The following is a 114,247-nucleotide window of genomic DNA, read 5'->3' as shown; positions in this document are numbered from 1 at the left end:
TTGACTTGGCATTTGAATAGCCATGCTTGTTTTACCGGGCACAATACAATTCTGCTCCTCCACCACCACCTTTCCTTGAGTGAAAGGCTCCAATTTTTGTGGCACGTATATTTTCTATATGTTTGCAAGAACTCCCATTGGGACAACACATCCCTGCTGTGTTGTAGTGGAACATTATTTGACACAGCAGGCAAAAGCCAGTTGCAGTAGGAACATAAGAAGCTACCTTGTACTGAGCCAGACCAATGGTCATTCTAGCTCAGTCCTGTTTCCATTCACTGCCAGCAACTCTCCAGAATTTCAGGTGGGGTTTTTCCCCCCAGCCCTACCGGGAGATGCTAAAAATTAAACCTAGAGCCTTCTGCATGGAAAGCAGACGCTCTGTCAGTGATCCATGAGGCATCATTAAGACAACTAGGAAATTGCTTTAAAATGTGTGCCCTGCCCCTCCCACAAGAAAGCTTCAGGATACAGTGGTACCTTGGGTTACATACGCTTCAGGTTACAGACTCCGCTAACCTACAAATAGTGCTTCAGGTTAAGAACTTTGCTTCAGGATGAGAACAGAAATCGCGTGGCGGCGGTGCGGCAGCAGCGGGAGGCCCCATTAGCTAAAGTGGTGCTTCAGGTTAAGAACAGACCTCCAGAACGAATTAAATATGTAACCAGAGGTACAACTGTACAGTCATACCTCGGGTTAAAGTTGCTTCAGGTTGAGCGTTTTCAGGTTGCGCTCCGTGGCGACCCGGAAGTAACGGAACGCGTTACTTCCGGGTTTCACCGTATGCACACACGCTCAGAATGACGTCACACGTATGTGTACAAGTGGTGAATTGCGACACGCGCAGACACAGGTTGTGTTTTCTTCAGGATGCGAACAGGGCTCCGGAACGGATCCCGTTCGCATCCAGAGGTACCACTGTACTTGCACGGGACACAGTGAGATGTGAATGGGCAATATTGTACAGCCTATCAAGAAGAGGTACACAAAAGTCAGATGAAGACCACATGGGACTCTTCATAGAAAGGACCTGGTTGACACCTGCAGCAGCATGAGATGGGAGAATCTGGAGGTGCAGAGTGGACCGTACCACTTCAGATTGGGGATGTCCTTTGTGAATGCTTCCCCCTTGTGTAAAAACAAAAAATAATAATAAGGTAATCAGACAGAAAACTGGGGAAGAAACATCTAACCCAGCTCATGCTTAGCTTTCTATTTGCAGGGAAATGTTTAAGCAGGGCTTTTGTTCTTTAAGGAGCAGAACAGAGTACTTTGGACTCTGCTGCTTCATTGCTGCAGGGATCTGTTGGGCGTGTAGAGCAGTTCAAGTATATTGCCATCACCAATGGCAATATACTGGTGGGTGTGCAAAAAGGGCCTTAAAAGTGTGCCAGACCTTTTGGTGAAAGCAAGAAAGTCATGTCCCTGCACCAGGATCTTGCATTCTAAAGCCGGACAAGTCTCGACATAGCAGAGGAAATGCAAAGGTGAGGGGAAACACAAAGGAACATGAGCAAATGGAACTTCACAGACTTGGGGACAAAGATGGGTTAAGCACAGGCTTTGGCATACCTCTTTGGGGAAGCAGCCATAGCTTGGTGGTCGAATGCATGCTTTGCCTGCAGAAATTCCTAGGTTCAATCCCTGGTATTTTCAGTTTAAAAAATCATCTGGTATCAAGTGAAGAGAGAGAATGCACTGTCTGAAACTCTGGAGAGCTACCTCCAGACACAAAGGAACAGGCAATGATTGGTTAGATCAGGGATGGATGGACATGTTGGATTCCAACTCGACATCAACCTCGTCTGGAACGGTCAGGCATGAGGGGTTGTAGTCCAACTGCACCTGCAAGGTCAAAGGTTCCCCATATCCCTGGCCTAGATGGACAAGGAGCCTGACCTGACACAAAACAATCTTCGGTGTTCCTAAAGCTGGGTTCTGAGACAGGACTTGAAGGAAAAGGATCCCTTGCATTCTGGAGCCTTCACTGTGCGCTACCCAGAGACTTGCTTCTCTGCATTCTAAAGATGTGGAGGACCCCTTTCCCCCCACGGTTTCATTGATGCTGTGCTTGCATGGCAAGCTTGGGGGTGCAGAGAAGTCAGCACACAGCATGTCTGTCCCAAGCAGGGCTGCATGTCAATATCCATGGCATGCCACAGTAAGGAACCAGGTGACCAGAGGGAAGGTAGCATTGCCTTCCGTGCTATGTACGTGATCTCTAAATGCTGTGATTTTATGCACTGAGTCGCTTTTCTCTTTGTAGCTCCCCACTAAGAGCAGAGGGCACTTTCTCATTAGTAACTTGACTCCTGCCCCAACAGCATCACACCTCCTTTAGAAAAGGTCACCAAAGACGTGTGTGTGCTTTAGCACAATCGCATCCTCATAGCCGTGACTGCGCGAGCTCCTCTGGCAGTTTCTAACATGCTGGCTTGTCGCTTGCGTGCGCATCACCAGCTAATGTGCTAATATTCCCACATCTGTCACTTTGCAGTGAATCTGGAATCCAGCCTGGCTTCAGGTTGAAACCCTTGGCAGAGTGGTGTCTTTAATCTTTGCTCAGCGGTAGGGAACCTTTGGCGGCACTTCAGATGCTGCTGAACTACAACTTCCATCATCCCTGGCCATTGCCCAAGCTGGCTGGGGCTGATGGGAGTTGTGGTTTGGCAGCACCTGTTGGGCCAAACATTCCCCACACCTGCCTTAGGTGGTACAATTTGGAAGCAGAAAGAAAGCCAGTGTGGTCTAGCAGTTAGGAGCAGTGAAGTTCAAATAACTCCTCACTGGGTCACAAAATTGGCACTTGATCAACATCTCAGCCTTAACTTGCTTCATAGGTTTGCTGGGAAGATAAAATGAGGACAAAACCTTGGTACACTCTGCCCCAAAGAACTTTGAAGTCAGCCTGCAGCTGGCCACCAAACATTTGATGTTGTATCTTGGACAAAGTGGGCTACTGATAAGGGCAAATCTATTGTGCGTACAGTTGTACCTTGGTTATTGAACAGCTTAGTTCCCAGATGTTTTGTCTCCCAAACGTCGCAAACCCGGAAGTGATTGTTCTGGTTTGCAAACTATTTTTGGAAGCTGAACGTCTGACAGGGCTTGCTGCAGCCAATCAGAAGCCCCAATTTGGTTTGTGAACGTTTTGGAAGTCAAATGGACTTTCAGAATGAATTTCATTCGACTTCCAAGGTATGACTGTATATGCATATATAAAATAGCCCTGCCCTGCAAAATGCAATGCTGCCGTCAATGCAGCCCGGTAACACCAAATTACTAGTTTTGGAGCATCTGAGACTGAGAGAGAGAAGCTTGCAAGAACCCTACAACATAGTCTACTGTTGCTATTACATGTTGGAGAATGGGGCTGAGAGTGGTTCACAACAACCCTAGTCTAGTGCTAGACCCTTATTGCAGACTGAAAATGAGCCAGATGAGGCTGAAAGAATAGCATACAGCAACCCTGTTTGCCTAATATGTGGGCAAGTGGTGAGGAATTGGGTTTGGTTGGTGTTCCAAATTCCTCCACCCTGTGGAGGTGACTTCTTTGAGGGGGCTCAACATCCATCACCTGATCTGCACTGAAAGCAGGGCCCACTAGCTGCATTAGGGAGTTCCTGATGGCTATGCCTGTCCACATACAATGTCCAGTATGGAGCAGGTGGGAATGGTTTTTTGGGGGGAAACAGTCTTCTGGGCTGAATTAGGCCCACAGGCTAGAGGTTGTGTGGAGGCCACAGGGGTGTGGAACCTTTTTCCTTATAGAGATTGCTGAGCTACAGCTTTCAACAGCTCCAACAAGCATAGCCAATGGCCTGAGGTGATGGGAGTTGCAGTTCGGCAACTTCTAGAGGTTCCTTCCCCTTACGTAGGATGGTCACCATCGCCACTTTTTTGCCAGTGGGCTGCAGTTCCATCGTAGAGCATCTGCCTTGCACGTAGAAAGTCACAGGTTCAATTCCTAGCATCTTCAGGTAGCGCTGGGAGACATGGCAGTCTAAAACCCTGGAGAGTTGCTGTCAGTCAGTGCAGGCAGTACTTAGCTAGATGGACACAAGGGTCTGAATGAGTGTAAGGCAGCTTTCTATAGTCCTATGAGCCTTAAAGGTAAAAGTAAAGGGACCCCTCACCATTAAGTCCAGTCGTGGCCGACTCTGGGGTTGCGGCGCTCATCTCGTTTTACTGGCCGAGGGAGCCGGCGTACAGCTTCCGGGTCATGTGGCCAGCATGACTAAGCCGCTTCTGGCAAACCAGAGCAGCGCACGGAAACACCGTTTACCTTCCTGCCAGAGTGGTACCTATTTATCTACTTGCACTTTGATGTGCTTTCGAACTGCTAGGTTGGCAGGAGCTGGGACTGAGCAATGGAAGCTCACTCCGTTGCGGGGATTCGAACTGCCGACCTTCTGATCGACAAGCCCTAGGCTCTGTGGTTTAGACCACAGCGCCTCCCGCGTCCCTCCTATGAGCCTTAGTGCCACTTTAAAATTCACTGTCTTCAGGTGAGTAAGGGAGTCAACTTGTCTGAAAAGCAGGCTAAAAAGTTATGTGTGTGTGTTTTAATAGTCCTTAGATTTGCTTCCGTGCCTTTTAAAAGTACCAGAAATGTGGTCCTTTGGCTGCATCCTTTTCTTGGGCATTTGTGTGTGTGTCCCCTGATGCAAATGTTGCTAATCAACACCTTGTTACACTGTGTGCAGATGCTGATATTCTGCATGTAGGCAACAGCTAATTGCTGCGAAGAGAGGTGTCACCCACAAATATTGCCTAAGAATGGCACTCCCCCCCCCCACAGAAAGCAAGGGGGAAAAGCATTAAGATTCTTTTGTCCCATGGGATTTAACTGTAACGAGAAGCCTGCAGCAGACTTTGCTGGCAAAGAGGCAGGATTTGGGGAGGAGTGAAGTGAATCTTCTATCTATCTACCTCCCAGCATCCTTAAGAAGCCCTGGTTTCTGTGTGGCTGTTGCACACTTTCTCCCTCAAATACTGTTCCAGCAGCATTGTAGCCATTGCATGTGATAATTCTGCAATGGTAAGTAAAGCCTGTAAAAATGTGTGCAGCACATAGGAACCACAAGTATGTTAAATGCGGGGTAAACTGTGTATGTCAAAAGGGCCAGAGCAATCTCTAGCTGAGGCATGAAGAACTGTTTCCTTAATCTTCCCCAGTCTAGGGGGGCTGACTTTGACAAATGCGCTGGGCCACCCACCTGTGACTCCTCTGAGGTCACAATGATGTCGGGTGACTACCTTTTGCAGAGCACTGTGCATGGGTGTCTTGCAAGACCCAGCAATCAGTTGTTTACTTGCCCGTGCTACAAACATTACTCCTGATTTCTGCTTTCACTTGAGATGGAAGCTTCTCTTGTGATGAACTGGCAGCTACTAAATTGGGCATATTAGCTTCAGAGGTACCCTAGATACGTTCTTTGCTAATGTAAATCCAAGTTCTCTGATAAGCATAAATTAAGCAGATTTTGATTCCCTCTATATCATATAATTCTGCTTCCAAAATGCAAGCTTTGGCTGTATTTTGCTTATTATTATTTTTCAGGCTTTGTATATTAAGAAATGAAAAACGAGGCTTCTGAGCTTTCTGATCATTATCGGGCCACCCCAGCATGGGAGACTGTTTAAAAGGGAAATGCAAGAGCAGATTAAATCTCCAACTACTGAAAAAAATCCATCAAAATGAGTTCTAGGGACCAAGGCAATGTCCATAGCTGATCGGATCGACATTTAAAAACACGAAGACTTCAGAGTGAATGGGTAGTTCACCTTTGACAGGCAGTGAGAGATAATACTTCAGAAATCTGAGCCGTCCTTTCACAGTTCTTAATTCCATCAGATTTGACTGGCCCTGTGCAAAGTATCCCCAGGTGGACTCCCTCCTCTCTCAACTGGGCCCTGGGGGGGTGAACTTGCTGTGTTGACAGCATCCCTTTGAATTTCCCACAATGCTCCAGGGTGATGCTAGAGGTCAAGGGCATTGTGGGAAATTCAAAGCATGGCTAGATCCAGTCACCTGGCACTGCTGTGTGCAAGACTGGGTGCAAGAGGGTTAAAAAGCATGGGGCATGCCCTGCCAGGGCAGTGGGCGTGGGCAGGTGCCCAAAGAGGTCAAGTGGTGCTGCCAGCCTTGGATTAGACCATAAAGCAAACTGATTATTGCTCATAATTAAAACAAAACAAAACAACAGAAACAATGAATGACTGCTTATCATACTTCGACCGATCCTCCTGTGCTCTGTAGAAAGGCACTCAACTTGTTTCATAGTACCCCGCACAGAACATAGATGGAAGCCTCCTTCCAGTCTTCTCCAAATGCCAACCATACTTTCACTCACAGGTAAAGGTAAAGGGACCCCTGACAATTAGGTCCAGTCTTGGCCAACTCTGGGGTTGTGCCGCTCTTCTCGCTTTACTGGCAGAGGGACAGCTTCCGGGTCATGTGGCCAGCATGACTAAGCCACTTCTGGCGAAGCAGAGCAGTGCACGGAAACGCTGTTTACCTTCCCGCCGGAGTGGTACCTATTTATCTACTTGCACTTTGACGTGTTTCGAACTGCTAGGTTGGCAGGAGCAGGGACCGAGCAACGGGAGCTCACCCCGTCGCGGGGATTCGAACCGCCAACCTTCTGATCAGCAAGTCCTAGGCTCTGTGGGTTAACCCACAGCGCCACCCGCGTCCCTTCACTCACAGGTACAATATAAAAATATAAGAAGAGCTGAGAGCTTGGCATTCAAATCCCCACAACCAGGGTTGTTGTGAGGATAAAATGGGGAGAGGTCCTTGCACTCCTTGTTGGAAAAGTGGGAGTAAATCAATAAAGAATTCTAATCCTGGGTCTTCTCATGTGCTCTGTAGAACACTGACCTTTCCCAGCAGTAATGACCATCCTATTCATATAAACCTCTTGGGCAACCAAGGGTTGGGCATGCTGTAGTTGCACAGACTTTCTTTTCCTCCATGCTCTGAAACAAAGTCTGATTTAACAAAGACGGGGGCATGTTTCAAGTGCTATGTAGCAGCCTTATACTGTTTCTGATCTGGATCAGAATCATCTGCACTGACTGGCAGCAGCTGTGCAGGTCTGAACCATGGTCTTTCCTGGCCCAACCTAGAGCTAGACTAACCTGGGACCTTCTACATGCAAAGCAAATGTCCGACCACTGAGCTAAAGCCCTGCTTCTTGAACATCACTGGGCATGCAAAGCACGACTTGCACTGAGCCAGACCATTGGTCTATTTTCCTCAGTATTACCTACATGAACTGGTGCCTTTTTGGGGATTCCAGACAGGTGTCTTTCCCAGCCCTACCTGGAGATGCCCAAAAGAACAGAACTTTGTCCTTTTGCACGCAAAATGCTGTGCTGCGGCACTTCAAGCAAATCCATCCCACGTTTTTGCCACTGCATAGGATATAGCGATCTCCTGCTTCTCTTGCTCTAATACAGCCTCTTGCATCTCATCAGACATGCTTAGATGCTTCCAGTAATTTCCCCTGGGAATACGAGGCCACGGCTTCCTTTGGTCAGCCTGTACTTGGTATCAGTTAATCCCAGTTCCTTAGACAAATTCACTATAATCCTTTCTAGGCTCTGGCCCTGTTCACTCTAATGCCCACCTACCCCTGCAAAAAAATAATCAACCAAATACGTAACTCCATGCTGTAGGTGCTTCTCATTCGCCTGTACTCTGCATGCCCCGAAATCTTGGACACTAAATCCCCCCCAAAGTTGACGATCCACTGCTTGCCGAACAAGATAAAGGCATGAATAATGCAATCTTGGTCTTCACGCAGCACAGTAGGGTTTTTGTTTGGCTGTGTGTTTTTTTAAAAATGGTTTTTTAAAGCTTGCACCCAGAGAGGTCACTTCAGTGATGCTAACACAGTGGTTTGACTTCACCCCCAGAGGCACACTCCATTGTCTCCTGAGACAGACAGATGCCAACAACAATTGTATTCGAAGTGTGTCCACACCATAGACATATGATACTGACAGGTTTGTTTTCAATTCCTTTCCTTAGGATCTTCAGTATGGAGTCTGCCCTTTCATGGTTGTGCAACCTGGGTGCTTGGCACTCTGCAGGTACGGAGGTCCCAGGTGAAGCTGGTAGTGTTTCCGGTTGAAGGATCTCCGGTGGAAAGGATGGCAAAGACCTTCTGCCTGAGACCTTGGAGAGCTGCTGTCAGTCCAGGCAGGCCACTGGCCTAGGCTGACCCATGGCCAGGAGGCCTCCAAAGAAACATAGATCTAGGCCTGGCATCCTCTGTGTAGGTTGCGGCTGTTGCTGATGCAAGGCAGAATGAGAAACAAGGTGTTGTTCAACGCACCTGTAAAGCACCTGCCTTCCTCCAAAGAATTCTGGGACCTGTCGTTTCCCTCTCGTTAAGGGTAAAATTCCATCATGATTAACAAACTACTGTTCCCAGGATTATTTGGGGGGAAGATGTGTGCTGTAAAGGGGACGCGGGTGGTGCTGTGGGTAAAAGCCTCAGCAACTAGGGCTTGCCGATCGAAAGGTCGGCGGTTCGAATCCCCATGGCGGGGTGCGCTCCCGTTGTTCGGTCCCAGCGCCTGCCAACCTAGCAGTTCGAAAGCACTCCCGGGTGCAAGTAGATAAATAGGGACCGCTTACTAGCGGGAAGGTAAACGGCGTTTCCGTGTGCGGCTCTGGCTCGCCAGAGCAGCGATGTCACGCTGGCCACGTGACCCGGAAGTGTCTCCGGACAGCGCTGGCCCCCGGCCTCTTGAGTGAGATGGGCGCACAACCCTAGAGTCTGTCAAGACTGACCCGTACGGGCAGGGGTACCTTTACCTTTACCTTGTGTGCTGTAAATGTGCATTGCATGCACTAGGATTGTATGGCGTGGACCGTAGTAATACAAACCAGGGGGTTATTTCCCCCACCCCAGCATAAAAGGTCTGCTCTCACAAGGAGGACTTTAAACATTTATTTTAACTGGGCATTGTTAACATGAAAGTGGTGGGTGGGCTGCAACAGCTTCTGGGGGGCAATCTTAAGTCACAGGCTCCCCCTTCTTCTTGAGATGGGTATTGCTTTAACCTATATGTTAAGCCTCTGCTGCGTTTTGGGGCCCCTCAGACTCTGTCCACCCCTAGAGTTCTGTCCCCAAAGTCCTGTCCTGACAGCAACTCTGCCTGGCCGTCTACATTGCAGGGGCAGCAGATCTGTGGTCCTCCCCTTCGAACAAGGCTCTCCTTCCTGCACCTCCCTGTCCTGCCGCCAGCTTTGCCTCCTTACCTGCGCGTCTCTCTCGCCCCGGAGTCCGCGCACCGCCGTCGCCCCTGCGTCTGTCCAGAATGCCGATCGTCCCGTCGGAGCCGGACGGGGAGGAAGGGGCCGGGGGCGGGGCCGAACGCCTCATTTGCATGACCCTCCCGGCCTCTATATAAAAGCGCCTCCCCGCGCTGGGCGCCCACGGCCCTCTCTCCGCTCACCTTAGACGGCGCCGCTTAGACGGTAAGTCTCCCGCGCAGCTCTGCTCACGGCCGCGCAGAAGGGGGCGCTCGCCGCGTAGCGCCTTTGCCTTTGCCCGACGGGACGGGCCCAAGCAGAGAGGAGGAGCCGGCAAAGACCCCGCAAGTCTCTCCTCTGCGCCGCCACCTCCAGGGTCCCTAGACTGAGGCTCCACGGGAGACTTCTAAGCAGAGGTTGGATGGCCACCTGTCATTTGGGCACATGAATCTTTCCCTGTGCAGGATTCCTCGGTCGAGAGCCGAGGGAGAGACACAAACAGGCTCTTTCTTTAGCCAAAAGCAGCGTGACGGCGGGAGGAACATCTTCCCACGGGCAGCTCTCCATTTATTTATTACTGAAAACTTTTTAATTTCTTGTCACACAGGGGTCTCCAAGTGACTGACATCGTGATATACAGTATGCCATAGAATCGTATGATACATTAATATTCCATACGACATACTGGGAAAACAAAGATAACACAGCCCACCCCTAAATTAATAAAAAAAAAAAAATAGAAAAATACTCAAACAATAAGCAAAGCTATAGTCCCATCCACTAACTAGCGGAGAAACATACAAACTCAACAACTGGCAACCCCCCTTCTTAGCACCCCCCCTCCAAACCCCCCCCCCCCACCAATTCCTATCCAACTGTTGAGTCCCTTCCCCTCTCCAGAAGTCTGCACGCAGTGTAACAAGGTGTTGATTTGCAACATTTGCATGCAAATACCCAAGAAAAGGACGCAGCTGGAGGACCACATTTCTGGTACTTTTAAAAGGCACAGAAGCTGCTGTGAATCCGCGGTTGGTGGGCCCGGGGGTGGCCCCGCATTTCGCCTCCCTTCAGAGGCAGGGGCGGCAGCAAAGGCAGTCCCAGGAAGACAGTCCCAGTTCCACGGGCTCTGCTGTTGTCTCCGCCTCTCCTGCTGCTGCTTCTGGCAAGAGGTGCGGAAAACGGAGGGGCCTGCCTGGGAATTTATCCTCCATGGCCACTGCTATTATCATCATTGCCATCAAGTCTCACTTTACAACTTTGTCCTTGATATGCCTGCCAACTAAGGTGTCCTGCATTTGGAGTGAGCCGGAGTCCAGGAAAGCATGGGCCACAACACATATGATTGTCTTTTTCAGTTTTATACATTTCAACAATTTTACAATCTTTTTAACATTTCAAAACTCAACTTCCTCCCCCCCCTCTTTCTGCGGTTCCTTAAATTTATTTTTTATATTCTCTGCATAGCCAAATTAACTTAATTTGCTCAGTTATTCGTCTACTTTAAATGTATACACTTTTGAAACTGCGGGTTATTACAATAATCCTGCCAATGTTCTTATCTGTTTACAGTTTGTAAATATTCCATAAACCCTTTCCATTCTTTTATAAAAAAGCATGTTACCTTGATTTCTTATTTTTCCCATAAGTTTCGCCATTTCTGCATCTTCCATAAATTTTTGTATCCTTTTTTCTTTTGCTGGGACTTCTTTCCATTTTTGGGCAAGTAACATTCCTGCCACTGTAGTCGCATACATGAATAAATTTCTATACACTTTGGGTAGTGTTGCCCCTATAATCCCCCAAAGGAAGGCTTCTGTTTGTTTTTTACAAACTTTATTTTTAGCCCTTGAAAGTTTTCAAACAGATGGAAGTGCAGGTTTGCGATGGGTAGTGGGAATGGCCCAATTGCATAGAAGCAGGGGTGCCAACTTGAATAAAATATTGGGGGGTGGGGGGGTAAGGTAAGCCCTGCCCCGCATAATCGTCGATCACATTTGAACGGCAATGCCCATCAACTTTGGGAGACCTCAACCCCTAGGAACTGGCTCCCAGGCATGGAAGGTCCCGACACCCCCCCCAACCCTGCCAGTGTGCAAGCAATGGCCATCATTTGATTGACCCTGGCATGCACACGTGGTTATACTCGGAAGTAAGCCTCGCTGGATTCAATGGGACTTGACTAGAGGAAAGTGTCTGGGCGAGGCCACCTGCCCAGAACTGAGGAAGCCGCTTTGCTTGGCCAGTGCACCAGGACATCTGCTTTCGTCTGGGTTCTGCCTCGCTGGCATTTGTAGGGAAAGCTCTCCTGGCTTATTTGACGGCAGCTTTTACCACATCCTCCCGTCTCCTAGGGCTACCCAGTCGCTCTGCACTCTGTAGGTGCTCAGAGATAATGCCTTTCTGTTATTTCGGGTGGTTCAGGATTGACCCTGGCGTTCCAGATAGGTCCGGGAGCCGTGCTTGCCCCGATTCCTTCTTCTTTTCTTCCCCCAAACCCTCCCGGGGGCACCCAAGTGTCCCGCTGGGCCGCAAAATCGTGACAAGGCAGGTCCAGGGCGAGCCCTCCCTGGGCGAGCGCTGCTAAGGTGACGCTGCCCCCGCCTCAGTCCCCGCCCCGACGGCTGGGCTATTTAACAGCAGGAGCGCACGCGGGGCGAAGACCAGGAAAGAGGCTTGGAGGAGAGGAGCCACCTAGTGGTCAGAGGAGGCGAGACAAGGGCGTCGCGTCCGCCCGTCGGTCCGTCGAAGTCCGCTTGCTGCCCAGAAAGAGAGCCATGGCGGCGGCAGGATTCGCCAGCAGGATCCTACAAGTGGGGAGCTTGGCTTATCTGCTCCTTTTCGCCACCTTTTCTGTCTCGCCCTCGCTCGGCGGACCCATCCGGCTCCGGGAAAACCTCTGGGCTACAGGTACGACCCCTGCGTCTCCCTGTGGCGCTGGAGGGGGCGGTCTGCCAAGGGGGCAGCTTCCCAACGCAGACGGTGGGAAATGCTTGCCTGCTAGTAAAGATCCTGGCAGAAAAAAGGCTGCGTGTGTGTCTGGAGGGGGGGGGGGGGACGGACAACGAAGGACTGGAGCAGAGGCTGCAAAATTGTGCTCCTTACCTGGGTCCGTCTTTTAGACGACATCTGAAGGCAGCCCTGCATCGGAAAGTTTTTAACGTTTAATGTTTTCGTATGTGTAAAGATAATAAAGTTATGGGGCGGGCTTGGGGAGAGTGGGTAGAATCTGTGCTGCTAGATCAGTTATGTGCCCACTTCCTTCCATCATCGAGGGCACCTCTGTCTGAAACGTCTGGAGGGCACCAGGTTGGGGAAGGGTAGTCTAAAGGACCTGTGCAAATGGGGGTGGGGTGAGGTGAGCCTGGGGGCACTTCCTGCCACCAAGAAGCCGGTAGGTCACTCTGTGGGGTGAGAGAAGGAAAATTGTATGGGATTTGCCCTGCAGCACTGTGATTCTGTGGCTGAAAGTTACAGTGGCGGTGGTGATTTTTGTGCTGCATTTTAACACCATATCCTTTAACTAAACAGCAGATCAATACACTGCTGTTTTGCTTTGTTTTTAAGACTTTAGTGCAGCGCTGGGTTTGATTTGGGTGTGGGGTTGTTTGGAAAGCCAGGCACAGAGGGTCAGGAAACAATGCTTTCAGCATCAGGTTGAAAATCCAGTCTCTGTCCAGGATGGACAAATTAACAGAGCAGCAATATTTCACCACTGGTGATGCTTGGAACTTTATTAATTTGTTTATTAATCACCTTCCACGCATACGTCCCAAGGGGATGCCCCCCAAAATGCAACGAGAACAGCTAAAAACAGTTTAAAACAATGCAAGAAATAACAGATACATTTTAAAAAGTATTGTGAAGTAAATACCCATGGCACAGACCTGTTTATCCAGCTGTTGGAACAAAAATGTCTTCCGTTGTTTCTGGAAAGTGCAGGTATTGGGCGCCTGCTTGCCTTGACGGGAATGCTGTTACACAGACTAACGGCAGCCACACTGACTGCCCGGCTCTGCGTTTATTTTATTTTGATTTGATTTGATTTATATACCACCCTATACCTGCAGGTCTCAGGGCAGTATCCTACCAAGCAGGATACAAACCACTCTGGAACTCTGCTGCATATATAAGGGATAATGCAGTCTCTCGAGTAACCTGGTCCTGAGCTGCAGAGGGTCTTACAAGCTAGTACCAAGCCTTGAACTTGACCTTGTAGCAGGTGTGCAGCCAGTGCAAATCCCACAAAGGGTTACATGATGGCGGGAGTTCGGCCCCTCAAGCAACCTGGCTGCCGCATTCGGCACCAGCTGAAACTTCCAGACCAACCTCAATTGCACAAAGCGCATTACAGGAATCCAATCTCCAGGTTACCTGCGCATGGACAACTGTGGTCGAGCTGTCCTGATCCAGAAACAATCATAGCTGTCTTACAAGCCAAAGTTGGGGAAAAGTACTTCAGCCACCAAGGGCACCTGTGCTTCCAGTGGCAGCTGAATCCAGGCACAGCACCAATGCGTCAGGGACAGCAACTCAACCCAAGGCAGGCAACTTGCAGACTTCCTGGGACTGGAAACCACTTTTCTGGAGACTCCAGTCTGTCAGGATGCAGACTTTATTATTCCTCACCAGGAATAATATTATTCACTGCACGCCAACATTGGTCCTGCACCTGCTCAGCCATTCCCAGTTCAGATGTTACTGAGAAATGGAAGTTGGGTATCATCAGTGTACTGATGACGTCTTGCTCCAGATCTCCTCCTCACTGCTCCTGATGGCTTCATGTCAATGTTAAATAGCATCAGAGACAGTATAGTGCCTTATGACACCCCGTAGTTTCTCTTGCAGGGCTGCCATGGTGTGGCGATGGAGGTAGAGGGCAGGTCATGAAGTCCAAATCTCCACCTTGATTGTTACTTAAAAGTGCTTCCTTCCTCTGAAAATTTTCATTCTGGTAAGGAGATGGCCACATGCTCCCTGGAAAAGTGGAAAGACGGGGTGATTTTTTTAAAAAGCAGGGCTATTTATTCATTCATTTGTTTTTAAAGAGCACATGCATGATATCCAACAAAATCCATTTTCAATAGCATATAATAAAAGGTGGGATCTGCAATAAAATGTTATTGCGTGGAGTTGTCCTTTGCAGATTTCTAGGCACTTGGTTCCATTCTCCCTGTTCAGAGGTGTATCTAGGCTTCCTTGTGCCCTTGACAAGGAGCTGTGTCGGCGTGCCTCCATCTCTGGCACCCTGGTAAGGATGGCCCCCACTCTAAGGCAAAATGGAGAGGCATGATTTTTGCATACACACCCTGGGCATGTGCCTTTGGCAGGGCCCAGCTTGACGAACCCTAGGTACTCCCATACCCCTGTTTGAGCCCAAATGAAGAAAACAAGTCAATGGGCCGAAAACAGCAGCAAGGAAGAGGATGTGGCCGTGGTGAGACCCCTCGAACCATCGTGCACAAAAGCTCTCCTTAAAAAAAAAATTAAAATAAAATTGGGCCAGCACTGTACTGACCAGAATTGGTTTCATTTCAGGGCATTTCATGGGGAAGAAGAGTATGCTAAGCTCTCCTCATGTCCAGTCTGCATTCTCAGAAAGTTCAGAGACCAACAGCACCCCCAAGGCTTTCAGAGAGGGGATGAAAGACCTGGTGATGAGTGAACTTCTTAAAATGCTCCTGCAAGAGAAGCTGCTGGAGGAGAACCGAGGGAAGCGTGATCCCAATGACCAGGTGAGCACCATCATCTCTAGATGTCCTGAAGGGAATGAATGTGGTGGCTAGTGCCCAGTGGGACTGGTGGCACAGAAGACTAGGCGGCTCACAGCAGAGCCAGTGATAGGATCATAGTATGGTAGAGTTGGAAGGGACCCCAATGTGGGAATGTTCAGGGATGCAGAAGAGGATATATTGTTTGATTATAGCCTTTCCAACTTGTGTAAACAAGTTCATAATTTAGCAGAGTAACATTCCCTTTTTAAAACTCACAGCGGATGCGTTTGCTCAGGCTCGCTAAAGCCTCTATAATAACTGTCCTGGTATTTCCCCCTTATTCCCTTATAAAAGATAAGACACGACAGTCTTCTATAAAAGTATAAAAAAAGTTTACTCACATTCCGTTCACAATCAGATCCCAGAAGGCAGACTTGGCTTAGAAAAGTAACATACACGTGGAAACTATCTCATAAGGAGACAGTCCCTCTGTCCTCCCTTGGCTGGAAGTCAAGAGAGCATCTTTGGCTAAGCAGATGTTGCATCTTCGATGCATGTAGTCAAAAAGAGAGAGATGGCTACCCTGCCCTGTGCTTTTGTCATTACCTGCGCAGGTGAGGCCACGCCCACCTCTAGTCACATGCAGAGGAAGTCTGTCCCAGCCCAGAAGGAAACAGGAAGTTTACCTGCTGGCTTGACAAACTTTCCTCCCCATGTGTAAACATGTTCACTCTAGGAATGTTGTACTTGACTGCTCTTGTGTTTCACATCCCACACCCTAGGGTCATTTACTCCAACCCCTGCAATGCAGGAACCTCAACACATGGGCCCCAATCCATTTTGAAGCCATACCTGACCCTGCCTAGCTTTGCAAATGTGCTAGCAATTTGATTGCTGCACCAGATGGAGCCAGAGCCAATGGCAGGCAGAGTCAACTAATTCTAGTCTCATTTTGGAAAACAGGACCGCCTACAAAATGTGGTCCATGTTTGAGTTAGCTAACTGTGCTCAGACAATTGTGTGTTGCAGACAGTGGTCTTTTTCTTTAAAAGTGTTTAGGAGTACTCTCATTTTTACTCAAGAAAATTGCCATTTTATAGTTCAAATCAGGGAAAATAAATACAGTAAATGGACAAAAGTACAGAGATTCACAGAATGTTTAGGGGTATGCATACCCCTGCGTCCCTCCAGAAAAAAAAGCACTGGTTGCAAACACTTGTGTGTTGCATTGCAGCCATCAGAGGAAACTACGTAAGGAATTTGTAGGAAAGGAATAAAGTCGGTGTCTGTATTTTATATATTAACGCCTTCTCAATGTGTTTCCCTTGGTCCTCCTCCTCCTGTAGGGAGCAGACCAGCATGGCAAGGATCCTGCTGGCACCAGTGGTGGTAGAGATAGCTCTGGTGAAGAGAGAGCTCCTTTTCTGACACTGGGATTTAATTGCATCCTGGAGCGGGGATTTGACTATCAGGCCAAATCCTTGCCTCTTCCAAGTTTATCAGATGGGTGGAGTCAGTGCTTCCTAGGTTCCTCCAGCTATTTCTTGTGGGCTGGTACCAGAACCCCTCTCCCTTTAATGCAGTTTGGCTTTGTTGCACAACATCTCCTGCTTGGGCTAGAGAGCTCTCCAAGGTCCTGAACCCCATCTCAGGGATCACCAGATCCTTGTTGCTCATCACTCTCTGGTCTAGGTAGGTCCACTACCAGAGAGGTCTTAATGTAATAAACCCCATTTCAGTGCAACAATTTGATGTCATCTATTTACCTGAAGGGGACACGGGTGGCGCTGTGGTCTAAACCACAGAGCCTAGGGCTTGCCGATCAGAAGGTCGGCGGTTCGAATCCCTGCAACAGGGTGAGCTCCCATTGCTTGGTCCCAGCTCCTGCCAACCTAGCAGTTCGAAAGCATGTCAAGTGCAAGTAGATAAATAGGTACCACTCCGGTGGGAAGGTAAACAGCGTTTCCGTGCACTGCTCTGGTTCGCCAGAAGTGGCTTAGTCATGCTGGGCACATGACCCGGAAGCTGTACACCGGCTACCTTGGCCAATAAAGCGAGATGAGCGCCACAACCCCAGAGTCGTCCGTGACTGGACCTAATGGTCAGGGGTCCTTTTACCTTTTATTTACCTGAAGGCTTCAGAAGGGTGGCTGTCATCCTTCTAACATTGGCTGACTTACTAAAAGGATGAGATCATATCACTTCCTTCCATAAGCAGAGCAAGTCAGGGAGCCCACACAGCCCAGGAGGGGGCAAAACCCACTTTAGATGTCCAAGGTGGTGATGGAATAGCTATATTCTTCTCTCATCACTGGGCAAGGCCAGTTTGCTTTCTATTATGTTGAAGTGTAAGCTACTGATGCCTGTGTTTTTCGTTACAGGAAATACCTTTCTTCACAAAGTACCTGGCAAAATACATTTAAATGGATGAACTGAGGAAAACACCACAGACTTGGGGGAAAGGGAGCTCCTGAAGGGCTGTTCCCAATGAAAGCATCAAGAATACCAGAACTGTGGTGTAAAATATCAAATTTATAACTGTAATCCTAATACTGACCTCCCCCCCCCCCTTCTCTGAAGAACCAAGTACTGTATTGACTGTATAGAAAATTCCTGGCATTTCCTTGTGCTGCAGCGGCTGGTGGAGGAGGCATGATGAATAAATGTCTCTCTTTGCACAGGTGAGAGGATTATTTTCAGTCCGCAGTGCATCACTGTGTGCAGCAGCAGAAAGCAAGCAGCCACAGAAGGACTAGCTCAGAAAGGGATGGAGAACCAGATGTGATTGGGCTACAACTCTCACCATCCCCAATTATTGGCTATGCTCTCTGGGACTGATAGGTGCTGCAGTCCAAGGAGATATGGAGGTTTCACATCTGCGAAAGAGAGTACAGTGGTACCTCAGGTTATACGCTTCAGGTTACAGACTCCGCTAACCCAAAAATATTACCTCGGGTTAAGAACCTTGCTTCAGGATGAAAAGAGAAATCATGCAGCGGCAGTGCAGTGGCAGCGGGAGGCCCCGTTAGCTAAAGTGGTGCTTCAGGTTAAGACCAGTTTCAGGTTAAGAACAGACCTCCAGAGTGAATTAAGTTCTTAACCCAAGGTACCACTGTACTGCATTTCAACCAGTCTTTTCTAAGTTGTTGACAGCTGCTGTTGACAGAATGGACTGGTCTGCAGAGCAAAGAAGGGCCATTTCTGGAGGACATGAGACACCTATTTGGGAGACAAACCCTAGCAATGGAACCATGTTGTTGTTGTTGTTTAGTCGTTTAGTCGTGTCCGACTCTTCGTGACCCCATGGACCAGAGCACGCCAGGCACTCCTGTCTGGAACCATAGATGGCCCAATGACCCAGGCAGTGGGTGGTCAGATGGGTAGGTTCAGGTACCTCACCCATCTCTGCCAGTGCCTCCTCAGTCAGGGTATCTTTCATATTTCTCCTCTGCAGCCATGAAACTAGGAGTCATTGGTCTGCTTGCTGACAACAGCTTTCAGATCCCATGATGCAGCGCAAGTAAACAGATTAAATACCCCCCAATAATTCTACACTTGAATCCCTTAACCTGCACTGCAGACCTCTAATGGGTGCTTTGTGGATGTTTTCCATGCGAGATTCCAACTGCTCCCGTGTGCACTTCCATATTTAAAGTAATAGGTCCTAATATTTCTTTATTTGCATATGCATCATTTGATAAGAGTTGCACTGCTTTACTGCTTGAGTAATATACAATAGGCCACAAAGTCAGTCGCCGCTTTGGTTGGCAATGCACCCCAATAGTCCTGCTCTGCATGCAGCTAAGAGACCCTCAAGGTCTCTCCTGTTTCCCAGGATGTTCTCAGGTATGGCGGGCCAATGATCACTTCTCCTTCTTGCTTCTGCTCCACCCTGGCTCAGTGTATCATAACCGAAGGCCAGAGCCATTCCCACATTTCATTCCCTTCTTATATAGGAAGCTACAGTACTGTACCTTATACCAAATCAGATCACTGGACCATCTATCTCACTAATGTCTATTGTGACTGGCAGTGGCTCTCCTAGGCTTTAGGCAGGGGGCTTTCCCAGCCCTAACTGCCAATTCCAGGGGTTGAACCTGGGACCTTCTGCCTGCAAATCAGATGTCCTGCTACTGAGCTATTGGCAAGCATAATAGGAAATCCCAACCATGTGTCCAAGAGACACCTTGATACCCGAGTAGTGAGGGGGAACCTGTGGGCCTCCAGATATTGTTGGACTGGTGGGACTGGTCAATAGTCGAGACACTGGATGTCGTAGTCTAGCATCACCTAGAGAGCCACACGTCCCCGCCCTACTGCTGCTCCTGAGAGATATCTGAGCCTTGCTGGAAGTCATGCCACAGCTGCCTTGATGGCTCAGACAGAGCAGAGGATCAAGCAGAAAACTTGGTTGCCCTTGATCACCCCAGATACCTCTTCTTCCCTTGGTGAACCTTCCTCCTTGCCTTGTTTGAAGTGAAAATTCAGGTGCATGTGTGGAATGTAGTTGAGAACCTCTGCAGAAGATCCAGCAAAGGTTTGGGGAATCTTTGGTCCTCCGTATGTTGCTGAACTACCACTCTCATCAACCCCGGCAAGCATGCTCAAAAGCTAGGAGTTATGGGAGTTGTAGTTCAATAACATCCAGAGAGCCAAAGTCCCCCCCCCCCCATTTGATCTAGCAGAAGCTGCGGTGCTTAAGGAGAAGAAATCCAAAGCAGCAGGCAAAGCCAAGGCTGTCCTGCTCTCCCATGCCAACGCTTTAGCCACAACCACTGCAGTGGTGCACATAATCTTAACGTACTTCAGAAAGCCAGGAGAGCCAGCCTGGTGGCCTCCAGCTACTGTGGACTCTTAATTCCCATCAGCCTCAGGCAGCCTAGCCACTGGCCACAGATTGGGGGAGTTGTGGCCAAACACCTAGCTGGCACCAGGTTGGCTAACCCTGGTTTAAAGTAACCCAAGTCCAGTTGACCCAGCTTGACCATCAAAGGCGTAGGAAGAGGGGTGGGGGGCAGATCACCCTGGGTGTCATCCCTGGGGGGGGGGTGACATTGGGCGCACCACCCGCCCACAACTCCCAAGCCTACCCCGAGCCGCTGATGGGGGGGCGGGTGACAAAAAAATTTCCACACCGGGTAGCACCTGACCTTGCTATGCCTCTGCAAACTATACATAATTGAATCAGGAATAGTACTTTATAAACCACAAGTGGAAAACCTGTGGCCTTCTAAATGCTTGAACGACATATTCCATTTCCCCTGACCATTGGGCTCTGCTGGCTAGGGCTGATGGGAGTTGGAATTCAGTAATGTCAGAATGGCCACAGGCTACTCAGGCTGGGTAGAAACCAGCCTTCCCCAACCTGGTGCCCTCTGTGCGTTTCGGACTACATTTTGGGGAAGGCTAGAATGAACAAAAACGCTCCAATTGAGTATCAAAACAGAAGCACTGGTGCAAATATTTCCAAGGTACAAACCTCATGATGCTTCACCCAGACACATTGGCATGCAAAACAAATGGCTTTTACAATTTTATTAACAAGTCAGTTTACTACACAAACACAAAATGTAACATCAACGAGCTCCGAAAGGGCCTTTCCTTGGATGTACTCACTGCTTTTGAAGTGCTACATGGTGGTTGCTGCTAAAAGAGAGCCGTGCCCAAGGCTGAGATGCTTAGGAATCAGTCAAGGTGCAAGAGGGTTCAGTTCCGCATCCTGTGTGAGACTTGAGAGCTACTTCTGACATTCAGCTTGGTGGGTTTTGTCTCCCACCAAGGCAGAGAGCAAAACAGCAACACCTGCTTTATATACGTTGGTTTAGGCACATTTTCCAATAAATTTTTGTTGCTCAGGTGAGGGGCTGCACAAGGGGTGGGAAATCTTTGGCCCTCCAGTTGCTGCTGAACTACAGATCTCCCACTGACCCCAGCCAGCAAGTATTCGGCGTCTTGTCCATTCACCTAACAGCACTAGCTTAACAGAACCCTTCCCTGCAGCCTGCCTCCTCTTCTGGACTCAATTGTCCTCTGCCTGTAACTTCTCCATGCTCATCCCTTGGTTGGTGGCCATGGAGATGGACCCATCAGGGCAAAAGGGACACTACTTCAACTGAAGTTTGCTCTCGGCTGGGTCCCCCTGCCCATCCACCTCAAGGAACAACAACCAGCTCCCGGCCTCACGGTTGTCTTTGGGACTTGGCATGGAAGCAGTTGGCTTTGCCTAACATTAGCTTTGGCTCTACTGCAGACTCCCCTGCTTCCCACCCTTACCAGTCTCACTGGGCATCAGCCACCACTGGTTGGAGGCATTACCCAAACAAAACAAGCAAAGTGCTTTCTAGTTGTTCTCCAGACTTAATAAAAACAAGGCTGCTGAACTGCAGCTGCCGAAGGCTGTGGGCAGCGAAGAAGCCCAGCTTCCAGCTGCCCCTTTTCAGGATCAGTGCATAGGATAGAGTCATTCTTCTCTACTGGCTATGCCAGGGCAGATCACAAGCAATGTCCCTGTCCAGAAGGTCCCACCACAAGCTTCGCTCTAGCTGTCCATGATGGTCAGCCTCAAATTGGCTGGCAAAGGAGCTGCCTTCGTTCGAGCATAGTGGGGGTTAATGTACACTTCTCCCAGCATCCCCTCTTCCTCCTCTTCATCCTCGCACAGGTCAAAGAAGGCTTTTAGGAGGTTGGGGCAGGTATAGTGAAGCGTTATCACCACAGCTCCGATCAGGAAGCAGAGCAGCCCTGGAAAACACAGAGACGGACAGTCAGTTAGTGAACCAAAGACAGACTTGGTTGCTGGCGAGGAAGGAAGCCGGAATGGCAGATTTGATGCATCCATGCTTGTTTTCATGCTCAGTTTAATAAAGTTGAGAGTTTGTAGAGCAGCGGGTGGGGAACCTCAGGCTCAAATGAAGTTCCTCCAGGCCTTCCATAACATCTCCCCCTAACCAGCTTTGTACCCTTCTCAAGCACTTTTGCTTGGAACTCTGATCATTATTATTATTTTGCTTGCCTGGATACCTTGTGCTCTTTATATGTTAATTCTTTGATCCCCAGTATTCACTTCCAATGGTTGACAGTCTATACTTGGTAATAGTTCCCCCCAAGATAATAAACACGGAGTTTTATGTGCCAACAGACAACCATGAATTCTCTGCAAGGATCCCCCATCCAGAGCTCTGTGCAACAATATGGTGCCCATCCAAATAACTACATGTGCAAGTAGACTCACAAGAGACCATCTGCATGGTCCATGGTGACAGCAACCAACACTGGTCCAGCGCTACTTGTGTCATTCTCAATTCAGTGATGGAATGGTGCACACATGCTGTAGGGTGCACAATTCCTATACCATTCAGTGTGGTGCAGTGGTTAGAGTCGGACTAGGGTGGCTTGGGTCCAAATACCCACTTGGTGGTGAGGTTCACACCGTGGAGGATGCTGTTACCCTTTGGGACTGGTAGGGTGGAAGTCAGAACACATGGCTGGCAGAGACAACTCATTAATATATATATATATTATTGCTTTGCCTCCTCCTCTGTTATGTACTGAGTTGAATAGGATCCAAAATGCAGCAGTCTGATTGGTCCACAGGAGCCACCCAATCCAGCTCGAGGTGGAAGTGAATCCGCAACCTGATTGGCCTACAGGAGAATCCCGGAATTAGCCAATCACATGGGGCCCATTGTGTAAATAATGAATATAAAGCAGACATTCTGGGGGAACTTCCATTCCTCCTCACCACTATGAGCTGAATAAAGAGCATGAAATCCACTCGACTCTGAGTATATTTCACTGGCGATGAAGGTGGGATCCTGCTGAGCTCACCGCCACACACAGCACCGCCACCTGCCACACTGCTGCCTCACACCAAGTGGGGCAACACAGATTGAGGAGGAAAATGGCAGCAGAGCCTCCCCCTGGACTGGTCATCAGTGAGAAATCAGGCAGCAGGGGCTTGTTTGGGGGAGAGGCAGAGGTTGCTCTGAACCCCAGCCACTGAAGATAAGCTCAGGTTACGAGACGTCCCCATTTCCTGGGGACAGTCCCTGGATTTACAAACCAATCCCCATCCAAAATCCATTGAAGTTGAAAGGTGTCCCTGGATTCATTGGAAAAACATCTGTTAACCTTAGGATAAGCTCACCTGTGGCCAGCGTCAGCCAGAAGGATGCGCCATAGGCGAGCTGCAAGGAGGTGGGGCCGAACTGGATGACGCAGGAAGCACTCCTCCCGGTGGAGAAAGAGAGCAGAGCAAAGATGAGGAAGCCGCCTGTGACGAGGGTCATGTAGCCGCCATAGACGGGGACCGGCATGGAGAAGAGCATGTTGGAGACCAGCCAGGCGCAGAAGGCAACCCTGCATGGAAGAGACAAAGCACTCGCCATTTATTGCAGCTCAGAGGAGAAGAGACCCACTCCACGGGCAGAAGGTCAACCGGTTTAGGGGCTGCATGGGGAGGGGAGGGTTTTCACGCTGCGGAACAGAGAAAACCCAACGCAGCATCTGAGGTAGAGGGAATTCTCGGCACAATCCATTGTGCCACAAAACGACTGGCAACCCAAAGCTGAATGTTGGGAGATTCAGGGGGCAGGCAAAAGGGAAGGCCTTCTTCCTGAGCAAGTGCCTGGTTGGAGAATGGATGGCGGCTAATGGATTGAGGTTGAATCCTGACAAGACAGAAGTACTGTTTTGGGGGGACGGGGGGTGGGCTGGTGTGGAGGACTCCCTGGTCCTGAATGGGGAACTGTGCCCCTGAAGAACCAGGTGCGCAGCCTGGGAGTCATTTTGGACTCACAGCTGTTCATGGAGGCGCAGGTCAATTCTGTGTCCAGGGCAGCTGTCTACCAGCTCCATCTGGTACGCAGGATGAGACCCTACCTGCCCACAGACCGTCTCACCAGAGTGGTGCATGCTCTGGTTATCTCCCGCTTGGACTGCTGCTATGCGCTCTATGTGGGGCTACCTTTGAAGGTGACCCAGAAACTAAAACTAATCCAGAATGCGGCAGCTAGACTGGTGACTGGGAGTGGCCGCCGGGACCACATAACACCGGTCTTGAAAGACCTACATTGGCTCCCAGTATGTTTCTGAGCACAATTCAAAGTGTTGGTGCTGACCTTTAAAGCCCTAAACGGCCTTGGCCCAGTATACCTGAAGGAGCGTCTCCACCCCCATCATCCTGCCCAGACGCTGAGGTCCAGCGCTGTGGGCCTTCTGGCGGTTCCCTCACTGCAAGAAGCCAAGCTACAGGGAACCAGGCAGAGGGCCTTCTCAGTAGTGGCACCTGCCCAGTGGAACGCCCTCCCATCAGATGTCAAAGAGATAAACAACTACCTGACATTTAGAAGAGATCTGAAGGCAGCCCTGTTCAGGGAAGTTTTTAATGTGTGACATTTTAATGTATTTTTAATCTTTGTTGGAGGCCGCCCAGAGTGGCTGGGGAGACCCAGCCAGATGGGTGGGGTACAAATAATAAATTATTATTATTCATGCAGTGCATGGTTAAACTATGAAACTCACTGCTGCAGGAGGCAGCAGTGACGGCCACCAACTTGGATGGCTTTGAAAGAGGACGGGCCAAATTTGAGGAGGAGAAGGGGGCTCTTGATGGCTCCCAGCCACAGTGGCTGTGCTGTGCCTCCACGGATAGAAGCAGTAGAGCTTCCGAATTCTGAACAGGAGCCAGTGGTTAACAGTTAGAGTGTCAGACTAGGGGCTGGGAGGCCAGGGTTCGAATCCCCACTGGGCCATGAAGCTCCATGGGTGACCTTGGGCCACTCACTGCCTCTCAGCCTACCCTACCTTGCAGGGTTGATGTGAGGATTAAATGGGGGAGGGGGAGAACTATGGAAGCCACCCAGAGCTTCACAGAGAGAAAGTTGGGATATAAATGCAACAAATAATACTTTCAGTTGCTGGGAACCTAAGGAGGGGAGAGGGCTCGTGGGATTGGGGCCTGTTTGCAGGTTTCTCTCAGGCGTCTGAGAGAGAACAGGATGCTAGACTAGATGGGCCAGGGGCCTGATCCTGCAGGGCCCTTCTTATGTTCTCATGCATTATCCTGCACAACAACATCCCACTGGTGCAAAACATTTCATGGCTAAATGACTTTAGACTTGACGCCACCTTGGAAACAGGCCTCAATTCGCAGCATCTCCACCCAAAAACTCAGCTAAGCAGCTTTTGGAAAGGTCTGAAGCCCTGGAAGCAGAGCCTACCAGTGAGTTGGCCTTCCTCACCCCAGTGCCCCCCCCCGATGGTCCTGCAAATAGTTCCCCCCCATCCCTTTTGGAGTCCCAAGATGTCTGGGGGAAGCAAGGTTGGGGGAAGGCAGTGAGGTCTCCCCCCCCGCCCCCCGTTCAGGAGCCTGGCGAGGCCCACTCACCACAGGGTGGCTGACGCATAGTGGCCTGCCATTCTGTAGAGGTGATGGAGGCCGCAGGGGCTGTCCCCGGTGAACTTTTCTGCCACGTAGAGGATGGGGCTGGGCAGGCCGTGCTCCAAGCCTTCGTCGAAGTCGTTGTCATAGTTTGCCCCAAACCACCAGGAGAAATGCTCGTTGTAGTTGATCGTTTCATTGAGCTGTTCCACGGGGCTTCCTGCAGAGGCAAGATTGGTTAGTGTCCAAGGAAGGGCTGGGTTTGTGAAGCGGTAGCCAGGGGCAAATGAAGGCATCGTGACACCCAGGGCGGGACGTCACTACGTAGGGCGCATGTGTGGCGTTGCTACGTACGATGCATGCGTCGTACGTAGCGACGGTGCACATGCGCTGTACATAGCGGTTTACTGCCGCTCCAGCGCCATACGGAGGGTGCGGGGATCCTCTCATGCGGCTGTAGCGGCGACAGAGGGATCCCAACACCGTCTGTATGGCGTTGGAGCGGTGCCGGCGGCAAACCGCTATGTACAGCGCATGTGTGGCGTCACTACGTACAGCGCATGCGTGCAACGCCGCACATGCGCTGTATATAGTGGTTTGCCACCAGCGCTGGGATCCTCTGCTCATGGTTGCAGCCAAGAACAGAGGATCCTCCACATGGGGCTGCAGCAGCGCGATGGCTGCTCACACCGCCGTGGGGTGCCTTCTTGTCACCCCCCCAGACATGGCACCTGGACCTCTAAACTATGGTTATTCATGGACCTTAAGGTCCTCTGCGGGGCATACCAGGAGAGGCGGTCCCGTAAATACTGTAGCTGGAACTGAGAGGACTGTGAAATGTTGGGGCACATCTGGAAACACGCTGTTAGGACTCCCCCCCCCTGCCGTGTTGGCACCCCAGACTCACCAACTAGAGTGACGTTGAGTCCTGCCAGACCGACGTGCAGCCCAATCTCTGCATGGACCTTAGCTGGGCTGAAAGACTTGTAGGTGGTGATCGCTGTTCCCTGTGCCCTTTCCCAGTCAGAGGTGAAGTGGACAGCTGCAAAGGTGAGGAAAGTCTCTGTGAGTGTCGGGCGCAGGAGAGTGTTGCCAGCCTTCTTTTGGGATGGCAGTTCCCCAGAATTTACCCCTTTAGTTCCACACGCCACCCCTCTCTGCAGTCACAGATTAGCAGCAGAGGTTTGCAAATGTGGGTCAGGTCGACACCACGCTTTTAAGGCACACGGCTTCTCACAAAGAATCCTGGGAAATGACTGTTTTACCCTGTGCAAAACTGCAATTCCCAGCAGCCTGAACATACTACAGTTCCCAGGACTCTTTCGGGGGAGGGGACTTTAAATGTACAGCATGGATGTGAGCACAAGCGAAGGCCAAAGACGGAGAGGTTTGCTGAGGTTAGATGGAGAAGGGGACTCACCAACGATGACCCCTCCGATAAAAAGGCTTGCGATGACCCGGAAAAGCCAGTACAGTCTCTGCCAGCAAAAGAGAACAGAAAGTCAAAGGGGGAAAGAGGGTTTGCTTTTCACTTGGGTTACAATTTCATCTCCCTTCCACCCCGCTCCTGCCGCCACCCAGCCCTACTTGCCGTGGGGGTGGGGAGGAGGGTTTGCAAGGGGCCGGGTGGGAATGTTCCAGGGGCCATATCTGGCCCATGAACTGGTGGCTCTGCATCGCTGCTTTAAAGCAACAGTTTTGGGAGAGAGTTCGGTTTTTTAACTGAGCAGCATCAGCAGGGTCTGTGTTTCCCTGAACTAAACTCCCCCTCCCCCAGCTGCTAATTAATTAATTATAAGCAGTTCCAAACTGCTACATATTTCAGAAAAACACACCACTAAGCCATGCACAGCAAGTACAACCTCCATTGAAACAAACTAATAACACAGAATAAAAACCATCTAAAAGCAAATAAAGCAAGCGATCAAGAGAATTCAGGCACGTAAAATGGGGTCCAATCTTAGGGATCAAAGAGGATCTGGGCAAAAAGATGCCTGAAGGAACTGACAGCTGCTGCTTCATGTATGGCAGAAGGGAGGGCATTCCACAGTACTGGGGCAACAGAAGAAAAGTCCCTCTTTGGGGGTCCCCACCCTATAATGGTTTGCAAGGTGCATTGCAAAGTGTCGGAGGGATCTCAAAGGTCTATCCATACAGGGGCAGGCGGCCTTTAAAGTAACCCGGTCCTAAGCCACCCTGAATATGGGCCCATAGCTATTTGACAGCCAGTACAGTTCCCTCTGGGATGCGGGTGGCGCTGTGGGTTAAACCACAGAGCCTAGGACTTGCCGATCAGAAGGTCAGCAGTTTGAATCCCCGTGACGGGTGAGCTCTCATTGTTCAGTCCCTGCTCCTGCCCACCTAGCAGTTCGAAAGCACGTCAAAGTGCAAGTAGATAAATAGGTACCGCTCTGGCGGGAAGGTAAACAGCGTTTCCATGCGCTGCTCTGGTTCGCCAGAAGCAGCTTAGTCATGCTGGCCACATGACACGGAAGCTGTACGCCAGCTCCCTCAGCCAATAAAGCGAGATGAGCGCCACAACCCCAGAATCGGTCACGACTGGACCTAATGGTCAGGGGTCCCTTTACCTTGACCTTTTTACAGTTCTCTCTACACAGGGGTAAGATATGTGTATCTGGGTGCTGTCGACCTGTTCATCATGTCCTGGAATATAGGCAGACATGATACTGATACCTGCATCCCCCCCCTTCTGTGAGTTTAAGGGGTGGGACTGGGGGGGTGAGATCAGGAAAATGCAGCAGGGGAGAGGAGATGGTTAAACACAGCCCCCACCAGCTTCATGACAGTAGGATGCTGAATTAAGAGTGTTGAATTAAGGCTGGACCTGGGTTCAAATCCCACTTGGCTACAAATCTCAGTCACTATCTCTCAGTCTGGTCTACTTCACAGGGCTGGGGTGAGGATAGAGCAGAGGAGAAGGGAGAGCCTTTCGCACCTGCTGCCTTGAGATCTTTGGAGGAAAAGGCAGGATAGAAATGTAGTTCTAAAATCACAGTAATAATAAACACACAGCATAGCACAGTGTCTGTCTCCCCCTGGTGGTCAAACTCCTGTGAATACACCATGCCAGTTCTTTTAGGGTGGGGGACGGGGAAGGAAATGTACTCCTGAAAAGGTTGATAAAACTACCAGGATTTTATTTTTTAATGTTTCCTTTCCATTTTAAGAATGTGACATCATACCTTTGTATTCTGGCTCTAACCACTGTGGAGACTGCCACTGAGCCTGCCACCCCCAGGGTGGACTTCGATAATCTGGCACCCTGAGCGAGATTTGGCGCTTTCCTCCTAAGTATTTATTTTCACCATAATTCCTTTTGGTACAGTTGCTTTTTTATGATTCTTCTCAGCAGCTATCCGTATTACAGTGGTACCTCTAGATACGAATGGGATCCGTTCCAGATCCCCATTCGCATCCTGAAGCGAATGTAACCCGCGCAGGTCACCACTTCTGTGCATGTGCGTGACGTCATTTTGACCATCTGCGCATGCGTAAGCGGCGCAACCAGAAAGCGCTCAACCTGAAGCATATTTAACCCGAGGTATGACTGCATTATTAATTATTATTATTATTATGCACCCCCTCAGCGCAGCACCCTGTGTGAGAAACCTCCCGCACCACCCTAAATCTAGCGCTGATCACTCCCTTTCCTTTCCTGCATAAACATTCACTCACAGTTGCATCATGCAGCTGCAAGTCTCTGTGGTTTTATGGCTTTGCACACAAAGACAGGCACACCCACACACTGCCAAATAACTGAAGATCGTTGTGTCGTCGTACGGAGATGGTGCTATGCACAACAGGTTGTGAACACAGCTCCAAAGGCCTTTTCTTTTTAAATACTAATTCCTTCTAACAGCAAAGTCGGGTACCACCTCTCCTTTGCTCAAAATCGCAGCCTCCCGAGGCTGCTTTTCATTCAAAATGAATGCAAACGTATTGCCGTTTCATTGCAGGGATCAATAATATGCTCTTCCGAGCACAAAGGGCGACACAGGGGGCTGCCTTTTGTCCAGGGGAGGAACGATCACCGGGAGGAGTGCAGTGAGAAGAAACATCATGGTGCGCCTGTACCAGCACGACTGGATGCAACAAAACATGTCTCTCCTGCGTTGGTCTCTGGTTTGATTTCACCCCTGAAGGCTCACTCCTCACAGATGGATGGCAACAACACTCTGACCCCGTATTATCAACACTGGTTGGCAGCAGCTCCCCAGCATTTTCAGGCGTGACTCCTTCTGAGCCAAACTAGGAGAAGCCAGGAAGCGAACCTGGGACCACCTTCTAGGAAAGCAGATGATCTACTACTAAGATTTGGTCCTCCTTCAATAACAGTACTCACCGCTCTGCCACGAATTCCAGGAAGGATGAGCAGGAAGCTGAAGGCAATTACAAGGAAGACAATAATTACAACGATGGTATCCACATCAAAGACAAAGGGCTTCCTGGGTTGGGGGTAAAAGGGATAGATGCCATCAAAGAGCGTCATTCTGAGGCAGGATACCTGCAAGACAGAGGTGAAAGGTGAGTCAAATGCTGTCCAGATCCAGACCTGCTGAGGCCTCATGTGCCTTTGGACCCATGCGCAGATACCCTTTAAGTCTCAAGTGGGCTAATTTGGCCCATCTAAAATACTGTTGCAAATCTGGGATAACAGAGTTTGGTGTGCAAAGGGCACCCAAAACTGTCAGTGTTAGTGAATGTTAGAAGAAAATACATGGTGGAATTTAGATAATATTTGGGAGTACTGAAGGGAAGATGCCTGGGAAGATAGAAGACAAAAGTCATAGAAGCACGTCATTAACCCTTCAGTGGAAACCATCAACCAAGCAGGCAAGCTTGGTGAGGGGAGGAGGTTGCCAAAGTGATGGGAGCAAGGGTGCGTGATGTGACACGGAAAAAATGTTGTGATTTAAGAAACAGGTCTGGAGAAGGAGTGAGCAAGACAGAGGGAGGAGCTGTTTGGAGCAGCGGTTCTTGGGAAGAACGAAAGTGGGCCAGATTCCAGGCAGAGGCCAGGCAGGAAGGATCATCTTGGCAGGCAGAGACAGAGTCACAGAGATGGCAGGCAGAATGCCTTGGACTCAGGTGCTGCACTGCTCTGGGGAACGAGACCCTATTGAGATGTACCGTAATACTCCAACCAGCGGTTCTCAACCTGTGGGTCCCTAGAAATGTTGGACTACAACTCCCATCATCCCTGACCACTGGTCATGGTGGCTAGGAATGATGGGAATTGTAGTCCAACAATATCTGGGGACCCACAGGTTGAGAAACACTGCTCCAAACTCTCCACAGTAGACCCAGGTATAAATATGTGTACAATAAACTATATTTCTTAAAGGCACCGCTGTGCCTCGATTTCCCAACGGAAACCCAACCCGGGGTGAGCGCCTGAAACCCCCTGGAATCCTGCGACGGCTTGGCAGAGTTTGGAGGGTGGCGCACAAACTTTGCAGCAATCTGATGCGACTTGGAGAGATTTTGCAGAAGAGGGCAAGTGTCTGTTTAACTCTTATGCCACCTTTACTCCAAAGAGCTTGAGGTGTGTCTCCCTTTAAAAAGCCCAAAACAAACAAACTTAACAGCCCTGCAAGGTAGGTTAGCTGAAAAATACAAACTTCAGCAGGCAGCCTGGGCAGATGGCCAGCCAGTCAAAGAAAACAGAGGTCACGCCCATCAGTCACGGACAAAGAAAGAGGCATGGCCCCCAGCCCTGCTAATAACTCCCACCTACTCTGTGGCAAAAGGTTGGGGGGCCCTTCAAATCGGCTGAGAAATGTCTGCGGAGCAACAACAGGTTTTAGCTCCATCACTGTCTGTTTCCCCAGCATCCTACAAAGTTTTTGATCATCTTCCCACGCTTTTGGAGAGGAAGCCTGGGTCTGGGAAGTGCCTGGAGTTGTGAGAGTCAGTGTGATGGTTTTAACATCAGATTAGGACCTCAGACTTTGAAATAAGGAAAATTATGGGGAAAGGAACTGGAAAGGGGTGTGTGTGTGTGTGTGTGTTTAATTGTGTGCCACATCACGTAGCCCCCTCATGCTAAAAAGAAAAACCCAATGTCACCTGACCTCCCTAGTCTTGAAGCACACAATAATATACAGGACACATGACAGCCGCTGTAATTTTGAGAGCTAGTTTGGGGTGATAGTTGGGCTGGAACTGGGGAAATGAGGTTCAAGTCTCCACCCAGCTATGACAGCAACTGGCCTTAGGCAGCCACTGCCACTTGGTTTCGCCTACCTCACAGGGTTGTTGTAGTGATGAAAGACGCAACTAGAGTGGGATGAAAAAAGTAGCAAACAGCAGAGGTCAGCTACTCAGATCTCCCACATCCTTGCTGGACATTTAAAGCACGTGTGCAGCTTCTCCCAAAGAATCCTGGAAACTGTAGCTTGATAAGGGCACTGGGATATGTAACAGTGATAAACTGCAGTTCCCAGGGTTCTTGGCGGGGGGGGGGGGAGAGAGGACCTAACACAAAAAAGTGTGTGTGTGTGTGTGCTCATTTACATCCAAGTAGCAGCGGGTCGGTGGCAGATGACAACTCGAAATTAACCCTTCCTGCTCACATATGCTCTGTGATGCACATCTGCCCCCATCCTTCAAGTTAGCGCAGGTAGCAAACAGTCAAAATTTAAGAGGAAATCGGGCATTTTGGCGATCAGGACGCGCGACCAACGGCATTAAAAGCGGGGAGTGATATTCCCCCCCCCTCTGGCCCAGCGGTAGCCAACGTGGTGCCCGCCTTCACCGCTGAACTACATCTCCCATCATCCTTGACTACTTGAGGCTCAGGCGCTGATGAGAGTCCAACAGCTTTTGGAGGACACCCCTTTGCCTCACCACCCTCTGGGGAAAACCCACCTGCGTCTGGAAAATCAGAGGCTGCAGACCGCGGGGGGGGGGGGCGGGGGGCAGCGGTACCGCAGAATAGAGAAGCCGCTGTTTGTCCTCCGCGCCGCGGCCACGCGGAGCCCGAAACGCGCGACGCCCCACCGCGCCCTGCAGGGTTGGGCAATGGGAAATGTTCGACGGGCGGGAGCCGCTCAAGAAAAGCCGGTCGCCTTAAGAACACAAGAAGAGCCCTGCTGGGCCAGCCCAAAGGGCACGTCCCTCTCTGCCAGGGCCAAAACAGACGCCTGTGAGGAAGCCCTCGAGCAGGGCACGAGCGCCGCAGCGCACTCCCCAGCCCCGGGTAGGTACCGATCCTCGAGGTAACAGGGAGCCATTGCGCTTGGTAGCCCGCCGGTAAATGGGCCGGCACGCGGCTTATAGCAAGGGAGGCGGGCTGCAGACGTATGAGGCGCGTGTCTTCCCCGACGGCAGAGGGCCGTTTTTCAAAGGAGAGGATCGGGAGCTTAAAAACGTACTGACGGGCACCCACTGCCCCTAAGGCTCCCTGCTAGTGTCAGAAAAAAGGGGGGATGGAAGCGCTCTGCGCACGCTCAGACGTATGGCTCGACGGGAGCCCCCCCCCCCCCCGCGTCCCGTTTGGAGTCAAATTCACTTTTGAGAAAGGGGTCTGGCTGCCACCTTTGGAATCTCCCTGCATTAGTAGATCCCATGGGGCTCAAACCCTCTGGTGACGGTCGGCGGGCATCTATGAACACTAAACATCTTGCGCATCCTGTGCACGCCCAGGGACACTCGCTTCCCTTGCCAGCGTGAGGCTGGAGGGAGTTGAGCATGAAAAGCGGTTCAAAGGGATGGATTTGCTCTGTCTTACGGAATCACAGAGTTGAATGGGAACCCGAGGGTACAACCCCCTACAATGCAGGAATTTCTCCTAGATCATACATGACAGGTGGCCATCCAACCTCTGCTTAGAAGTATCCTATGGAGCCTCAGTCTAGGGACCCTGGAGGTGGCGGCGCGGAGGAGAGACTTGCGGGGTCTTTGCCGTCTCCTCCTCCCTGCTCGGGCCCGTCCCGTCGGGCAAAGGCGCTACGCGGCGAGCGCTCCCTTCCGCGCGGCTGTGAGAGGAGCTGCGCGGGAGACTTACCGGCGGGGCTTCGGCGGCGCCGTCTAAGATGAGCGCAGAGCGGATTGTGGGCGCCCAGCGCGGGGTGGCGCTCTTATATAGCGGCCGGGAGGGTCGCGGGCCGGCTTCATGCAAATGAGGCGGTCGGCCCCGCCCCCGGCCCCTCCCTCCCCGCCCGGCTCCGACGGGACGGGCGGCATTCCGGACAGACGCAGCGCAGCGACGGCGGCGCGCGGACACCGGGGCGAGAGAGAAGCGGCAGCGGCGGTGGCAAGGACGACAGCAGCAGCCCAGGTGAGGTAGGCGAGGCCGGGGGCAGGACAGGGAGTGGGTGCCGCGAAATGCGTGTCCGGGGCGCAGGGCGAGCAGCAGGGTTGGAAGGAGCGGGCGAGAGGGGGAGATATTCACCTGGGAAAAGAAGGCAGCAGGTCGCCTCCTCGGCTGCGCGAGGATCATGCGTAGCTCTTTTTCGTTGCCCGAAGGCAAAGATCCCGAGAAAGGAAGCCGTGGGAAGTGCGCGCTGGGAACTTTTCTTCCCAGGGAAACCGGCTTGCTTCCTCACATCTGTGGGCTACTGAAGGTAATGGGGCCCTTTATGTGTGACATTTTAGGGCAGGCATAGGCAAACTCCGGCCCTCCAGATGTTTGGGACTACAATTCCCATCATCCCTAGCTAACAGGACCAGTGGTCAGGGATGATGGGAATTGTAGTCCCAAACACCTGGAGGGCTGGAGTTTGCCTATGCCTGTTTTAGGGAGCAGGCTAGCAGGCTCCCATTACTTACATCATAGGAGCCTACACAACACAAAACACTGTTCCTGTATGTAGGTTTTATTTTATTTATTTTTTATCTTATATTTTCAAAATGTACATCCAGTTGTTCTTTTCTTTAATTTTTTTGGGGGGCCCTAGAGAGTGGGGCCCTAAGCTATAGCTTGTTTAGCTTATACGTAAATCCGGCACTGCGCCCAGCACGCACACACACAGAGGAACTTGCAGACTCTTAGGTCTTAAGGTAATTTTATTGTCTTCTACCTACCCATTGTTACTTTGGAAGGAAAAAGAAGCATGGCTAAGTTTCACCACTGGAGGACAGAATAACAGTGCATGTGTTTTGTATATGATGCAATCTGGAATTTCTACCCAGTGTCTGCGTTTACATGCACATCCATGCATATTAGGGATAGTCAGTGTAGGACTACAACTCCCATCAGCCCCTGCCAGCATATGCCTGCCAGCATCTGGTGGACATCACACTGGCTTTCCTTAATATTTACTCTATCTGATGCCACCCTTTGGTCTACATACGATTTCATTCAGACTTGGAATTCATGTATATGTGCCAATCACATTTCAGGACCAACCGTGACACGTGTCGTGTGTTGTGGTTCCCTTCCTGACTGCAAAGGCATCAGGTGTAAAGGACAGAGGGTGCGTTCCTGGACACATTGGAACTTGTGCTGATCTGAAGTGGCTTGGTCCAGCATGTAGCACACCCTGACTGCTGCAGTGTAATTTTGGGGTGATTTTTGATGTGGGAAGGCCTTAGCTCAGTGGTAGAAAACATGCGTTGCATGGAGAAGGTCCCAAAGACCTCTCCAGACTGAGTAAAGGGGTGGTAAAATGGCAAATGCAATTCAATGCAAAAAAGTGTAATGTGATGTGTGTTGGAGAAAAAAAAAATGAAAAAAAAATCTTAGTTTCACATACATGCTCATGGAGTCTGAACTGGAGGTGATATACCAGGAGGAAGACCTTGGGGTCATAGTAGATAGCTCAGTGAAGATATCAACCCAATGGCCATTAAAAAAAAAAATCCATGCTAGGGATCATTAGGAAAGGAATTGAAAATAAAATTTTGGAAGATTTCAGACAGATAAAAGAAAGCACTTCTTCCTGCAGCACATAGTTAAGCTCATAGCTGTCAACTTTTCCCTTTTCTTGCGAGGAATCCTATTTGGAATAAGGGAATTTCCCTTAAAAAAGGGGAAACGTTGACAGCTATGGTTAAGCTATGAGACTTGCTCCTGCGTTTCCCAGTGATAGCCACCAGCTTGATGGGAGTATCAATGGCTGCTAGCCATAGATCGTTGTGCTCTGCTTTCCAATGTTGTATGCAACATTGTGTGCTATGGTTTACCTCCATAATTGCAGGCAGCAATGTTTCTGGGTACCAGTTGCTGGAAACCACAGGAGGGGAGCGGGCTCTTGTGCTCATGTTGTGCTTGCTGGTTTTCCATTGGGGCATCTGAGTGGCCACTGTGGGAACAGGATGCTGGACTAATGGGCCGTTGGGTCTGTTCCAGTAGGCTATTCTTATGTTCTTACCTGAGTTTGCTTGCCTTCCTAAACTCTTAAGTGGTACCCAAGGTGAGGTTGCCCATGAGGTCTTCTGGCAAGTTGTGATGGATGTCGTCTTCCAGACACCCAGCTTTGCTAGTTCTTTCCACTTAACTCGATGTTACACTTATAAGTACATACAATGCTCTCTTTGAGTGCATTGTATTTGGAATGCTGTAAGGAGATATTTGCCTTAAGCAAGAGGTTCCACTCCGGGTGAAAGCAGAAGGCTGGTGTTTTTCTAAACCCAGGATTCAAGCCCCCCCCCCCCACTTTAAATGCCTCTAACTGCATTTGCCAATCAGGTGCAATAACGTTGAAGGAATGTCCTGAATTTCTGGGATTTTTGTTTCAACACTTGCAAATGTACACACACCTTAGAATGACTCACACCTGCTGGTTATTTCAAAACATATTTATTCAACACAAATATAGTTGCTTTTGTGTGTGTGTGTGTGTGTTTGGTTGTTTCTATCTATCTACACCCTTTCAGATTCTTTTGTGAAGAGTTGTGAATGAAGGGTGTGTTGTCAGTAGCAAAAGATGCTTCTTTTTTGCAACAGAGTTCCTTGACGTGAAACAGATGGAACTGCTGGTCTTCTGCTAGTGCATTCACGGAACTCTTAATGTTTTGTCGTCATAGTACTGTATTTGCAAGTCTTAGAGGAGTAATAGGAAGTGCATCTATGCAGGCAGGAGTATGTTAAGATCTGCCTTCAAAGTAAATGCTTTTCTTGAATATGGAGCAAGGAAGGCCCCATCTGCGCTATAAATTTTAAGCACGACCATACCACTTTAAGCAGTCATGGTTTTGCCCCCAAAATCTTGGGAACTGTAGTTTGTTAAGGGTGCTGAGAATTTTTAGGAGACTTATCTAACTACAGTTACCAGAATTCTTTGTCGTTTAAAGTGCTGTGGTCCTTCATTAAATGTATAGTTCAGACAGGACCCAAGAGGTTATAGTCAGTGGAAGCCACTTGACCTGAAGACCCTTTTCAGAGTACAGTATGTGGAGCTCATTGGTATAGAATCCTATATACTAATAGGAAGCTCATTCTCTGAGTGAGGATTCTTAAGAGTTGCCAATATTACTCCTACTAGGAACAGACACATTGAAATTAACAGGCATGACTAATATAGCTCCACTATTTTCAGTGGCTCTACTCTGAGTAAAAGTTCATTGGCTACAACCTTTATGTAGCCAAATCAGCACTTCCACACTTGCACAAGAGGGAAGTAGCGGGCATACAAAACATCCTTTTTGCTGGGGGCAGGTAGAATGGAGGGAACAAAAAACATGGGGGACGAGCAATGCAATGGAGTACTTTGCAATAGGGTATGGCTGGCTGGCTGGAATCCTGAACAGGAGCAGTCTACACTGTAATATTTTGTTTGAGGTTCCTCTTGCCTTGAGCATAAATATAACCCCCTTTTTAAAAAGAGTTAAATAAATGCAAGGTGGATAGATGTCAGGACATTTGCTGACTCATAATATAGACCCATTGACTATATATTTGCCCAGAGCAGAGATGTAGAACTTTCTCAGCCTGAGGGCCACATTATTTTCTGGGGAACTTTCTAGGGGCCACAGACGAAAGTGGTTAGAGTAATTAACATAAACTTTACCTTTGTATAACTGGCTGGTTCCTCCGCACTGTCACACACTGTTCTCCATTCTCCATCCAGCCAAGCAAGAAACAGTGCCTGAAAGCAAGGACACATTCCAGGCAGACAAAAAACAAAAACCGTGCCTGAGGAGAGTACAAAACAGGGCCCGAGAGAATGGATGTGGCCTGTGGAGAGACGATGTGGCTTGGAAGAGTCCCGGTGACCAAGCAGAGAGGCCTGGAGGGCCACATTTGGGCCCAAGGACCAGGGTCAGAAGAAGTCTAGGAAGCCAAAGAAAAGGAGACATAAGGAGTGGCTGAAGCATCCTTACTGGCGGTGTGGAAAAGTTAGAGTGGCCAAGGATGCTAGAAAAAGCAAAACTGTTCATATGCTGCAGTATTCACTGGAGCAGGGCAGAAATCCATTTGTCTTGCGAAAGAAAGCACACAGATGCAAATCTAGAAAGTGCAGGCATTCGTATAATTGAAATTATACTTGGTTTTTTTTGTTTGTGTTCTGTTTGTATTATTGTTTTTATTTTATATAATTTTTGAAACTTTAATAAATATCTTTTTTTAAAAAAAAGAAATCCGTTTCTCTTGCGAAAGAAAGCACACAGATGCAAATCTAGAAAGTGCAGGCATTCGTATTGCAGTTTTGAAGTTGACCAGCTAACTGGGTTCCCAGAGAAGACAGTAGAAGTTTTCAGGAAAGTTTTTAATGTGTGATGTTTTATTCTGTTTTTAATCTGTTGGCAGCTGCCCAGAGTGATGGGGGAAACCCAGCTGGATGGGCGGGGTATGAATAGATTATTGTTATTATTATTATTATTATTATTAGTAGTAGTAATAGTAGTAGTAGTAGTAGTAGTAAGGATGGATTCCTAACTTCTATCCTCTGTGCCCATTTGCCACGCTGGCTGGGGCTGGCAGGAGTTGTGGTCCAACAATATATGGAAAACCACAAGTTCACCCATCCCTGCACTACAGAAATGGGAAGCAATCGTCAAGCCTTTTGGCTGAGCAACCCTTTGAAAATTTAAAAGCAGCTGAAAGGAACCCCATATCAAAGCCCTTGTTGGGTGGCCATTTGGGTGCCGAGGAGGTGTGGGGAACCTGTGGTACACCCAGTGTTGCTGAACTACAACTCCCATCATCCCTGCCCATTGGCCATGCTTGCTAGGGCTGATGGGACTTGTAATTCAACAACATGGGAGGTGGGCGGTCAGAGGTTCCCCACTCCTGTGCAGAACAACTAAGGGCTGATGTCTCTATGACAGCAGTCCACCTTCAACTATTCGTGTTGTTCATTTGCTGCCAGCCTTATGGCATGGGAACCACAAGTGGCATAGGAATGTTGGGTCCAGGAGTCTTCCCATTGGCCTGGCTGTGGCATAATATCAAACTTGCCCTCCCACAATGTGCTTCTGCTGGCATCTCTTCTAAGAAGACAAGAGGGGGAACGCCACTACAAGACATATGCTGCAGTGGTGCTGACCATACTTGGGTTACCCACCCCACTGATTTAATGGCATGCAAAAAGTAAGTCTAGGAGCATCCCTTTGAGAAAGGTAATAATGACCGGTGAGTTTCACTTGCAGTATAATTAGGAAAAAAACTTTTTATAGACCTTGTGAATGAATGGGGCAAATCACTGCTTTCTAGCTAACTTGGGGGAATTCTCACAAGCTTTGTATACTGGAAAGTACTTTGGGGCAAGTTGGCTAGTCTCTGGGCTAGTGACAATTCTGGATTGCATTTGTGGGCTAGTAACTTTTCTGGACTTTTATCTCCTTCTCCTTTTTGAGACAGTGTTAGGATTGGTGTCATAGTGCTCTATCAGCTCCCACTCCTTTTACTGTCACAGCTCTTCCTCATCGGTTATGATACCGAGCTGTGTACCCGTGTAAGTAAATATTATCGCCTGTTTCCTTGTAGTTTGGACCTTGAAATTGGCAAGGAGATGATTGCCCAAGGCTTCTAAACTTGACCAGTAAATCTCAGCATCCCTTCCGCCCCAACCCTGCAAATATTGCTGCAATAGACTGCAAATAACCTGCACTTCCCTTTTGCAGAATGGATATGGGAAAACCCCAGATTTTCATCTCTCTCTCTCCTCCTTCCTGCTTGGAGAGAGACTGGTTTTTCTCCATTCTGCATTCCCTCCATCCACCACCCCTATATCTTTCTCCCACCCTCTTCTTTCCATCCACCTGACTCATCACTCAGCAACCCAGTTATGTCATAGAATCAGAGCTGGAAGGGACCCCTTGGGTCATCTATTCCAACCCCGCGCAATACAGTAATCTCAAAGAAAGCATCCATGACAGATGGCCATCCAACCCCTGCTTTGAAACCTCTGAGGAAGGAGAGTGAAAGCCTTTGTGAGCACCTGTGCACCCCTAGGTGCCTTATTGCAGATCCCATAAGGCATAACACATTGATGGCAGGATAATGCGGTTTATTGGAAGTTATACAGAGTCTCTACTTTTTATATTGCCAGAGATCCCAGGGCTATTCAAGGCTGCTATTATGAAAAACTGTCTCCAGGTGGAGCTAAACCTCTGTTTACCACAAGAGCTGGCCAGGAAACTGAGAATTTCAAAGGGCAGCTGTGCTTTGGATTCTCACATTGCTTTTGGAAAGTATGAATTAAATAGGTTTGGCCTTTACAAGTGAAATGGATTGAATTTTTTGCCCATCTGTACAGGGGTCTAGGTTTAAAAATGGGAAATTTCCACTCATCCAATGATCAGTCTGATTATCAGTGAGGGGGCATATTACATTCTGTTAAGGATGCTGAGCTTGACAGAGCCCCAGGGTTATGTCTGTTTCAGTTTTTAAACTGTGATTTTGCTGTTGTAGCCACCAAAGGTGGGGCTTGATCTGGCCTCTGGGCTGGGGCTTACAGGTAAATGTAAAGGGACCCCTGACTGTTGGGTCCAGTCGTGACCGACTCTGGGGTTGCGGTGCCCATCTCACTTTACTGGCTAAGGGAGCCAGCGTACAGCTTCCGGGTCATGTGGCCAGCATGACAAAGCCACTTCTGGGGAACAAGAGCAGCGCACGGAAACACCGTTTACCTTCCCGCCAGAGTGGTACCTATTTATCTACTTGCACGTGCTTTTGAACTGCTAGGTTGGCAGGGGCAGGGACCGAGCAACGGGAGCTCACCCTGTCGCAAGGATTTGAACTGCTGACTTTCTGATCTGCAAGCCCTAGGCTCTGTGGTTTAACCCACTTAGTAGCTACTCCACTATAGGCACTCTCATGCCCATATAATAATAAAGTGACGCACTGTCTCATTTCTCTGACACACACCCCGCCTCATTTTGATAACTTCTCAAAGAGGACTTTTGAAAGTTGCATGGGCTCTCAAGCTGAAACAGCATTCAACCATGATACCACTCCAGCTGAAGTGTTCATGTAGCTCTTTGAATTTTTTTTAAATGGGGGACGAAAAGCAAATCTTGTAAATAACAAAACACAAAACTTGCGGTGCTCTGTTTTTTGTAATAAAAACAAACCATACTGGCTACATCTCCTTTCTTCTACGACAGTTCTGTTCCAAAACTCTTGAATTGCTCCGCCTCCCCCAGCCCTCCAAAACCCCCCTTTTTAACAGTCTGTCAGGAGAAGGATCAGACTACTTCCAGACATATCATCTCCCCCTCCCCCAAGTGGAACTCTAAAGCATTCTCAAAAACTTTGTGGGCACAAGTTCATGACTGCAGATAATTGCACCCGTAAGAAGTGTTAGGCTCACCACACTGTGTGGTAGCAGTCATATCTGCTCTCATTCGTATTCATGGTTAATTATAGGAGGAAACCTCCTGTGTATAATTATTTGTGGAGGCATACTTGCATTTGCTGCATTAGATATTGGCTTAGGATCCTTTCAAAAGAGATCTTAAATTTGCATCGTTTCTGCTGCATAGGAGGCATGGGAAAGATGCAAAATTTCCAGGTACGTTTAAGAGTATCTGCACTCTGTCTTTGCTAATTTCTTCCAAAACTCATAGATGGTGCTCTTTTTAATAACACAATTAAAAGTGGTTAGCACTTGAACATGTGTAATATGTACTGAGTATGAAAATGTGCAAATTAGAAGTTTTATAGAATTTTTCTGAATTTAAACCAGCTAAAGGAATTGGTTTCCTTCTGAGGGGCAGATTTTAGGTATTTGCAATGTATCTGCATTGCAGGGGACCAGTGCGAAAATCAGTCTGTGAATCTGGACCACAGACACTTATTTGTAGAACAGCTGCATGAGAAAAGGGCTTAGTTGAAATGTCTAGATCTAAAATTAATGTCTCTGTCTCTGGCATCGTTTGTTTCCAGAGGGAAGCATCGCTCACTTTGTGGGCGGGCAATGCTACCAAGCCATTCCCTGATGAGGTTCCACCTGAGTCATTTTATATGTTTATATGTTGCATTTATATCCCACTTTTTTCTATAAGGAACTCAAGGTTTTCCCTCTCCTTGTTTAGTTCCCACAACAACCCTGTGAGGTAGGTTAGCCTGAGAGGCAGGGCTCCCAATGAGCTTCAGGGCTAAGTGGGAATTTGAACCCTGGTCTCCAAGGTCCTAGTCCAGCACTTTAACCGCTGCACCACAAAATGGAAATATGTGTATTCAGGCTTTCCAGGGCTGTAAGATGCAACTACTTTTTTATTTTTTGTCTTTCAGGAAAAAAGTCTCCCAAAGAAATGTGGACTAATCTCATGACTGGAACTAAAACCTTTATTTTGCTTTGGTTTGTCCTGGCAAGTTTATGGCACTCGACTGGTAAGTCTGTCCAACTTTTCCCTGTCCAGTTAACAATTGGTTTTCCTAAGCCGGATTTCCTCTTAGAGCTGTTACTTGACTGATAAAAACTTTTGTTGTTGAAGGCAAGCCTACCCAGACATGCAATTTTATTATGTCTATTTTGTTTTAGAAATTTGTCTCTATTGTGATGCATTTCATGTCTACTTGTTTTTAATGTTTGATTTCATCTATATTTTCTTAAGTGTATTTCACATTGTTTTATGGAAACTGCTTAGGTTTTTTTGTTGATTTAACAGGGTATAACTCTTGTTAGAGGGGCGCGGGTGGCGCTGTAGTCTAAACCACTGAGCCTAGGGCTTGCCGATCGGAAGGTCGGCGGTTCGAATCCCCGTGACAGGGTGAGCTCCTGTTGCTGGGTCCCAGCTCCTGCCCACCTACCAGTCCGAAAGCACATTAAAGTGCAAGTAGATAAATAGGTACCGCTCTGGAGGAAAGGTAAACAGTGTTTCCATGTGTTGCTTTGGTTTCGCCAGTAGTGGCTTAGTCATGCTGGCCACATGACCCAGAAAAACTGACTGCGGACAAATGCCGGCTCCCTCGGCCAGTAAAGCGCAAGATGAGCGCCAGAACCCCAGAGTCGTTCACGACAACTTAACTGTCAGGGGTCTTTTAGCTTTACCTTTTTACTAACTCTTGTTAGGATGGTATTGTGAGTCTTGTGGTTCCATGTAGACTTTGCTGCAGACTAGATCCAAACAGGTGGGACGCGGGTGGCGCTGTGGGTAAAAGCCTCAGTGCCTAGGGCTTGCCGATCGAAAGGTCGGCAGTTCGAATCCCCGCGGCGGGGTGCGCTCCCGTTGTTCGGTCCCAGCGCCTGCCAACCTAGCAGTTCGAAAGCACTTCTGGGTGCAAGTAGATAAATAGGGACCACTTACTAGCGGGAAGGTAAACGGCGTTTCCGTGTGCAGCTCTGGCTTGCCAGAGCAGCGATGTCACGCTGGCCACGTGACCCGGAAGTGTCTCCGGACAACGCTGGCCCCCGGCCTCTTGAGTGAGATGGGCGCACAACCCCAGAGTCTGTCAAGACTGGCCCGTACGGGCAGGGGTACCTTTACCTTTACCTAGATCCAAACAGTGATCTTGTTTTTGGTGTTTTCTCAGACATACAATGTGGCCAAGTCTTCAATTTTCTTGGTCATTAACAGGTGCCCATAGCTATCAAATGATTTCCATTCCACTGGAATATAAGATGTGCACTTAAGAGTCATGGCTTCCCCCAAAGAATCCTGGGAAATGGAGCATGTCAGGAATACTGAAAGTTGTAAGGAGATCATTAACAAAGTACAGTTCCCAGAATTCTTGAGAAGTCCTGGTTCTAACCCCGTTAGAAAAGGTTACAACATTTTGGGCTTTTCAGTTTAGAGAGGAATGGCAGGTTAGAAGTGACATGATAGAAGTCTATAAAATTATGCACGGTGAAGAGGGAGCTGATAGATAAGTTTTACTCCCTCTTTCATCATATGAGAATCCATGTGATATCCAGTGAAGCAGAATGCTGGAAGGCTCAGGAGAGGCAAAAGAAAGGACTTCTTCACATGGCATAATATAGTTAAGCTATGGCATTGACTCCCACAATTGGCAACGATGGTCACCAACTTGGACAGCCTAGGCCAGTTCATGGAGGAGAAGGCTATGTTCTAGAATGCTTCTGAAAACCAGCTGCTGGAAACCACAGGAGGAGATGGTGCCATGTCCCATGGACATCTGGTTAGTCACTGTGAGAACCGGATGCTGGACCACCAAACTAATCCAGCAGCCTATAGTAGCATAAAAGTAGTTTAAATGTATGGTGAGCTTAGTTAAGCCATACATATATTTTCTCTTCTTTTTTATTTAGTTTTTCAGGTTTTAAAAATGTACAGTTATCACACAACCAACATAAGAAGAGAATTCCAAAGAATCTCCTGGACTTCCCCTTTTGTGGGTCCTTATATTAACATTTTCCTCCTGCATCTTGTCTATTAATCCAAATCTTTTAAATCTCCATCATACCCAAAATTAGACTACAAGTGTCAGTCCAATCCTACTAATAATTTTAATTGTTTATAATGTTTTGTAAGGTAAATTATATATTTTCCCCATTCCTTATTAAAATTTTGGTCTTCCTGATTTCCTATTCTATTTTTGCCAATTCGGCATAGTCCATCAACTTAATCTGCCATTCTTCTGTGGTAGGGGCAATGTCTTCTTTCCATCTGTGGGCTAGTAACATCCGAGCAGTAGTGGTCACATACATAAATAGTATTTTCTGATCTGTTGGAATTTTGGCACCTAGAATTCTTTCGGGTTGCCAACATGCCAACACCCTAATCGGCCCTGATTTTTCATGAAAAACCGGCTCTGCTTCCAATAACTTCATTTCCTTCATGTGTGGTTTACTCTCAGGTGCCCAAAAGAATATCCACTGGGAAATTCAGCGTTACGACGGCTGGTACAACAACCTCATGTATCACAGGCACAACTCAGCAGGTGAGAGCGTCCCTGAGGTTTTCAGGCCTCCAGTGCTGTTGCAAAAGCCATTTCTGATGCCAAGCGTTGGGTCCAAGTGTACGGGGAATATTGGCAAATTCTTCAAAATGGTACTGTGCCGGTTCACACGTCTTTCCGCAAACGAATCAAAAATCAGGCAGGCGATCGGCATTCTGTTTTTCATTCCCCCACCCCCCCAGTCCTAAATTCACACTTGTTCCCCACCACGCTTATTGATGATGTTTCCACCACACTCCTGTTGAAATAAATGGTGTGGAATAGCCGCATGGCAATAACAGAATTAATCATATCATTAAATTTGGCTATAGCAAACAGCGAGTCAAACAACGTTGTTTTGGGTGGACTGGAAACAGCCCTGCATGCAATGGGTTGAGGTGGCGATCCCTGAGGTACCCAGGGTTAGGGTTCACAATGCTGCCTTAAAGAGCAGGGAAGTTGTGTTCCTCCACCTTGTGCATTTCACAACTTTTTTCCTCCCAGCTGTTCACAGCAGAACATATGTGCATCAGAGTTTGGGGAGCCTGCCACCACAGCAGGCTCACCACTGCATCCAAGCATGTCTTACAGGAGAAGAATTCCAGTCTCACTTGTGGCTTCACTTTCAGAAAGGGTCCAGCTGCCCATCTTCTTCCTTGTTTCTCAGGACATACTTTGCACAGCACCTAAGACACACCCTAGGGACGCAGGTGGCGCTGTGGGTTAAACCACAGAGCCTAAGGCTGGCCGATCAGAAGGTCGGCGGTTCAAATCCCCACGACGGGGTGAGCCCCCGTTGCTCGGTCCCTGCTCCTGCCAACCTAGCAGTTCAAAAGCACGTCAAAGTGCAAGTAGATAAATAGGTACCGCTCCAGCGGGAAGCTAAAACAGTGTTTCCGTGCGCTGCTCTGGTTCACCAGAAGCGGCTTAGTCATTCTGGCCACATGATCTCAATAGGGTGTGTTGAATTTTTCAGCTTTCAGTTTCCAAAAATGACGGGTGCTAAAAGGGTGTAACATCACTTGGGGAATTCAAAAGATATTTTGGTCCAATTAATATAATTTAGTTATGCTTGGTAAGTAAAATGTCTGTAAATTCCATAGAAATAATTTGAAATGCTTTGCCCCAAGTACTTGCAGTTATAATTATTTATTATTAATAATATTATTTAGCATTACTGACGTTTTCGTAAGGTAAAATTTAAATTCTTCAGTTTTCCAAAAGCACTGTATGAGCTTCTTCATCTAACGTAGACTTACCAAGCTAAATGTTCTCCATTCACAAAGATAATTGCAGATTCCTCACCCTCAGAGACATATTTTTAAGACCCCTTTCAGTGAAGAAATTTGCAAAAATTAAGTCTTGCCCACAGCTGGCTACCTCAAACTGACATGCTGATTTCTCGCCACTAGGATCGTGGTTGTCGCGGCTCCTTCCTGCGAGCTATGCGGACGGCGTGTACCAGGCCCCCCAGGAACCAAATGTCCCCAGTGCACGGAGACTCAGCCATGTGGTGGCACGAGGGGACTCTGGATCACCCTCTCAGAAGAACAGAACTGTGCTGGGCGTCTTCTTTGGTAAGCTGAGAACTCTTGAGTGATGGCCTCCATCAGCATCCATGCCACTGGGCTGTGTCTGAGGGAGGGGTGAGGCAGCAAGGCCCCCTCCATGTGTCCAACGGCCATTTGGCTCCTCCCTGATATAATAGAATCCTAGAATTGTACAGTTGGAAGGGACTCTTCCAATTGAGTGCAACTCGCCCTACAATGGCCTCGGTCCTGTATACCTGAAGGAGCGTCTCCACCCCCATCATTCTGCCTAGACACTGAGGTCCAGTGCCGAGGGCCTTCTGGTGGTTCCCTCCCTGCGAGAAGTGAGGTTACAGGGAACCAGGCAGAGGGCCTTCTTGGTAGTGGCACCCGCCCTGTGGAACGCCCTCCCATCAGATGTCAAGGAAATAAGCAACTATCCTACTTTGAAAAGACATCTGAAGGCAGCCCTGTTTAGGGAAGTTTTTAATGTTTAATGCTGTATTGTGTTTCTAATATTCGATTGGGAGCAGCCCAGAGTGGCTGGGAAACACAACTAGACGGGCATGGTATAAATAATAAATTATTATTATATAATGCAGGGATACACAACTGTCCCATACGGGGATCGAACCTACAACCCTAACCCCTCCCAGTGTTGCTGCTTTCATGACCATTGATGATGTAGAGGCTTCCAAGAGCAGGTTCCTGAGTTTGTGTGTGTCTTCTTTCTTCCTCCTCTTTTTGTGCCATGTTTCTTAAGATTCTAAACAGCAATCATAAAACTCAAACTGCGGGGATGGTATAAAATGCAGTAAATAAACGTTTTGGCCCCTTCAGCAAATCTCCAGCAAACGTCTTACAAAGGAATCGGCATCATTACAGGGAACAGGACTGATTTATCTGGTTTGACCCCTCTCCAACATACCTCCTGAGAGCACCTTTCACAATCATGGGAAAAACATAATGGATTCCTGATTTCACAACTGCCTGCAAATTCCTTTGCCTCCACTCTGGCAGTGTCTGCTCCAGACATTTACCAACCTGATGCCCTCCAGACGTTTTGGACTATAACTCCCATCAGCCCCATGCAGCATAGTGGCTGGAGCTGATGGGAGATGTAGTTCAAGGCACCTGGAAGGGCATCTAGTTGGGAAAGGCTGGCCTACTCTGCTTTTCACAGCACTGACATTTTGGAGAAACGAGGCTCTTGATATAGTCAAGGCCCACTTTCTACCACAAATCAGGCCTCAAATCAATGCCTGTAACTAATGGAGTAATGTGCCTAATTCTTTCAATTACGGGATTTGGGGAGGTTCTGGTCACAGAATTATAGTATTGGGGGTAAGGGATTTGCCAAGGTTTCCAGGCCTTGTGACAGCAACGCAGAGACTGTAATTCAAACCACAGTGTGCCCCTTTTCCTCTTCCTCAAACCCTTAGATCATAGGATTACCTCCAAGAGGATTACTAGGCTCTTGCATGGCTGCTTTTATGTCTTATTTTAGCAATGGTCATGTTTGCCCCTCCTTGCGGATTTCTGCTCCAAACCTCAGAATTATTTGGTCACTTAAACCTACTTCCCCCTGGGTTAGCTTTTGCCAGTGTGATCCGGGCATGTTTGGGAGCCTGGATGTTGCTAGGCATTTCTGCTGAAGGCTGAGTAATGCTTGGAGCTTAATCCCTTGGAATATGTTCAAACAAGACTGTGGATTTCTCAGAAGCCATGATGAGAGAGTAGGACGAAGAGGAAATGGGTTCTTTGGCACTTCTGAGCCCCTTAGCGGTTCAGGGGGGTGGGAACCCAGGAGAAAGCATTCTTTGCGGCAAACCCCTAAATTGTATAATTCCAACTCCCCAGACGGGTGTTGTTACCTTTCTTTTATGTAGTTCCTGTTATACGCTGAAGAGAAACACCTATATATCTGGACTTTTGACATTTCTGACATATATATCATAGGACCCACCCTATTTTTTTGACTAATTTGTTTTAAACCAATTTTAATATTGTATTTTTAAATTGCTGTCACTTCACTTATTGTGAAAGGTGGATAAGAAACCTAGTTTGTAATAATAACATTAGTCATAATTAATAATAATTTCATGTGTTCTTACCACATTTGAACACATTTCTGATAAGCATCTCTTTTGTGTGGATTCCTCTTTGGACAGTTGGATAGGTTATAGTGATATTAAACATCCCTAGGTTGTTTTTTTTTACTTTCTTCCGTTTTCCTTTGTCAAATTTGTTATATTATTATTATTATTGTAGTGGTAGTAATCGTTGTTGTTGCTGCCGCCGCCAGTTATTTCCTTCATAATTGGCATTGGCGGAGAGCTCTTTCCAGGGTTTGTAATACTTTCTGCCTGCTCCCATTTGGGGGAAATTGCCAAGCCTTAAAAACTGGGCTTAACAGAGACTCAAAAAGTTTATGCACACATTATTCAACCTCACTGAAATTGATCCACAGAATAGTATCCCTACTGGATAGGGAAGAGGAAGAGATTCCTCAGGAGGCAATGATATATGATGGCATGTGGCTGGATTACACTCTGTGAACAGGGCTGGCTCAAGACTTTTTGCTACCTGAGGCAAGAAGGACATGATGATGATGAAGATGATGATGATGGTTTTATTATTATTTACACCCCACCCATCTGGCTGGATTTCCCCAGCTACTCTGTGTGGTTTACAGCACATAAAAAATTGTAAAACATTAAAAATTTCCCAATACAGGGTTGATTCCAGGTGTCTTCTAGAAGTCATATAGTTGCTTATTTCCTTGACATCTAGTGGGAGGGCGTTCCACAGGGCGGGCGCCACTACCGAGAAGGCCCTCTGCCTGGTTCCCTTTAACCTCACTTCTTGCAGGGAGGGAGCCACCAGAAGGCCTCAGAACTGGACCTCAGTGTCCGGGCTGAATGATGGGGGTGGAAACGCTCCTTCAGATATACAGGACTGAGGCCGTTTAGGGCTTTAAAGGTCAGTACCAACACTTTGAATTGTGTTTGGAAACGTACTGGGAACCAATGTAGGTCTTTCAGGAACATGCTTTCTATCCAAATATGCATTCTAAAATATATTTTGATACTTTTTTGAGGTTAATAGGGGAGAACTACATTGGCACATTTGGGGAACAGCAGCTTAGTCTGAGAGGTGCAGATCAGGTCAGCGTGCATTGAAACTGGCAAATATTGAAGCTTCTCTAGAGAAGCTTCTTAAGAGAAGTCGCAGCAGGTTTTTCGTGGCGTGTGGTTTCAACCCCTGTGAGTTCACAGAATTGAATTTCATAGGTGTCATGGTTCACTAGATGTCCTGTTTCATCCACCCTCTGCTAGTTCTGTCCCTTTTGGTGTCTGCCAGGTTTCCATGTGCTCTCGGAGATTCTGGAAGCCGACAAGCCCGGCTGCCCTGCCGAGTTCCTAAACATACAGATCCCTGAAGGAGATCCTGTGTTTGACCCTGCTGGCTCAGGTGATGTTGTCCTGCCATTCCAGCGAATGCAGTGGGCTCCAGGTACAGGACAAAGCCCCAACAGGCCCCGGGAGCAGGTAACATCCAGCTGGATGCAAATCAGTGTTTATCCCTTTGCACGTGTTTGCACAGTACATTTCGCAGGGGAAAAGGGCAAATATAGGGCGTGTATCAGAGGATTCATGCAGTGGCAGCATTGCTGGGAGAGCAGTCAGATTCAGTCGCTAAGGGCGGTGTCTAGATGCAGAAAGGAATGCTCTGCAATGGTTTGCTCAGTTTTCTGCCCGGGACGTTTTAAAAATAAAACAGTGTGCCTTTGAAAAGGAAAATGTACTAAAATGAATAAACAGAATGGGCAGATTAGGGGATGGGTTTAAGATGTCCATCTTTGCAGAGAGCAGTCCTCTGTTTGAAAGGCTATCAGCAGTTCTGGTGAAGAAGGATGGGGGAGAAATTAAATTTAGTACTATTTAAAGGTGAACCTGCCTGCCTTTCCTAAACTACATGAGAACTGAAATTCCAGCCATCCTTCAAAATTTGCCCTCGTCCGAATTTTGCAGCTCCCCAGCTAAATAATGTGTTCAGAAATGCTTGTATGAGGGCGATGGTTGATTGGCAACCATCTGTCTTGAGAGACAATGAAGTGCACCTCCAGGGGGTGAAGTCAAACCGCTGTGTTAGCAGCACCTCCCCGGGACACAAGCCTGAGCGGTGTGTATGGAGATTCTGCGCTGCCCAGACACAACCCCACCCTCTCTTGGTCTCACTGATGTAGTTCAAAGGAAAGCAAAGAGACACATTGGGGGGGGGGGGGAAAGTGTGAATAAAAATGCATAGACTAGTGAGAACACCATGCACAAATGCATTATATCAGGGTAAGTTGCTCTCCAAAAATATGTATGTCAGGCAAAATTGCATGAAAATGCTTATATTAGGAGAAATTCATTCTAAATTGCTGGTGTGTCTTCACAAGGACCAACACAAATTGATATGAAAATTTGGAATACTGAACATAAGAATGGAGCCAGGGATCTTCTGCATGCAAAGCTGATGTCCACCACTGAGCTGTGACCTTTCCCCCGTTTGCTTAAATTACCTTATTTAAAATTTTATTAAGCAGTCCATCAAAAAAACATAGGTTGCATTTGATGATCTTTCATCCCCTTTTGACTCCATTGACTCATTGCCTATGGAATAACCTGGCAGTATATCTATAGTACAGTCATTCTGGCAAGGGTATGATAAGCTAAATCTTCTGTCCGTTCACCACCCTGCACAAAGCTGCTTTCTTCATTGCCTCTGCGGTACAGAATGCTTAATGGCCCCCTGGCCAAAAATTTAGAAGGAACTAACCCACCTACTTCCACCCCCTCTCCCCCACTCTTTCACCAGCTAAATGGGGTGACAGGATGGCTGGATGGGAGTGCCATCTATGGCTCATCCCATTCCTGGAGTGATTCTCTGAGAAGTTTCTCACGAGGGAAGCTGCTCTCCGGAGAAGATGGTTTCCCAAAGCAGACAAAGGCAAACAGCTTAATGTGGAAGGCTCTGGATCCGTCCACAGGACAAAGTGGACCACAGGGACTCTATGGTAAGGAAGGTTGGTGGCGCCTGGTGCCCCTTTGGGACTGGTAGGGTGGAAGGCCAGGAGGACAACAGTAGGGGGCGCCAGAGGCAATGAGAACAGATGGAGGTTGGTGGTCCAGAGCCCCGTTTGCTCTAATGAGTAATTTTGGATACAGTCTGAAGTTGAGAGCCTGTGAGAAAACAGAAATAGGGAGGGGAGAGGGTTCATCTCTTCAGGCCCTCAGCCACAGGATAAAAGAAAGTTCTGGCACCTCTCAGGTGGGAGCAGTTGCCATTATAAGAGAACAAGGGAGGCGTTCATGGTGAGTTCTGGCACCTCTTTTTCTAGAACAATAGCACTTATTATATTATTATTCGTACCCTGCCCATCTGACTGGTTTGCCCCAGCCACTCTGGGCGGCTTCCAGCATATATAAAACCACAATAAAACATTAAACATTAAAAACCTCCCTATAAGGGTTCCAGAATGTCAATAGCAAAGAGCCCCAGTGCACAGACAGGTAGAAAATGTTGCACAGCCCTTAGGGTCCTGTATCTCTTAAATGGGCATTGGAGAATCGCTAGTTTGAAAGTGCCAGCATGGCAAATTCTGAAGGTCAAAACGGCACATCATCTGCAAAGGCAAATGTATATAAGCGATGTCTGATAGCACATTTGCTTGTTTTTTAGGAAACAGTTTGAGAACGGGCAATTAATAGCATACTAGTGGCAAGAGAGGGGTTTGTTCTTCCATCCTCCAAGTCCTCCCCTTTCCCCATTTGAAATATACGTCTGTGACAACAAATGATATATGATATAAACCATTTGAAAGAAGGCTGGGTCATAAAATGTCCATGTCTGATGTTTGTTTGACATCATTCCTATGTTTACTATGAGATGGTACGCTCCTCTCATGAGGTCGTACCAGCAAATCTGTACCTGCTCTTAGGATCTGGAAGTTTAGAATTGGCCCTTTTCTCTCTCTACCCCCCACCCAATCCCTTCTTTTAGACTTTGGAAATGCCAAAGGTAATGCAGACCTGTTCCTGCAAGCAATGGGCATCGTCTGGTTCCGCTACCACAACGTCCTGGCAGCAAAGCTTGCCCAACAGCACCCTGATTGGTCTGATGAAGATGTGTTTCAGCACGTGCGCAAGCGGGTTATTGCCACTTACCAGGTGAGCGAGGCATGGAAGAAAGACTCTGTGTGGCTGGGTGGGGGGAGGCAACCAGCAAACCTCTCTGGGCACATAAACCCCTAGACTGTGTTTTGTTTCCTCGTTGTCCCTAAGCAAGGGACCATAGCTCAGTGGCAGAGCATGTGTTTAATAATAATAATAATAATAAATTTTTATTTATACTCTGCCCTTCCCGGTTCAAAAACCGGGCTCAGGGTGGCTAACAACAAATTTAAAATTGTAAAAGCAGCATAAAATACAGTATAAAAACATGAATAACAATAAAATTCAAAAATAAAAAATCAATTAGATAATCCCCAGGGCTAGCTGGCTGAATTGGTCCTACTTGGGCCAGCGAGGAGGCCAGGGGAGAATTAGCTGTGGGGTCTCAGAGTGGGTAATCTTCATAAAAGGGGAGGGGGAGGGAAGGGAAGGGAAATAAAAGATCAGACTGAATTCAAATTGAAGGCCAGGCGGAATAGCTCTGTCTTACAGGCCTGGCAAAAGGAGGTTAAATCCTGAAGGGCCCTAGTCTCATGGGACAGAGCATTTTCAGCCAACACTGAAAAGGCCCTGGCCCTGGTGGAGGACCGTCTGACTTCCTTAGGGCCCGGTACCTCTCAACTATGGTTATTCATGGACCTTAAGGTCCTCTGCGGGGCAGACCAGGAGAGGCGGTCCCGTAAATACGAGGGCCCTAAGCCACATGTTTGACATGCTGGAGATCCCAGGTTTGATTTCTGGCATTTCCAGATAACACAATCAGGTTCCAGGTGATGGACAATACTTTCTCTTCCTAAGACCCTAGAGAAGAGGTGGGTAGTCTTTTTTTCAGCCTGGGGGCTGCATTTCTTTCAGGGGCTACATGGCAGTTGTGGGTAAAGGCTGGAGCCAAAAGCAGGTAGAGCAATGCATGCAGATTTTACCTGTATACACTAAGCAAATTTCTACACACCTTGAGCCAGACAAGCAAAGGCATCCTCAGAGTTTAAAGACACATTCCAGCCAGGCAAAAACACTCAAGTAGGGTGTGAAGCAAGGGCAGTGAGGGGTATGGTCTGTGGGTAAGAGGGTGTGGCTTGTGAGGTGGGTGTGGCCTGGGGAGTGTCCCAAGGGCCAGGTAGAGGCCTGGAGGGTTGCATTTTGTCCTGAGCTTTTCCAACCCTGCCCTAGAGAGAGAAGCCAATTACGGTAGACAAAACTAGGCTCAGCAGAGAACTAGAAAAAAATGGCGTATGGCAGCTTCCTAAGTAGAGAGAGGTTGTGGGAAATGGTATAATACAAGAGCTTAACATGGCAGCCTCCCAGTCTCTAAGGAAAATACAAAAATGCAGGCAGTTGTATTGGTCCATTTTATAATATATGGACCATCAGCTGCTAGTCATAGAATTGGAAGCTCGTCTCAGTCTCTGACATAATTCATGCTCATATGTCAAAAGCAATAGCAAAACTTGAAAGCCTTGTTTTCACCTCATTCATTTGGCCAGAGCAAAGAGGGCCTCTCCATTTCTTTGATGCTCTGGCAGATGAAAAAAATGACTCCAGGTTTGGGGGGCGGGGGGACAAAACTCTTAGAGCTGAGATCCCATACATTCTCCTCACTCAACACCTCTGCCTATTAAGCTTTATGGAAGAGTCCACACCTCAGTGGTAGCTCTTATGATTTTCATGCGGAAGGTCTTTCTAGTCCATGACATCTCCAAGTTCCTGTTTTTTCTAAATGATGCCAGACTATTGGTACAGCTAACTCAGTTTTGTTCACCTTGAACCCTACCTGGAGGTGCCTGGAATTGAACCCGATACCTTCTGCATGCAAAGCCTGACCCTTCCCGAAGATCTAGGACCCAGATACCAGGAAAGATCTCTGCCTGCTATTGGAAGCCTATTTTAGCATCAAGTGATCTAAATAAATAAGGCTTGAACAGACCAGGGCTGGGTAGATACTGTATTTTTCCGTGAATAAGATGTATAAGACGACCCCCTATTTTTTTTTACCCAAAATTAAGAAATTAAGTTGTTTAGCTTTTTTGGAGGGTGGAGGAGGTCACTTCCGCCAATCACTCACCCAACTGCCCTCCACTGCCAATCGCTTGCCACTGCCAATTGCATACCACGCCGCAGCCGCCAATTGCCTGCCCGCTCGCCACCACCAACAGCCCACCCGCCCACTTGCCGTAGCTGCCAATCACCTGCCTGCCTCACCACAGCCGCCAATTGCCTGCCCCATTGCCACAGCCACAGCCAATCACCAGCAGGCCTTTCCGCAGCCACCAATCACCCGCCCAATTTCCACTGCCCATCTCCTCCTTGCTGCTGCCATTAATCGCATGTCCCCCCTCTGCATCCACTATCCATGTATAAGACAACACCCAATTTTTGCCTACTTTTTAAAAGCAAAAAGCATCATCTTATACACGGGAAAATAAAGTAACCCATCAGTGGACTGCGGTCCATTAGGGCAAATGGGGTACTGTCCCATCGATCTCACCCAATCCCCACCTGAGTGCCCTTTGATTTACAACCAACCAGGGGGTGGCTCTTCCTGCCATTGCCTCTGGCTCCACCTGTTAGTCTTCCTGTCTTCTGCCCTACGTCTCACAGTGGGCACCAGCTACTGCAGCAGATAGTCTGACTGGGCGTCGAGCAACTTCCTGTGTGTCACAGCTGCCTCTTCCTCCTTGTTTCCCTAGAACATTGTGCTCTACGAATGGCTGCCAGCCTTCGTTGGGAATGGCCCCATTGAACCTTACACAGGTGAGGAGAAGGAATCATGGCATGTGCAAGTGGGTACCGTTCAATGGGGGCCTTTTCGACTGTTGCCCATAGACTGGCCTTCACCAAAGCGAGGTTTAACGTTTTTCCCTCCAATGTCCTGAGACATAGATTCTCAAAGGGCCAAGCCCCCGCCACGTGCGAATGTGATAAGGAGACGCCGGAGTCGCTCCAGCACATTATGTTCACTTGCCCCTTGTTCAATGTGCCACGGGCAAATTTGTTGGGATCAATCATACAGAAACTAGAGGGTACCCCACCAAAATTCCACCTTGCCCACATCTTGCAGGATAAGGATACCCACACGACCCTGAAAGTGGCTAGGTTCCTGGTCGCTGTCCTTACCCAAAAGCGACGCCAAGGAGCGCTACAAGCTAATTAAGGCGTAGTATGCCATTCCATCTTATAGTATTTTATTGTTATAGTGGTGTTTTAGTGGCTGTTTTTTTCCCACGTGCACAAGCTGTTATTTATGTGTTGTTTTTACCTGTATGGGCCTACGGCCGTAATAAATAAATGATGATGGGGGCCAGTGGACTGAGCTGATTTTGTCCTGCTGTTAGTGTGCGGGGTTTGGGGCATGCATATGCGTTTAAATAAATATAAATGCACTAGAGGTTTACCCGAGCCTCTCCCGTTATTTAAAACCACAATTCCTTTCAGTTTTCACCTTTACTCAAACTTTGGCTGTTGTTTTGAACCACCACTTTCCCCTTGGAGACCTTGGTAGCAAGGAGCTAACAAGTCAAACCAAATCCAATCCAATCCAATCAATAAGCAAGCATGTTAATAAACACCTTTTCTTTATTTTTCACGTTACACATTTCCATTTTAAAATTAATAATACATCCCCTTTTGTGTGGGGTGCAGTTTAGAATAATAGGGTATGTAGATTAATGAATAAATATCGAGGAAAGGAATTGTAATATCAGGAATAATAAAAGATATAAGAAGGGCTTGCTTGCATGTACAAAACAGGTAAAGGACCCCTTAATGGTTAAGTCCAGTCAAAGGCGACTATGGGGTTGTGGTTCTCATCATGCTTTCAGGCTAAGGGTTACGCCATTTGCCCACAGACAGCTTTCCGGTCATGTGGCCAGCATGACTAAACTGTTTCTGGCGCAATGGAACACTGTGATGGAAACCAGAGCACATGGAAATGCCGCTTATCTTCCCGCTACAGCGGTACCTATTTATCTACTTGCACTGGTGTGCTTTCGAACTGCTAGGTTGGCAAGAGCTGGGACAGAGCAACAGGAGCTCACCCCGTCACGGGGATTTGAACCGCTGATATGCAAGCCCAAGAGGCTCAGTGGTTTAGGCCACAATAATCCAGTGACAAATAATATCTTTGTAATTAGCGAGAGAATCTGAAGCTACAATCCTATGCATGCTAACCTAGGACTTGGGAGTGCATCTCACTGAACTCAGTGGGGCTTTACTTCTGAGAAGACTGAGAATGGTTAGAAGACCACCTCACAGAGCTACAATTCTTAGAGGGGAAGGCATGAGCATTTAAAGTGGTAGAACAGTGTCTTAAATCTATAGTGCAGGCGGAGCTGAATTGTATTTGGGGATTCTGCATACCTTTGCACTATAAACTATAGATTTCATTAACCAAACATGCACACTCTGTCCAAAAAGTGTGTTTGCACTTGACTGATCATCCATGCAGCAATGGGGCCTCATCCTGCTGTAGTTGCCATCCCTGCACATCATTGAGTATTGTTATTCAGAGCCGTCATCTCTGTTTCAGGTTACAAGCAACATGTGGATGCTAGGATCTCGCCTGAATTTGTAGTGACTACAGCGTTCTTTCTGGGCACCATGGTCCCTCCTGGCGTGTACATGAGGTAGGATTCTGCCTTCCTTCTAGCCTTCTTATGGACTGGCTGATACATCAGTTGGACGAGCAGACCTCTGAGGCTTGGACCATGCATGCCAATTGGAGAATGGTAGCCTTGCCGGAAGTCACATTTCACATGCGCAAGGTCCTGACCACCTCCATCTTAAAGGATCTAGCAGCAGGTGATGGGAGAGATTCTGTAGGGTCACCACCAATTTGAGTAGACTCCGGAGAACCACTGCCAATCATAACAGACAGCTCTGATCCAGATAGACCAATGATCTGACTTGGTATAAGGCAGCTTTATATCTGCAAGGCCCTCTCATGTCCCAACCACCTGCCTTATCTCTGACAGTGGAGGGACATTGTAAGCCCTCTGATATTGATGTCGTCAGTGCATGTATAGGTTTGCATGAGAGGAGGAGGTCCTTGAGATATTCTGCTACCAGATCATGTGAGGCCTTCAAAGGTAATTAAATAAATAAAAATAACAGTACTGTACTTTTTAATACCAAAAATGAGGTACCAGAGCTCATATATTTATAAAAATGTCATGGGTGCCAGCAAAAGTATTGGCATGGGCGGGGGGGGGGGGGGAATAGGAGACAACTGCCACTGAAAAAAGCCCTGAATTCTATATACAAATGGGTAGTCAATGTAGATGGAATGATGCTGGAGTTATGCACTCCAAGTAGTACCGTATTTTTCGCTCTATAGGGGCGCACCTGACCATAGGGCGCACCTAGTTTTCAGAGGGGGAAATCAAGGGAAAAAAATATGACACCCCCCCCCCCAGCTCTGGGAGCAGTGGACAGGCTGCCCGCAGCCTGTGCACTTCTCCCAGACCTTCTCCCTGCTATTGCGGGAGGTGGGGGAATTCCCCCATCTCCCGCAAAAGCCCACAGGAGGGAGAAGGGACTGACTCGGCCAGTCAGTCCCTTCTTCCTCCTTGGGGAAAAGCCCCCAAGAGTGGTGCGCTCTTTAAAGGCTGCGCGGCTCCTGCGGGCTTTTCTAGGAGGTGGGGGAATTCCCCCACCTCGTAGAAAAGCCCGCAAAAGCCGCGCAGCCTTTAAAGTGCGCGGGGCTTTTGCACGCTTTTGCGGGAGGTGGGGGAATTCCCCCATCTCCTGCAAAAGCCCACAGGAGCCGCACACCCTTTAAAGAGTGTGCAGTTCCTGCGGGCTTTTCAACCAAGCCTGTGGGGCTGGTGGTGGGGGGAAGCCCTGCTTCCCCCCCCCCCCAGCCTCCAAACCAGGTAGGGGAATAGCGCGAAGGTGTCGCACGCCTTCCCGCTGCCCCCCGAGCCTGTGGGGCTGGCGGTGGGGGGAAGAGCTGCTTTCCCCCACTGCCAGCCTCAAAGACCAGACTCTCCTGGCTTCAGCGAAAGCAACGTGAAGCCTCCGGAGCGCAGGCTTCGGAGGCTTCGTGTCGCTATCGCTGAAGCCAAGGAGCCTGCATTCGCTCCATGGGACGCACACACATTTCCCCTTCATTTTTGGAGGGGGAAAAGTGCGTCCTATAGAGTGAAAAATACGGTATTTACTGGATGGCAAACTGCCTTGCTACGTTCTGAAGAGACTGCAGTTGCTGAACGCTCTTTGAAAGGAGCATGAGTGACCCTGGACAGCCCTGGTTCAAACCTCTCACTACCCTTCTCTCTTGACCTACTCACACCGTGGTAATAAGGAGAGGATTTGCTGTCCTGCCTCACAGGGTTGTTATAAGCAATACTTACGCACGAAACCCTTTTAGCTCTTAAGAAGCAATGCAATGCAATGAGCACGCGCTTATTAAAAAGTTCCCCCATCCGTCTGCTTTTGCTGGTGCAGTAAGGTAATCTTAGACTCAACATAATGGTCTTACAGAGGGCTTACTTTAGATGTTGACGTGATGAGGCTGCTGTGTTCTCTTCCTCACTCTGTTCAATGGGGCCCTGTTTGGTTTTCCCTCTTCCCCTTCTGGCTTCCCTAGGGCCCCTCCAAACATCTTTTGTTGTGCATTCACGATGTTTTGAGCTCATCATGCTATTGGGGGAGTTGCATGGGACACTACTTTCAATATGGTTTGCACAAATGCGCTATAGCTGTGTCAATAGCATGTTGCATAATACACCTGGAGGGGCTCTTATGCTCATGGCTTTGGATATCATTCCTTTCCTGCTTAGAGCATCGTTTCACTTCTTTCGCTTTTCTTTCAGGAACTCAAGTTGTCACTTCCGAGAAGTGATTAACAGAGATGGCACCCGCTCCCCGGTACTCCGGTTGTGCAACAGTTATTGGAGCAGAGAGGTAGGGGGCTTGCAACTAAGCATACATTTTTAACCAAAGGCACGTGTTACACCACTCAAAATAAATAGAGTAAATTGGTTTCTGTTGTTGGTACAGATACGCCATTGGTCACTGGTAGAACACATGCTCTGCATGCAGAAAGTTCCAGGTTTAATTCCTGGCACCTCCAAGTTGAGGTGAGACTCCTGTCTAAAACCTTGGAGTGTCACTGTCAGTCGGTAATGACCAGGGATGGAGAACCTGTGGCCCTCCTGCGTTTAATAGACTACAACTCCCATCATTCCTGACAACTGTCCATGTTGGCTAGGGTTGATGGGAGTCCAACAGCATTCGCAGGACCACATTTCCCTCATCTCTGGTGTAAACAATACTGAACTAGGTGGACCAACAGTCTGCCTTGGTGCCTGGCAGCTGCCTATATCACTGGTTAAGCAGGTGACCTCGGCAAGGCATGTAGCAACTCTGGACCCAAATAATGTTGGTCTCTTTTAGCTGTGGGCCAGGCTACTGATCTAAAGATCTGAACTGGCGGCTTCCCTGCCATGCTGCTAATCCTAGCTCAGAACTGGCAATGGGTGTAGCTTTGTGGTGTGCTAATGCTGTATGCTGAGTCTTTTTATCTATCCTGTTCAGAATCCCAATATCAAAACGGATAAGGATGTTTCTGACCTGCTGCTGGGGATGGCTTCTCAAATTGCTGAGAAGGAAGACAACATAGTGGTTGAAGATCTCCAAGGTGGATTTTTCCTTCTTCCTTTATTCCTGCCAGTTTTTAATCCTTCTCCCTCTCCTCTCTCTCTCTCTCTCTCTCTCCAAACCAAGAAAGGCAATAAAAAGCAAGGAATATTTTCCCAGAATCAGTCTAGGAAGAGTTACTTTGTGGGCTCAGCAAACTTGGGTTGCCATCTTTGTACTGTCCAGATGCTGCCAGGGCTCATTTATTCCAACTTTTTTTTTTTGAGAAAATATAAAGAATGGAAGACCAGGACAATCCAAACTGGTGTAGATCACCATCCCTTTGCACTCCTGTCCATTCCTCCCTTACATTCACACCCCAGGTTTTGCCTCTCTCTGCTTCCTTGTTGCACTGAAATGCAAGCAATGCATGTAATCAATTCTCTCTACAGCCTTAGGCTGAAACTGGAGAGGGTGGGGAATTGGTATTGCGCTGAACTGCGAGGGATTTGCAAAACAGTGTATTGCAAATCTCTCTGAGGCTCAGTGAAAGTGAAGGGATTTTCCACATGCAAACTTCTCTGAAAACATATGGAGCTTTGACTTCTTCCTCCTTACATATGTGTGGGGCTTTGGGTGCTCCAGCCCCCACAACATTCCCCATAAGGGAATGGCACCCACAATTGCAGGGCACCCACAATTTTTTTGCACCGGGGGCGTTTGCGCCTGACGTCAGCATGCCCAGTGGCAGAGCGTATGTGCTTGCCAAGTGCACCCCAGAGGAAGCCCAGCCCGGCCAGCTGATGAGAGGGGCAGCCAACTCCTGGGGGCCCTGGAGTGGCTCCATGCACCGCCACTATGCCCCTCCGTCACATGCCTCTTCACCTTCCGGAGGCCCAATGCAGCCTCCCAACCCCCCTCCCCAGCTGCAGGAAGGACTATTGTGGCTACGAGAAGGCCTGCTGGGGCCTGTGGAAGGCCCAACGAGGCCCGCCATGGCTGTGGGAAGGCCTGCAGCCGTGATGGGCCTCACCTGGCCTTCCAGAAGCTGCAATGGGCCCCATTGAGCCTTCCCCTCTGGGCCCTCCAGAGGCCACAACAGGCCCCCCCGTTGAACCCCGTTAGGCCTTCTGGAGGCCGCAGCAGGCCTCTAGCCGCATGATGTCACATGTGTGCCATGCACATGACATCACAGGCCCACTCCAGGGACCCATAAAGTGGGGCAGGACTGGGTGCCCGTGCCTCCTTAAATTGGGTTGGTTTGGAAAACCACAGGACTGACCTCACTGCAAGTCACAGAAGGGAGGTGGGAACCCTTCTTCCTTGCAGTGAGCCTTAGGTTGCTTTGCAAAATATTGAGACATTTCACCCTTTTTGCAAAGTTTTGGTACAACAGGGAAGTGGGGTGGAGGAACAGTTTAACTCTTTCTGCTCCTGTTCTCCTCAAATGTCCCCTCAGATCAGGTGCCCCTTACTATCAGATAGGGATGGGAGAGGAATTGGATTCAATTAAAATGTAAAGCTGAATTTACCTAATTGCAAAACAAAAAACTAGCTGGAACTTGGCCAGGTCCATTAATTCACCATGAAGTTAGGTCCATTAGTTTCAGTGGGCCTATTATGAGTAAGGATGACAGAGAAACTTGATTCAGTTCACATTTAAAGGCAAGCGAACTTGATTTGCCCACACCCACCCCCTTAGGGGAAAAAACTGAAATTTAGCCAGCCTCTAAAATTTGCTCTGCTCTGAGTTTTGCAATGTCATTCTCCAGCCAAGTAATGTGCTTAAAAGTGCATATACTGGGGTAGCGAGCATAAAAAATGATGAGCCTAGATAGTCCTCAGGGTCCCTTCTGACTCTTCAGTTCTATGTTTCTATGATTCTGTGATCCATCAGGGCCCTACTTAGGTTCAAATGATACATACACCAGACCTGTATCCTCCTTCTGTACCATGTGGATCGGTATTTCTGGCTGAGAATGGAGAGGAAACTCAACATTAACCATGGAACCACTTTCACATTTCCACTTACAGCTTAAAGCTGAACAGGGATGCCTTAACACTAACACTAAGGAGTCCTAATGTGGAAGCAGTCCGGGTCCTTCCGGGTTCCTTCTAGAACAGATGCTTGTCTGAGTGCTCAGAGGTGCCTTGCCAAGGCCGCCATTCTGCTCTCTGCAGGGATTCTTCTGTGTTGCAGTGCCCTGATGGTCCTGTGTTGCGCTTGTTCTCCAGATTACTGGTATGGGACCCTGAAGTACTCCCGCATGGACTTCGTAGCCAACTGGATTCATCGTGGGCGGGACCTTGGATTAACTACCTATAATAAAGCAAGGGAGTTCTTCAACCACTCCATTGCTACCAAATGGCAGGACATCCACCCAAATGAAACGGTACTCTGTCAGAGGTCTTGCAGGGGGTGGGGCATAGATAAGCCAGGCATGAAACAGGGTGCATTTTGTCTCCTGTAAGCAGGACCATCCGTGGAGATGGAACATTTCCCCAAGTGCCTATAAGAGCAACCCTACGTTTCTGTGCTGCATCCCTTAGAAAATCAGAAATTACCTGAGAAAATCCAGGCAGCTGAAACATTGCAGGAGAGGCAAAGCCTCACATTTTGCAGCCCTTCAACCTAGTAGAAGAGGAGCACCTGTTTTGCACACATCAGCTCCTGGACATGATATATTTTAAGAAACATGTATCAGATGAGAGGAAAGTTGCCTCCTTGAGTCCCTGGGGATCTGTTGCTAGTCAGAGCAGACATTGCTAGATATAAATCATCTGACCTACTGTAAGTCAGCTTCCATGGTCCTCTTGTCACATCACTGCTCCACAGTTTTCAGGCCTGCCCATTGCCCTCTTTAAGTCAGCCTTCCCTAGTCTCCAGTCCCCAGGTGTTCTTGAACTACAATTCCTATCCCTGACCATTAGTCTTGCTGTAGTAAAGCATCTGAGGGCCCAAAATTAAGGAAGGCGGCATTAAGGTCTTTGGGAGATGTACAAGCTCAAAAAAGCCACAGAGCACTTTCTCGCCTGCTGCCGCTCTGGAGAAAAAAGTTTTGAAGGCTTTTGTTCTTTTACTGTATGATCAGAGTGAAACGGCTTTGATTGACAGATTCAAAGCAGCCTCTCTCTTTCTGTGTATATGCCATTTGTTGTTTAGTTGTTTAGTCGTGTCCGCCTCTTCGTGACCCCATGGACCAGAGCACACCAGGCACTCCTGTCTTCCACTGCCTCCCGCAGTTTGGTCAGACTCATGCTGGTAGCTTCGAGAACACTGTCCCACCATCTCGTCCTCTGTCGTCCCCTTCTCCTTTCCCAATATCAGGGTCTTTTCCAGGGAGTCTTCTCTTCTCATGAGGTGGCCAAAGTATTAGAGCCTCAGCTTCAGGACCTGTCCTTTCAGTGAGCACTCAGGGCTGATTTCCTTCAGAATGGAGAGGTTTGATCTTCTTGCAGTCCATGGGACTCTCAAGAGTCTCCTCCAGCACCATATGCCATATGCATATACCCATATACATATGTGTATATGCCATACATATACACAATTGCTTCCACCAAAGGATCCTGAGGACTGTAATTTAGCCTTCATAAAGTCCCCAGGATTCTTTGAGGGAAGTCATGTGCTTTAAATGTGCGGTGTCGACGCAGCCTGCCCCTCTAACTAACCAAGCAGCCTGGAAAGCCTCCCACTCGTCTTGACGCAGCAACCTAACCTTGTGGTTTGTTCCCAGCTTGGCAGAGAACTTGCAGAGATGTACGGCAATGACACAGGCCGCCTGGAACTGCTGCTTGGGGGCCTGTTGGAAGCTGATAGGAAGCTCTTCCGCAGCATCATTCAGGACCAGTTTCTTCGCTTACGGGATGGAGACCGGTTCTGGTTTGAAAACACCAAGAATGGGTAACAGCTAACCAACTTTTTGGAAAAAAATTCCTTCCAGTAGCACTGCAATAGGGTCATTAAGAGTCGTCAACAGGCTCATCACAGCTATCTACCAATCACCCATTCCCACCACCCTTCTGAGTAATACCCCTCCCCACCTTCTCACTATATAGAAGGATCTGGCAACTTCTGTTTCAGTGTATCTGAAGAAGTGTGCATGCACACGAAAGCTCATACCAAGAACTAACTTAGTTGGTCTTTAAGGTGCTACTGGAAGGAATTTTTTTTGTTTTGACTATGGCAGACCAACACGGCTACCTATCTGTAACTGCAACTTTTTGGAAACATTCATAAGCATGGGGCGCATGAACAACAGGAAGGCCAGCTTGCAGAAAGAGGGAGGAAATTTCTTGCCGTTGCCACCAAGTACCAGAAACTCTAGACAGATTCACACTACAATTTTACATCATATTTGTGACTCCTGGGAGCTCCTCCTCACAGAGCCACAGTGTGCAGCACCTTTATAACAAACCACAGTTTCCCAGGGCTCTCCGGGGGAAGTCATGTGCATTTAATATGCTTTAACCATATCACGTGGATCCATACTCTGTGACAGAGGTTGGAAAGATGTGGCCGCCACTCCCAGGTGTCATTGGACTTGAACTCTCACCATCCCCTGCCAGCAAGACCAAAAGTCTGGGATGATGGGATTTGTAGTCCAGCAATCTGGAGGACCACAGTTTCTCTCCCCACCCTGCTCTATAATGTCTCAAATACAGCCCCACCAGGAGTGCCACAGATTCCCCATCCCTGGCTTTCAGACTGAGTACAGCCACTTCTCTGTCCTCCTTTCCCTCCTATTCTTGCCTCATTCTGCAAATTCACTTGCCTTCTGTCTGGGCCAAACCTGCACCCCCCACAGGATGAATGCAAACAAAATGTGTGCGGTTACTGCTGTCCCTCCTCCTCCTTGCTCCTCCAGCAGCAGCAGGGCTAGGAGGCTCCAGGGATTGGCAGTGGCCTCTTAGTAGGATATGAGCCTTTGGAAATGCTTGAAAATGCCAAGCCCCGATGCTGTACCTGTCTAAGTCAGGGATGGGGAACAACAATGATAAATCTTCTTGGCGCAGAGGGCAGTGGGGCAAGCTACTCTAAAAGGAAAGGGAGAAAAGGCACTGGGGCTGTGGATATGAGGGTGCTGGAAGTTCAGTGCTAATTGCTGTGTGGGAAGAATCACATTTTCACAGCATCAGCAAATTGCAGGCTGAGTGATGGGAAAATGTATTTCTCTTGAAAGTGAGCTTGTGGAAAGATTGAACTCTCTTGACTGCATAACTGCACCGTCCCTGTGCAATATCTTTTTTTAAAAAAAGAAGCCAACATCGATAAGCTAATTTTCTTAAAAGTCATATATACCCAGGAGGTGCATATTGCATGATAAATTCTCCAGCTTCTGTGCTGGTACAAGGAATAGTTCAATGGGGCATGGCAAGATTGTGTGCATGTTGCAAATCTGTACAAGCACAACATTTTGAATATTAGATGTAAAATGCAGACACCTGAACATTTAACCCTTGAAAGCTGCCCAAGGTTCTAGACCTTATGGGTATAAAGGCACACTTGAAAATGCAGAGCAGTGCTGCCTGAAATCTCCAAAGCCATAAGATGCCTTAATAGGATCTGCATTGGTTCAGGCCAGGGCTTCCATGTCCTGCATAATATTGTGATGCCCCCTACATATTGCAGAGCTTCACAAAAATTCCAAGCACTCACAAACATGTTTAATTTACACTGTGTACACACATTGCATAATTCATATCTGTTGGCACAGAATTTGGATCTGAAGCTTGGGGCCATAGGGAAGGGGGAAATGGGTCACCAGTTAAAAGGGATCATGTATCAAGTGGCCTTCTGCCCAAGACCCCACAGACTGCAACAGGCTGGTGCTTCACTTAACCCTTTTGTTGACTCCCTTTCTCAGGTTATTCTCCTCTGACGAGATTAAAGAAATTAAAAATACCACATTCCACGACATCCTGGAAGATGTCACCGATGCAGAGTCAAAAGACATCCAAGCAGAAGTGTTTTTCTTGCACGATGGTGGGTTTTCTGTTCTGGGCTGCTGACCAGTCGGTAGAGCAACCCCATAGGATCTGTTCCATAGCCCTTGTCCACTTCTCCAAATAGACCAGGACCAGAAACCATGGTTTGGTGTTGCTTGTTCAGTTAATTTTGGAATTAAAACTAACTACAGTTTGTCATGGTTTGGAAACAAAACAGCAAACTGTGTTGAAACGAAAAGTGAATGTTTCTATTCTGTTCCCTGCAGCTGTGTTAGAGAAGGGGAGATGGGAGCATATAAGCTCAAGGGTTTTTTATTTATTTTAAAAATTACATTAAGCTATGGTTGTTAGGGTTATGTCTGGATGAAGCCAGAGTTTTTAACCAGACTAAATATGATTGAACATGATCCAGATTGAAAATGATCCGCTCCCATTCAAAAGGCTTGAAGCAATTGAAATATATCAAAATTTCATTTGAAAAAAGGAATAATGTTCCAGGAGGAGATTTTGGATGGAAACCATGGTAGGGTGGGGGTTTTTTGGGTTTTTTTTGCACCTTGTGATATTTACAGTGGGAACATTTTTATGACATTCCTTCCATCTTGCTGCAAGAGCGGCTTTATTTATTTTGATGTTAGGTGCCACAATCTCTTCAGTCCATTGTTGCAGTATGGAGTAATTTCCAGAGTTTCAACACACAATCCCCTCAGTTTACCCACACCTGTAAACCCAGATCACTTGATATGCTTTCTGTCTGCTGGAGAGATAGAGAAGCAGTGAAAATGCCATTGCCAAAGCGAGTTCCATCCCTTTTGGCCAGAGAACTTGGAGCAATTTGGCACTTGGCCTGGATGGGAGTTGACATAAGATCAAGGCGTTGCTGGAGTGGGGTGGGTCTGCGTACAAATTGCAACTATGGGGGAGGGAAATGCTTGCTGCATTTATGCAATCTTCAGGAACTCTTGGGTGGCTGAGGGCACAAGTGATCAGTTTGGTCTAATGCCCCGGCCACTTTGTTTGTCTTCCCAGGTGCCCCATGTTCTCAGCCCCAGCAAGTGACTTCAGAACAGCTGCCTGTCTGTGTCAAGCTAACCGTACTGGATTACTTCGCAGGGAGTGTACCTGGATTTGTGATCACCATCATTGCTCTCTGTTGCTTCCCTCTGGGTTTGTTTCAGACCAGGTTTTGCTTACTTTACATCCCAAGGAGGGGCTGGATTGGGGCCATGTCCTTAGGGGTGCTGCATTGCTATCAAAAGTTTCTGCAAAGCATGACCATGTTTATATGATGAGTCTTCCATGAGTCATTGGTACTGAGTCTAAGCTGATCTAATCAGTGGGCGACCCCAAACACTGCCGCCGGTTCTGCAGCTTCCAGATGATGCAGCTGTTAACCTGTACTATTTTGAGGAGAGACATGTGTTCTTGCTGAAACTGATGCCACACCTTTTGCGTTGCTCCTTCCAAGCACAAGTCCCCACTTTAAAGCCCCCCCCCCTCTTTTGCTCTGGAGCGTTCCCCATGAAAACCCACTCTTTGAAGCTGAATTGGAGCAAACAGCCATTGGGGTTTTCATTCAGTTCATTAGGCCTTAAAAGGCAAATTTACCAAATTCACAATTTCCAAAACAATATTTGAACTGAGGCATCCTCTGAAATTCACACTTCTCCAAATTTTGCTGTGTGGTTTTTCCAACCAAGTAACATGTGCAAACATGAACATGCTAGGATGAAAAGTGTGTATAATAAATGCATATATTGCTGAACATAACCTATAGAAGTTCCTTATATTGGGGAAAATTGCTTTGCAAAAATGTAGGATATTAGGAAAAGCTGCCTCTCAAAATGTGTATATTTGGAGAAATTCACACTAAAATGCTGATGAATTTTCACGAGAGCTTTTTGTTAAAAAATATAATTAAATTGCAAACTTGGAGAACCAATTTTAAGATTGGAAAACTGAGAGAAACTGAAATTGACATATTCACCTATCTCTAGGCTCAACCACCACTTAAAAAAAACAACCCATGGTTTGTTTATTTATTACTTATTTCAAAATGGTTTGGTTTGATCAGGAATGGGGAATATGTGTCTCCAGATGTTACTGGACCGCAACGCTCATCCTCCCTGCTGTCTGCAGCTGATGAGAGTTACAGCCCAAAATACCTGGGGGGCACCAAGTTGGAGAAGGTTGCTTCAGGAGTTGTCAGTGGGTCCCCTGCACGGTGTGGGCTGTGGCAGGTGCCCAACAATGCCAACCCCCAGCACGGTCATTAGTGGCAAGCAACCCTGGCAGCGAGGGCTTAGCTTCGCATCAAGGCCTGTCCCATTGGTGTCTCTGCAGTGAGTCTGTTTGTCGCCTGGATCGTTGCTGCCTTTCGGAGGAGAGCGTTCAAGAAGCTGCAGAAGAAGAAGCAAAGCCCTTCGGTGCAGGCAGAAATATCTGCAGATTCTATCCACGGTGAGGCATTTCCCAAAGCATCTGGAACCAAATGCTCCTGCAGATGCAGGAGTAGCGGGGAAAGTGTCCTTCAATATCTTTTGTTCTTTGTTCAGCACAATATTATTACTTCCTCTCTACATCTGTGCTAGGGGTGTATGGGGTGTTCGGGGAGGTACTTCTGGTGAAGGACATGCCATGCTCCTTCTGGGGTAGTTTGTCCACCTGTGGTCCCTCACCTTTGGTCCCCTGCACTTAGTTCTCACCTGTGGCTCCTGTCAGCATGTGACAGAGGCCACACCTTGGGAATGACTTTGACTGGCCAGCTAAACCAGGTGAGGGGAGCTGATGGATCTCAAACCATGTGAGTTAGGGACTTTCTCTGCATACGAAGACAGGCTCTGGAGGATTGAGTGGATAAAACCAATAATTCAGGGGTTGGCAAACTTTTTCAGCAGGGGGCCAGTCCACTGTCCCTCAGACCTTGTGGGGGGCCAGACTATATTCTGGGGGGGAAAGGAACGAATTCCTCTGCCTCACAATAACCCAGAGATGCATTTTAAATAAAAGCACACATTCTACTCATGTAAAAACATGCTGATTGACTGTCCGCGGGTCGGATTTAGAAGGCGATTGGGCCAGATCCGGCCCCCGAGCCTTAGTTTGCCTGCCCATGCAATAGTTGGTCCAACGGTCAAGAAGGCGGTTTCTGCACCTGCTTCAGAGGGAGGTGAGGGGCAGATGGAGCTTGACAACTTGGGAAGGTGGCCCATCTAGAAGAAGGAAATGCTAAAATTATTATTAAAATTATTGTGCATTTTTGGTTGTATCTGCTTTAATTTATCCCACTTACCTCCTTGGGTCCTGCACCTAAGGCAAGATATCAATAAATCTTTTCATTTCTCCTAGCATTTGAATGGCAAGACCCCAAGACAGATAGCTCTCTAGTCTACCTTCAGCTGCAGGAAGACAAGGGGATCAGAGTTCTTGACAGCAAGTTGGCCGTGCTTCGGAGCATCTTTCTGAAAAGCCAGCAAAAGGTGGAGACCGTCCTTTCCAACAACAAGGGCAACAAAACCTTGCTGTTGAAGATCCCCAAAGAATATGACCTGGTATGCAACTTGTACGGTGTCTGTCTGCTTGTTTACTCATTCATTAACTATATTGAAAACATTAGACTTGTTCACATGCTGCTATCTGTACCCATGGACAAGTGTTGTACAGCTCAAATGTTGTGTACACAGACTGTACGCTCCTTGGACATTGTATGTGAATAACTTTAAGAGTGTGCACAGGCCCAGATTAAGACATGCTGAAGCCCTGAGCCAGGTGTGGGGAACCTTTGGCCCTCCAAATAGTGCTGAATTGCCACTTCCATCAGGCCCAACAAGCATGCCAACGGCCCCAGGGATTATGGGAGTTGTAGTTCCACAGCATCTGGAGGGTCAAAGGTTCCCAGCACCTGCTCTAAGCTGTGTCAGTTTTAAATAGAATAGAATAGAATAGAATAGATTCTTTATTGTCATTACACAAGTGCAACATTGCACAAGTGCAACGAAATTGGATGCCATCCCTTAAAAACAACAAAAGCAAAACAACAACAACAACCAAACAAACCACATTCCAGCCACACCCACACCAACACCCATCAAACTCCCAGGTCACACTATCGAGTTACAGCATTCAAAAAGGCCACAGCTCTTGGATAGAAACTGTTTTTCAGTCTATTTGTCCTTGACTTGATGTTTCTATATCTCCTGCCAGAAGGCAGTAGTGCAAACAGACTGTGTCCCGGGTGAGATGAATCCTGCAGGATGTTGTTTGCTTTCCTAAGACAACGGGAACCGTACAGTTCTTCCAAAGATGGGAGAGGATGACCAATAATCCTTTGGGCTGTGGTTATGACCTTCTGGAGCACCTTCCTCTCCCTAGCTGTACAACTGGAGAACCAAGCACAAATACAGTATGTAAGAATGCTCTCTATGGAGCCTCGGTAGAAGGACACCAGCAGTCTCTCACTCAGATTGTTCTTCTTCAAAAGTCTGAGGAAATAAATTCTCTGCTGGGCCTTCTTCACCAGAGCAGTGGTATTTGCGCTCCAAGTCATGCCCTGATCGATAGTTACTCCCAAAAACCTGAATTCCGCCACCCTCTCCACCCGTTCCCCGTTGATATACAAGGGCTGAATGTCCGCCTTTTTTTTCCTGTAATCCACCACCAATTCCTTGGTCTTAGCCGTATTAAGAGCCAGATTGTTCTCTCCACACCAAACACAGAGCCGCTCCACCTCGTCCCGATAGGCGGACTCATCCCCTCCTGAAATGAGCCCTACCACCGTAGTGTCATCAGCAAACTTGATGATTTTGTTGCTGGAATAGATGGCTGTACAGTCATACGTATAGAGAGCATAGAGCAGGGGACTCAACACACAACCCTGTGGTGAGCCGGTGTTAAGGCTAAGGGCTGTGGACATATGTGACCCTATTCAATTGCATTACCAAAAATATGCATCATTCTAACAGAAATGGAAATAGAAATAATAAAAATTTATATTTGCCTTTATATACTGATACATAAATGAGGATACAACTAAAAAACTAAAACATTTGTCTTCCAGTAAGCATATCTGCATTTGAAATGCTTTCAAACAGAAATGCCTTCTGATTTCTTACTTAGCATATATGAAAACTGTTGACATACAGAAAGACAATTATGCTAAACTTTAAATATAGTTTAAAGATGTATTTTGAGGTCCTTTGAAATATTTAAGCTTCAATCTAGCACTGAGCGTGCAGCTCAAATATTTGTGTACAAACATTGAACACTCATTGAATGTCATGTCTGTTGAAATCCTGACTTCCTATCAGCCAAAATCCCTTATTAAGCCTCAGTTTAAAACAAATCAATTAACAGCAGCAGAAGCAACATTGTCCAGCCAATGTCTTTAGTTGCTATGTAGAAAGATCAAAAAAGGAGATATTCCTGAGAAGGGATTTCCACAATCAGAACTTCTCTATCGCATTTATTCATAGGTGTTGCAGTTTGATGGAGAGGCAGAGCGAAAGGAGTTTCTTAATCATCTGAAGGTCTACCTTGAAAGAAATGGACTCTCTCTCCACATATCTGACATGAAGGAACAGCAGCTGCTGAAGAAGGCTGTTACCAAGGAGCAGAGAAAGGACATCCTAGATATTTTCTTCAGGCATATATTTGCCCAGGTATTCTCATAACCCTAGAACTCAGGACAGACAAAAGAGCACTGACTTCAGCTGGCGTACCAGGTTAATTGAATCTGGTGCCCTGGGTTGTGTTCAACTAAATCCTATTCAGAGTAAACCCATTAAAAGGAATGAACCTAAGTTAGCCATGGTCATTAACTGCAATAGGTCTACTCAGAGCAGGACTAGCATTGAACACCACCCACAGTGTTCACAAACCTGGCAGCAAGGCCCTCTGAACACATTGGGACTTGTTTCAAAGAAAGCCGTGCATCTTCTTCCCTAAGGTAAAGGTAAAGGGACCCCTGTCCATTAGGTCCAGTCGCAGACGACTCTGGGGTTGCGGCGCTCATCTTGCTTTATTGGCTGAGGGAGCCGGCATACAGTTTCTGGGTCATGTGGCCAGCATGACTAAGCCGCTTCTGGCGAACCAGAGCAGCGCATGGAAACGTCGTTTACCTTCCCACCGGAGCGGTAGCTATTTATCTACTTGCACTTTGACGTGCTTTCGAACTGCTAGGTTGGCAGGAGCAGGGACCGAGCAACAGGAGCTCACCCCGTGAGGGGATTTGAACCGCCGACCTTCTGATTGGAAAGATCTTCTTCCCTACTATGATATAAATAGCTGCAAATGTAAACATCTGTCTCTGATAACATGTAGAGGGCAAACAAGATAAGCGGACAGCACATACATAGTGATGATGTTATTGTGTATAATCAAGGTAATTTGCCATGTGTACGTGCAAAAGAGCCTCAGTGTTGCACTGTGTTGCTCAGGCAAATGTTTCCAACTCTTTCCTTAAATAGCCCTTCTCAGGGATAGATCTGTGCATGTGCTTACCTATTTGACAATAACCTTTCAGTATAGGACAGCCACTTTCAGAGTCCAACAGGGGATGTGATTCCATCATGACTTTCTCCTCTTCCTCCTTGAAAAATGCTCATCCCACCAAGAGAATTGCATGTCAGTGATGCTGTCGGTTGTATCCAATGCTAGTCCTACTCAGAGTAGATTCACTGAAATTAATGAAGGACTCGTGTTCACTCACTTCAGTGGGTGCATTCTGTGTAGGGCAAATTTGCAAATTTGGTGTAATTTTTTTTTAAGCCCCTCTCAAAAATGCAGAGCCTGATTAGCATGGCAAGAAAGAGCATGGTAGTTTCTTTCATTTCATTACATTCATATTTTTTTTAATCCCACAATTCCTCCAAGGAGTTCAGAATTATGTACACCCTCCATTTTTATCCTCACAGATATACCTTGGGTGCTCAGTGAGAGCTGGAGACAGTGGCAGGCCTCAGATCTCCCCAGTGAAATTCGAACCTGCTGTCCTTTGTCTATTCCCAGCATTTTAACCCCACCTCCAAATACTGCCCCTCAAATATTGCAGTCAGCAAAAGGGTGGGGAGAAGACGGCTAAGGCCAGCACTTCTTTTTCACATAGATAATTTTTATTAAATTTTCTGTTTTACAATTTAAAATACTCATTTTACATCCTTAAGATATCACTGACTTCCCTTCTTCTCTTTCCATGGTTCATTTTACACATCTTATATCTCTATGAGCCAGTGTGGTGTAGTGGTTAGGAGCGGTGGACTCGTAATCTGGTGAACCAGGTTTGCTTCCCCGCTCCTCCACATGCTGCTGCTGGGTGACCTTGGGCCAGTCACACTTCTCTGAAGTCTCTCAGCCCCACTCACCTCACAGAGTGTTTGTTGTGGGGGAGGAAGGGAAAAGGAGATTGTTAGCCGCTTTGAGACTCCTTCGTGTAGTGATAAAGTGGGATATCAAATCCAAACTCTTCTTCTTCTTCTTCTTCTTCTGCATATTTTACAAAAACTATACCATTCCATTATTGTGTCCATCAAAACTTATTTACACTGTTGAATTTATCTTAATGCTGCCAACGTTTTCAGCTGCACACAATTATTTTCCATATATTCAATAAACACTTTCCAATATTTTTTAAACGTAGGTTCTTCTTGTTCTTTTATTCTATAATGTTAAGTCTGCAAGTTGTGCATATTCTGTCAACTTAAGTTGCCATTCTTCTTTGGTTGGGAACTTGCTTGTTTTCCCTTTTGGGGCTAACAAAACACAGGCTGCAGTAGTAGCATACATAAATAACCTTTTTTGACACCTGGGTATTTGAGTTTGAATTACCTCCAACAGGAAGGATTCTGGGTTTTTTGGAAAGTACTTTTAAACATTTTTTTCAATTCATTATGGATCATTTCCCAATACTCTTTTACCCTTTTACAAGTCCACCACATGTGAAAGAACATTCCCTTGCACTTCTTGCCAGAAACCTTTGCCCAAGCGTGGCATGAATAAGTCATTGCTCATTCTTCCTTACAGCAGCTTGTCCCCCAACGTGGAACTGTGTCCTTTTAATTGTTGGGGATTTCCTGCATTCTTTTTTGTTAAACATCAAATAGAGGCACTTGCATAATGCTTAGATGATCCGATCGATGTTCTGAACTATGGAGATAGAATTCAAACCTTGGTTGATATGTTATTTTAAACTAATATTTGCAGAGCAGACAGAAAGGCGTCCCGGGTTTGTTGCAGTTCTGTTATTTCTGAGAAGCGTTATTCCAGGAACCTCACCATGTGCTTTGTCCTTTCCAGGTTCTAGACATTGACAGATTAGACGCTGGGGAGCTCAGCTTGGAAACTTCTCAGAAAGCCAAGGAAGCGTTGAAGTGTGAGCTGAGCAGGGAGGAGTTTGCAGATGCGCTGGGGCTCAAGCCCCAGTCTGTGTTTGTGGACTCCATGTTCTCACTCGCTGACAAAGACGGCAATGGATATCTCTCCTTCCGGGAGTTCCTAGACATCTTCGTGGTCTTTATGAAAGGTGAAATTGGATATCAGTAGAAAAGTATGGGAGGGAATAGAGCCTAATTAGGGCATTCAGAATTCTACACGGGAAAACATTCCAGGTGTTTATCGTGTGTTCATCAAGGAACATCTCTAGTAGGAGAGACCAGCAGCCAGATGGTCAATGGGGAATCATGTTGGTTCAGCAGGAAGTGAGTCCAGCTCAGCCAACATGAGAAGCTACTGATCAGGATAATTATGGGAAGGCCATTCCCAATAAAGGTGGGAGAGAAATTTGATTCAGTTCACATTTAACAACCACTTCCAAACAGTATGCCAACCAAAACATAGCCATTTCTTCAAAATTCACACCTACCCAAAATTTGCAATTTGGTCCTCCAACCAAATAATGTGTGGAAAAACCAACAGGGTAAAAGTGTGCCTAGAAATGCATATTTTAGTGAAAATAACATACAAAAATGCATTGTATCAGAGGAAATTGCTTTCTAGGAATGTATAAGGTAAAGGTAAAGGTACCCCTGCCCATACGGGCCAGTCTTGACAGACTCTAGGGTTGTGCGCCCATCTCACTCTATAGGCCGGGGGGCCAGCGCTGTCCGCAGACACTTCTGGGTCACGTGGCCAGCGTGACAAGCTGCATCTGGCGAGCCAGCGCAGCACACGGAACGCCGTTTACCTTCCCGCTAGTAAGCGGTCCCTATTTATCTACTTGCACCCAGGGGTGCTTTCGAACTGCTAGGTTGGCAGGCGCTGGGACCGAGCAACGGGAGCGCACCCCGCTGCAGGGATTCGAACCGCCGACCTTTCGATCAGCAAGTCCTAGGCGCTGAGGCTTTAACCCACAGCGCCACCCGCGTCCCTTCTAGGAATGTATACATTAGGTGAAATTGCATTTCAAAATTGTATTCTGCACTAAAGTGCAGATAGATTTTTATGAGGATTTTAAATAAAATTGGCAACTGATGTTGGGATGTGAAGAACTGAATCTAAAGAGTGAAAACAAGGAAAATGAGAGGTCTGCGTCATCCTCATGTGTCAGGCTGCAACAATAGTCTCTCCCACATCCTCTCACCCACCAGTTTCCTGGAACACAAATCCCCTCCCTTCAGTTATCAGTTCCTCTGAAGTTATTGTGGGGCTGGAGAATTGGGCTCTCATAAAAATTCCTTATCAAATGGGCTTTATGATAAGCATTTTTATGGTAAGTATTTTTGATGTTACTCATCTTACTCTTCCTCCACCAGGATCTCCCCAAGAGAAGTCAAAACTGATGTTCACCATGTATGATATAGATGGAAATGGCTTTCTTTCAAAGGAAGAATTCTTCAGGATGTTGAGGTATTCTCTAGTGCCGGGGAAGGGAGTCTTTTTCAGCTGGAGGGCCACATTTTATTCTCCCAAGGGCCACATATCAGTGGTGGGCAGGGCCAGAGCAAACAGGTCAAGAAATGTAAACAGTAACTTTGTACAACAGGCCAGTTTCTCTCTACCCTCCATCCAGCCAAGCAAAGTGTGTTATCCGAATGCAAGGACACATTCCTTCTAGGCAAAAGCCCTACAGGGTGAGGAACAAGGCCAGTGACAGAGAGTGGATTCTCCAGCCCCAGTTTTGAAATTGAAATTCACATGAGGCAACAGTTTCTCCCTAGTGAATTCTGATATTCTTTTTTTAAAAAAAATTAATCAATTCTCAGTACACATATGACATCTAATATCATAGGTAAAGGTAAAGGTACCCCTGCCCATATGGGCCAGTCTTGACAGACTCTGGGGTTGTGCGCTCATCTCACTCAAGAGGCCGGGGGCCAGCGCTGTCCGCAGACACTTCCGGGTCACGTGGCCAGCATGACAAGCTGCATCTGGCGAGCCAGCGCAGCACACGGAACGCCGTTTACCTTCCCGCTAGTAAGCGGTCCCTATTTATCTACTTGCACCCGGGGGTGCTTTCGAACTGCTAGGTTGGTAGGCGCTGGGACCGAACGATGGGTGCGCACCCCGCCGCGGGGATTCAAACCGCCGACCATGCGATCGGCAAGTCCTAGGCACTGAGGTTTTACCCACAGCGCCACCCGCGTCCCTAGATCTAATATCATAAACTCTTGTAATTGAGAACAGAATGCATAATGTAAGGGAAAATGAGGCAGGTAGAGGTTATGTTGTTAGTGACCAGAAATGCTTAGGGTGGACATCTGACTGCAAGGGTCTTAGTGAAGACTCACATGTTCTGGACCCCTTTTCTGAACATAATTTGACTCAGTACATTTCCCATGTGCCCATGCCCCTTTGCCCCTTTGCCCACAGCCCTTTGATTCATGGCAGCTTTTGCAACAGGCTCCTTGTTTGCTGACCGCGCTGTGTCTTCTGTTGCCTCTTAGGTCTTTCATTGAGATCTACAACAACTGCCTCTCGCGAGATCAGACTGAGAAGGTCATAGAGTCCTTGTTCAAGGAGTCAGGGTTCGAAGACAAAGAGGAGCTCACCTGGGAAGATTTTAACTACATGCTGCGGGACCACGACCAGGAGTTCCGCTTCACTCAACTCTGCGTTAAAGGTAATGGAAAAGGGAGAGCCCAGGCCTGAGCTTGGGGGGGGGGCATGGAAAGGCAAAATTAAGCAGCTGAATTGTTAGGTAAATTGGAATTTCCAACCCTCACAATACTGGGAGAGCGTGGTTGGACTTGCAATGGAGAATCGGCCTTCCTTCTACTCCACCGGTGGGGAATCTTTTTGACTCCACATCTCTTCCTGAAGCCAACTTTAACAGGTGGGCAGGACAAACTACCTTCCGATCCCATGGCATCAATCATAACGCCCTTGTGTGGGATTGCCAAGCGCCCAACAGCCAGGTAGGTGACTGTCTGCTGGGCCGTAGCTAGGGAGTGGTGAAGTGGGCCCCCTCCAGGGGCATAGGCAAGGCCCCCCCCCCACAAAATCGGCTTTAAAATATGTCCATAAATATAAATATTGATTATTGCCTTATAAGAAAAGGTTTTAAATAGAGGGTGAATTGAATGGGGGAGGGGTTTGGAGGAGAGGCGGAAAGAAGAGCTAATTTGTCAGTGGCTGAGGGGGCACACTCTGGACAGTTCTGCCAGGGGTGTAAGATCACCTGGCTATGGCTCTGGCTGTCTGGCACTTGGGTTAAGCATCTCTTTCCATCACCAATTTCCTGCTAGAAATGCCTCTGTGCATGTGTTCATCCATCTATCTTTACAATGCCACTGTCAGAAAGAGACTATATGGACCTCTGGTCTGAGACGCAACCCTAAGAAGTTAGTGAGCTCTTTCTCTTCCCCTTATTCTGCAAAATCCTTCGTATGAACAGACATGACTTTCCTTATTCTGTCTCTCAAAGGAATTCCTGACAGATTCAGACAAAATGTGAGCAATCGAGCCTCCGTCATCGACAAGGATAGAAGCAACAAGTAAGCTCTCTGCTCAGCCTCTGATCCTCTGTGAGCCGGGCTCATCTCAAGCGCCGTCCGGCACTCGCTCCGCAGATACACGGCATACATTTAAAGCACATTTCCTCCTCTAAAGTATCCCAGGGACAATTACCACCACCCTCAACAAACTACAGTCACAAGGATTCTGTTTTGGGTGTGTGTGTGTGTCAGGGATGTGCCTTAAATGTGTTTTAAAAGTATGGTGTGTATTCCGTTTCTCTGCTAAGCTTTTCTCTGTGGTTATAGTTCCATTAATCAGCCCGTTCCTTACAGTTAAGTGAAAGAGTAAATTCACCTACTGGTTTTGAAAGAATTTCCCACACATTGCTGCTTGACAGTGAAACTTAGCATTGTTTATAGGGTATTCTCGTTCATGAAACAGAGCTCCGGAGGGTCTTTTAACCATTTCCTCACTCTCCATTTTCCAGCTGAAATCCTTGCCCTGCCAAAACAAAAAAACAAAAATACCCTGACACTTCCCCTGGTTTTTAAATGGTTGCTATGTAAGGTGTTTAAATTGGTTTGGAGGAGGAACGAAAGGTTGTGAGATGAACTTGTTTCTGCATATTTAAGGTAGTGCAGAGAGATAGGAGGAAGAGCCACGTTAAGGTTCTTTCAATGCCACTGAGTGAATTTCCACTGTGTGTTTCCTGGAGAGAGTGCTGAGGCCATTATGCCCTCTGGGCTACCACTGTGCCAAAGATATATCTAACTGCAACCTGCTCATTCCTCTGAACAGTGCCCCACCCCCAGTATTATTGCATGGGCTATGCAGCAGTTAACCGGAGATCTTTGTTTCCAAAGAGTAAACGATGCTAGGCCTAAGGGCACTTCCAGACACAATGCCAATGAAAGTGCCGGGTGCTGTAAAAGGGTGTCACCCAGCATGTGATGTTATTGTCACTCCTTTAAAAAGAGTGTCACCCAGCACGTGATGTTATTGTGGAGCTAGCAGCAGCCAGCCCAGGCTACCAGTCACGTAGAAAAACAACCTGATCCATAGGTCATGCATGCAAAATGACTCGGCTCCACTCGCTAGCATCTCCTTGCTGAAACCCTGGAGAGCTGCTGCCGGTCAGTGTCGAACCAACATGGTCTGGCTTGGTATAAGGCAGCCGTCCTATGTCTCTATTTGTTTTATTATATTTACACATAAAATTGCATGCTGAGGAATCAAGGAAAAAAATATTCTCAAGAGTGGAAAAAATGGCATAAAGCTCGCTCACATGACAGGGTAAATAAAATCATTTTAAGGCAGCATATAGAACAAAACACAGACGACCCCTGTCTAATAATTGATTCCCCAGTGTAGGTGCTGCTATGTTAAACACAACCTTATGGCTGCAAAACAGATGTCATAAGAAACATCCCCAGAAAGACCCTAAGAGGAATGCCTGTTCTGTTTTCCATGCAACTAGATTTTCAGCATTTTCCGATTATCAAACCCACTTTCTCTAGAAGAGCTACAGCTGTTATTCAGAAAACAAAATGCTAACGAAGATGAGTTGTTTCTTCTGCCAGAAATGTGGCAAAACCAATAAGCTGGGCGTGGGAAATATTTAGGGAGGCTGGTGTTATTCACTTGCAGTGGGCAAACTTTTTCCTTCTAAGCAACCATAAAATCAAAGGGCCTGGGTCAGCTTTCTTGGTTCCAAGTCGTGTAATAGATAAGACTGTTCTCTGAAAGGCTATTATCTGCTTCCTTAAGCATCATCCTAAATCGAGAGCAGCCCCTGATTCTGGAAGGAGATGCGACCTCTGGGGGAATGCCAGGGCAAAACCTGAGGAGGAGGCCAGGAAAAAAGTAAGTGTCTGATTGTATTTCTTAATAGCCTTCCAATGTGACATCTATTTAGATTAGAATTTATCATGGTGATCCCAAAACAGACATTTTCTGCTGCTGTAACCGCGTTATGGAACTCCCTTCCCTCTGCCATATGTGAAACAGAAACCATGAGTTACATCAGATCTCATGTAGAGTCATATTTTTGTCCAGGGCCCTATTTTTATTTCTCTCCATTTTCTGAATTCCTGCTCTCCATATGCCTTTGAAGTGCTGTTTTATTCTGGATTTTTGTTTTAATAACATTGAGTTGTAGTCAAGTTGTACTCTGAGTAGGCCCAAGGGCACAAATTGACCTAAATTGGTCATATCCATCAATTTCAATGGGTCTAATCTGACTAGGAGTAGTATTGCATGCAGCCCATTCAGTTCAATAGATCTATTCCTTAGAACTTAAAAAAGTAAAGGTAATATACCCCTGACAGTTAAGTTCAGTCGTGAACGACTCTGGGGTTGCAGCGCTCATCTCACTCTATAGGCCAAGGGAGCCGACGTTTGTCCGCTGTTGTCAGGGGTTCAGGAGCAGAGGCGAGGGCAAGGGAGGAAACAGAGCGCGAGGGGGAGGAGTTCGAAGAAAGGATGAGTGATGACGACGACCCGAGATCTCCGAGTCTTTCCAGTGAATCGGAAGATTCACAGAAAGGAGCGCCAGTGGCCAGAGCAAAGCGGGGGGGGCCTAGGGGGACACCCCAGGAGGAAGGGACCAGCGGGGGTTCAGAGGGCAGCAGTTGGAAATCGGGGCCAGCGTCCCCACCAGAGCGCAGTGGAGAGGAAGGACGTCAGGGATCGAGCCCTGGCAGCTCGCAGCAGGGAGGAGGGCATGAGTCAGGAGTGACCACGCCCCCATCGGGGAGCGAAGAAACGGTCAAGCGGAAAGTGGAAGGCTGGGCGCGCGCGCCAAGTTCAAATGCACAGGAAGGCCGCGCAGTAAGCAGCCCGGAAAGGGAGCCAGGTCCTAAAGCCCGACGCAAGGAGACAGGAGGGTCCGGGGGGTCAGCGTCAGAGGAGTCCCGGAGGGAGGAGACCATGGGGGGCAGAGGGACCCAGAGAAGGACGGTCAGGCGGAAAAGGTGGAGTAAGGCGAGGATATTAGGTTGGTGTACGAGGGGTGGAGATTCAGACGGAGCTTCGCCGGTCTAGCCATAAGACGTAGAGTTGCACGCAGCAGCTTGGAAATGGAAACTGTAACTCAATAAAGACTTTTATAAAGCGAACGCTGGCTAGCGTGATCCTCTGTGAGCTGGGATCGGGGAGCAGCTCTGATTCCGGGTTATGTGGCCAGCATGACTAAGCCGCTTCTGGCGAAGCCAGAGCAGTGCATGGAAACGCCGTTTACCTTCCTGCCAGAGTGGTACCTATTTATCTACTTGCACTTTGACATGCTTTCGAACTGCTAGGTTGGCAGGAGCTGGGACCGAGCAACGGGAGCTCACCCCGTCGCAGGGATTCAAACTGCGACCTTCTGATCGGCAAGTCCTAGGCTCTATGGTTTAACCCACAGCGCCACCCACATCCAGTAAAGGCTTGTAATTAATTAATTTAAAACAGTGCTACCCTGAGAGCCAGTATAAAGTAATGGTTAGTGTTGGGCTGAAGGCAGGAAGAGCAGATGGAAAATGCAGCGGAAGATGTGGAATAACACTTGTTTGGTGCAGCATCCCATTACGCCCCCCCCCCCCCGCAAACAAATTGGAACGAAGGCTCAACAAATAGCCGGCATTGCCTAACCTTTCCCTCAACCCTTTTGCAGACAATCTGGGGTGAATGCTTCACAAACAGGTCATACAGAAGCTGGTTGCTGTCCTTTCCTCATAACAAGTCGGGGTGAAATGGAATTGTTAAAGAGAGAGAGAACCATGTTTACTGCTCTCAGCTCCTTGGGGAGAATTGTTAAATTAGAAGGCAGTGCAGAAGCACCATTCTTAACGGTGGGTGGGCACCCTTCCATGCCATGTCTCTGCTTTGTCTGAGGTTTGGCAAAGGATGCTCCTAGAAGTGCCAAACGTCAAATAATGGCTGTTGCCATTGGCACATATCCATTTTGGATGCTATTCCAGATGTCCCAAAGGTAAGATTAGGACTGCAGCCCTGTACGCATTTACCTGGAAGTGAACCCCATTGTACTCCATTGGGCTTACTTCTGAGTAGACATCGGCTTCTTCTATGGGACCTTATGACGCACTTTTATGTTTTTATACGTGGGAAAGGAAACTTATAAAACATACATGCAGATGGCATCATTTCTTCTGAGTTGCTACTTCATTCTGCTATAGTACAAAAGGGAAATAAAACAGTCCCTGGGGCAGGGGTGGGGGGTGGGGGGTGGCAGATGTAAACATTCAGATAGCACCACAGCTGATTTGCATTTTATGATTGTTCTCTGAAATGCCCAGCCTTTGTGTGCCTATAGCATCATAATATTTCCATATTCCTGTAAATGTCTTCCACCTTATCGCCTCTGCCTGTGATGCAGCGCTTTGATGAGAATTGTTGTCCATTTCTGATGGACTCTCCCTTAGGCAAACACACAATGCTCATTTTATACGCTGTTGAGTTTTGTTGATATCAATGACTTGTTTGCCTTGTGGTCAGCTTTTAGGCCACAGAGCAAAATCAATCCCTGGAAGGTATCCAAATATATCATTGTCTCGTCTGTGACAAAGCCTTGGCACTAACCTCAGAGGAAAGTAGTTAATGGACTTTATATCGTTGTGGTCTGAGGGCCAATGTACGTGTTGCATCAATGCTCAGGTTGGCTTTGTGTACTTAATTAAAGGACTACATCTCCCCACATGAGCCAACCTGTACCTGGCACTTGCCATCTGAGGTGGCAACATGAGAATGGGCCTTTTCGGTGGTGCTTTGACATTTTGCTGTGTTCCTAATACAACAACAAAGTCCTGTGACTCACCCTACCATGACCAAAATTAGTTTATATATTTCAGCTGTGCTCAAGAACTATTTCTGCAATGTAATTGAGTTGGCAAATAAACATTTAATAACGGGGCATAATAAGTTTCTGGATTTGCTCCTTCTTGCAAACATCTTACACTGAGATTTCTGTACAGTACTTTATTCTGGCACTACAGTCAAATGCACTGGCAAACAATTAGCGTAGATTTTATTGCTGAGGAATGCTGTGTGCATGACTAGCTGTTCTGGGATTCCTAGTTAGGTTAGGTTGTCCTGATATCTTAAATCAGTGCCTTCTAAACAACACATTAGTAAGTATTTTTTCAGTTCCTCAGAAGGAGGTTTACATTTTCTTATGATACATTTTGAAGGTGTATTAAAGTTAGGCAATTCATTTTTACTGAGGTCAGTGGTCCATGTATGTAAATAATGTCTGCTATACATAAAACCATCATTTGCTCTGTAGATCTTCTTTCAGCTTTTGGTTATATACATAAACTTCATAATCTTTGACAAGCTCCAAGATACTTTAAGAACAAACTTATTGCCCATGAATATATCAGCTTGCCTGGTTCTTTCTCTGAGGACCGACTTTGTGTCCTCCAGCCATCTCAGGTGTGATGGTGAGCCAATTGAGATGGGTTTTCTGGTGTTGGTGGTCAAAGATGATGGGTGTTGTGTCCCAACATCTGGAGGGCACTGGCCCCAGGATGGGTGGGGCTCTCCTAGTCAATTCATATCTTGACAGCCTTGCAAACCCTCATATGGACTTTCACTTCCTTGTTACAGGCTGTCCTTTCCCCAGCCATATCTCTACACGGAGGCACGGAGGGAGAAGTACCAGAGGAGCAAAATTCACCAGAAAGTCCAGCAGTTCAAGCGCTTCATTGAGAATTACCGTCGCCACATCATCTGCGTGGTGATATTCTCAGCCATCACGGTTGGGGTCTTTGTGGAGAGGGCATACTGTGAGTTACCAGCCTATTTAGCTCCACCAAGCCAACTGCTGCGCCCAGGACCTAGCGTGGCCAGCCAGGGCCGGAACTCCACATCCTCATTCATTGAGGAAGGAGAAATGTCTGTCTCCAGAGGAGGCAGTGAGTGGCAGCCCCAGCTAAGGATGCCACCACGTACGTACCTGCTTGCAGCACAAACTAACGCCGGACTCAAAAAAAGCAAGACCCAAGACTGCTGCAAGTAGAGCTCATTAATTGCTAACGAGGGAAGTTTGTTGCTAAACTTCCCAGTCCTGCTTTTTAGTGGCTGCTTTGGAGACCCAGACCTATAGGGTCACAACTTTAGTTGCAGTGCTGTTGCTGTAAAATGAAGCTGAATAGCTCCACTATAACCCAGACCCCACCCCACTGAGCACGCAGTAAGAAGCAGGAGGGAAGTTCTTTCAGGGTGTGAGCATATATAGTAACAAAACATGTTATTTAGAATGGCTTTGCATTGCCTTGCTTTTCCCCCAGGAAGTAGTAAAGGGCTTGTAAGGCATGCCAGCATGTTTATAACCCAAGCCTGCTGAGAGGGGAGAATGGGAGCATGTGAGGTCCTCGTTCCTGCAGCAAACCATTTCTCCTCTGTCTCTAGATTATGGATTTGCATCGCCACCCACAGGAATTGCAGATACCACCTTTGTGGGCATCCTCATCTCTCGGGGAGCAGGAGCCAGCATCTCCTTCATGTACTCATTTATCCTGCTCACCATGTGTCGAAACCTCATCACTTTTCTGCGGGAGACCTTTTTCAATCGCTACATCCCTTTTGATTCTGCCGTGGACTTCCACCGCTGGATTGCAACCGGAGCCCTGATCTTTTCAGGTAGATTCTGAGAGGTCCTGCACACTTGCTCAAATGCCTACACAAAAATGCACATCTTGCTTGGGTCGGCGAGGCACCTTGTAAAATAAAATTTCCAGGGGAAATAAATCATAACGATTAAATAATGATACGAGGAAAGTGCGTACCTACAGGACCGCCTCTCCCAGTATGCCCCGCGGAGGACCTTAAGGTCCATAAATAGCAACACCCTAGAGGTCCCGGGCCCTAAGGAAGTCAGATTAGCCTCAACCAGAGCCAGGCCTTTTCAACACTGGCTCTGGCCTGGTGGAACGCTCTGTCTCATGAGACCAGGGCCCTGCAGGATCTGATTTCTTTCCGCAGGGCCTGTAAGACAGAGCTGTTCCGCCTGGACTTTGGCTTGGAATCAACTTGATCCCCTCCCCCTCTTCTTTTTTCCTTCCTCCTTCTGTGTTGGAACTCCTATTTGGGGACTTCCCTGGCTTTTTTCTGGCCCACGTAGGACCAGTCTGGATAGTTGGCCTTGGTGAAGACTTGACGTTTTCATCCCCAAAAAAGTTTTTGATTTGAGTTTCTACTGAAATGAGGCTGCATTTTAATGTTGTATTTTAATCTTGTTTTTAAATTGTATTTTAATCAATTGTTTTATACCTGGTGTTAGCCGCCCTGAGACCAGTTGTGGCTGGAGAGGGCGGGGTATAAATAAAATTTATTATCATCATCATCATCATCCACCTAAGAGCAAAATGTTGCCATGATAAAATACAATAAAAAGTGCAAGAGTTAAGATCACCATCAAATACAGGAGCTGAAGATCAGCAGCCGAAACACATAGACTGACAAACGATACCTTAAAAGGCCTAAGAGAAGTCCACTTACCTCCTTAGGTGGGTGGCTTTGCGGCCAGGCCTCAGGCCCCCACAGTGATCTGGCCAGGGGGCAGAGACTGGCGTCCTGCTTGCTGGTGCTTGGCCACACCGATGGAGCTGGGTGGGGCTGCACTTGGGGAGCGGGTTCAGCTGGATGGTTCCATGGGGAATTTAAAGCACAGCCTCATGGAATTGCCCTCTCTTGCCCCTTGCTGGATCACTGTGGCTCATGGGGCCTTGGCAAGCAATGGAAAAGTATTTGCTGAGTACCAATAGGAGAACGATGTAGGTGCCAAGTGAGGAAACTAGGAAGCTGCTTTATAGTAAGTCAGTGTTGTCTACTCTGACTGGCAGCAGCTCTCTCATGATCAACACTGTTTTGTAACAATTCTTAAGTTTCTCATTTTTCCCGTCTAAAATTCAGTTTTTCACATTTCCACAGCCATCAGCAATCTCTAAAAAATAAATAAATCCTGAAAATTCTTCATTTAGCTCTTCATTTATTTCTCCTAATGAACACATCTTGCCTGCAATTTTGATTAATGCACACATTTTTGCAAGGAACTTGTATTAATAGAATGCATTTTGTGTTATTTTCACAGTTATTTTTTATGCATGTTTCCCCCTAATATATTCATTTAATTCATGTTTGGAGGGAAAACTGCACAATGAAATTCAGAGAAGTGCAACTTTCAAAGAGTTAGCTGTGTTTCAGTTCAAGGACTGTGAATTTGCTTTTTTTTTAAAGGGAAAAAAAGAATGCAAACAGCCCGGAACAGGTTTGAAATTGCTTTTATAATTGTTGCTGTGGATGCATTCTCTCACTACTTTTGCACCCTGCAGTTCTGCACACCCTGGGCCATATTGTGAATGTCTACATCTTCTCAGTCACCCCTCTCAGCGTCCTGTCCTGCCTCTTCTCCAACACCTTTACAAACGATGGGTAAGTTGGGAGTGCCTTCTCCCCCTTCATACATACCGTATTTTTCGCTCTGTAAGACGCACCCAACCATAAGACACACCTAGTTTTTAGAGGAGGAAAACAAGAAACAAGAAAGCAATGCAAAGCCTCTTGAGCGAAGAGGCAGGAGCACTCCCACTGCGCTCAAGAGGCTTTGCGTGGCTATCCCTGAAGCCAGAAGAGCAAGAGGGATCACTGCACACCGATCCCTCTTGTTCTTCTGGCTTCTGGGATAGCTGCGCAGCCTGCATTCGCTCCATAAGACGCACACACATTTCCCCTTACTTTTTAGGAGGGGGAAAGTGTGTCTTATAGAGCGAAAAATACGGTAATAGCTGAAGAACGCAAAGGAGAGCTGGGCAACCCAGATGGATGGAGAAAGAACGGAAGCCATGATCTTTGAGCATTTTGTGCAGTTAGAGCTTTTTCTCACCACTGTTTTAGCATGGGAAGCCCAATACCTCTTTGGTGGATTTTGAAATACAGTGGTGCCTGGCAAGACGAAATTAATCCGTTCCGCGAGTCTCTTCGTCTTGCGGTTTTTTCGTCTTGCGAAGCACGGCTATTAGAGGCTTAGCGGCTATTAGCGGCTTAGCGGCTATTAACAGCTTAGCGGCTTAGCGGCTATTAACGGCTTAGCGGCTTTAAGAAAAAGGAAACAAACTCGCAAGAACTCGCAAGACGTTTCGTCTTGCGAAGCAACCCCATAGGGAAATTCGTCTTGCAGAACGACTCAAAAAACGGAAAACCCTTTCGTCTAGCGAGTTTTTCGTCTTGCGAGGCATTCGTCTTGCGGGGCACCACTGTATTGAACCAGTCTTTTGAATGCTCCAAAAGTCCTGTCTAGGCAACATTCTAAACCATGGGTAGGCAAACTAAGGCCCGGGGGCTGGATCCAGCCCAATCACCTTCTAAATCTGGCCCTTGGACTGTCTGGGAATCAGTGTGTTTTTAGAATGTGTCCTTTTATTTAAAATGCATCTCTGGGTTATTTCTGGGGTATAGGAATTCATTCATTCCCCCCCCCCCCCCAAAATATAGTCTGCCTCCCCCCAAGGTCTGAGGGACAGTGGACCGGCCCCCTGCTGAAAAAAGTTTGCTGACCCCTGTAACAGAGGCATTGAAACCAGCTGCATTGAATCGCAGTCTGCACATACCCTGTTTTCACAAGATTGCTTCAACTTGGGCCCGAAGGAGAGGTCAAGATTCCTTGCTTTAAAATAATAGTACAGTGGTACCTCGGGTTACATACGCTTCAGGTTACAGACTCCGCTAACCCAGAAATAGTACCTTGGGTTAAGAACTTTGCTTCAGGATGAGAACAGAAATCGTGCTCTGGCGGCGCGGCAGCAGTGGGAGGCCCCATTAGCTAAAGTGGTGCTTCAGGTTAAGAACAGTTTCAGGTTAAGAACGGACTTCCGGAACGAATTAAGTACGTAACCAGAGGTACCACTGTAATGATGACTCATTCATGACTTCTTTCAAGATCAGAGAGTGACGGTCGTATTCATCCTTTCCTCTGTATCCCCAGTCTGTATCACCACACCTTCAAAACTTTTATGTTTTTTCTCTGTACAGTAAGCAAAGACTTTGGGGGGAAACCGCACAGGGCAAAAGCAAGGGTTCGCTTTCTCTCCTGCAGTTCCCCTCTTTTCAGTGCCATCACGTGGAGCAGCTTATTTCCAAAAACAGCAGTTAAGACAAATAAATAACACTTGAGCTGCAATCCTAATTGTCAATAGCACTTTCGTTCCAGTCTGCGTTACTTGTTCTTATCAAGCCTTTACATTGTGCCATCATTTCTTTTCTTTCCAGGTCACAGTTTCCTCGCAAATATTATTGGTGGTTTTTTGAGACTGTCCCAGGTAAGGGCAGGTGGAGGTGTGGGCGCTTGGAGGGTGGGTGGGTTGCAGCAACAGGACCATAGCTGTCAACCGTCCCTTATTTGGCGGGAAACTCCCTTATCCCAGTGCTGTGTCCTGCTGCTGTCCCTTATTGATGATGTCCCTTAAATTTCCTGGGTTTCAAAGGAAGCAGCTCCTCTCCCTCCCTCCCTGCCGGCCAGGGAGGAGGGAGGCTCCAACTGTGTTGCTTGGCTGTGTTGCTCACCCAATAAGGAGTCTAAGAACGACTGGGGGGGTGGAGCTTGCATGCCTTGTGCCAATCAAATCGGCCACAGTGGTTTCCCTTGCTGCATCCCCTTTGCCGGGTTGCTGCGCTGTGGGAACCACCACTTGAGGCTTCGTTTGGCTGCTGGCTGGGCTTTCTGCCTTTGGCTCAGAGGGCCTCAGAAGTTGAACATACTTGTGCCTTGAAAATCCCTTATTTTGGCTGCTGATCCCTTATTTTTGAGGCTGCTAGTCCCTTATTTTCAAATCTGTTGACAGCTATGAGCAGGACCACACATGGCGGCTGTCTATTTTAACACGTGTTCCTCTTTTTTCCCTTTCTCTCTCAGGCATGACTGGGGTGCTTCTTCTAGTTGTCCTCGCCATTATGTATGTCTTTGCAACTCACTATTTCCGGAGAATCAGCTTCCAGGGGTTCTGGATCACTCACCATCTCTACGTGCTTCTCTATATCCTGGTAATTCGCTCTGGAGCCCTGCCTCTACCCAAGTGCAATTGTAACAAAAGGCACACCCACACACCATCCGTTTAAAGCGCGCACAAAGCTGCAGTTCCCAGCACCCTTAATAAACTACAGTTCCCAGGATTCTTGGGAGGAAACTGTGTGCTTTAAATGCATCATGTGGATGTGACCAAATGTAAACAATGCACAGTGTCAGGATTTGGGGGAGATTGGCATTTGCAGTTTCTGCAATGAGGAAGACCACGTTCTCCATCCTGCTGTGATGGATGGATCAATGTTCTGGCTCGGCATGAGGCAGGTTTGGATGTTCATGGAGGCTTCTGGGTAGGAATATATAGCTCTTTGCTTGTGCGAGATCCTTTGGTGCTCTGCCTGCCCACTTGAGCACAGTCGTGCAGTGGCGTAGCGTGGGTTGTCAGCACCCGGGGCAAGGCAAGTAATTTGCGCCCCCTAACCCGTGGATTTTAGCACTCGAGTCTCTTCCACTAGATTAGCGCGCCCCCCTCAGATGTTGCGCCCGGTGCGGCCGGCCCCCCCAGCACCCCCCACGCTACGCCACTGCAGTCATGGAAGAAGAGGTTTTTCTTTTCTTCTCAATGCAATATAACTGAAGTGTTGGGTTACGATGTGTCCTCCAGGTTATCATCCACGGCAGCTATGCTCTGATCCAGCAGCCCCGCTTCCACATTTATTTCATTGTCCCAGCCCTTATCTATGGGGCAGACAAGCTCATCAGCCTGAGCAGGAAGAAGGTGGAAATTGCTGTTGTGAAGGCTGAACTTCTCCCATCAGGTACAAATTAGAAGTCTTCTGGTGCTGGTCCTCTCTCTGTTTAAAATACGGCCGGAGGAACTTCCTGTCCTTGATCTATCACTAGTAACATCTAAGACAAGTGATTTCCAGCCCAGGGAACACATTCTGGGCAACCTTCCAAGAGTCACAGGCCAGTGGTAGGTGGGGCCAGATGCAGAAGTGGGTGGAGCAAGGAATGTAAAGTAGGGTGTGTTCTTCCACAGACCCCTCACAGTCCTTCATCTGGACAAGCAAGAAGCCCGGTCAGAGTTCACAGACACATTCCAGCCAGGCAGAAACACTCCTGATTTGAAGCAGGGCCATTGAGGGGGTGTGGCCTGGAGAGGGGCGTGGCCTGGCGGAACTCCTGAGGGCTAGAGAGCTGCATTTGGCCATGGGACCTGAGGTTCCACACCCCTGATCTGAGATGACCCTGCCCTCCATCTCTGGTGCTAGGCTGCCATATTTGTCAGTGGCAGGAGCTGTTCTTCAAGGCAGCAGGGCTGTCTTGAAGAGAGCTTTCTCCGGGGAGGGACAGGGAGGAAGGAAATGCTCCTTCTGGGCAGGAACAACTTTGACAACAGGAGCAGCTTAGGGCTCTTACTGGGCCCAGACAGGGGCAGCTCAGCCTGCTTAGCTGGGATTTGAGTGGACAGTATTGGGACCGGATATCTTTAGCTGAGATTCCAGATGACTAGATGACCCTTAGAGTCGGTCCAGTTCTATGATTCGTGCTTTAATGGCGGACATGCTCAGGCCTCTCATTTTTCTTGGCTCAGGAGTCACTCGCCTCCAGTTCCAGAGGCCCCAGGACTTTGACTACAGGTCTGGGCAATGGGTGCGGATTGCCTGCTTATCTCTGGGGACCACTGAGTACCACCCCTTCACGTTGACCTCTGCCCCCCATGAGGACACATTGAGCCTGCACATTCGAGCAGCTGGGCCTTGGACAACTCGGCTGCGGGAGCTTTACTCCCCAGAAAGCGTAGCAGAAATTGGCAAATATCCCAAGGTAAGGCTATAACGTCTTGTTCTCTCCACCTCACCCACCCTAGCATAGATTTAAAGAACCGCGGTACAGAAATGTCTTCAATAGATACTTAAAAGCACTTGTGCTTTCTGGTTCCAACCACAGAATTGCTTCCTCTGCTACCAATTCAGAAAACTAAACAGGGAAGAGGAATCTGTGGCCCACCAGACGTTGCTAGACTACAACTCCCATCATCCCTGACCATTGGCCACCATGGCTGGGGCTGATGGGAGTTGGAGTTCAGTGACACCTGGAGAGCCACAGGTTCCCCATTCCTGGCAAAAAGCCATCCCTCCAATACCTACCCAAAACTATTAGTTGTAGGCAGAAGTCAGCTCTTGCTAACTAGACTTAGTGGGAGTCATCCTACTCTGTCATCTGAGCAAAGGAGCAAGCCGTGCTGGCCCTCAGGCTCCCTGAGTGGGTCCCTCTTCCTCATGTCTCTTGAAATGTTTATTCTGTTCCCCTCTCCTCCTGCAACTGCTGCCTTAAGAGACCAGTCTGCACCTATGCTGTTTTTTCCTCTTGACCATGCCTCTCTTTGAATGCTAAGAAAGGGCTGGGCAGCAGGCAGAGACACCAGGGAGAAAAAGGAAATGATCCAGCGGGCACCCTTCTGGGGTGTGGCCTCAGCAGGGGCTCAATAGTGCCAAGCCCTGGTGCCAGCCCTGGGAGCAAGTGAAGTTTTTTTTTCACATTTCTCTCTCTCTCTCTCTCTCTCTCTCTCTCTCTCTCTCTCTCTCTCTCTCTCTCTCTCTCTCCAGCTGTACCTGGATGGACCTTTTGGAGAGGGGCACCAGGAATGGAACAAGTTTGAAGTGTCTGTCCTGGTGGGAGGAGGCATCGGGGTGACACCCTTTGCTTCCATCCTCAAAGATCTCGTCTTCAAGTCATCAGTTGGGTCCAGGATCTCGTGCAAGAAGGTGAGGTTGAAGGAATGGAGAAATGGCTGGATTCTTGTCCTTGCTAGCCACTGAGTCAGTGTTAAGGGGCTTGGTGTGGTTCTCAAAGCGTAAGATGTGTCTCCCATACCAGTTAGCAGAAGAGATGTGAACTTCACTTTGAGTCCTCTTGCACCCTTTAAAAAATATTTCTAGAGGACCTAATACAGAGCACGTATGCCACCATCCTGTTCCCATAGAGGTTTTGTGGACTATATAAGTACAGTGGTCCCTCAGGTTACAGACGCTTCAGGTTACAGACGCTTCAGGTTACAGACTCCGCTAACCCAGAAATAGTAGCTCGGGTTAAGAACTTTGCTTCAGGATGAGAACAGAAATCATGCTCTGGTAGTGCGGCAACAGCAGGAGGCCCCATTAGCTAAAGTGGTACCTCAGGTTAAGACGTTTCAGGTTAAGAACGGACCTCCAGAACGAATTAAGTTCTTAACCCGAGGTATCACTGTAACAGAAAATGAGCAATCATATTTCTTACATAGTTTCCCCTGACTTTACAGTCTCTCCTTTGGCAGCCTTAAACCAACCTCCCCCAAGCTGGTGCCGGCCAGATATTGTAGGACCCCATTTCCCAGTAGCTCCAACCAGCATGACCAATGGTCAGAGATGATGGGAGTTGTAGTCCAGCAACATCTGGAGGACACCACATTTGCTACCCCAGCCATAGAAGCTTCAGCATGCTTTCCCCTAACACGGGGATGCTTAATATTCCCACGATGAAGAACTTGTGGTGTATAATCACTTGGAATTAGACCTTGAAAACTGCAGGAGTTGCAACTCTACTAAGCTTAGCTTGCTATGCAAAAGCAATCACTGGGCTTGGATGAGAAGATCCAAAAGGATCACAGCAAGTGATGGTGAAATGATAATGGACGCAGAGGTCAAAGCATGAAGCTCTGACATGGCCCAGCGAGGTTTCCTGGTGCAATTTAGAAGACCAAAGGAGGTCAATGACAGGCCTCTAGATTCAGCCCATGGAGTTGAAAGGATGAGAGGGGTCCAGGTGAGCGGAGAGGTTTTGATGCAAGAGCTTGGAAGGAGGAGCCCATTCAGCAGGCGCAGGTGTCGTTTCAGGGGATTTCTGATAACGGCCTTGCTCACTTTCCGCTTGTTCCCAGGTCTATTTCATTTGGGTGACGCGGACCCAGCGGCAGTTTGAGTGGATGGCCGACATCATCCGAGAGGTGGAGGAGAACGATCAGTGCGATCTGGTCTCCGTGCACATCTACATCACACAGCTGGCAGAGAAGTTTGACCTGCGCACCACCATGCTGGTGAGCCCCACATGCCAAAACTGCAGAGCATCCAGACACATATGTGCAGAAAACCTGAATTGACGTTGGTTCTGATTCCGCTTTAAAGAGCAGGTTTTCGCAGGGAAAGCTCGGGGCAAAATAGAAAAAAATGCTTGGAGTGTTAAAGTGGGGACATCTGCCTGGAAGGAGCAAGGCAAAAGGTTAAGTCTGGATAAGCCCTAAGTTTTTTACATATGAAGATAAAAGCAAAAGCACAACACCAGTGACCTTCCCAGTGGCTCTTGCTGTTTCTTCTGTCAGACAAGAAAAAAGGTGCTGCTCACGATTGACAAATACTAGAGCTGGTGTAGCATAGTGTATGAATGCTATCTCAGCCTCAGTCCCCGCATTTGCAAGATAGGGAGCAGCATAATAATAATAATAATAATAATAATAATAATAATAATAATAATAATAATAATAATAATAATAATAATAATGCCTACCTTAAAAGGTGGTTGTAAGGCTTGCAGTTGTGTGCAAAGTGCTTTGAACATGTGAAAGTGATATACTCTACAAGTGTTAAGTATTATTAATTAGTAGGTCCTTCTTTTATGTATAAAATTCAATATTACTTTATTTATATTTAATAACTTTAGACATATTACCCGAGCTGTTCTGACTGTTACCTTATTAGTTTTCCCACCAACCCACATGCATTTTTAATAAAAAAATTCAATAGTTTATGCATGAATTTATATACCACTTTTCACTTCCACATAGTTTCCCTCCCTGAAGCAGTTCACAAGGATAATAAAATAGTGAGAAGAAAATAAATTTTAAACCCATAAAATTAACACTAAAAATAGCAGTGGCATCAGCCTCCGAGCATGAAGAAGTATGGAAAGTGTGTCTAAACAAAATGGTTTTAATGATCTTTCTGAAAATGGGAAAGGAGGGGATTAAAGAAGCCTTCCGGAAGAGGGAGTTTCCAAACCTAGGTGCAGCTACCAAGAAGGCCCTGTCCTGCATTTCCACCAAGCCCATGTGAGACATTGGTGGGATTGTGCAGCAGAGCCTCCCCAAAGCTCTTAACAGGCAGGCAGAGTTGTGCCAAAGCTGGTGGTCCTTCAGATATTCTAGACACAAATCTTCCCACCTTGGATCAAATCTATGCTTCCAGGTGCTATAAGAAAGCTGCAGAGATAGCGCAGGATAGTGCACACCCCGGAAATGATCTCTTTCAGCTTCTGCCTTCTGGAAGAAGGTACAGGGTTATAAAGACTAGGACTAGCCTCCTGAGAAACAGTTTCTATCCAAATGCGATTTTGGTTTTTAATGTAGTGTAAGGAGTCGCTATGGGAGTGTATTGTATTTTTAAAATGGGGTATCACAGTTTTTAGGGTGCTAACCAGGCTGGGATAGCAGGCTTATTGGTTTTGAATGTCTTATGTAGATCCCACCCCCCCAATTTCATTCTGTATGGGACAATGACAATAAAGATTATCGTATCGTATATTAAATTAAACTAGTATGCCCGTAGATCTCCACATCATGTTCCTGGCTACATGCCTGGATCAGAACATTGCTTGTTCTAACAAGACCTGCTTCTATGTTGGAGGATCTAGAACGACAAGGTGGTGATAATGGTGACTGTGAACAGTGGGTTCCTTCCCCCAACCCAAGCCATACTCTGACCGTCACCGTCTCTCTTTCTAGTACATCTGCGAGCGGCACTTCCAGAAGGTCCTCAACCAGAGCTTGTTCACAGGCCTGCGCTCTGTCACCCACTTTGGTCGACCGCCATTTGTCCCTTTCTTCTGCTCACTGCAAGAGGTCCACCCTGAGGTCAGTGCTGGCAATGGGCAGAGGGCTCCTGTGGGCAGTTGTGGGATTCAGTTTTGTGCATTGCATATGAACAGGCTTCATGCGACAGAGGGGATCTTATGCTAGCCAAGCGTGCTTGCTAAATGGAACACAGGAAACTGCCTCCTCCGTGCTCAGATGTTTGCTCACTGAGATATTTTCCCCATCATCTGCTGCCTGAGATTATTTTAAATTGGGATCCTAGGGAATGAACCAGGGACTTTTCTGCAAGCAAAGCAGGCCAGCAGCCACAGAGCAAAGGATGAGGAGAGCTACCGCAACAAGCTTCCTAAAGAGTAATTAGCAGTGCTGCCTGTGATGTTTCATCACTTAGCATCCCTCTGGTGCAGGGGAGAGAATTTGATCCAGCCACTGGGTCGGATTCCTATCTCTCCTGCTGTTGGGACAAAAAGCAATAATGCATTTAGACAAGTTACCTGTACCAGGGACGGCTGACGATAGACAGAAAGGGAACCTATTTTTACTCCTGTTGGTTCCTTCTTGTCGGCGTATAGATCGCTTCCTTCCATGCTTTGACTTCTTCCTTCTTCTCCAGCCAGTCTTCCTTCCTTTGTCCTAGTGTTAGGACCCCTTTCCTTTAACCTCATGACTCCAAAGTGGGTGCCTGTGAGCTGGTGCTCTGACGTTTGCCGGAAGTTAACTTTGTTTTATTCTTTCAAGGCCCCCCTAGGGAATTCAGTTGTGCTGTTGATCCAGCCACGACTTTCTTTGCCCCTAACCTGACCTCATGTACATGGATGTAAGCAGGCAGCAATTTCCATCCTTTCCTACATTTGTCACAATCAGCATTTCCCCCCCTTCCACTACCCTCCCGCTTCTGCTAAAACCTGCTATTCTTCTCGCTATCCGCTATGCCTGAAACTAACTCAGGGAATTACGTAATAAATAAATAAATAAATGAAAAGATAACTAGACGGGTGAGAGACCATTGAACTTGTGCCAGGATTTTTATTTTTATTTTAACAGCACTCTCAGGTCGGATTGACCTTTATCACATAAAAAGTATGCCATGAGTTAGTTCCTTTCCTCATTGCAGTCTCCATTTGTATGTCGTGTAAAGAAAGAAAGATCAGCTGATGCCATGGAGGTTTTACAGCACGATGTATGTCACACAGTAGCAATCGTCGGTTGAAAAGTCGGTCATGTCAAATCTATAAATCAGCTGCCTGCCTAGATGGCAAACATTGTGGGTCCTCCCTTATGTGTGTCTATCCCTGATTGAGGAAGGGATTTGCTCTTAAGGCACAGAAGCAGGGCCAGGACAACCAGGCGGTGTGTGTGTGTGTGTGTGTGTGTGTGTGTGTGTGTGTGTGTGTGGAGTTGGAGCCCTTACTCTGCAATTGTAGCAGACGCACATCAAGTGGATGAGTGGGTATTTATAGAAATCTGCATTTAGGAAAGCCTTCCTCTACACGCTTCAGAATGAGATGGTAGAAACTTGAGGTGGTAGAATAAACAAAACAAAAAAAGTCATGGAAGTAGAAAAGGAGACAAGGGGTCCCTCTGGACTTCCATTTCATTCCACATTTGTGATTATTTGTGCTCACGATGCTATTGGGAGCACCACACACAATCCCATTTCCAGTTTTTGCACCTGCAGAAGTTTTGGGGTTGTTACACTGCTTCACTTCCAATCAGTGCATATCCTGTAACTTCCTGCAAAGATTCTGTAACTTTTTATACCACAAATATTCTGGAGCGTGTCCTTCGTTATGGCCTTTCTGGGCAGCGATAATGGGATATGGTTGGGGAAGGATCGCAGGAAAAGCAGAATAAATCACCCACTGATGCACTGTTGTTGTATCAAGAACGTGCTCCGGGATACATCCGCAATAAAACACTCGTCTGAAGAGGGGCCCCTGGGTTTAAAAATGTCCTCTCTGCTGTTCAAATGTTGGGAGAGCTGTAGCTCAGTGGTAGAGCCCATGTTTTATATGCAAAAGGAGCAAGGTTCAATCCTCTGGTAAGGTAAAGGTACCCCTGCCCGTACGGGCCAGTCTTGACAGACTCTAGGGTTGTGCGCCCATCTCACTCAAGAGGCCGGGGGCCAGCGCTGTCCGGAGACACTTCCGGGTCACGTGGCCAGCGTGACATCGCTGCTCTGGCGAGCCAGAGCCGCACACGGAAACGCTGTTTACCTTCCCGCTGGTAAGCGGTCCCTATTTATCTACTTGCACCCGGGAGTGCTTTTGAACTGCTAGGTTGGCAGGCACTGGGACTGAACAATGGGAGCGCACCCCGCCACGGGGATTCGAACCGCCGACCTTTTGATCGGCAAGCCCTAGGCGCTGAGGCTTTTACCCACAGCGCCACCCGCGTCCCTCAATCCTCTGGTATCTGCAGTTAAAACTTGAAAGGATCAGGCAACAGATGACAGGGAAAGACATTCACACTGGCGGCTAGCCTGCAGTATGTGCAGATAATGCCAGGCTACGTATTGAAATAATCCGACTTCTTATAAGGCGGCTTCCTATTATTTCTTTTGTTTTAGAACATGGGGGAGCATTTCAAACTGGCGTGCCCCACATGTGACCTCAAATGATCCAGCTCGTGTCTGCAATTTCTTCTGCTTCTCCTTCTCTTTCTCCTTCCAGAGGAGGCCTCTGCCATGGATGCATTTAGGCATCACCTGGAGCTTAGAGCCTGACCCAAGAAAGCAGGACTTGGCACTCTCCTTTTTGCTATTCACTTATTTTGAGACATCCATTTATTTAAAGAATGCCTATTGAGATCAAGCAGGTGCCTTCCCTGTATTCTTTTTGGCACCTGCTGAAAACATTCTCGTCTAGACAAACCTACCAAGACGCTTAGAAAGTTGATGTGAATTTTAACCTGTTTTACTATTTCAACTTTTTGTATGTTTTTAACTATTGCTGTCAGATTTTCTTGTTTTAGCTTTAAGCCTTTTGAGTATTCTTATTCTTATTGCAATCAAGTGGTGTATAAATTTCATGAAATAAATACATAAAATGCTTTTCTAATGACCCGCTAGAGTGGGAAAGTTTAAGAAGGAGCCCAAAGCTGCTGGTCCCTTGGCTGTTTCTGTTTCCTTTTTCTCCTCTCTTCTGTTACTGCCCAATGTGTTGGGTAACGCCTGGTGACCAAGTTCTTTTGGTTTGTTGTTTCCAGGTGAGGAAGATTGGTGTGTTCAGCTGTGGCCCTCCAGGCATGACCAAGAATGTGGAGAAAGCATGTCAGAAGATCAACAAACGCGATCAAGCCCATTTTGTCCATCACTATGAGAACTTTTAGCCCTTTAGCAGACTCTTCTGGGCTTCCGGGGGGTGAATGCCCATCTCCCCAACCAGCTGTCTTCTTTCCAGTGTGCATTGTTGGACAGTGGTTTACATTGGATTCTTACTTTTAGCGCCGTAAGGACAGCTGTACTTTTTATCCCTGCATAGAATTTTAATGCCTCTGATGCCTGAAAAGTTACTGCTTCATGGACTGGAAACGTAGCTCTAGCACTCACTTGTCTGTGTGTAGATGGAAAGTGATGTGACATCCTATTTATGGAGCATTAGTGCAATGGTAAACCAGTGTGAAACTGGTTTAAGGGTCGAATTTATCTTAATGCTGCCAACGTTTTTGAGTGTACATAATTTCCCCCCGTATATTCAATAAACATTTTCTAATCTTCTCTAAATGTATGTTCTTCTTGTTCTGTTATTCTATATGTTAAGTCTGCAAGCTGCACATAATTCCATCAGCTTAAGTTGCCATTCTTCTTTAGTTGGGACCTCGTTCATTTTCCATTTTGGGGGCTAAGAAAACACGGGCCGCAGCAGTGGCATCCATAAATAACCTTTTATGATGGATGTAATAATGGAATACTGAATGGTTTCGTTTATGTAAAATATGCAGGGATTTATGATATGCAGAATGAACCATGGAAAGAGAAGAAGGGAAGTCATTGATATTTTAAGAATGTTTAAATGAGTATTCAAAATTGTAAAACAGAAAATCATATATATATATATATATATATATATATATATATATATATATATGGTACCCTGCCCGTACGGGCCAGTCTTGACAGACTCTAGGGTTGTGCGCCCATCTCACTCAAGAGGCCAGGGGCCAGCGCTGTCCGGAGACACTTCCGGGTCACGTGGCCAGCGTGACATCGCTGCTCTGGCGAGCCAGAGCCACACACGGAAACACCGTTTACCTTCCCGCTAGTAAGCGGTCCCTATTTATCTACTTGCACTTGGGAGTGCTTTCGAACTGCTAGGTTGGCAGGCGCTGGGACCGAACAACGGGAGCGCACCCCGCTGCGGGGATTCGAACCGCCGACCTTTCGATCGGCAAGCCCTAGGCGCTGAGGCTTTTACCCACAGCGCCACCCGCATCCCCATATATATATATATATATATATATATATATATATATATATTAATAAAAAATCACACACACACACAGATTTAAGGGTCTAGGCTTTTTGCAAAGAACCCTAGATATTGTAACTTTGTCAGGGTGTTAGATGACTTATTTAGGAAAACTCTTCACAGGGATGGGGAATCTGTGTTGTTGTTGGACTCCAACTCCTATCAGCCCCAACAACCAGGATTTTCCATTCCCTTCGTACAACTACAGTTCCTAAGGTGAGAACTGAAATGGTTACATAGCTTTGACCAGCTTAGGTGTCTGAACATCACCTAACTTCTTTGTTATGGCTTGTGTTTATTTGCCTTTGTTGTGTTTAGCTGATAGCTTTCACCTTTAGAAGGAGTCTTATGGTGGATAACTCAGTCAATAACTACTACAGAAACAGTTTAGCTCTGAGGACCAGATGCTGGAGTCAAACAGCCAGAGATGTAGTGGAGTAGGAACTTGGGGGAGCACAACTTTGCTACAGTTCTTTTTTCTTTCGGCAGAAACTTCAACGTTATGATCAGGAATACAGTGGTACCTTGGTTTACAACCGTAATCCATTCCGGAGATCCGGTTGTAAACCAAAACAGGTTGTAACCCAAGACGCGCTTTCACCAAAGGGGCCTCCCCCCAAAAAGGGGGGCTTGTAATCCCCCCCAAATGGATTGTAATCCAAAAAAAGGAACACGCACTTCCAGGTTTGACATGGTTATAATCCAAAACGGTTGTAATCCAAAATGGTTGCAAACCAAGATACCACTGTAGTGTCTGCCAGTGTTGTAAAGCGGAAGGGTTATAATTAGAGGTGCATGAATCTGTCAGTTTTGGTTTTTCTCAATCCCCCCCCCCCCCGTCTTAAATTCAGTTCACATTTCTGCACCCGTTTGCAATTTCTTTTTAAAGTCCTCATGAAAATTTCTCCCAATAAACACACCTTTGTCTGCAATTTTGCCTGATTATACGTATTTCTGCAAGCAATTTCCCCTAATGTACTGTATTTTCATAACTTATTTTCACTAATATGTGCATTTCTATGCACTCTTCCCCCTGATACAGCTTTTCATACCCTTTTTTTGTTTGGAAAACTGCAACACAAAATTCAAGGAAGTGCAAATTTCGAAGGATAGCTGTATTTAGGTTCACATATTGCTTAGGTAAGCGCTAATTCCTTAGGTCCACATTAAAAGTCAAATGGAACTGAGTTTCTACCCCATCCCTAGTTAGAATATAGGGCATGCCATATTCATTAATCAACCTGACAATAGCCTTTCCTATTAAAATACACAAACGTTCTTCACATTAAACAAATATTGGGGGGAAACACGGTTGTCCTACTTTCTGTTATATGAACAATTCATAAGGAGCCTCAACAGCATGTGAAATGCCAGGCTGTGTACTCTACATAGTACCTTATGTTTGTAGTTCTATTTCCATCCTTCCTCCATTGAACTCAGGGTGGCACACATGGGAGTGACTGGGTGCAGCTCCAATAAGCTTCCAGTGACTTTACAAAATAAACCCGACCTGAGTAAAATAAACCCAACCTGCACGCCTAGAACTCCTTGCCATTCAGACAAGTGTGATGGGCAGAATATGGTCCTGAGAACACACCATCCCCCAAAGAGGAAAACCAGCAGCACGTTCCGTACCTGACCTACAATTCCTCCTTAAAACTCAAGTTTGCATCCTCTTGAAACTCAAGTTTGCATGAGAGCTTGGGGACATAGCTTTGGGAGTCCAGATCCAGCCTCTGCAATGATTCTTCCATTGAGGAACCTCTGTGGCCCATCCTTTATTTCAATGAGCAAGAGCAGGCTTCCTCAACCTCGGCCCTCTAGATGTTTTAAGACTACAATTCCCAGCATCCCTGACCACTGGTCCTGCTAGCTAGGGATCATGGGAGTTGTAAGCCAAAAACATCTGGAGGGCTGAATTGCAAGAGCAATGCCAAGCAAGACTTGCTCCAAAATGCTGCTCTTCTCCAACTTGCCCTTAGCTGGCCTCTTTCTTGGTAAGGCCATCTGCAGAGCTGTTTCCATTGATGGCTTCTTGCTGGGAGCAGCTGCTATCCTTGCCAGCTCACGGGAAGGCTGTTGAGTGGTGTATGCTTCCTCTTGGGCTGAAGCCACATTCGTAAGCCCTGGGGCTCTCTGCTGTAAGGAAGGGTTATAATTTTCTAGACCAAAGGGCAGCTGGGCAAGTTTAGTCAGGATTCACTGAACGCTAAGTTCAGAGCAGCTCAGGGTTTAGTGACTATTTCCACAGAGCTGAGCATCCTAATCCCCTCAAATCCATGGGGCTTAGATGGTTGAGGTGAGGGTGCTGGGTGCCTTTACCAATGTGGCTTAAAACGTTTTGCCCTAATTGTTTTGTTCTGCTCCAACTGGTTGGCCATGCAAGCAAAAAGACCATGTTGTCAGATGCTTCCTCTGCATGGCAAATGCCTCTCTTCCACTCTCTCGGCATGTGGCTTCAGGGGTCTGCAATATGAGTTTACAGGGCCGGCCCTGCCAATAAGGCAGAGTGAAGCCACTGCCTCAGGTCGCATCCATACCATACTTTTAAAAGCACATGTCTTCCCCCCAAGAATCCTGGGAACTGTCATTTGCCCCTCACAGAGATCCAGTTCCCAGCACACTTAACAAAGCTCCGGTTACCTGGATGGTGTGGATCGTCACCAAATCTGAGCAATTTGTGTTAGGATTTGCGTTAGGATTTCTGGAAGAGGTATATGCAGATTCTGCACATTCTTCAACTGGAAAATGAGTCCCCTGTGGATAGCTGCTCGATTTGTTCTGGTTTGCAAAGTGATTTGAAGAGGTGGGTTATATAACATCTGACATTTGTCCAAGTTTTTCTTGTCAGGCACTGGGCAAGGGATTGGACCCCACACTGGACATCACAGTGACATCAGGGCACCTTTTGAAAGAAAACGTTTTTGGCTGCAGAGCAAAAGCTTTGGAAGCTCCTTTCAAAGAGCTATTTCATATGGCACCTGAAAGCAGCTTTGCAGGCCAAGGTTGGCAGTGCCTGCAAACACCTTTTCAGCAGAGCCAGATTTTTTTTAACCTGCGCCACACCTGGATGAAAAGGTTGGTAGAGGTGCAGAGACAGCTTGTAACTGTACTCAGTGTAACGTAAGAATAACCCTTTGGCCTATTATTGTGAGGTAATCTCATTTTGTCTGATTAACACGAAAAACACATTTATCATTGTCACTGTACACTTTGTGACACCTCCCTTAATGAGAAAAGAACAGACTACTCACTTACTGACTTGTCTGTTAAAAAGGCTACGCTGGGCTACCCATGCTCCACATTTCTGGTTTGTAGCCTAACAAAATTTGAAAACCTGTGTCAGTGAGCCTCAGCTTTTGCCTTAGGCACCGTTAGAAATACCCTCACTTTGGATTTTCAGGTGTCTTTTGAAGATCTTTTTGTGCCCTCAGGCCTACCCAGTAGCTATTCGTTTTAGTGATTGTTTTGTCCTGTTTTTAAAAGGTTTATGACGTTGTGAGCGGATGCCATATAACTACTTTTATGAATGACCAAGGCTTTGTCACCATTATAAATATAATTCTAGTTGGCACTGATCGGCTCACCCTGACACTCTTTAACGCAAAACATGAGATAAGGCATCTGCTTTGCATACAAATGGTCCCAGTTTCGATCCCTGGCATTTCCCTGAAACGCTGGAGAGCTTCCTCCAGTCAGTCCAGACCAGTAGCCTTTGACTTTCTCAGACCCAGGACCCACCTTCAACCCAAACAGGCATATGGGAGCCCTCGTACCTATGGGACCTCCTCTCCTGGTATGCCCCACAGAGACCCTCAAGGTCCATAAATAGCAACACCCTAGTGGTCCCGGGCCCTAAGGAAGTTAGATTAGCCTCAACCAGAGCCAGGGCCTTTTCAACACTGGCTCCAGTCTGGTCGAACACTCTGAGACCAGGGCCCTGCAGGATCTGATTTCTTTCCGCAGGGCCTGTAAGACAGAGTTGTTCTGCCTGGCCTTTGGCTTGAAATCAATTTGATTCCCTCTCCCTCTTTCTTTTTTCATTTCTCCTCCTGTGAAGAGGCTGCATCTTAATGTTTTAATGTTGTATTTTAATCTTGTTTTTTAAGTTGTATTTTAATCAACTTGTTTCTATTATTGGTTGTTAGCCGCCCTGAGCCCGGTCTTGGCTGGGAAGGGCGGGGTATAAATATTTTTTTTTAAATTGTTGTTGTTGTTATTTCTTAATATTTTACCATATATTGAAATGATGTTAAATGCTCCTGGTGCAACCCACCTCAGATTAGACCACCAGTGGTCTAGACCAAGATGGCCCAACTTTTCATACCAAGTGGGCCACAAGAGTTCTTCGACACAGAACCCGCGAGCCACACACTGCCTTGTGGGAGGGAGCAAAGCCCAAATTTGAAACCCTCACGCTGCCTTCCCAAAGCTGGGCAAGTGAGGCACTGGGCGAAAGGGGATGTGCAGCAGCCTGTGTGCATCTCTTCCCCACCCCGACTACATGATCGTGCATTTCCTGCATTGCTTTTGGGCCCAGATCAGGGTCAGGTTGGTCCCACATCATCCTGCATTAGTTCAGAGCCACTCTGAAGTAAGTGCTGGATCAGGCCCAGAATTGGATTGTAGGGTACCCAACCCAATTACAGCACCCATCACCACTGATTATTGGCTTCTGTGTGTGTGCATGATCAAACAAAGATTAGGACTGCTTAGTTAAATATTTTAGCTTCTTCCTTCTCAGAAATACAGCTGAGGGTTCAAAATCAACACTGGGAGTCAAGGTTGTGTGTGTACGTGTGTGTACGTGTGTCAACACTGAATCATATACACTGTACGTGAATTTTCTATTTGGAGATCATACCTGCGTACGGAAAATATTTTATGAAGCAGCCCTAAATGTCATGATGAAGATTTTTGAATAAACATTCACAAACTTTTTATTGATAATAATCAGCTAAATCGTTTGAGGATCTATACAACTTTGTAACATGCAGAAAACAGCACTTTTAGAGAAATCAAAGACTGGAACTGAGGGAAATCAGGGGTGGGGGCGGGGTGGGGGTTGGGGGGAGGAAAAAAGGGGGGAACAAGGATGATATGTTTTTGGATAATATGTCTTGTTTTAATTTTGAATAAAAAAACTAAAAAAAAGTCATGATGAAGATTATTCACTCTCACACACACACAAAATCACAAGAAAGCTACAAAAGCGTCACACACCTTTAAGTTGCCAAGAAAGTTAAACAAGAAAACAAGTACGAGTGAATTTAGAACGGTAATCTATTGAGTATTAAAGCTATCAAAGATCAAAGCAGAAAAGGGTAGAAGAAAACAATTAAACTAGGGAAATGAGAAATACAAAAAGGTTCAGAAATCATGCAAAACTCAGAGTACAGTCATACCTTGGAAGTCAAACAGCTTAGTTCCCAAATGTTTTGGCTCCCGAATGTCGCAAACCCAGAAGTGACTGTTCCAGTTTGCGGTCTATTTTTGGAAGCCGAACTTCTGACGGGGCTTCCACAGCTTTTGATTGGCTTCAGGAATTTCCTGCAGAAGCCACGCTTTGGTTTTCGAATGTTTTGGAAGTCGAATGGACTTCTGGAACGGATTCCGTTTGACTTCCAAGGCATGAGTGTACTTGGGCTCCCTAGGATCCTTTGGGAGAAAGGGTAGGATACAAATGTAATAAATATATGTGAGGAACACCATAATAATATATTCTCATAAGATAGAAAAAGAAATATAGCCTATTTATTATTCCAAGATTAAGATCCATTCATTTTGATGAGTCTACTCTCAGTAAAAGTTAGCTGAATGCAACCCCATACAGTCGAAGTATGACTCCTGGAGAATCCTGGGGACAGCAGTTTATTAAGGGTGCCGAGAATTGTGGCTCTATGAAGGGCAAACTGTAGTTCCCGTGACTTTTTGGGTGGGTGGGGAAATACAGTGGTACCTCAGGTTACATATGCTTCAGGTTACAGACGCTTCAGGTTACAGACTCCACTAACCCAGAAATAGTACATTGGGTTAAGAACTTTGCTTCAGGATGAGAACAGAAATTGTGCTCTGGCGGCGCGGTAGCAGCGGGAGGCCCCATTGGCTAAAGTGGTGCTTCAGGTTAAGAATGGATCTCCAGAATGAATTAAGTTCTTAACCCGAGGTACCACTGTATGCTCTAACTGTATGGTGTGTATGGAAACCCAGCCAGGTGGGAGGGGGTATAAATAATAAATAATAATAATAATAATAATAATAATAATAATAATAATAATAATAATAATTATTATTGCCGAGGGTTGGCGTAGAAGCTACCATATGAGTATAGTTGGGCTTGTGTTCCTGACACACTCCATTTCCTCTAACTGTCTTGCCAACACCTAGCTCTGATGACCCTGTATCACTTATAGCAGGGTCAACAATTTTTTTTAGCAGCGGGCCTGTCCACTGTCCCTCAGAACTTGTGGCAGGTCAGAGAAGCGGCACCAAGGGAGGGGGGATCTGGAAGAAGAGGTGAGGGGGGCAAGTAGTCCTCCTCCTCACCCCCAGCCCCACCCGCTGGGGCTGCCACCGCCACCGCTGCCACCACCACCACCATCACTGCTACTGCTTCTCATGGGTAGGCAGAGAGAGATCGTCCGCTCTGCTTTCTGGCCCACAGGAGCACCAGGGCAGTGACAGCGATGGGAGGAAGAGGTTGCGCCGCAAAGCTGGAACCCACCGCAAAACCAAGACTCCCAGCGATGGCGATGGAAGAGGCCGAGCAGCGGCGGCTCTGCCAATCAAAAGCTGTGCCTGGTTTACCTCAGCGCAATGTGGGGGCATCTCTGCCAATCAAACGCCACTGAAGTAAACCAGGCGTTTGAGTGGCAGAGCCACCACCGCTCAGCCTCTTCCTACCGCCGCCATCGCCAGGAGTCTCAATTTCGCGGCAGGTTCTGGCTTTGTGACGTGGGCCGGATTTATGAGCCTGGGGGGCCGCATTCGGCCCCCGGGCCTTAGTTTGCCGACCCCTGACTTATAGGTTTTGCTAGCAAATGTACCGTATTTTTTGCTCTATAAGACTCACTTGTCCCCTCCTAAAAAGTAAGGGGAAATGTGTGTGCGTCTTATGGAGTGAATGCAAGCTGCGCAGCTATCCCAGAAGCCAGAACAGCAAGAGGGATTGCTGCTTTCACTGCACAGCGATCCCTCTTGCTGTTCTGGCTTCTGAGATTCAGAATATATTTTTTCTTGTTTTCTGAGATTCAGAATATATTTTTTCTTGTTTTCCTCCTCCAAAAACAGTCTTGTGGTCTGGTGCGTCTTATAGAGCGAAAAATATGGTAAATGTGTCATTGAATCTAAGCGCACCTTAATTTTCGCAAAGTAATTTGGCCAAAAAAGAGGTGAGCATTAGATTTGAGTAAATACAGTATATAGCAAATCAGTGCTAAATATAGCCTGGGAATCATGGCTGGGGAGAATTAATGAGCCCCACCAAGAGCACAGTTGTGATTTTACCCCATCTTACTCAATTCCACAAGGGGTGGAATTCCCCAGGCACATTTTATAGCCCTCTTCCCGCTTGATTGTGGACGGAAAGGAAACACAGAGGTCATTGCTTTACAAGAAATCATCTGTGTCTAAGACTGAAGCAGCGCTGAGTCTTGCATACATTGGGTGTGTCCCTTCCCAGGGTGAACGCTGTGCTGCTGTGCCGGGGGCAAGAGGAAAGGTTCCTGCAGGGCTAGATTTTGAAGGAGACATGCCCTTGGAAGGGGGGCAGCAAAGCACTTTCAGCGGAAGGGGCTGGCGTTTAACTCCTGCTTTTGTTTTCACCTGCAGAGCTCAGTCTGGGACCATGCGATGAACTTGTCCCCAGGGAATTCTATGAAAACCTGCAAACCCAGTTTTCATTTTCGTATACATTGTTCGATATCATTTTGAAGATAATTTCCCAAAGTTTCATTATCTGGCAACAGTTTTTCAAAATGGCAGAAGCGTGACATGCAAGATGATTTAGGATTTCTCTGTTTCCCCCAAATTTCAGTTAAAGACCTCTCCAAGAAAATAGACAATAGGTTAATGACCCTTTATTGTATTAATACTTTTGCTTTCTCATGTGGTGAACTGAGAATGAATCTCAGTAACAAACTTAGATGAGCTCAGGACAATAAAACATACATTGCTTAAGTGTGTTAGGTTGGTCACAAAAACATATATCTTCTTCCTCAATCAGTGAACTCTGTGATTTAAAGCTGTTATAGAGGGGAATCACTGAATATCACACACTGTTCATTAGTTAAAAGATGCCTAGAATATCTTCTTGGGTAGAAGATTCAATCCCCTCCCGATTTTGCCTTTGAAAGTACAGTATAGAAAATATATTACCAGCAAATGCTGATAAAACGGAGGTCTCTTCCTCATTACATTCATAATTTGCATGAATAACAGTAAGGAAGATTTTTATTGTTTGCATAGGGTGAATCACTGGTGTCTGACCCAGGTAGTTTACCATAAATGCCAAAAGCAAAGTGTGATAAGGAAGGGACACATTTTCCCTCTATTCATCAGTCTTATTTAGTTAATAGCAAAATAAATATTAGGTTGCGTTTCAGAGGCTCCCCATTCAGAGTAGACTCATTGAAATAAATTGACATAACTAATGTACATTAATTTCAATGAGTCTAACTCCGAGCAAAACCTAGTTGGATACAGCCCATGGTGACACATTTACGCTATGTAAGTTGCTCATTGTGGTGTTACGTTGGTCACAAGAAATGTTGCATGCAAAACACATTTCAGGTAACGTGTCCTCATATTTCCTTAAAGGAGAGAGGCTTTTTCATAATAAAAATGTTATATATAGCAAATATTTCTCTTCCTTTTACTTATTCATAATCAATATTTGGATGTGATTCTGCTACCTGCTTCTTCCCCATGTCACATTCCTCGTCTTTTATCCATAGCACAAGCCATATAAATGAGTGGGATCTGCCACAAAAACCCGCTACTGTTCAGTTTTGTCATCCAACTGTGTTCTTTTTCAGGATATTCCATCCCCTCCAAAATTCAGTCAGCATCCTTGGCCCATTAAGCCTGCCAGGTCATCACAGAACTGTTCCTTCTAACTTTTTTGTATTCTGCGAAACTTGGGAGTTCCTCTAAGCTTGCTGACACACCCCACCCTCATCTACGGATGGTCAATAGGCCTTGCGGTTTTACCTACCTCACAGCAATTGTCACAAACCTTTGGCAGTTTAGGATTGGGCAAGCCTTAGTATTGGATTTCAGGGGAGGTTGTCACCTCTGCCTGCCCCTCCGAGTGAAAGGGTACCCTGTTAAAGGAATCCAGGGGAGCTTCTTCTGTCCAGACGCCCAGGCTAGGACTAGGGCTAGGGCCATAGCACTCCTCCGGACAGCATCGCCTCAGGTGGGGTTCCTATTTGATATGGGTCATAGGACTCTCCCACCTCTGAGTTGACCCTGCAGGTGATACTTCTGGCAGGCAGGCAGGCTGGAAGTCAATGATTGTACCCAATGCCTACGCTGAACCTCTTACATCTGGAATCAAGAAAGTTGTGGCCTTATTTGACCCAAATACATTGTCTTGCCTGGCTATTACTTGAGATATGGCTTGAGTTGGCTCCTATGGTTCCAGTGGATTGCGGGGAGGTGAAATGTGAGAACCTGAGGAGGGGGGTCCAGTGAGCTAGAAAGTGTGCAGGTTGTCAGAAGTCTTTTTTATTTAAGTGGTTAATTATTAATTAGGAAGATTAAGGGGTTTTTTATGTACGTAAATTTGCTTTTTCTTCTTTCTGTATTTTCTTCTTTTCTTTCTTCTTACTTGTTTTTTCTTTGATTTTCTTTTTGCAGTATGAGATTGTAAATTCTTTGTATAAGTGCGTAATTTAAATTAATAAAGATTATTTTAAAAAAGAAAAGAAAGAAAGTGTGCAGCTGCATCCAGGGTAGCGATCTGGCAGGTTAATAGAAAAGTGTACATAAAACCAGCAATTTTAATTTTAATTGATTGATTGATTGATTGATTGAATTTTAATACAATTATGCATTGTCAGGGCCGCCTCAGGTCCCAGCTCACAAGAGACCAACGCCAAGTCCACTTTATTTACAAAAGTCTTTATTGAAGTACATTGTTTGCTCCACAGCCGAGGCGCGCAGCCCCACGTCTGTTACGCTTAGACCGCTGAAGTCCCCTCTGAATCAGTCCCGCCTCTACACCAGTTTAAGAGGCTTGTGCTGGTCCACCTCTTCCTGTCCTTCCTTTTCCGCAGGGTCTTTCTGCCCCCCTGGGTTCCTTCCCTCCTGCTTTCCCCTGACGCTGAGTCCCCAGACGCCTGTTCCCCCCTCCTCCGTGCTTTGGGACCAGGCTCCTCCTCCGGGCTCTCCGCCTTTCCGCGCGCCTCCACATTTGAACTTGGCGCGCGTTCGCTACCCCTGACCTTCCTCTTGACAGCTACACTACTCTCTGTACTACTCTCCGCCCCTTCCGGCAGGACGTCTTGCCCCGATCTCCTTCCCCTCTCTGCTTCCTGCTCTGCTTCGTCTGTCACACTGGGAACTCCACCCTCTTCACTCCGTTCCGGCGGGGAAGCCGGCCCCGATCTCCCACTCCCACTCGGGATTTCCCTGCTGCTCCCCTGCTCCTGACGAGTCCCCCCTGTGGCTCCCCTTGGCCTGACCAGGGGCGCCCCCTTTTGGGAATCCTCCGATTCACTTGAAAGACTCATGGAAACCCTCAAGTCATTGTCATCCTCCTCCTCCTCGTTCCGGGATTCTTCCCCCTCGCTCTCAGTCTCCTCCCTCATCTGTGCCTCTCTCCCTGAACCCCTGACATCCATCATAAGATGATGTTTTGTTTTTAATTATGTTAAGTGGGCTGCATAGGATGTAACATAAGCAGTCAAGTACAACACTTCCTGTTTGCTCAGAGTGGACACGCAGGGGGTGTTACTCCACAGCCAGGAGGACTTCCTGTCACACCTGGTCTGGAGCTTCCTCCCCCTGCGTGTGACCAGGTAGGTGGGCGTGACCCTGGGAGACCCCGTAAGAGGGGCTGGTCACGCAGCCGTCTTTCCTTCTTTCGCCTCTTCTTCCTCTTGAAGCCATGCTCTCCTGATACTGATGCATTTTGCTGTCTGTTGGCTCTCAGCCTCCAGGTCATGGGCTCATTCCCATATGGGATGAACTCAAACGCTCTTCTGTAACTCAAAGCTAAAGCCTGCCTTCAGGGATCCAACTGTGAACTGAATGTGAGTAAACGTCTATTACTTTTAAAAGAAGCTTCTTGTGTCTTTATCCTTTTTAGGAGGGATAAAAGGGGTCTTACCAGGAATAACTCTAATCTGAACAAAGCCAGATTAGATAGCTTAAGTAAATAATAATAATAATAATTAATAATAATAATAATTTTTATTTATTTATTTATTTATTTATGCCCCGCTCTTCCCGGTTCAGAAAACCAGGCTCAGGGTGGCTAACAACAAATTTAAAACACTTAATTGATGCTACAAAAAAAGCATAAAATACTGTATAAAATGTGAATAACAATAAAATCAAAAATCAATTTAGGAGAAAAATCCATCCAATAAACATTAGATGATCACCAGGGCTAGCTAGCTAAATTAGTTCTATTTGGGCCAGCGAGGAGACCAGGGGAGAATTAGCTGTGGGATCCCAGAGCGGGTAATCTTCATAAAAAGGTGAGGGGGAGAGAAGGAAAGGGAATAAAAGATCAGGCTAAGTTCAAATTGAAAGCCAGGTGGAATAGTTCTGTCTTACAGGCCCTGCGGAAGGAAGTTAAATCCTGCAGGGCCCTGGTCTCATGGGACAGAGCATTCCACCAAGTCGGAGCCATCACTGAGAAGGCCCTGGCCCTGGTGGAGGATAATCTAACTTCCTTAGGGCCCGGGACCTCTAAACTATGATTATTCATGGACCTTAAGGTCCTCTGCGGGGCATACCAAGGAAAGAGATTCAAATGAATCTACCAGCCAGCTTCCTGCTATATATTGGGGAATGCATTCTGCTGCTGACTCGCAAGCGTAAGTTAGGAAGCATAATATGAAATCAATATATCCTCTCCTAGTATCTACAACATTACCACAGGATGTGTCTGCACAGTGCTCTTGTCAACCACTCATGTCTTCTTTCAGGATAGTTGATTCCGTTCCCCCTCACTCCATACACCCCAACCCTGGTTTCTATTCCTTCCATCCCAATAGTCTTATCACGGAACATTAGTATGTGGCGGGAGCAGCATAGTATTCTTGAGGCACTCCAGTACATAGCTAAGAACTATTACTTGTCGCAACTGCCAGAAAGAGCCAGGGCAAAATTTAGAACGATGCCACAAAAATAACACTTATCTTAATCCCACCTGACTTCCGGCTTAGTTCCCACACTGCATCCTTAAGATCATCAAAAGGAACACCTACAATTACCTGAAAACACTTACTTACAGTGCTGCAAAACTGCTTGAAGTTGGTGGTACTGGCAGGAACCATTGTGCCATAAAGTAAACCAACCAATAAACAGATCCATCAATGATCGCTACATAGGAATTGTTAGCGTTGGGTTGGATCCAAAGCTTCCCTTCCTCTGTTGGAAGGAACCTGGCAGAATTCTAGGACTGATGCCTTGTCCACCCTCAACCTGCCATGCCCACTGCCACTTGGGACCCTCTGCTGGTGGCACTGCTGCAACCCTAGCCTACCCCTTGTACTCATGGGGGCCCAGAAGTGTTGAGATGGGCAGTGAGATAGGGTATGATTCTAATAAACAAGGACAGCTATTCCCAATCACAGGAAGCTCCTGCTTCGGGCACAGGAAATGGGCTGGCATCCTCAGGTAGCTGCCAAGGCCCCAGTGTCCTTGAGAAGGCCCAGTAACCACCAGACCTCCCTGGTACAGCTCCTCACTGATGTAGTCACTTGCTCTCTTGCTCATCCATTTGCTTGCACACCTGTTTCCTTGCTCCAGGGAGAAATGAGGATTGGACCCAGGGCAGGTAAAAGAGGACAGAGACACTACTGAATCACCTTCTCACCAACACCTGCTTGCCTGCTCATGTACCTGGTAACTGATGGCAAATGTGGTGGCATGCAAGGAGGGAAGGGAGACCCCCCCCCCAAAGGGAGGATGTGCAACAGGGGGAAGGGCATATTATTACCAAAGAGTTACTCTGGAATCGGCCCTGCATACACACTCCCCACCAGGCACACCCATACCCTACATTTAAAGCATACAACTTCCCCCAAAGAAGGCTGGGAACCATAGTTAGTTAAGGATGCTGGGAATTGTGGTCCTGTGAGGAGTAAACTACAGTTCCCAGAATTCTTTGGGTGGGAAGGAAGCCATGTGCTTCAAATGTCATTGTGGTCCTTTACTTTCAGCTTTAGTCAGAAGTGAGGAAGAGTAAGTGTAGCTGAAGTTTGGGGTTTGCAAATACCAGACAGTTTGCTTGTTGTAGGAAATGAGTCTACTTAACCCTCCTATTTAGGGACAGTGCTGACTTATTTATAGTGAACCAGTTTCGGCCAGTTTTCATGCCATGGCACAAATGCAACACCAAATGCCTACGCCTACATAACTCGATCATTTTATTTGTGCCGTATTTATTTAAAATGGATCAAATAGTCAGTCATTCAGCAAGGTGGCATGGATGAGTACCAAAAGTAAAGAAAAAGGAATGGCTCTCTTAAGCTGTGGTTACCGACTCAAATGACCATTCCTTTCTGCAAGGAGTTTCACTAACTTAGCAGAAGGAATTGCACAGGACCAATTTGTCTGAAGTGGTAGAGGCCATAATGGATCAGCTAGATTTGGGCACCATATCCAGTGCATGGCAGTAATGGAGTCCATAAACTGACTTCAACTTGATTCTTGTCACTTGGTGACTTCAAAAGCCATCACCTGCTAGTTCAGAATCCACGCAGAGTCAAAGGGTTTCTGGTCTCCATTAAAAGGAAAGCCAACCAGTCTTACATCCAGAAGCTACATAAGACAGTTCTACTTATTTCAATATAATAATTACTAATGAAAACTGATATGGGCAGCTTGCAAATTTTTTGAGAAACATGGCAAGGGGGACTGGCTGGAAAAATTGACAAAGGTCAATGGAATAAAATATGGACACCTTTAAAACCACCTTGGTCCACATTCAGGAGGCAAAATTATTTTACAATGGCATTGGACCCCAGTAAGGCTATCCTGTATCACACAATCTGTGTCTGCACCCCAACTAGCTGCGGTAGAAAAGCAGTAGCCGGCATAATTACAAAGCAGGTAAAACTTTTGCCATTGTCTTCCTGCTTTGCTTTGCTATTGCTCCTCCCTGAAGGAAGAAGAGCCTCAGACCATCCCTGGGAAACCTGGAGCTACCCACCACTGATCTGCTGGCCTTGACACCAGGTAGGAGGATAAATTCTCAGGCAAGCATGTCTGCTTTCTGCACCCCTACCAGGAGTTCCGCCAAGTTTTTTTTTAACCCACTTCAAAAATGGTCTCCATTTCATTCTTATGTGGTTCTTCCTTCCTTTTTTTTTTAAAGGAAAAACTCCATCTTGCGACATTTGCGCAGACACTCTGCTGCACTAAAGCAGCCAGGTGAAAACATTGATTCAGCCCAAGTAGTCCGGCCCGACCCACCCATGAGGCAAGGTGAGGCGACTGCCTCAGGCAGCAGGATTCACAGGGGCAGCAGTTCCCAATGTAGGTATTTACTCCCCTCTTGTTCCTGATGTAGATCTTCACTCGCCCCTTCTTCCCTGGTGGGGAGCCATTTTGTGGTTTGCCTCGGGTGTCAAAATGTCTTGGGCCAGCCCTGCAAGATGTGCTGCATACAGGTGCCCTTATTTGGAAACGAGGACATCTGTACCTCAGGAATCAGAGAAGATGAGGACATGTGGGGGAGGGAATTCAGGAAAAGGGGCAAGTAAATCCTATTAAAGTAGTGGAACATGTGGGCCTGACGCCTGTGAAAATGCCTCATGTAGAAAAATGGAGCTCATTGGAAAGAACTGATCACTAATAGCTGCCAACTCCTGCTTTCCCAATTGTGGTAAAGACATTCAGTTGAAAAAGAAATTTGCTCAATACAGCTACTTTATTTCCAAGTTACTCTCGAGTTT

General features: G+C 47.2%; 3 protein-coding genes across 4 annotated transcripts; 2 read left to right on the top strand and 1 right to left on the bottom strand.

The window, feature by feature from the left end:
- Window positions 1-11,369: 11,369 nt before the first annotated feature.
- On the top strand, window positions 11,370-17,666 carry NMB (neuromedin B). The gene is made up of 3 exons (XM_028706900.2): window positions 11,370-12,182; window positions 14,811-15,007; window positions 17,368-17,666. The coding sequence occupies exons 1-3, from the start codon at window positions 12,050-12,052 to the stop codon at window positions 17,407-17,409; spliced, it is 372 nt and encodes a 123-aa protein (XP_028562733.1). The 5' UTR covers window positions 11,370-12,049; the 3' UTR covers window positions 17,410-17,666.
- A 2,840-nt stretch (window positions 17,667-20,506) lies between these two features.
- DUOXA2 (dual oxidase maturation factor 2) lies at window positions 20,507-33,518 on the bottom strand. The gene is made up of 7 exons (XM_028706431.2): window positions 33,397-33,518; window positions 29,731-29,892; window positions 26,788-26,845; window positions 26,275-26,409; window positions 25,374-25,587; window positions 23,133-23,344; window positions 20,507-21,727 (listed from the first exon to the last, which is right to left on the bottom strand). Exons 2-7 carry the CDS (start codon window positions 29,875-29,877, stop codon window positions 21,525-21,527), a joined length of 969 nt encoding a protein of 322 aa, XP_028562264.2. The 5' UTR covers window positions 29,878-29,892; window positions 33,397-33,518; the 3' UTR covers window positions 20,507-21,524.
- Window positions 33,519-33,558: 40 nt separating this feature from the next.
- Window positions 33,559-98,365, top strand: DUOX2 (dual oxidase 2). Of its 2 annotated transcripts, none has more exons than XM_028706545.2 (34): window positions 33,559-33,674; window positions 42,013-42,111; window positions 44,539-44,622; window positions 46,032-46,196; window positions 49,512-49,699; window positions 51,015-51,213; window positions 52,200-52,366; window positions 55,057-55,120; window positions 56,895-56,991; window positions 59,182-59,272; window positions 59,906-60,008; window positions 62,183-62,340; window positions 63,682-63,848; window positions 65,812-65,930; window positions 66,923-67,060; window positions 68,237-68,353; window positions 69,242-69,444; window positions 71,365-71,550; window positions 74,183-74,408; window positions 75,637-75,730; window positions 76,768-76,943; window positions 77,748-77,817; window positions 79,547-79,642; window positions 83,384-83,562; window positions 84,188-84,418; window positions 86,110-86,209; window positions 88,043-88,092; window positions 88,686-88,813; window positions 89,458-89,611; window positions 90,391-90,623; window positions 91,406-91,564; window positions 92,716-92,871; window positions 94,552-94,680; window positions 97,849-98,365. In XM_028706545.2, the coding sequence occupies exons 2-34, from the start codon at window positions 42,033-42,035 to the stop codon at window positions 97,969-97,971; spliced, it is 4,629 nt and encodes a 1,542-aa protein (XP_028562378.2). In that variant the 5' UTR covers window positions 33,559-33,674; window positions 42,013-42,032; the 3' UTR covers window positions 97,972-98,365. The 2 variants fall into 2 exon arrangements, with proteins under 2 accessions (XP_028562378.2, XP_028562377.2); XM_028706544.2 differs by having other exon boundaries at window positions 33,574-33,669.
- The last annotated feature ends 15,882 nt before the right edge of the window (window positions 98,366-114,247 follow it).

This window comes from Podarcis muralis, chromosome 14, assembly GCF_964188315.1.
Source record: "Podarcis muralis chromosome 14, rPodMur119.hap1.1, whole genome shotgun sequence".
NCBI lineage: Eukaryota > Metazoa > Chordata > Lepidosauria > Squamata > Lacertidae > Podarcis > Podarcis muralis.
The sequence above is the reverse complement of the archived record's forward strand: the minus strand, read 5'-3'. Positions and strand labels throughout refer to the sequence as shown.

What these genes read in the sequence shown, in the direction of transcription:
- NMB (XM_028706900.2), top strand. Translation starts at nt 12,050, where the DNA reads ATGGCGGCGGCAGGATTCGCCAGCAGGATCCTACAAGTGGGGAGCTTG. An exon ending in GGAAAACCTCTGGGCTACAG is followed by an intron (nt 12,183 to 14,810) that starts GTACGACCCCTG and finishes GTTTCATTTCAG; the next exon opens with GGCATTTCATGGGGAAGAAG. An exon ending in AGCGTGATCCCAATGACCAG is followed by an intron (nt 15,008 to 17,367) that starts GTGAGCACCATC and finishes TTTTCGTTACAG; the next exon opens with GAAATACCTTTCTTCACAAA.
- DUOXA2 (XM_028706431.2), bottom strand. Translation starts at nt 29,877, where the DNA reads ATGACGCTCTTTGATGGCATCTATCCCTTTTACCCCCAACCCAGGAAG. An exon ending in TATCGGAGGGGTCATCGTTG is followed by an intron (nt 26,410 to 26,787) that starts GTGAGTCCCCTT and finishes TCACCTTTGCAG; the next exon opens with CTGTCCACTTCACCTCTGAC. An exon ending in ACTCAACGTCACTCTAGTTG is followed by an intron (nt 25,588 to 26,274) that starts GTGAGTCTGGGG and finishes TTGCCTCTGCAG; the next exon opens with GAAGCCCCGTGGAACAGCTC.
- DUOX2 (XM_028706545.2), top strand. Translation starts at nt 42,033, where the DNA reads ATGTGGACTAATCTCATGACTGGAACTAAAACCTTTATTTTGCTTTGG. An exon ending in TGTGCTGGGCGTCTTCTTTG is followed by an intron (nt 46,197 to 49,511) that starts GTAAGCTGAGAA and finishes GGTGTCTGCCAG; the next exon opens with GTTTCCATGTGCTCTCGGAG. An exon ending in CTTCGTGGTCTTTATGAAAG is followed by an intron (nt 74,409 to 75,636) that starts GTGAAATTGGAT and finishes TTCCTCCACCAG; the next exon opens with GATCTCCCCAAGAGAAGTCA.